Consider the following 130,607-nt stretch of genomic DNA (forward strand, 5'->3'; position numbering starts at 1 on the left):
AATGACAGAATCAAGGAAAAGGCAGTTACTTAAATCTAATGAATTATAAGGAGCGGAAATTAATAATTGCGACAGAATTGTGGCGATATACATGCAATTTTTTTTTAACCCTTGGACATTTCATAAGACTATAAACCAATACCTAGAGAGATTAAAGGACGTGGTGTCCAACGCAAATAGTGGGTTAATAGAATCCCCGGTAGTGGATGGATTTGATGCCCCGTATTTTCTGCAATTAAAATTTGCTTTCCTCAGTGGAATGCGTCCTGAGATAAGTCGTGCCATCAAACAGAACCTCGTAGGGTGGGGGCTAGCAGATCTGAGGGAAGTAAGAGAGGCCAGAGGATGTCGAGACAAATACAGAGAAGGTCAGGCGCCCACAGCCAGACTCAGAGGAGGGAGGAAGGAAAGGGATGTTCAATCACATAAAACATTGAGGAAGTTTAAAACAAATGATTGGAGGGAGTACAATGGAATTATAAGTATTATTAGGTTTTGTTTATAGTCAACTTTTGGGTTTTTGAATCAGTGTAGTAGGATGAAACGACCAAGTGGTTATTTTATGGAAAAAGAAGCGCTTAGCCCTCTTTGGAAAGAAAAAAAAAAAATCCTAGGGACATGATATCTTAAAGGGGTACACACATGGCATTTTGGAAGTTTGTTTTCTGAGTTTTAATTAAACGCGTGAAATTCTTTTGATGGGGAATGTTCTGGGAACCTGGTATACAAAATGTAAAGTTCTTAGCTGTAATTTGTTTAATGTAGTAAGAAACATGCTTCTGAAAGGGTGGTATGACTTTTGACCCCTCTGGTGGCTTCCCTGTGTGGTCTGATCAGCCACATTGAAAAGCCATTTGGATTGTGAATTTAAGGTCATTGGTGATATTGATTAAGGGAATTTGTAGAACTGATAATTATGATGGAGTTAAAGTTCTTAGACAATTGATAATTTCAACCAATGAGAGGACTAAAAGGGCAAAGCCTTACACTAAGGGTAGGCTTCCTTAAGTCCATTTTTCTAGAACAATAAGGATAAAATAATCTCTCTTGGTGGAGTAAATCAGATTAGTCATTTTGATCTGATTATGTTATTTGAAAATATTTTGACCAGTAGCAGGGGTATTTTTTACATGATCTAGATAAGTTTATTTTCCCCTTAGGAAGTCAGCTGTGGTTGAAAGCAGTGTAAGAGATTTAACACAACAAGGCTGTGGAATTGATATAATAGTATTACTATATTTTGTTGTGAATAAGTTTAATAATGGTAGACTTAGGTCAACAGGACAGGGATATATGACATCTGTAGGTGATCTAGGATCATTGAGGCTATTGTGATACATTTAAGTAGATATGCAATATCTAGACAGGTTGATTTTTCTAAAACTCAGGAGTGCAACCAAGGAGACAAGACATTTCGTCAATATTTGGAAACAACCCATATGAGAAAAAGCTGGAGACAGGTAGATAGAAGGGCAGACGGAGAAATCCTCCCCTGCACTGCTGAAATCTTGAGGGTTGGGGAGTAGCAGGAAGAAAGGAGGGGGCCAGCAGGAGTAAATAGTTAGAGAATTTGGTTCGCTTAGCTTTAGGATATTAATTCATGGAGAGACTAGCGGCTCTGTTGGCAGGCATGTATTTTAGTTTTGATTTTACGTTTATGTTTGGTAAATTCGCTAGGAGGAGATATGATAATTTTGTTTAAAGTAATTTAAAGTAAAAGACTCAACCACCCCAGCCTATCACCAACGAAGGCAATCCAGGGTTTAAACAAGACATTTGACGAACAAGCTATTCGGTTGAATGGCTTTAATGAGAGGATTCATAAAAAGACTCTAAATTGCAGACGTTTCCAAAACGACAGATTTGAATGTAGCAGGTATTAAGGGTATCACCACTTGTTACGCACGCCTCTAGAAAGAGGGAACGCAACACCCTGCTACAACTTAACTCTCCGTGGTGTGAAAAAGGTATGGAAGTGTAGGTGTGAGCAAGGATGACAAAAGGCAGAGAATACCGTTTACTGGGAATTTATTCCTTCACACGGTAAGTTGGGGAAAAGGGGCTGGACGGAACCAAAGCAAAGAAACGAAATATCAAAGCCCCCTCTCCCACCTTACCTGCCTACCCACTACTTACCTAACTAGCACCACCTGGTGCACTAACCAAAATACAGGGGATGGTCCGCCCAGGTCTTTCCTAGTGTGCATAGACAAATTACTAGAGGTATATGTATGCCCGCGGGCCTCTTGCCTAAGCACTCCCTAGGTGCCTTCCCCTTCCCCCCTGGGAACAAATGAAACAGAATATTCCAAATGTCTTCACAACAAACTGAGAAAAAACTATTAACTCAGGACATTAAAGAAGCTCTGAGCAACAACTACACAGTACATACCAAATGTCTTAGCAACCACCAACATGCTATAACTCTCAACCATTATCTCTGGGTCTCCCAACAAATATCTCTCTGCAATCATCTCTTTCTGAGCAACAGAACTGGGGCTTATATAGCTTCAGAAGAAGTTAGTAATTGGAGACAGCTGCGTCCTGACGAGGGGCGGGGTCAGCTCTCCAATCATCAATGTTGATTGACCAATCAGCTGCTCGTAGAGAATTTCAGGAATCCATTTCCTGAAATACATACATGATAATACACAAACCACAACACAGAAACTGGGGAACGTAACACGCCCACCACAAAAAATGCAAACATACAGTTTGCAATAACAAAAACCAACGCATCCCCAGTTATTAAACCCGTGATAGAGCGTCGGCACCAACATTTGCCGAGCCCTTCACATAGGCTATCTGTACATTATATCTTTGTACAATCAGAGCCCACCGCATAAGGCGGCGGTTCTGATTGTACATTTGTTTCAAGAACACCAAAGGATTATGGTCCGTGAAGACCATTACAGGCAAGGCACTGGAACCCACATATACCTCAAAGAACTGTAATGCTAGCAATAAAGCCAGCGTTTCCTGTTCAATTGTGGAGTACCTTGACTGACATGAGTTGAACTTACGGGAGAAGAAACTGACAGGTCGATCCACTTCATCTTCCTGCAAGAGAACCGCACCCACCCCCCACTATACTAGCGTCTACCTCCAACTTAAAAGGTTTGTCAAAGTTGGGGGCCGCAAGCACTGGGGCACTACAAAGTAGCGCTTTAGCGGACTCAAAAGCATAGTTACAGTCCTGGGACCACTTAAATGGTACCTTCAGACTAAGCAGAGATGAAAGGGGAGCTACTACCGTCGAGAAATTCTTACAGAATGTACGATAGTAACCTACCATCCCCAGGAATCTGCGCAACTGGCGGCGAGTCGTGGGAGCAGGAAAAGCAACAATTGCTTCCACTTTGCCAGTTACTGGGCGCACTTGACCTCGTCCCACTTGTTTCCCTAAGTCAGTCACTGCAGCCTTTCCAAACTCCACTTGGCCAAATTGAGGGTTAAAGAAGCATTCTCCAACCGCTGAAACACTTTAAGGAGGCGAGATGATCAGACCAAGTAGACGAATGAATCACCACATCGTCAAGATAAGCAGTACAATTCGGCACATCCGCGAACACAATGTTAACTAGCCGCTGAAAAGTAGCAGGTGCATTACACATTCCAAAGGGCATCACAGTATATTGTACTAAGTTATCTGGCGTAACGAAAGCCGAGACGTCAGAAGCTTGAGAGGTCAGAGGCACCTGCCAATATCCTTTTAGCAAATCTAATTTACTAACGTAAGCAGCAGAGCCAATTCTATCAATGCAGTCATCTAAGCGAGGTAGAGGAAAAGAATCAGACTTTGTAATGGCATTTACTCGACGATAGTCCGTACATAAGCGAGACGTACCATCAGGCTTAGGAACAAGAATACACGGAGAACTCCAGGAGCTGTTACTGGTTTTCGCCATGTCATTCTGTAATAAATAAGCTACCTCACTTTTCATTACTTCCCTTTTCTTTGCATTAACCCGGTACGGATGCTGACTTATAGGAACAGCGTTCCCCACATCCACGTCATGGTCCAAGATGGACGTGCGACTTGGAACATCCTGAAACACAGTGAGAAAACTGTTTATCAATAAAATAAGATCCTTAGTTTGATCTTTATCCAAATGTTCCATTTGAGAGGGTAACTTTTTCAGCATCTCTGAATTACATAAGCGTTCACACTGCTGTAGCGTATGGCGTAACTCCAACCCGTCCTCCTTATCCTCCTCTAGATCCCAGCCAGGCTTCAGCACCACCGCAGCCACACTGGAGACGGCGGACTGGACCGGCTTACTTGAGCTGTTGGGAGAATCACGCACATAATATGCTTTCAGCATGTTAACATGACACATTCGGGAAGAACGCCTCCGATATGGGGTCTTTATCACATAATTGGTGTCACTGAGTTTCTTTTCCACAAGATATGGTCCAGAAAAACGTGCTGACAGATGAGCCAGGGATTGGCAACAAAACTAAAACTTGATCCCCTGGTGCAAAAGAACGGCCTTCAGCCTTTTTGTCATAATGCAACTTCATGCGTTTTTGAGTAGAGGAGAGAGACTTTTGGGCTAACGCACATACAGCGTGCAGTCTCTCCCGCATCTTACTGACATAATCCAACACATTTTTAGGGGCGCTACTGGGTGTAGGAGATAAGATATGCTCCTTCAAAACTTTTAGCGGACCCCGTGGGGTGTGTCCAAACAAGGTCAGCAGGGCTGAACCCTAAGGACTCTTGTATTGTTTCCCTAATAGCAAATAGGACAAAGGGCACCCCCTCATCCCAATCGGTACTGGTATCCATGCAATACTTGCGTACCATTGCCTTCAGCGTCTGATGCCAGCGTTCGAGAGCCCCTTGACTCTCCGGATGATACGAACTGGAGACCTGATGGGAAATACACAGCATCTTTAACACATTAGAGAACAGCTTTGACATAAAGTTGGATCCCTGATCAGTTTGGATTACTTTAGGGAGTCCAAACGTAGAGAAGAACTTCACAAGTGCCTTCACCACAGTCTTAGCCGTTATTGTACGGAGAGGTATAGCCTCTGGGTATCGAGTAGCACTGCACATTATTGTTAGTAAGAACTGGTTACCTGACCTGGTTTTCGGCAATGGACCTACACAATCAATTATCACTTTTTCAAACGGTTCCCCCACCACAGGAATCGGGCAGAGCGGCGCACGAGGAACTGTTTGATTCACTTTCCCAGTGAATTGACATACATGGCATGTTTTACAAAATTGGACAACGTCAGACTTCAAACCTGGCCAAAAGAAATGTCGAATTACTCAGTTATAAGTCTTCGTGATCCCTAAGTGTCCGGACCACGCCTGGTCATGGGCGAGTGACAACACCTGCTGTCGGAACGGTGTAGGAACAACCACTTGACACACTTCACTCCAGTCACCAACGGTGTCATGAGCTGCCCATTTACGCATCAAAACTCCTGCTTCCATAAAGTAGGCAGTCTCTTTAGTTTTAGCTTCCTCAATGGAAATTACCGAAGCAAAACACTTGCGAAGACTGATGTCTCCCTTTTGACATTCAATCACCTTCTCGGGGGTGACAGACAAAAGAATGTCATGTAATTGGGGCGCGATTTCACTTTCCCCTGCCTTAGTTTTTACGGGGTAAAAACTGTCGGCATTTCAGAAGGAATACTCGGTGCATTGTCTTCTACCTCAAACTACTCAAAAATGGAACTAGCCAAATCCACCACATCTCCTAGCTTGCGAGATTGTGCCCTCGTTAACACACAAGCTGGAAAAACATGTGGAAATGCTTGAAACAATTTCTCATCTGTAGTTCTGATTTCTGGGTTGTCTACTACCTCTAACACAGGAGTGACGTTACCACCAGCGATATCATTCCCTAGTAACAATGTGACTCCTTTTACTGGCAGTGTAGACACTACACCAATACGAAAACGTCCTGATACCAAGTCTGACACTAAGTGGACCCAGTGTAACGGTACGGGTACTGTTTTTGTCTCTATCCCCTGTAATATGACATGAGAGCCACAATACGTTTCAAAGGACCAGGGTAAAGCATCAGTAACGATTACTGACTGCACCGCCCCGGTGTCTCGTAAGATTCGTATAGGCTTTCCATCAGCTTGTTCTCCAGTTAATGAAACACAACCGGCAGATATAAACGGAGCATAGACAGGATCCGGTTTCTCAAATGCTGAATCAATATCTCGGTCCAACGGACGAGCCATAGACTTGACTAAACCCACACTTTTCATTTTTGGTGACAGGAACTGTTGCGATTTATTTTTCAAAACCAGGTAGTCCGCAATCACATGACCCTTTTGGTGACAGTAAAAACATTCACGGCCTTCATGAAAAGACTTAGGGTTATCAGAGGAAAAGCGACCTGAACGAGGCACTGATGACGTAATCGTTCGGCCTTCAAAACGAGGTGCACCAAAGACAGTCTTGTGTGTCAAAGCGTACTCATCTGCCAACACTGCTGCCTGGGCCAACGTCACCACTTTCTGTTCATTTAAATGAACTACAATTCTATCAGGGAGGTTGCTTTTAAAATCCTCCAACAGCATCAACTCCCGAATATCAGCAAAGGTGTTAGCTTTGCTGGCTGAACACCAGCGATTAAACAGAGACTCTTTGTCCCTAGCAAACTCAACAAAAGTACGTTGAGATGTTTTTTTGTGGTTCCTGAAGCGCTGTCTATAAGCTTCAGGCACTAACTCATAAGCCCGCAACACGGTAGTTTTAACTATATCATACTGTAAACTGTCTCCCAGGGAGAGAGCAGCTACTACTTCCTGGGCTTTCCCAGACAATTTACATTGTAGCAGGAGCGGCCAAACCTCGGGTGGCCAATGTAGCGCAGCGGCCACACGCTCAAAAGCAGAGAAATAGGAATCAACTTCCGACTCTCGGAATGGAGGGACTAAAGCTATATTTTTACTTACATCAAAGTGGGCTTGATGATAAGCAGCTTGTGGAGTCGCACGTTGTCGGATCCTCACCTCCTTGTCAATTTCCATTCTCCTAATTTCAAGTTCAAACTTCATCTGTCTCTTTATCTTTTGCTCCACTTCTAACCGGGCCAGCCTCACCTTCAGCCTAGCGGTCCCGCCTGAACGACCTGAAGCAGAAGATAAAGGATCGAATCGGGGCAATGTAAAGGGGGTACGAGCAACCCCTTCCTCCGCCCTGTCCGCCGACTTGGCGTCGGAAGGTCTACCCGTCTCCTCTCCTGAAGCCTCCCTCTCATCATCTTTCAACGAAAGAATGTGTTCTCTCACTAAACCCTCCCTGACTAGCACCAAAAGTTCAGCCTTTAGGGCTTTCTCGGGGATAACAAACCCATAATGGTCAGCTACAGCTAAAAGGTCTGCTTTCCGAAACCTCACCAAAGAATCAATAGAGGGCGCTTCAAAAAACTTGGAGATGGCTGAGGCAGCCATCTTGTACACAGAAGTCCACTGAACACACAAACTAAACTAGTCACCCAAACTCACAACCTACCATCACACTTCAATCACAAATCACAGAGAGCTCAGTGCAGCAGGGTTCGGTGGGTTTAATGGAATCCCGGATGAGCCCCCATTATGTTACGCACGCCTCTAGATAGAGGGAACGCAACACCCTGCTACAACTTAACTCTCCGTGGTGTGAAAAAGGTATGGAAGTGTAGGTGTGAGCAAGGATGACAAAAAGGCAGAGAATACCGTTTACTGGGAATTTATTCCTTCACGCGGTAAGTTGAGGAAAAGGGGCTGGACGGAACCAAAGCAAAGAAACTAAATATCAAAGCCCCCTCTCCTACCTTACCTGCCTACCCACTACTTACCTAACTAGCACCACCTGGTGCACTAACCAAAATACAGGGGATGGTCCGCCCAGGTCTTTCCTAGTGTGCATAGACAATAAATTACTACGGGTATATGTATGCCCGCGGACCTCTTGCCTAAGCACTCCCTAGGTGCCTTCCCCTTCCCCCCTGGGAACAAATGAAACAGAATATTCCAAATGTCTTCACAACAAACTGAGAAAAAAACTATTAACTCAGGACATTAAAGAAGCTCTCTCTGAGCAACAACTACACAGTACATACCAAAAGTCTTAGCAACCACCAACATGCTATAACTCTCAACCATTATCTCTGGGTCTCCCAACAAATATCTCTCTGCAATCATCACTCTTTCTGAACAACAGAACTGGGGCTTATATAGCTTCAGAAGAAGTTAGTAATTGGAGACAGCTGCGTCCTGACGAGGGGGCGGGGTCAGCTCTCCAATCATCAATGTTGATTGACCAATCAGCTGCTCGTAGAGAATTTCAGGAATCCATTTCCTGAAATACATACATGATAATACACAAACCACAACACAGAAACTGGGGAACGTAACACCACTGTTGAAAAATTACATTGATGCCCTGACAAAAGAAAACAAGGAGTTGCGCATAAGCCAGTGCTGAACAGGACCGATACAAGCGCCGATGGGGGGCTGAGACTGAACGGGTTACCTGAAACTGATGGTGAGAATATCAGAGGGATGGTGTTTGTCATTATTGGGACGTTTGTTCCATATCACTCTGCTACCCTGAACATCGCGGTATATGTTGTACACAGTCTCGGAGACAAGAGAAAGGAGAAGAACAGACAGGTCATCATTATGTTTGTGTAGCGTGGTTCGTTCTGCGTTGTGTATTTTTATTTAGGACACTGCCACAACTGGAATGCTGATGGTAGAATCATTTTTATTCGACCTGCACACGAAGAGACAACACACAATATGTTAGCCCTCGGTGCAGTCACAGCTCTCGGGCACCTTGCTAGTTGAAGGTCCGGCAAAAGAGCGGGAACTGCATACATACATTCAGTGTCCAACAGCACACTATACAATTAAAATGATATACAACATATTCGGAACAAAATAAAAGACATACCTGCACACGAAGAGACAACACACAATATGTTAGCCCTCGGTGCAGTCACAGCTCTCGGGCACCTGCGTGAGCACATAGCAACTCACTCAAACACGGTCCCAAATACTCCCGAGTTACAATAGGTACCCTAATTAGCGAGCTTGGTGAAAGTTATTAACATAAATCTTTATAATTGTTCACATTGTAACAAAACCTATAGTTGCATAACAGCACTTTATGTAACTTTACCACAGTTTTACATTGACAAATTACAGCGCCAAGGACAACATACCTTGCTAGTTGAAGGTCCGGCAAAAGAGAACGATAAAATGGTACGTAAGTACGGATAACCCGCGATGGACCAAACCAAAATATACAAACTTTTACAATTAGGTGTATTTACAATATAGATATCAAAAAATGTTTGTACACCGAAAAATAACATTAACTATGCTGCTGTAATTAAATAAAGAAAACACATTGAATTATTATTATTGTTATTAACTTATTAACATCCCCTCTTGACCTGGCCTACTTGAACTGTCCTTGTGCGCAACTTGGTGTATAATCTAGGGGAACAACGTCACTCTACTACATTCACCCCCACTGTTTTACACTAGATTATAGGCACAAAACAAAACACATTACCTCGAAGGTAACAAAGCAAAGAAAGAAAAAAAATCACACCCACAGAGCGACGGAGTAACCCAGTGTAGTCCCTTAAGTCTAGACCCACAAATGGTCAATCAGCTGGAAAGCTATCCCGCGAAGGATTAGGAAAAATAAGAGGTAGCTAATCCCTTATTCAATCGTATACAAAAAATGCCAAATACATTTTATGCTGATGAACTACACACAAAGTTACATGAATTGTCAAAAATATTAGACCAACCCACACATCACTCTAAGACCCAGTTAGATAACCACATACACACAAAAAAAGAAAAGGTAGGCAATATCCTACCGTTACTGAGAAACCAAGAACGGTTTCAATTCCTGTGTAGACATAGTTTGGATTAGCCTATTCACTGGCTTAATAAATCTACCTAGTCTTGTCCGAACACCCTCACCCAAAAACCTAGCAGGAATGTCACGGACAGCACTAACCATGCTCAGAGGTCTAACCTCAGGTTGGGGAATACTACAACTCGGCCTATCCGGAGCCAGCACACTTTCAGTTACAGACTCAACACTAGTAGTGTCAGACGACTGATCAGAATCCTGGTAGATTGCCACAGACCACACTGACAAAGCATCTTCAACCAAGTTAACAACATCTGTCACAGCACCATCCCCACTGAATGGAGTTTCGCCATCAGAACTCTTGTAGGCTTTGGGGATCTCTCTCTGGTCTACTTCTACTGAGCACACCTCACTCAAGGGGACGTCATATGGCCGTTCCACTTCACTTCCATCAACTGGGACTTCACCATCCTCTTGGAATATCCTCCCAGAAGACTCAGGAAGGCTTGCTACCCAGTGAACAGTCCTTGCGTCCCTCCCATCCATTTTGCTGGACGTTGCAGACATCTCAGAGAACACGTCACCACTCGATAGATATCCGTGACTCTCAGGTTCCTCCCAAGAAGGCAAAGGCAGAAAGTTGACTGGCATAATCAGGTTCCTATGCACCGTCTTGATGCGTCCAGTGGTAGGGTGCTGTATACGATATGTGTTCAGTGAGCTGTTCTTCGCAACAACTATGTACACCGCACTGTCCCAGCGATCAGCCAGTTTCTTCTTGCCCCTCTCTCCCTTGTTAGCAAGTAGAACTCTGTCTCCCTTCTCTACCGAATGACCCTTCGACCATCTGTTGTAGGCCTCGGCTTGTCTCTTTTGTTGCTTACTAGCATGCTGCTGAGCCAATGTCATGGCTTCTCTCAGATCCTCACCCAAAGACTGGACATACTTATCCACATCGACCGTGTCCCCATCCAACAGCACACTTTCAAACATAACATCTACTGGCAGCCTAGGGGTGCGTCCAAACATCAAGAAGAAGGGCGGAAACCCAGTAGTCTCGTGAACAGTGCAGTTATAGGAGAATGTCAATGTGTTCAACATCTGAGGCCATTTAGCCTTGGACCTAGCTGGCAGAGCTCTAATCATCCCACCCAGCGTGCGATTTAGACGTTCTGCTTGACCGTTCCCCATGGGATGATAAGGTGTGGTGTGGGACTTTCCAACACCAGTGTCGTGTCTTTGGGGTACCATTAAACTGAAGACATGTTTATCAATTAACTCCCTGTAATTATTATCACGCGATTAAACTGATTAATCGTTTAATTGTAATTAACTAGGAGATCGGGGCACCAAGGAGAATATTCCGATTACAAAGTTATAATTTTCCTAATATAACTTTCCTATTTTATAATATAGGCCGATTATCTTCTGGTTTAAATGGTGTATTTTACCTCGCGTTCAGTCTCATTCCAAACGTCGTAAATTGTTGTATCTGCACGAACCCAGTCTTTACTAAAATCATCCATACATCAATTGTCTTAAAATCATTTATTTACTACACTAAATAATTAACAGAAAACATACAAACAGTAATTATCGTCACAAAGGATTGGTATAGTAATGTGCGCTAATGGCTAACAGGCATGGCTGGTCTGTTAGACAATGGGTCATAAACGGTCAGCTGAGAAGGTACACAGAGTTCATTAATATTAACAAATGACAATTGAAGGCTCGCTCATTCGGGAACAATTGCAATCAATATATATTTACGCTCATGTGTCGTCGTTCTTTGTTGGAGCGTCGTTCTGTGGAGAGTTTTGTCTCTCTCTCTCTCGGTTAGAATGGATCTTTCAAAGCGACATTCATTCATGTCGTCATAGAATGGATGTTTCGTTGGTCTTCGCGTTCGATGATATAATTTACTTAGCTGCAGACTAATAATTAATATCAAAGACTTGTTCTTATTCTGTCGGTATCAATAGTCTAAAAGTTAACCACGTGGTATGGTTCACTTTCAGTAGAGGAATTGGATGGTAAAACCTATTGGCCATGGAGTGGAGGCCTGGTCTAAAGAAATGTAAATCAGGGTGGGTTTTATAGTGACCCTTGAACAGGCTTGTCAAATGACGCCTGGTCCTGTATGTGTCCCTGGGGGCATGCCTATGACTGAGTTAGACTTGGTTACAGAAATACAATTCTATCACATTACATCAGTACATAGCATCTCAATGTATTACAAAAGCTTTATCCTTATTAATACATTCTATACAACCATTATGATGCAAGTCTCAAGCTGAGGCTATTATATAAACAGTTTTATGGTAATATGGCTATATTGTCTCTTCTGAGTATCACAAAATTGTACCAAGCGTACCAGTTCGTAGCTGGATTCTTCACCAATCTTCCATACCTTCTCCAGAACACACATGTCGCTTGGCTCCCCAATTCTGTGAGTTGGAAGAATTTCCTGTGTCTCTCTATGGGCCATGTGGCCAGAGACTCTCCTGGAATTTTAGAGTTTTTACAACCCTTTCACACAGGGCCTGGGTTGGGGGGAAGGTAGGTTGGGTGGTGGTGCAAAAGGGAGGGGGTCAACTGTCCTCCCTGTACCAAAAGAGGCCAACGTCATGACACCAGATAACTGAAGTAATTCTGCAATAAGTGAACTTTCAAAGTTAGCACCCCTGTCAGAATGGATACAATCAGCGAACCCATAAACGCAGAAGAAATTATTCCAGAGAACACGAGCCACAGTCTTAGCAGACTGGTTTGGACACGGATACGCACATGCCAGCTTAGTAAAGTGATCAGTCACTACTAACACATCAATAGACGTGTTGTTTGAATCTTCTGCAGTCCAGAAATCAATACACACAAGTTCCAAAGGTGCCGTTGTCACAATGGAGACAAGTGGAGCTCTTGCTTCAGGCTCAGGTGCTTTACTCAACACGCATCTCTTACAGTGGGCCACGTATTCCTTGACATCCTTTTCCATAGAGTCCCAGTAAAACCGCTGTCTCGTAAGCCACAATGTGCGCTGCTGACCCTGATGACCAGCATCATCATGAACTCCCCTTCAACACAAGGCCTCTCAAAGACACAGGTACAACATACTGGAATATTTTCTTCTTACTCACTGGGTGTTTTGAGACACGATACAGAATCCCTAACCGCGTGGTGAGTTTTCCCCACTGTCTTAGAGTATAAACTGTTTCATTAGCTTCAAGGACTCGCTCTCTCCTAGATGGGCACCGGCCTCTATCTACAAAGAACATGACTCTGCTGATGACAGGATCCAGTGACTGGTTATCATACAGCTCCTTGTGTGTAAAGACAGGTAAAGGGCTCTGACACACGGACATCAACTTCTCAAGGTGCTGCGCATGTGAAATGGCCCTCACCGTGGCACCATCATCCCATCGGCGGTGAGCATGGAGGACAGCAGACACCTCTTCACAGGAAACCAACCCACTGACATCGTCTCCAGCTCTACTTAACTCACTCCCAGGAGCCATAGACGTTCCACAGCCAGCCTCGGGCTGTTCACAGGAGAGGCGGAACATGTCTTGAACATCACCCACTCGAAGACCTCTGGCTTCCTCCAGCAGGACATCATATGGGATTCTTGTCAGTCGGTGCAAAACTGTGGAGCGGACAAATGGCTCTCTGCTCAAGGCATCAGCATCGACATTCTTGGGACCCGGTATGTACTGGATATCAAAGTCAAAGGGTGCCAGCTTTGCGACCCATCTCTGCTCACATGCATCAAGTCTCGGCTTTGTAAGAATATATTTGAGTGGATTGTTGTCGGTCCACACAGTAAACTTATGCCCTCGCAGCCAATGGCTGAATTTATCATGAATGGCCCATGGGTGGTCATCAGTCAGCCGTATGCGATGGCAGAACCCCTTTGCCTCACCACAATCTAGGCTATGTCTAGAGAACACTGTGTCATACTTCCCAATTAAATTGACAAGTTTATCCTTCCAGAACTGTGAAACTGGACACTCCTCAACAGACAGGCCTTGAAGTCCAAGATTGCTCAGTGTACTGTTGCCATGAACTACACTGCCACCAACTGAACTCTTAGCTGTCAGACTGCCGTGTGAGCTGTCACATTGAACTTTAGCCACGTTCTGGTAAGCTGCTTGCTGCTTGACATCATCAAAATCCTCTAATGCAATGCAAGGATACACATCCGCCACTTTAGCATTTCGTCTCAGGGTAACTGGTGATGTTGTTGGATTCACTATCTTCACAGGTAGTTACGCCCCACAGAGGCGTAACTACTCTCCCCACTAGTATGTGTCGATTCACACACCGAGACGTGCTGGGCTCGACAACAACAGTACTGCCCACAGAGAGTTTTGTCTTTGGGGGTAGGCGGCCCCACACCAGATGCTCACTCATGGGTTGGAGCGTTACTGCTCTCTTCAACTTAATGGTGCCTACTTTATCTGGGATGGAGTCTTCTCTCCATCTCTCCAGATTTGACAGGAGACGCAGGAAGTGGCTGTCATCGCACTGGCTAGAGGAACCTGGTGTACCCACCACCCGCCAGTAGCTGTCATTTGATTTGAACTGTCTAATCAAAGACTTCAACACATTAGTGCCCACAATGAGTTCATCAACCTGCCCATCTACAATAAGCACTGGGACTGCATAGCTGAAGCCATAAAGCTGAATTTTTAAATCACACATGCCCACTGGGCTAGTTTGCTTCCCACCACAACCCACCAGGATGATATCTGAAGGAGCTAGAAAGTTCCCCTCTACCACTCCTGCCTCCCTCAACCGAGGTACAATATCTGCGCGCAGAGTAGTAGCCATGGACCCACTATCTAACATCCCCTTCAGCTCAACTTTATCCTGTACTAGCACAGAGGTGTAAAACAAACTGTCATTCTGAGTAATTCTCATTGTGTTCTGAAAAATGACTGTGTTGTTCTTGGGTACTGACTCACAAAAGTAAGAATAAACAGATTCGATATCATCATCAGTGGAGGAAAAACAAGACTGCCCCACATTGCCCTCCTCAGAATGGAGGCATTCTAGTTTTCCTGAGACCTGCCAGTCTGTCCACTCTGTCGCTGCCCAGCCTCACTACAGTCAAAGCTCATGTGGCCTGGAGAGAAGCACTTGAAGCACAGCTGGTGCATCTGACAGTGAGCTTTGGTCCAGTGATTAGTGCTTCCACAGACGGGCGCACTCACGCTGACGTTTGTGGAACTGTTTACGGGGCCCTCTGTTCACAGACTGAGTATTGCTGACCAGAGCCTTCTCTAACAAAGTCAAAACCTTCTCTAATGTCTCACCCTCAGATATAGATGGTGCCTGGTCTGGTTCACGGCCACATTGAGAAAAGGATGACACCTTAGGTCTGTTCACAGGACCCACTCCCTCCTGGGGGGAGTCAAAGACGGCAGCCACCTGCTGTGAAAGTTGTGTCCTACATGCTTTACGTTCCCTTAACAGTTCATCCAACTGATTGTGTACCTCACTGGCTGTCCAGTCACGAAGGGGTTTACTCTTGAACACTTGGGCCAACTCTTTATCAGGACAGTTGCGTACAAACATGACTGCCAACTCTGAGCACTCATTGGGTAGGGTCCTGCCCTCACTCACAAGGTACTGTTTGGCTGCCTCTGCAGCTTTGTTAAGCCTAATCCAGAAATCAATTTGACCCTCATTAGCATATGGTTTGATTGAATAGAAATCAGCTAATGGCATACCTGAGCAGACAGTATCCCCAAAGTGTTGCTTGAGAACACTGAACACCGCCTTAACATCTGTGACAACAGGGTTGTTACGCATCCAGACTTTGGTCGCATCCCGTGCCCTCCCCATGAGCCTAGACATCACCTCCCCAACATTCTCAGACCCAGTGTAACCCCTCTTCTCTAAGTAGACTCCCATTAACTCCTCCCACTCCAGGACAGAGTACTTATCTGAGCCATCACCCCTAAAGAAAGGTGGAGGACTAACATCGGACTTCACAACCAGATTCAGCTTGGACGCATCAATAAAGGTTGACCCACACTGCTCAGGCAGGGGAAACTGCTGGGGTTGGTGAGGGGACAGGCAGGAGAAAGACTTGAAACCCCAGACTGCAGTAAACTCGCTCTGATAGATTCACCTATCTCTGAACCAATCTGCTTAATAATGTCACTAAGCTGACTCGGAGGCGTCCCATTATCACTGAGGACTGTGGATGATGGTACATCAAAAGACAGAGGTGGGATACCCTGGTCAGGTGGAACAAACAGCCTACCCCTCCCAGCGCTTGCAAACTCAGGACTAGCAAACGCTCTACTCCCAGGAGCTGACTGTACAAGTGGTGTAAATGCAAGGACACCCCTCCCTCTACCCACACTAAAATCCCCAGCATAACTAAATTTGTGGACTTGAGAGTCTTCCATGGCTCAACAGAGCACTAAAATACAATGTAACTTACTGCATTCAAATACAAAAAAAAATTGCAATAAACAAATTCATCAAAAACATACAAATAAGCACGAATACCTGTATCTAATGAGTATGCTACACTCACATTCACTGTTTACAGTATATATTAGCTTACAGCAAACCATCAACAAATGCGCATGCGCAGGTCGTGCGCCTCAGCCACATGCACAGCTCCCGGGATCGGCTTGAGCTGACCAGTCGGCAGGTCACGGCACCAGTTTGTAGCGTGGTTCGTTCTGCGTTGTGTATTTTTATTTAGGACACTGCCACAACTGGAATGCTGATGGTAGAATCATTTGTATTCGACCTGCACACGAAGAGACAACACACAATATGTTAGCCCTCGGTGCAGTCACAGCTCTCGGGCACCTTGCTAGTTGAAGGTCCGGCAAAAGAGAACGATAAAATGGTACTAAGTACGGATAACCCGCGATGGACCAAACCAAAATATACAAACTTTTACAATTAGGTGTATTTACAATATAGATATCAAAAAATGTTTGTACACCGAAAAATAACATTAACTATGCTGCTGTAATTAAATAAAGAAAACACATTGAATTATTATTAACTTATTAACATCCCCTCTTGACCTGGTCTACTTGAACTGTCCTTGTGCGCAACTTGGTGTATAATCTAGGGGAACAACATCACTCTACTACATTTGCGTTGAGCGGTTGAGGAACGTGAGAGACGAGGTTTGGAGAGCTGCGAAGCTGGCGCCGATCTGCAGGGAGAAAGGCATGCGCTTTGCAGAAGAATTGAGCAAGCGCGACAGGGATGCCGGTGGAAGCTGTGGCCACAAGTCGATGAGGAGAGACGCAGGTGGTAAAAGCATTCTTTCACCAGGGTGTTGCTGTCATTGACCGCCGCAGGATCTTTCACCAGGGGTTTGCTGTCATTGACCGCCGCAGGGTGGAGGCACGTGACTGACTGATTCACGCTTTACGAGTTGAAGCCGTATACTTTTTCAACTGGTGAGTTTATTCATTCAATCGTTTATCTGAACACGGCATATAGGTGATATTGCGTAGGGCGGTAATGTTTGCAGTGGCGAGTTTTGGATGTGAGCATTAACCAACGTAAGCATACTAAATGTGTTTTTGTTCGTCATTTTGTTTCAAGATCGATATTATGTAAGTACATCTCCATTTATTTTTAATATGGCTTGATTAGCCTTCAGATATGTATTTATTTAAAGTTTGAGAGTTTAATTGAAGATGTAAACTATTGATATAAGATGTGTTATTACACGATCTATCAATTTATTTTCCTTTGTATGGTCGTTACTGTTCGTCAAGTTAATTTTGATGGGCATATGCTACTTTAATATTGTTCAGGGTCCCTGTTTATTTAACTATTTTTCTAGGATACTCTTCAATATTTATCTTTCCGAATTTATCCTTGAACACCAAGGGTTTACGTAACAATATAAAACGCAAGGCAATTTTTAGTTTTTGTAAAGATTCATTAAAGGCCAATTGTTTTTTATTTCTAGAGACACATTCCTCAGATGCTGACTTAAAATGTGGTGACAAGATCATTTTTAGCCATGACTCATCTCATTCTGCTGGTGTGGCAATACTTTTCAGACGTTTTCCAGGTACAGTTTGAGAAAGCAGGTGTGATGATGAGGGTCACTGGATATCTATTGTTTTTGAATATAAAGGGTCACGTTACATATTGGTAAATATGTATGGTTATAACATACAGTAAAAAAAAGTATATTCTAATATCTAGTAAAGTCTTAACTGAGTTGAAAAACAAATATTCAACAGATATCATTATTGTTGGAGGTGATCATGTTGTTCCTGTTGACTGGATGGATAGGTATCCCACCAAGCATTCAGCCTATTGTGTCAGGAATCCCGCTTTCTGAGTCTGTTTTCTGCCTGAGCTGACTTTTTTTTGTTTTGGAGTCTTTTGTCTGAGGTTCCTGAACGCACCCTCTCTGGTTGCCAGGCGACGAAGCTAGGCGGGAGAACCTTTGATTACCCGCTGACCTGACATCCATTCCCTGCCGGATCGTTAGCAACGAACAGTATGTTGTGCCAGCGTATCAGCCTCATGTTTCCTGAGTTTGTTTTGTTATTCTGTAGTTGTTGCCGGTTACTCACTCCCGTTTACTGTCTACAATCATTCTCCCGGAACATTCAACTCCCATGCCTGGCCGTCGGTGGATTCAGTGACATCATTTGATCAACCTATTCACTCTCATCAACTCACCTCCGCTGCCGCTCCGTCTCCTGGATTATTCAATTTACACATCAAGACTACCAATAAATACTCACCTTCATTTTACTCACCTTGTCCTGGTCTGCTTCTGGGTTCTGTCTTAGAGAATCGTGACATATTGTTGCAGTAACTTAATAACTCTTCATTTGTTCTCCAACTTTCAACTTTCCAATATTTGGCATTCTCAGAATCCAACTTTTCTTGGTTTAACTCTACAACTAGCTACAGACAATTCAAATCTACAATTGATTATTGGTTGGTATCTTCCAGTCTTATGCATCTTGTCGGTGAATGTAGTATTTCCTCAGGTACTCTGACAGACCATTGTTCCATTATTCTTTCCTTTTGTTTCGATAAATACAAGATTTTCTAAAGCATACTGGAAATGTAACTCTTCTTTTAAAGAATGACTCATTTTGTTTACAGTCTAGAACTCTTATCAGAGAGACCTGTCTCGATTCTGCACTTTCTTCTACTATCAAATGGGACATTATTAAATTCAGAATTTGATGTCTTGCCGTCACTACTGGTAAAATGCTAGCTCGGAAAAGATTCTCCAAGCAGATATTATTATTGTTGATATTAACAGGCTGAGCAATAAACTTGATTTAAATGAAGATGAAAAAGCCAACCTTGCTAAATGCCAATGTGAACTGGACGACATATACAACGATAAGGCACAAGGTGCCTTCATCCGATTGAGAGAAACCACAGGCTAGGAATAGTATTTCATCCATTTATGTAAATGACACTATCTGATGATCTTGAAGTGATTAATAAGAAAATACACTCTTTCTACAGTACGCTGTATCAATCTCATCTTTCGGAAGGCGACTTGGATTCCTTTTCTTTGGTTTCAATTAATAACTCTGTTAAGCCTATAGAAGAAAGGTTTAAGAAACTGTGATTCTGATATAGATATGACTGAGTTGGACCAAGCCATTAAACAAATGCCTATAGGTAAATCTCCTGCACCGGATGGTCTGACTCCTGAATTCTATTGACATTTCTGGCTTGATATTAGAGAGTTATTGCTTTCGGTCTACAAAGAGGGTATTGCTAATGCTATCTTACCCCCTTCTTTGAGACAGGGACTAATAGTTCTTATTCCCAAACCAAAGGACTCTTTTTACCTGGACACCAATTACATTGTTGGCAACTGGCTATAAGTTACTAGCCCATGTCTATGCCAAACGTTTCAGATAGAGACTCTTTAAACAGCGATAATAGGATTAATTCCATAAGAGTTTCATTAAGTCAGTGGCTGCAACGCGATATCTCAATTTTGGGTTGCATTATTTTGTCCAAGACTGATTGTTTATCTAGAATCATATACCCAAGTCAGTCCCTTTTTCTTTCTTCTAATACATTTTTTTTTTTAAAGTCAATTCTGTAATATTTAGATTTGTTTGGAGGAATACAACACGTTATATTCAGAAATCTCAATTTGTGAAAGACAAGATCGTGGAGGTTAACAGGCTATTGATTTTTAGTCGTTAGTGGGTACTTTTAGAATGAAATGGTTGAATTTATGTCTGTCTAATCCTATTTCTATGTGGTATCATATCCCTAACAGTCAATTTAATAAACTTGGTGGACTTGAGAATTCCTAATGAAATGTGACTTTGACCCTACAAAATTACCTGTGAATTTGTCAAAGTTTCACCAGCAAATTGTATTTGCCTGGAAAATGATATTCACGCACAATTTTTCCCTCCACAAAACATTGATTTGGAATAATAGAGTCATTTAAAATGAATAGGAAATCCATTTTCAAAGGCCTTTGGTTTGACAAGGGTATGTGATTTGTTAGACAACACTGGGGAGTTTCTGCCGTTTGATGAGTTCATTGGTAAATTTCAGGTTAATATTAGTCAGAGAGAATATATTTAAGGTTTGCAAAGTAATTCCACTTCCTTTACTTGGACTTATTAAGAACACTTTGTTATATTATGAGGTTGTTCCCTCTTTTCTAAGTTTACAAATGAATGACTTGAACCATTTGGATAAAATATTCAACAATAAGTGGATACGATTGGGAGTTAATTAAGTCATTTTTGGTGATTATAATTCAATATATTGCTATGGAAGTGACCAAACCATGCTATGGTTAAAAACGACTACCTTTTACCTTAATTGTCCAGTTATCCCAAAAGTTAAAGAAACCAATTTTTGAATATTTTCTTACATATGATTAATGATTTCTTGCACAAAATATTACATTTTGACAAAATGCCTTGTTTTTTTTGTTCCTCTGATTCAGAATCTATAGAGCATTTATTTTTTCATGCCGCCATTCTAGTAAACTATGGCTTGAAATTCATGAATGGTTGTGTATAAAATCTCCAGAATTCCCTAAGTTTACCTTTGATGATGTTAAATGGCATTATGCTTATTCTTGTAATTCCGATCATAACTGTTTTATTAACATTATTGTTGTTATTTTTGCAATAAATAAAACAAATAAGCATTAGGCAACCCTTCTGGTATCTGACGGACTCCACCCATGTGAGCACGCTATAAGCTATTCATACAGACTCACTGTTGACAGATGCCTCCCTTTCCCCTGCCCCGCCTTGTCTGCTCAGGTCACAGTTGCCGGTCATTGGCCACACACACACCCCTCCCCTATCCTTTCGCTTGGTTTGCTGATATGATGATCTCTTTATTCCCTTCAATCAGACTGTTATGCTAAGTGGAAAGTAACACAGCTTGCTGCTCTGAACTCCATTTTCCTCTTGATTCTGATCTTCAGCGGTTGGTTTTCCTTTGTATCTAGGTAGGTTTTACAGATGCCTTCGTTTGTTCTGAACTATTTATGATACTTTTGTTGTAGAGATTACCGCAACGTAAAATTCAGAAACTTGTTTTTGTCATAGCAACAGTTTAAAGAGTTAAATGCATGTACATGGACTGTCAGCCTCCAGTACTTATACTGTTTAATACATATCTGTCTTTTAAAATCCTTTTTCTTCTCCACCACCTACAGGATTGTCAGCCTACTGACTAAGCCATGACCCAAACCAACATGTCCCGTGAGGAGGCCTACACTGCCCTGATGAGGGGGGGTCAAGGAGCTGGACCCTCAGCGGACCAAACATACCCAGCAACTTAGTTCTGATTCGGCGACCAAGCCTTCCCACTGGCCATGAACGCCTGTGGCCAGGTCCTGATGGCTGCCTCATTCACGGCCGAGGCCGTGTGGTGGTGCTGGGCCACGAGGGCTACCTCACCGCCTTTCCTACCCTAGTGGAGAATGCCCTAACCTGGCTGACAGGCTCCTCCTGTGACAGCACTACCGTGGGCGTCCACCAGAGCTGTAAGGCCTTAGCCGACAACCTCAGCCACTCCAGTCTCCAACCCAAGGTGGGGGGCTTCTGCGAGGGCCTGGGAGTGTATGTGACAGATGCGTACTGCGTGGGACCAGAGGTGAAGGAGCTGGTGGGGTTCCTGAAGGTGGGGGGCGGGCTGCTGATTGCTGGTCAGGCGTGTAGCTGGGCGGAGGAACACCCCAAACAGAACACCCTGCTGGGTTTCCCTGGGAACAAGGTTTCCAGCGTGGCTGGCATCTACTTCTCGGAGCACCTTGGGGAGCTGGGTACTCTCCCTGTGCCTCCACAGATCCCTTCCAACTGGCTGGCTGTGGCGTAAGTATTGGGGACTTCATAGAGAGAAGAGAAGGTGGCATATTAATATAGAGATACTGTAGTAAAACGGAAATGTGTACATGGTGTTATTTTGTGCCTCATCACCTCCTAGAACCAGGTGTGAAGAAAATAAAAAGGGTTTTTATTTAACTCCAGAAATCACCTGGTTAAATAAATGTTTAAAAAAAGGGGTTATTTGAGGAATTTTTATGTGTCTTAAGTTCTCTTGTCAAATCATACCTACCCTTTCACTCTCTTTTTCCCTAGGATAGGCAAGGACTTCAAGGATGACCTGGAGTTCCTGCTGGAGGGCGTGACTGAGTTTGATATCCTGGGCGAGTATATTTTCTCAGAGGTGCTGGTACACGGCCCTCTCGCATTCCCCATCGGCACCACAAAGGACGGCAGGGCCTTTCTGGCCGGGGCATACTACGGCCAGGGCCGAGTCATCGTGATCACCCACGAGGGATACTTGGGCCGAGAGCAGATGTCCCCCTTCATGCTCAATGCCGTGCGCTGGTTAGACGAGGGCCGTAACGGCTTGGTAGGCGTCGTGCCCCAGCTTGGCTCCGCCCACACCCTGCTGAGCAAGTCGGGCCTGCCCTGTGAGAAGAGCGGCTTCAGGAAGGAGCTTAGCGCTCACGTCTGCACCTCCTACAGCGACGCCCAGGCCGATGAAATCCAGGACTTTGTGGCCGAGGGCGGGGGTCTGCTGATCGGGGGCCACGCCTGGTACTGGGCCCAGACAAATCCGGGCCACAACACCATGACAGAGTACGCAGGCAACCACATCCTCAACAAGATGGGCCTCAGCCTGATGGCGAACACTCTGGACGCAGGCTGCTACAAGGCACCAGTCCCGGGTCAGACCTGCTCCGAGAGCTTCCACTTCCGCCACCTGCTGCGCCGCTTTGCCAGCCACGTGACCCAGGGCGAGACGCTGACGGAGCATGAGGAGGCGGGTCTGAAGAAGCTTGGCAACGACTGCGCCAATTACCTGCACATGCGGGCGCACGACTGTGCCTCGTACACCTCGGTGGTGGCCATGCTCACTGACGTGCTGAAGGAGACGGGCCTCCCCAGGTGTGCCACAGCTGCCCGGTGATAAGCGCCAAGGACCACCTGCTGCTCAATGTTGGAGCGGAGGTGTACAAGGTGTGCCAGGATCCAGACGCCCTACTGCCTTACCTGATCAAGGACCAGCCCATGATGCCTGCCTTGTCCAATGCCAGGGTTAGGATCAACTGCAATACAGCAGGTCAGTTAGCTCTCATTTGCACTCTAAAATGGAGGATCATGGGTCTAATGGAGATGGTTTAGTCTTGGGAAGCAATATGAAACACCAGGAGTAATGGCTTAGCTAAAACGGGTGCAAGAAAATACCTTTCGCCTTAGCTACTCTGCTTATGTGCAAGCCAATTGGTTAGTGTGGGAATACATGTTTCTAACCATACACTCAATATTATTCTATACAGTTGTGTTTGAATATAACCACTGCTGAACATTGTCTTAGGAGGAGAGGAGTGGCTCAGCACTGGTCTGTACCTTTCCCCTGGGATGAGGACGTACATGGCCATGCCACCACAAATCGTCAACCAGGGCTGGAAGGTATCCATTACTGCTTTTTGTTATGTCTTATCATTCTAAAGTCTATTGAATCAAATAATGTTTTATTTGTTTTGAGATCAAGCCCTTTAGATGTTGATGCAAAATAATTTTGTGGATTGATTGATTGATTGACTGACTGATGCCCCGGTTACCATCAGGTCCAGATAGGCTGTCAGACTGACAACATTGGGAATTCGAACGAGCTGAGGCGAGCGCCAGTGGTTCATGAGCGCTTCCCCATAGACTCCGAGAAGATGCAGGTGTGGAACCTGTGGGGCGGTCTCCTCTATCTCATCGCCCCTCCTCAGACCCAAGTGGAGGGGGTGGAGGTCATCATTCAGGGGGCTGTGCCGGCCCCCTACTACAAGACTGGTAAGTTGGGTGGGTGGGAGAGGGAGGGAGGTGGGGCTCTATGACGCATTTTACACTGTAGTCTTATAATGCAGCCAAGTGATGTATTACAAGGGTGTTACAACTATGAGTTGTTATAACTCACCACGGCTAATAGCAAGTGTTATAATGCGCCAAGTGTGCCATTATTATATGTGCGTGCCTCATAGAAAGTGTTACAGAGAGGGTATTTCAATGAGACTAACCTAGATAAATAACAGGTGAATAAAAGATAATACAAAGTACATACACCATAAAGAGAACAAAGTACATTACTTCATCCAGCCCCCTCATTTACTCATTTACAATATCTCTGTCTGGGAGCCTTTTGACTTCATCCAGGCAAAATGTATCTTTTCACCTCTTTTTTAAAAATGTATTTCCCAGAGTTGTATTCATGTATTCTGATCTGCTATTCATGTATTCCTAATACATAATTGAGTTGCTTCCTGCTCGCTGTTGCCATTTTGAATGTACGATGATGACGGCTGCCACAGATTAAAGAGGAAATGACAGAGCCTTTGTTCTACGTGAAACATCTGTAGAATACAGAGATACACTACGCTTAGAACAGCGATGCTCTCAGATACTGTGTAATTGCAGCTATGTTACTAAAACTGAACTCCCTGCTGTTATGAGAATTGATTTTCAATGTGCTACTCATCATTGTGGTAGGAAATCACACTGTACCAAATGTTTGTCTGGTAATATTCATCTTGAAGGCCATTTAATGTATGTTGCTCACCTATGCTAGGCCGATGGATTTCATGATTGATTATGAAGATGTGCACAGCCTAGTCATAACACTTTGTGAAAATAATAAATTCAGTGAAATGATCCAGGATTTTCCTCCAACCCTTGCCTCTCTCCTCTCTAGGCATGACCACACTTGCAGACTGGGCAGTTCTGCGGACCGCCCCTTCCCCCTGGGCAGAGATGGAGTTTGAGAACGTCATCCTGACCGTCCACTCTGACGTGGTCCGAGGTCTGGACCGGCCTGACCTGGTGGCAGCTCTCTGGGATGACATCATGAGGGGGGTAGCTGACCTGGCCTCCATCCCCGCCAAGTTGCCCCGCAAGGAGCGCTTTGTGGCCGACGTCCAGATTTCCCATGGTCAGCGTCTGTTCCTCTTATTTCTTAGCATGGACAAACTGTCATGACTGGAATTGACTATGGTAGGGGACTAGGGATTGTGGAATTGCTGGATATGAACAGGAAAAAGAGAGATTATCTGAAAAGACATTGACCCAAATATTTCAAAAATGTATTTTGTGTCAGGTAGAACAGTCCCTATACAGTTTCTAAGGGAGCGAGTTGTTGTGCTGTAGAAAACGTGTGGTACGCAAGAGTGACCTACACTCTTAGAAAAAGAGCTTCTATCTAGAACCAAAAAGGGTTCTTCGGCTGTCCTCATAGGAGAACCCTTTTGGTTCCAGGTAGAACCATTTTTGCTTCAATATAGAACCCTATATAGAACCATTTTTTTAAAGAGTATACTGGAGTGGACTGCACAACCTCTGCCCTGCAAGTATCCAGACATTGAGCTGACCCTCTCCCCCCACCCACAGGATTCATGCATGCAGGCTACCCTATCATGATACAATCCTCCTCCGCCCCAGACCTGGTGAACCCTGAGGCAGCCCGCAGCTCGGGCCTGTGGGGAGCAATCCACGAGCTGGGCCACAACCAGCAAAGAGGAGTCTGGGAGTTCCCCTCGCACACCACTGAGTGCACGTGTAACCTGTGGTCCGTGTACGTGCACGAGGAGGTGTTGGGGGTGAAACGGGATCAGGCCCACCCCAGCCTGGTGCTGGCCAACCGACAGAGACGTGTCGAGGAGTACGCTAAAGGGGGCAGGAATCTGACCAGCTGGGTCGTGTGGGTGGCACTGGAGACCTACATGCAGGTGACAGGAGATTCTAGTGATGTATACTGTGTAGTACGCCCTGCTGCAGAGTATGTTGTGCACAAACCCTACAGTTAGTGCTTGTGAAAGACCGATAGGAAAATATAGATGCTTAAAAAAAGTGACTTTATCTCGGGTTGAGTTTGTGTAAGCAGTTTCTCTTTGTCGTCCTCCTTCCCACCAGCTCCAGGACCAGTTTGGCTGGGACGCCTTCAAGAAGGTGTTTGCTGCCTACCACACCATGCAGAACGTACCCAAGGACAACCAGGGAAAGATGAACCTGTATGCTGAGACCTTCTCCCTTACGGTCAATAGGAACCTGGCTCCCTTCTTCAAGGCCTGGGGCTGGCCCATTGAGCCCGCTACAGAGGAAAAGCTCTCTAACATGCCAGTGTGGAGCGACCACCCTATGACCCAGTATGGCTGAACTATAGAGGAGGTCACCCCCTTATATTGGGGGCTCACAGGTCAGGGATTGCTGGTGAAGGGTAGGTACCGTTTGGTGACGGGTTAAGGTAAAGGAGTGGTGACTACGAGTTTGCTGGCCTGGTGTAGATATGCTACTGCAAGAATCATGGTTGTGTCTGCTGTGCAAAGAAATAAATCATTGTAATGGTTTTTGAAGTCATCACGAAGGGCTGGCTGAGGAGTTTGGGGGTCTATTGTTGGCTATAAATGCAGTTGTATATTCTAGTGCACTTCAGAAGAGTCCTTGCAAGTGCCTTATTTATAATAAGTTGGATGTTTTACAGGGACTTTCATTTCAAATGTAGTTACGTGCACAGTAAAGCACCTTATTCTGAAGTCTCATGTGTTTTGATACTGTATACAAAGCTAAAGAAATGTACCTCTTGTTATATACTTTATATTATTCTCACTTATTCCTAGAAAGCATATATAAAGAATAATAAAAGATGTATCTCTCCAAACATAGTTCTTTATTTATCCACTGTAGTTCATGATGTCATTTTCACAGGCTGAAAGACTGATACTGATATGTGAACTGAAGTTTTAGCTCACGTTGCCACTGTCAAATCATGATTAGAAACCCATGAGTGGGAGATACTACTCAGTGTCTCAGTGCACCTGGCAGTTGTTGTGAAACAACTCCCCTACTGGTGCGTTGGAGTACTGCTGCAGGAAACCGTTGAGCTCCAGCAGTGAGCGCTGGTCCACTCGGTTCTGCTCGGTGTTGAGGGCGGTGGCGCCACCGCTACGGACAGGCTCACCATTGTTGTCCACACAGCAGTAGGCGTTCCAGATGTACTCTGGGATATTGACGCGCCGGACGTTGTCCTTGACAATCCAGTTGTCTGTGGAGGGGATGGCGCCCACCAGCACGTAGGCCTGGGTGCACCGGGCCTTGAACAGGTCGGTGAGCTGGGACTCGTGGCGGACCCAGGCGTTCTGGTTGAGCTTGGGGTTCTGGGGCACCACGTTGGTCAGGGTGAAGGTGGCGTTACGACTGGGGACTTGGGGAGGAAAGGAAGGGGGGTGACCGTGTGAGATTAAGAAGGAGAGAGAAAGAGGAGGAATATACTGTAGGTTTAATAATTTGTCATGAGATTAAATAGTAAGTGTTACAAAGTAGCAATGGCATGTTGAGGCCCACTTGGAGTCAACTTTGAGGCAACGTTGTGTGTTTGCTGGGTTGTGTATATAAACTTGGGTTTACCTTGTACTTAACTTTCAGCTCAATAGTTGACCATCACAGTAGTCCACACTGAACTAAGAAACAATTCTAAGAATCCTAACAACATTGGAATTGAAATGTTGTTGCATGAAATATGTTCAAAGCAGAGCCGGTATTGTGGAGTAGACTACCTGCATGGTGTCCATTGGGGTTGAGATGGCCGCGGTCGAAGCCAGAGTGGGTGTAATCCTCATTGAGTGCCTGTCTCTCGCCCAGGTAAACCCCAGGGTGATCTTTCCCCAGCCAGTACCCGTCCTTCATCTCTGAACCCCACGTAAGGTTCACGAGCTGGGAGGGACAGTAAACTGCTGTTACAACCCCAAGCTTCAGAGCAATTCAAACATAAAAGATCATTGATCTTTCTCAACTTTTTAGGCATCTAATAAAAAAAATTCCCCAATTCATTTTGGCGACAATCTGCGTTTTTGAATTTGGGTCACCAACGTAGAGTTATTGATGTGAGTTGTTGAGGAGACTGTCCTATGGCATGTCTGTTTCTAGCCACAGACATCTGCCCTGTTCTCATGACCCACCTGTGGCTCCACAAACCAGCGCTTCTCCCTGCCTCCTCCGTTGCTGGGCTGGAAGCGGTAGGCTGAATACACAGCAATGCGGTGGTTGGTGTCATACAGCGTGGCAAAGTGGTACCTGTTGTAGAAGCGCTGGCACAGGCGGGCAGCGCCGGGGGTGGCAGCACCCCAGCCCGGTACCTTCCCCTGGTAGAAATACTCAACACACTCCGGGATGTCCTCGAAGTTGGCCACCACGTCCCCCTCAACGAGGGACAGGGTTCCAGCCAGGAGAACACACAGAGCTACTGGGACCGACATTATTGGATGGGACGTTCCTACTTCCTAGCTGATTGCTTTCTCCTCGTGTTCTCTGGTCACGACTAGCTGTGTCTATCCACTCACCTGTCCTGCACCAAGCTGTGCCTCTGAAGTAGGGCCCAATGGTTGAACACGTATAGCCCGTTTAACCAGCACTGCCCCTTTTAACCTGCTTTTCCACTTGTTACACTCTCATTTCCTCTATCTCTGCCCACTTGACACTTGAAGGTTACAGGGACTGGATAGATCCAAATGTACATGGTTCTCTCAGGTGGTGTGTATGTGACATAGACCAGCTGTTATGCGTTTGCTGTGTGTACTCTGTTTATCTGCAACTTTTGTAATGCTGTATTTTCGCTGTATTTCATTGGTGGGGAGGAGAACGTTGATGTGAGGAGAACCTGACTTGCTCTGTCAGGCCGTCTGTCTCTCCAGAGTGAGATACAAGGGATATAGTTGGTTTGATATAATGATCGCCGATCGCCAATAGGAAGCCCAGTACTCAGAATTTGGGCACTGAGATTTGTGTATACTGTTTTGTGATTGGAAGGTGTATACAGTACAGTACAGTATGTGTTCATGTTAGTCATCAGTATGATGTCCTTGTGGTGTCATGCCTCCTATACAGGAAGCAGCTGTCTTAACACAAGCAGTCTGCCCTAGGAACAATAACAATCAATACCTATATCAACAAATCTAATTGTATTCATGACATGCGCCGAATACAACTGGTGTTGACTACAGTGAAATGCTTGCTTACGAACCTTTCCCAACAAAGCAGAATTTAAAAATAATAATATTTTTTTAACTACACAAGGAATAAATTCAAATACACAAGAATGGAGTTATATACAGGAAGTACCAGATCAATGTGCAACAAAGCATCCTTCTGTCACGCTCACTATCTTCAAACTCCCTGTCGTAAATAAGCCAAGGCGCAACGTGCATGGAATTCCACATCCTTTAATCGAAGTGAAACCAAAAACAATACAGAAAGGAAATGGAACGTGGCGTTCTGGGCTGCTCACAGGCAGCTACACAAAAACAAGATCCCACAATCACAGGTGGGAAAAGGCTGCCTAAGTATGATTCCCAATCAGAGACAACGATAGACAGCTGCCTCTGATTAGGAACCACACTCGGCCAAAAACAAAGAAACAGACAACATAGAATGCCCACCCCACATCACACCCTGACCTAATCAAATAGAGAAATAAAACTGCTCTCAAAGGTCAGGGCATGACACCTTCACTCATGCTGCCAAACATACCCTCGTAAAACTGACCATCCTACCGATCCTGGACTTCGGTGATGTCACCTATAAAATAGCCTCAAACGCTCTACTCAACAAATTGGATGCAGTCTATCACAGTGCCATCCGTTTTGTCACCAAAGCCCCACACACTACCCACCATTGCGACCTGTACGCTCTCGTTGGTTGGCCCTCGCTTCATACTCGTCGCCAAACCCACTGGCTACAGATTATCTACAAGTCTCTGCTAGGTAAAGCCTCGCCTTATCTCAGCTCACTGGTCACCATAGCAGCACCCACTCGTATCACGCGCTCCAGCAGGTATATCTCACTGGTCACCCCCAAAGACAATTCCTCCTTTGGTCGTCTTTCCTTTCAGTTCTCTGCTGCCAATGACTGGAACGAACTGCAAAAATCTCTGAAGCTGGAGATTCATATCTCCCTCACTAGCTTTAAGCACCAGCTGTCAGAGCAGCTCACAGATCACTGCACCTGTACATAGCCCATCTGTAAACAGCCCATCTGTCTACCTACCTCATCCCCATACTGTATTTATTTATTTATTTATCTTGCTCCTTTGCACCCCAGTATCCCTACTTGCACATTCATCTTCTGCACATCTACCATTCCAGTGTTTTAATTGCTATATTATAATTACTTCGCCACCATGGCCTATTTACTGCCTTAACTCCCTTATCTTACCTCATTTGCTCTCTCTGTATATAGACTTTTTGTTTTCTTTTGTTCTACTGTATTATTGACTATGTGTTTGTTGCACTGCTTTGCTTTATCTTGGCCAGGTCGCAGTTGCAAATGAGAACTTGTTCTCAACTAGGCTACCGGGTTAAATAAAGGTGAAATAAGTTAATACATTTAAAAAAGAGGACAGAGGTATTTGATATAAATAAGTACATGAAGGTAGGGTTAAGTGACACTAGGCATTCAGTATAGATAATAATAAGAATAAAATGAAGAGCACGCTAGCAGCAGCAAATGAGTGTAAAAGTGTGTGTGTATGTGAGTTTGTGCTCTGTGTGTGCTCTGTGTGTGCTCTGTGTGTGCTCTGTGTGTGTGTGGTGTGTGTGTGTGTGTGTGTGTGTGTGTGTGTGTGTGTGTGTGTGTGTGTGTGTGTGTGTGTGTGTGTGTGAGAGAGAGAATGTGTCAGGGTTTTATGTGTGTATATGGTGTGTATATAAAGTCTATTGAGTGTGTTGTGCCAGTGCAAGACAGTCCGTGCAGATCGTCTGGGTACCATTAATTGACTATTTAGCTGAGAAATGAAAATCAGAAATTAGATGGCAACGTACAGTACCAGTCAAACTTCTAAATCAAATCAAATCAAATGTATTTTTATATAGCCCTTCGTACATCAGCTGATATCTCAAAGTGCTGTACAGAAACCCAGCCTAAAACCCCAAACAGCAAGCAAAGCATGTGAAAGAAGCACGGTGGCTAGGAAAAACTCCCTAGGAAAAACTCCCTAGAAAGGCCAAAAACCTAGGAAGAAACCTAGAGAGGAACCAGGCTATGAGGGGTGGCCAGTCCTCTTCTGGCTGTGCAGGGTGGATATTATAACAGAACATGGTCAAGATGTTAAAATGTTAAAATGTTCATAAATGACCAGCATGGTCAAATAATAATAATCATAGTAGTTGTCGAGGGTGCAACAAGCACGTCCGGTGAACAGGTCAGGGTTCCATAGCCGCAGGCAGAACAGTTGAAACTGGAGCAGCAGCACGGCCAGGTGGACTGGGGACAGCAAGGAGTCATCATACCAGGTAGTCCTGAGGCATGGTCCTAGGGCTCAGGTCCTCCGAGAGAAAGAGAGAAAGAGAGAATTAGAGAGAGCATATTTAAATTCACACAGGACACCGGATAAGACAAGAGAAATACTCCAGATGTAACAGACTGACCCTAGCCCCCCGACACATAAACTACTGCAGCATAAATACTGGAGGCTGAGACAAATGACACATACATTTCTCCTTCTGGTCCCAATCTTACGGTAGAGCTTTGATGAAGTAGTCAAAGCCAATGGCTAAGTCTTGGTTGTGTAACGCTAGTCTCATATGTTGGTTTCCCAGGCAAGGGTCAACCTGGCTAGATTCCTGGTCTGGTCCCACCCACTTGGCACACGCGCTCACCCACGAACCCGCCCACGAACCCCAAGAGTCACGAGGGGAAAATACTGCAGATCAGATTAGAGAGATCAAAACCAGGGAGTTAACCAGGCATGGTTTTTCCACAACCGTATGAAGACACTTAAATCATTTGAATATAACCTTGTTAATTCAGATTTACGGTATACGGTACAGTCTTAGATTTCTCATGTATAGTAAGTACTTTGCTTTGGCTGTGCCAACGCAACATCTTTCATGTAAATCATTCACACCATGTTGCATTCAAAGCGGTAACTGGCTGTCATATATTGTGTCTGGTTGCTCCATTCACACAGACACAGTACATTGTAATGGGGGTTGGTGCAGCTCTTAAAGTCTGCCACTAGATGTCAGGTTTGTATCAGATGTATGGGGTGTTTAGGGAGGCCTGGCTATGTGTCCCATCATGGTACAACATTCCAGAATGCAGGCAATACCAGTACCAATTTCTACCCGCATATTTATCCACTAGGCATTGTTGTAGAATTGAAATGTGCTACATCTCAAAAGTGTAGATTTATTGTCTCGAGGATTCGGGTTTTCCAGGAAAGCAAGCGCACGGAACACACGGGCTGATGTTTGCCAGGCATTCATTTGCCGCTATAAAGCATGAATGACAAGTGAACGCGATTAAAGCTTAATAATGACAACTGTTTCTAACAACCCAGTCGTTAATTTGTCAAGACTGCCTTTCTGGATGTGAATAGGCTTTTCGTGACTCGTGACTCACAGGCCTACATTGACATTGATCCTGGTCGCTCAATTGATTGGCCCATTCCTTTTTTAATTGCCTGTTGTCACTAATCACAAGGATTATGGGTAAATAATGCTTATGGATCAGACAGGTTATTACTTTAGTAGTTGTCTGTGTGGACGCCAATGTTTTGTTCAGAAGTACTGCTATCCTAGTAAGTTGCAAGCCATTGTTATGTATACTGTATAGTAAAATGTGTGTATAGTTAAGTGTGTAGGACAGTACCGGCCACTGACTGTGCTTAGTTTTTTACATTTTAGTCATTTAGCAGACGCGCTTATCCAGAGCAACTTACAGTAGGGAGTGCATACATTTTAATACTTTTTTCATACTGGTCCCCCGTGGGAATCGAACCCACAACCCTGGGGCTGCAAGCTCCATGCTCTACCAACTGAGCTGCTTGAGTGTTCCAAATCTTGAGCCCTTTCCACAAATTCCCATCTATCTACCTGTCTGCTAGGTTACTGCTGGACCTACAGTAGGCCATAGCTGGACTGAGTAAATCATTCAGAGCACTGTCTAAGTTCCTAATGTCCCAATGACTTGAGGAGACAAAAGGTGAGATGGCATTCCAGACTATTCTTTAAGCCTTATCAGCCTTAGACCAGACAGACAGAATAAAATAGGTAGCCTACATTTTAGGCACCCCCAATACCCCATTGCACCCCCTTCATTTCCCTCTTCTTTCCTAACGTCAATTCATTTAAGATGTATTCATACATTTCCAATATATTTATGTATGAGTCCTCCCTCCCTCCACACACCCCATTACTGTAATCCATCACTGTTCCATCATCCACCATGCAAACAGCCCCAGAGTTACCATGGCAACCACCCTGGGCCCAGCTATGCGCAGCTCTTCTCTGATTGGCTGGCACAGAGGCAGTCTGAGCCTGTCTGGTAGATGTGGTAATTGGCTGGGAGTCTCACCCCCCCCCCCCCACCCCCTTTCACATACAGATACACACAAACACAAAACATGCATACAGTACTATAAACACACACACACAAAAGCTTCACAGACATCCTTAGAGATGGAAGAGGGAGACAAGGGGTCAGAATAACGTGGGTAGGAAGAGAGGGGAATAGGCTAGTAGTAGTCTGTTTGTTGGATGGGTGGGGAGTTGGAGGGATTTACAGAATTTGGGATAAGGTGGAAGTGGGAATTTTGCCAAGGAACGGATGGAAGAATCAGTATCCAAGAATATATGTATTTTTTATCTACACATTTTCCCCAAGGAAAAGAGTGTGCGCTAGTGATGATTCTGGCTTCTGGAAGGTGAAGAATGGAATTCAGGATTTGTTTCACTTGCCAGGTCTCCAGGACTACAGTATGATAGATGCCTATTCTCCAGTATATCACATACAAACATTGTAGCTCAAAGAGAACCTGTTTACTTTCAAGCCATAAGAGGTTCAAGTAATGCAATCATATTTTGGTAGATCATTATATTTTGGGGAGAAAAGTGCCCACATGTGGGTTTATGGATCCAAGCTTCAAACCATCTATATTGTAAGTAACATATTTATGACACTTAACACATAATGGAATGAATTTTCAGCTTCTCACGTTTTCCTCAGAAATACACAAACATTGCTGAATTGGTGGGTGTTCAGAGGCTCCACACAGACACACACCACAGCAGACATTTTCAGGATTTACAACTTTTATTTATGATTGTTTGTAAATGAAAAAAGAAGTCAGGAGAGAAAAATTTGGAAAAATTGGGTGCCTCGAGAAAGACAGATGAATTTACAGTGAATGAATGACAGCTATGCAGTTGCAGTCAATATTTCAAAGCGTTCCCAGGTAGAGAAGGAAAAAACAACCCACGTGTCCAGGAAGATTTGATCTCCATCAGGGTAAATACTAACAAATTCATTTTATCCAGTGTTTCTTTTTTTCCAACAGACAGTTACAAGAAAGGAAAATGTGCACACACACACACACACACACAGGAATTTCTTATTTGGGTAATAAAAAGTGCAAGCAAGATCACAGCACAATAATTTACAAGAGGGCCAAAATCCTGCTTCGTTTGAGGACTGGCCAATAAACTTTCCTTTCTAATCCCACCCCCAATCTAAAGATGGGGAGGGAGTGAAGGATGCTGAGACGGAACAGGACAGATCACTGGGTGACCACCTATCTTTCAGCTCAGTCTCTGGGGGGGGGGTCAAAGGTCATATCTGAGCTAGAGTCACCCCTCTTTCTGCAACTGCATCCTCTCAGAGAGTACAATCAAAGTAGTTTGACTCCACCACATCCTCATAAGTGCCAGGAATAAATTCAGAAGTAAAGGCTTATTATCAGTAAACACTTTGATATCAGTTCACCTCACCCACACAGAATCACATGTCATCCGCTGGCTATTACCTCAGTACCGGCTCTGAACACAACTCTGATTGGATATTGGTGGGAAACTTAAATAAAAGGATGAAACAGTAATGTTGTGAAGGTTTTCACATTGTCCATTTAATGGACAGACTCCTCAAAAGACAATCTATCATGACACGTTGCACTTATCACAATCAAGTGGCCCCAAAGTCAATGACATTCTGTCACTCTGGCCGATCCTAGATCTGTGTGATGTCTTGCCAACTCTAAGGGTCATTGTCATGCGACAGCACAAACAGATCTGGGATCAGGCTACTGTCACTCGGGGCCAACCGCAGTAGCAAGGACTGAGGCCTCAGCAGTACCCATTCTAACACAGTACACTAGTGTTAACTGTAGTCTTGGATGTATCGGCATGCAGCTTGTGTCATGGAGAGGAAGTTTGAAAAATAATAACCGTCTTTTGACTGTTTGTTTGTTTTTCTATGACCTCATTATTAGATTAAAGAGACACTGGGTGCATCCCAAATGGGACCCTATTCCCTATGTGGTGCACTATTTTTCCACCAGAGCCCTATGGCCACTGTTCAAAATAGTGCACTACAAAGAGCAAAGGGTGTAATTTGGAACAGAACCACTGACAGACAGCGCCTTTAAGTCTGCCTGTGTGTCTCTCTCTCCCCCCCTCTCTCTCTCTCTTTCACACACACACACACACACAGACACACACACGTACACACACATGCCAAACAAACACACTGTGCAAAATGTTTGAAGTACAAAAACATCAACAAAAACAAATAAGAGAACAATTCTGAGAGAGAAGAGGTAAAAACATCCCTAGTTATTTGAGAGAAAAATAAATAAAGTAGATATCAAAATATGAAATCGAGATCATTTCTGGTATCACATGGCTAAAATTATGGTACATACATTTTGGGTAGCGCAGGTAGTAACCTTTTCCCCAACATGGCTGTGTGTGTTGGATCATACCATAGTAGAATATAAACACATACATTTGAAGAGTAGAGACGTTCCAAATATGGAGGCAAATATGATAACCACTTTTAAGTGCATTAAAATAGACAGAAATTGTATTTTTTAGTTCATATTTCGATGTGCACTGAGAGACGGTGAATTATGAAATTGCAATTAGTCTTTTTGATAGACGGAGAGAGTGACAATCTATTTACAGCAAAATGCCTCCCAACTTAAAGCTCTAGAAAGAGGAATCATTGGACCAATCAAAGTTGCAGCGTGATGCAATAGTCCAGTCAGATAGGCCACTGGGGGAGGGGACTTTGGGTTGAAAAAAAGACTTGTCTCAGTGCAAGCTCACAAACACATGCTGGCATCCCAGTTAGTAGAAGTCCTCTGCTTTTAGCTTACTCTTTGAAAGCACATTATATTACAAGGTCCTAGCACGCAAAGCAGTCTTGCAGATAGTAAAGCGCTCATTCTACTAGTTTTGATGACTTTTCACAAAAATGAGTTATCCTTCGAGAAAAAACAAGGGCTCGGAAGAGAGAAACGGCGCAAGCTGGCTTGAATTCGTTTGGTCCAACAGAAAACATAATACAGTAAGTCATGGTGGTGTTTCTAGGAATCAGAATCATCAGAAGCCCCTCCCCTTCCTGCTCCCCGACCCTGCCATAGGTCCTGCCTAGCACCTGGTTGGCTACGGTTGGCTCTCACTTCCACGCAGTTTTAGGAGGGCACATTTACCCTCACACACACACACACACACACACACACACACACACATACAGATGGACACACACACACACACACTCAACTTTACCCAAATGGGTCACAAACACATTATTGCGAATTAAGTGTGCTTTCTTAAATACATTTTATCCTTAAAATATCTTTAAAAACTATAATGTTAACACCATGCAAATAAAGTAAAAAAAAATGATATTTGGGCCCTGTATTTTTGACAAGGCCAGACATTAAAATCTGCATTGTCCACACTTAAAACATACCTACATTCTTGCTACACACACAGCCAAAACACACCAAGCTCCACCAAAGTCATAGCAGTCTCATGTTGGCTTTTTCAGTTGGTTTTTTTGAAGGAAATGAAGGTAACAAGAAGTTCATAGTTGGGGAAAACGTTTGCTCCAATTCATTCTTTTTTTGGACACACAATTTGATCTAAGTGGCTGATGGCAGAGTGACAACCTCTTCACTCCCTCTCCTCTGTAAATGTCATCAAGCCACAATAGCTCTGGGCGATGGTATCAATCCCAGAGTACTTCACCGTCAAAGGCTTTGAGTGGAGGCGCCATGTGGGAGGAAGGGGGCGGGGCTGCAGTTGCTTTAAACCTAACGAGGAGACTAGGCGTCACTACGGCCTGACTCTCCCTCTCCGTGTGTACTCCACTGCCAGGGCCACGGCCGAACTATGGGAGTATAGGGCCACAGTGGCAGCTGATGCTCGTTAGGGCTCCTCTAAGGACCCTTCACAGGGGAGAAAGTGCCCTTATGGGCTGCTGATAAACAGCTCTTCGGAGACAGATGGTGAGGGCCCAGTTAGACATTTGATGATCAGATGCTCTCCCTGATGCTGCTGGGGTAGAAGGTGGTTCGTCCTGGGCAGAGGTGCCAGAGGTGCCAGAGGTGGAGGGGACTCCAGTGGCAGGTGGCTGGGCCTCAGCAGGGACAGGCTGGGGGAGACCTGGATGGAGCATGGTTCACCCTGGGAAGTAGGTGCTTCCATTGACGTTAAAACAGCTGGGGCGGGGAGACCTGACGACAGGAGAGATGGACTGTTGTCGTTTCATAGAGGAACTGCAGGGGGTTGGGGGCGTCTTCTCACATTGTAGTTGGTCCGGTTGCCATGTTTGGGAGGGGGTGGGGGTGGGGGGGGGCGTGGTAGATTAGGTCAGGGTGATGTAGGCTGAGGCCTTCTCTTTAAGCTGCCGCAGACACAGATGGCAACTCCAGCTCCCTGGAAGATCAACAGTTCACAAGTTCACTGGTTACTGGAAAGCCCAAGGATTAAGCCTAGCAGACTAAATGAACACTGTGAATTGAACACTGGCTGACTGTTGCGAGTGCAACACCACGTTCTATGGTCGAACAGCGTGGGAGATTTGCAATCTCTTAGCCATGTCAAGTGGACATGCTGATGACACAAGCATTCAGCACATGCACTTTCCCCTTATAATTCACCAACTGTATAAGTCACATTATGAACCCAGCCATTGCATGGTCATCAATTATAGACAATATGCCGGCCTAGGTATACTATACTGTATCCTATAGGACTACACTAGGCCTATATCCTCCACATATCCGGTAGTGTACCTACCCTCTGGGGGCTCCGCCATAGGGGGGCTCAGGCAGTACATATGGTAACCTCTGTCACAGTCATCACAGAATAGTAACTGATCCTGGAACAAGGAAACACACAAACACAAATAATGTTATGACATTATCAATCAAATATAGGAGCAAATATGTATCTGTAATGTTTAACCAGATTAACACACTACACCTACCACACATAGGCCCAGATTCGTTGCGCGTTTGCACCCATTTTTCAGTGTGGTATTAACCTTCACTTTACCCTTTTGATCTGTCCCCAATATTGAATTCCCTGTTGTAAAAACAGGTGCCACTGGGTGTTACTCATACTGGAGGAGGAGAGTCCAGGCGAGCGTGTGTTGGGGTAAATGGAGAGTGGGATATACACTAAACAAAAATATAAAGTGTTGGTCCCATGTTTCATGAGCTGAAATAAAAGATCCCAGAAATGTTCCATACGCACAAAAAGCTGATTTCTCTGCACAAATTGGTTTACATCCCTGATAGTGAGCATTTCTCCTTTGCCAAGATAATCCATCCACCTGACAGGTGTGGCAAATCAAGAAGCTGATTAAACAGCATGATCATTACACAGGTGCACCTTGTGCTGGGGACAATAAAAAAGCCACTCTAAAATGTGCAGTTTTGTCACAACACAATGCCACAGCAATTGGCATGTTGAATGCAGGAATGTCGACCAGAGCTGTTGCCGGAGAATAACATTTTCATTTCTACCATAAGCCGCCTCCAACGTCGTTTTTTGGGGCAGTACGTCCAACCGGCCTCACATCCGCGGACCACGTGTATTGCGTCGTGTTGATGAGCGGTTTGTTGATGTCAATGTTGTGAACAGAGTGCCCCATGGCGGCAGTGGGGTGACGCTATGGGCAGACATAAGCTACGGACAGAATTGCATTTTATGGATGGCAATTTGAATGCACAGAGTTTCTGTGACGAGATCCTGAGGCCCATTGTCGTGCCATTCATCCGCCGCCATCACCTCATGTTTCAGCATGATAATGCACAGCCCCATGTCGCAAGGATCTGTACACAATTCCTGGAAAATGTCCCAGTTCTTCCATGGCCTGCATACTCACCAGACTTGTCACCCAACAAGCATGTTTGGGATGCTCTGGATCGTTGTGTACGACAGCGTGTTCCGCCAACATCCAGCAACTTCACACAACCATTGAAGAGGAGTGGGACAACATTCCACAGGCCACAATCAACAGCCTGATCAACTCTATGCGAAGGAGAGGTGTCGCGCTGCATGAGGCAAATGGTGATTTTCTGATCCACCCCCCTACCTTTTTTTATGGTATCTGTTACCAACAGATGCATATCAGTATTCCCAGTCATGTGAAATCCATAGATTAGGACCTAATGAATTCCTTTCAATTGACTGATTTCCTTATATGAACTGTAACTCAGTAAAGTCTTGGAAATTGTTGCATGTTGCGTTTATATTTTTGTTCAGTATAGATGTTTTGGGAGTATGAAGGGGTGTGTTTGCGCGTGCGTGCTTGTGTGTGTGTGCGCACGCGTGCGTGTAGCGCTCACGTCATTCTCGGAGGTGCCACACAAGCTGCAGGACTTGCACTCGATACACTGCCAGCGGTAGGTCCGTACTGCTGCCGTCATGTTGACTGTGAACTGCAGGCAGGACGGGTGACCTGGGGACACAGAGAACGACACACACACACGCTCTTCCTGTTACTCCTTATCATCATCATCATCATGTTAGGCGTGTTTCCATAACTCTAAAACATAATAACGGCTGTGCAATAATTACTCTTTTAAAACCAACTAAAAAACTAGAGTCCATAGGAGTGTCTGTCTGACCGTACCTGAGCGTCCACAGTCGGCACAGGAGATGAGGTCCTCGGGACAGCCGGTCTTCTTGGAGCCGCCCAGGCAGAAGTCACAGTAGCCGTTAGGGATGACCGACCCGTCTGCAGCTTTCTTAGCTGAAATCACACAGGTGGAACGGCTACATACGATAGAGCTCTTTCCATAACAAACGTTCTCTTACAGAAAAGCTGCATATTACTCTTATATTCTATGCTCTATTTTTTGATCCAGCATTTGTATGAAGCTCCATTGAGCACAGACCTAGAGCACTGAGTCTATGGCTGTGGTCTGTGGTTACTGATGACCTGCTACTGAAGCTGGTGTAGAGCTGAGGACTCAACAGGCTTAGAACTAGACTGATGTCGGAGGAACATCGCTGGTTTGGAGAGGGAAAGAGGAAGATAGAGAGAGAGAGAGAAAGCAATACCGAGGGAAAGAGGCAGAGACAGGAAACATTGAGTGAGATGGCGAATATGAGACTTCCAGCCAGCCAGACTGCAGAGCATCCCAGCTGGATAAGACTCTCCCTCCTCCATATGTTGGTTTTGGTAAAAGCCTGGAACTCGCCAGCTCGTGCTCAGCCAGGGAAGGGAGGAGGAAGACGAGGAGGGAAATCCATTGGGAGGCCCAGGGGTCTGTTTAATATTGTCAAAGGAGTGGTGGGGGGGCTGGTACAGACCTGCTGTGCGTCAAGCGGCAGGTGCGCGGTGGGAAGCCATTTTAGAATAACCATTAAAGGAGAAGAAAGTCTCCCTGCATGCATCCTCTCGGTCTCACTGACTGCAGTCGATTGCATAATACCTTTAATAGATCTGATCACGTAACCAGGACAGTCTATTTGTATATGTCCTTTTTTCCTGTATTAAGATGTAATGCAATGGACAGGAACATCACAATGACTCACCAGTGGCGCATGTAAGACAGATGAAGACAAACCGACATACAGTATACTAGACAACACACACAGGAATTCATCTGGAATACATGAACCCACACGCACACACAGCAGTGTTCATGGTGGAGTAATCAGTGGCTGTGTGGTGTGTGATTTGGAGAGCCAGGGCCCTCATTAATCCAGCACAGGGTGGATTGTGGCTGGGGGAGGGGTGGAGGGGAGATTGAGTTTTCTACTCCAGAGGGCTGGTCTATAATCCCTAGAAAAAAAAGGAAAAAAAAACTGATCAGAATGGGGGGGTAGCAGAAAATAGGAGAGGAGCTGTCCATGGTACCAGCGCAGCAGCCAGCCAGGCAGCTCTGTACTGGATTGTATAATGTTGAGCAGGTGTTGTACAGTGGAGTGGTACATTACGTACAATCAGGGGACTGTGGCAAACATGCCACTATCCCCATGTTCCTCTACAACACTTGCCACTTGGGCACAGAGGTATGTATGGACTACATACAATATGTACATATTTTATGCATGTAGGTTAATTCATTAAATATGTCACTTTGAGTTTAAGAAACAAAAAAAAGCCTTTGGCTCTCTATGTCTTTTATTTCAACAGACTACCGCTGACTCTGCTTTACCACTGTCCCTGATGGGCAAAACTGTATATACACACACAGTTACATAAAAATATATGCCAAACGGCACATACTACAAACAGTGCTGCTCTCGGGCTCTGCAGACCGTGAGGCTATGAGGACCCTTGAGAGTGAATCAGCAAGCCCTGACACATCTGTGAGTGAGAAGGCTGCCCGCTGGCCTGCCTGCTCAGAAAGGAAAGCCCATCGATGATTAAATGCCTGTGGCCATGCTTAAAGTCTGAGACGCTAACCTAAGGTAGTATATCCTTGAGACGGACAGAGAGAAAGAGAGAGAGGGATTGAAAAAGAGAGCGAGAGAGGGGAGGGAGACGGAGAAAGCGAGGGTGGGAGGGAGAGGCAAGACAGCAAAGCGAGAGGAAGAGCGAGACAGAGACATACAGACCAAACCAGACAGAGAGACAGAGACATACAGACCAAACCAGACAGAGAGACAGACAGGCAGACAGACAAAGAACATGTGCGAGAGCAGTAGCACGTTCCTGAGGTTGTCAAGGGTGATACACACCTCCCTCCCTCCGTCTCAACTCCAGCTCCACCTTTCCTGTAACACCCCTCCAATTACTGGGAGAATACAGGCAGAACAGCACACTTCACAGCTTTTAAGTGTGTCTCGGAACCCACTGGGAATTAGGGGAGAGAGATGAATCCTCAAACACCCCCCCTCATATCTCCCCCCTCCCTTCCGTTCCCTTCTCTCGCTTTCTCTCCCCCTATCTCTCTCCCCTCTCTTCGCCTACCTATCTCTCTCTCTAAGTATAAGCCTCTCTACCCCTCTTCCTCTCCCCTCTCTCTATCCCCTCTCTCTTCCTCTTTTCCAATCTCTCACTCTCCCGATCTCTCTCCAACTCTCTCTCTCTCTCTCTCTCTCTCTCTCTCTCTCTCACACACCGCGCTCTCCTTTTTCTCTCCAACTCACTCTCCCTTTCTCACTCCCTCATTCTCAATACAGCCTACTGCTGGAGTTTTCACAATCTCATTCTAGCACAATCTCTAGCCTAAGAGCCATACCGCACTGGCTGGTCGATAAAGTGGCCACAGCCTTATCGAATTAGCACTTCCGCAGGAATACCCACAAGCACCTGTTGCCTGTTCTCACTTTCTCTATGTTTCTCACTCTCCTCCACACTTTCATTCCTTCTTTTGCTCTCTCACCCATGTCTATTCACTCTGTTTTCTGAACATACAATGAACATAAACCTATTCACACAGGTCCAAACATACAGCACAATGAACATAACCCTATTCACACAGGTCCAAACTTACAGCACAATGAACATAAACCTATTCACACAGGTCCAAACATACAGCCCAATGAGCTGAAACTCATACACAGGGCCAACTATTAGATAGCTTAGCTTAGTTAGTGTGGTTTTGCACCTGACAATAAAACAGGGTTTCACTAAAGGAATCCTACTAGTCTAGGGTTAACCAGTGATGATGCTGTCCATGATGTCACTTTGAACAGACCATACAAACAGGGACACAGATCAGCTCCTAGTCTCACCTGCACACTGCCTTCCCCACAACACAAAACACATTCCAGCATGGCAGGGGAGCAAATAGAACAGAAGAGGAGAGAGGAGGAGGAGAGGAAGAGGGGACAGGAATAGGAAGAGGGGAGAGGAAGATGAGGAGGAAGAGGAGAGAGGAAGACGAGGAAAGAGGAAGATGAGGAAAGAGGAAGATGAGGAGGATGGAGGAAAAGGAGGAGGAAGAGGGGAGAGAGGAAGATGAGAGAGAAAGATGAGGAGGAAAAGGGGAGAGGAAGATGAGAGGAAGATGAGGAGGAAGATGAGGAGGAAGAGGAGAGAGAAAGATGAGGAGTAAGAGGGAGAGGGGAGAGGAGGAGGAAGATGAGAGGAAGATGAGGAGGAAGAGGAGAGAGGAAGATGAGGAGAAAGAGGAGAGGAAGATGAGGAGGAAGAGGAGAGAGGAAGATGAGGAGAAAGAGGAGAGGAAGATGAGGAGGAAGAGGAGAGAGGAAGATGAGGAGGAAGAGGGGAGAGGAAGAGGAGAGGAAGATGATGAGGAAGAGGAGAGAGGAAGGGCAGAACACGAAGAGGAGAGGGAAGTGAAGACATGGCTGCTGCTGTGTCAAAGCATCAGGTTGAAAACGCACACTCTGCACTCCTGTCGCCAGGCTGCTTAATGAGGCGAGCACCACACCAGGACACACATACACACACATACAGATACACACTAATATAATGTATACATACACTCACATTCACAGACAATACACGCACACACGCACAAGCACACACCGAGACAAACGCACGCACAAACACACAAGATTTATAGCCAGCACGTCTTTGCATAATAACTTTTAAAGGCTTGTTCCACTCCCAACCCCCACCCCCTCTCTTTAACGTGACGAATGAGAGTCCCTTTGCCCCCAATCCATCCTTCAGTATCAGCTCTCATCCAATGCATACACACACTAGGGCTGTGACGGTCATGGCATTTTGGATGACAGTTATAGTTTTTTTGTTTTCCACACATTTTCTCCTCTCCTCTGCTATACCCTATGAAAGTCCCGTACTGTTTTTGAATGGGTGTCAAGCTTATATCATCAAATTCATGAAAACAGGGTCATTTAAGATATGTACAATTATATTTGTATTCATCGATTAAGGTTTTCGAGTATAAAAAAAAACACAATCAAAAACCTTCATGACAGGCATCAGGTAGAAGTAAATTAATACACGAGTATGAATATAATTGTACATTTACACTACCGTTCAAAAGTTTGGGGTCACTTAGAAATGTCCTTGTTTTTGAAAGAAAAGCCAATTTTCTGTTCATTAAAATAACATAAAATTGATCAGAAATACAGTGTAGACATTGTTAATGTTGTAAATGACTGTTGTTGCTGGAAATGGCAGATTTTTTATGGAATATCAACATAGGCGTACAGAGGCCCATTATCAGCAACCATCACTCCTGTGTTCCAATGGCACGTTGTGTTAGCTAATCCAAGTTTATCATTTTAAAAGGCTAATTGATCATTAGAAAACCCTTTTGCAATTATCTTAGCAAAGCTGAAAACTGTTGTTCTGATTTTAAAGAAGCAATAAAACTGGCCTCCTTTAGACTAGTTGAGTATCTGGAGCATCAGCATTTGTGGGTTCGATTACAGGCTCAAAATGGCCAGAAACAAACAACTTTCTTCTGAAACTCGTCAGTCTATTCTTGTTCTGAGAAATTAAGGCTATTCTATGTGGGGAATTGCCAAGAAACTGAAGATCTCGTACAATGCTGTGTACTACTCCCTTCACAGAACAGCGCAAACTGGCTCTAACCAGAACAGAAAGAGGAGTGGGAGGCCCCGGTGCACAACTGAGCAAGAGTACAAGTACATTAGAGTGTTTAGTTTGTGAAAAAGACGCCTCACAAGTACTCAACAGGCAGCTTCATTAAATAGTACCCGCAAAACACCAGTCTCAATGTCCACAGTGAAGAGGCGAATCCGGGATGCTGGCCTTCTAGGCAGAATTGCAAAGAAAAAGCCATATCTCAGACTGGCCAATAAAAAGAAAAGATTAAGATGAGCAAAAGAACACAGACACTGGACAGAGGAACTCTGCCTAGAAGGCCAGCATCCCGGAGTCGCCTCTTCACTGTGGACGTTGAGACTGGTGTTTTGCGGGTACTATTTAATTTGCGCTGTTCTGTGAAGGGAGTAATACACAGCGTTGTACAAGATCTTCAGTTTCTTGGCAATTTCATGCATGGAATAGCCTTCATTTCTCAGAACAAGAATAGACTGACGAGTTTCAGAAGAAAGTTATTTGTTTCTGGCCATTTTGAACCTGTAATCAAACCCACAAATGCTGATGCTCCAGATACTCAACTAGTCTAAAGAAGGCTAGTTTTATTGCTTCTTTCAATCAGGACAACAGTTTTCCGCTGTGCTAAAATAATTGCAAAAGGGTTTTCTAATGATCAATTAGCCTTTTAAAATGATAAACTTGGATTAGCTAACACAACGTGCCATTGGAACACAGGAGTGATGGTTGCTGATAATGGGCCTCTGTACGCCTTTGTCGATATTCCATAAAAAAAATCTGCCGTTTCCAGCTACAATGGTCATTTACAACATTAACAATGTCTACACTGTATTTCTGATCAACTTGATGTTATTTTAAAATGGACAAAATATGTGCTTTTCTTTAAAAAACAAGGACATTTCTAAGCGACCCCAAACTTTTGAACGGTAGTGTACCTTAAATGGCAACGTTTTCATGAGTTTGATGATATAAGCTTGAGCTGGGCAACCGTAGACTTGTTTGATATAACACCTTGCTTATTTCAGCAGGGAGCAACAAAGTTTCATCACGTTGTAGTCCATGTTACAGCAGAAATGCCCGGCCGTCCAGTCTTCAGTAAGCAGTTATAAAAAATAAAAAAAAAGTTCATGACGGTTCCTTTATTTTCATGATGATCATCATCCATAACTGTGGCGCTAACACACACACACACACGCGCGCACACACACACGCGCACACACACACACACACACACACACACACACACACACACACACACACACACACACACACACACACACACACACACACACACACACACACACACAGAGAGACAATGGATCCAGTATTATGCAGGGAGAGAGACCGAGTCAGTCAGACGAAAAGTGTCAGTCACAGATGAGATATCTCATGAGGAACGTTTCCTCTTTCTCATCCTGTCTGTGCTTCTCTCTTTCACAGAGGAAATTAGATTTTTTTTTCTGCAATCGTCTATTGTCACACAAATACCTACACCATCTGTCTCCACCTCCTTCTTCCACTCTCTATCTCTTCCTCGCTATTAAACACACATGCACACACACACACACAAACACACCAGCAAGATGCAATGCAATATAATGCTCGTTTCTCTTCCCTGTCCAGTCAGCAGGTTGCGTAAGTCCCAGTGCATTGTGGGTCTGAAACAGAATGACATTGAAAGCGAGAGGACGGTGGAGATTTTGGTGCATAATAAAACTTGATCTTTGGCTGCACTGTAATCACACTGACCTGCACACGCTATGGGGCAGCAGGTAGCCTACTGGTTAGAGCGTTGGACTAGTAACTGAAAGGTTTTAAGATCGAATCCCTGAGCCGACAAGATAAAAATCTGTTGTTCTGCCCATGAACAAGGCAGTTAACCCAGTAAGCTAGGCTGTCATTGTAAATAAGAATTTGTTCTTAACTGACTTGCCAGGTAAATTTTTTTATGTCAGCCTCTGTGGCAGCATAAGAGGCTCCCTCTGTCTGTAGGAAATACACAAACAATACATACAAATGTATTTATATATACAGTACCAGTCAAAAGTTTGGACACACCTTCTCATTCAAGGGTTTTTCTTTATTTGACCTATTTTCTGCATGTGTGGTTCCCACTGTGAAGCATGGAGGAGGTGGTGTGATTGTATGGGGATGCTTTGCTGGTGACACTATCAGTGATTTATTTAGAATTCAAGGCACACTTAACCAGCATGGCTACCACAGCATTCTGCAGCGATACACCATCCCATCTGGTTTGCCCTTAGTGGGATTATCATTTGTTTTTCAACATGACAATGACTCAACACACCTCCAGGCTGTGTAAGGGCTGTTTGACCAATGGTCATAGTTTTGATGTCTTCACTGTTATTCTACAATGTAGAATCCTGTTTAAAAAGCCCCTAAACTCAGACTCTTAGCCACAGTTAGGTCCGATTGTCTGACCCACCAAATAAATACTGAGGAAACGCTGGAATTTAGACAGCAACATAGGTATACAGTACAGTACATATAAGACATCCTAGTAAGATATAGGGTGTTTGTGTCTAGGCTCCGACAGACAGACACGTTTTCCTGAGCAGGATGGGGGGGTTATACTAAGATGGCCAAATGACTGAGGATCCAATCCTAACCCAGCAAGCCTCTCCTCTGTTAATACAGAATACCAAATGAAGCAGTGCAATATCAGCTTGCCTTCTCCCTGTCTGGGGTAATATATATGATAAATCATAAAGAGAATTCTTTACTCTCACTCACTCTCTCTCTCTCTCTCGCTTTCTTCTTTCTGTTGCATTTAATGAACTCCTCTGCCCCCTCCGTTTCAACCCCTCCAAAGCCAAATTTCACTCCCTCCCCTCTTCCCCTCCCTACTCAATGTACATAACAACATACTCTTTAGGAGGGAACCCAGCCTGTCACTATAGCAACCGGATTGCTAGGCAACAGCCGTTTTCTCTTCCTGCTTTGTTGCAGTAGAGGAGGCAGTGCAGTGGCGGCAGGCAGCGTGAGCTGGTCTGGCTATGTAGGAAGCTAGTGTACCGGTACTGGCACCAGCATGTGGAAAGTTCAGGAAGAAACCAGATCAGAATTACAGCTAAAGGTGATGGTCGAGGTTGAAGAATTAACTTGGTAAAGGCCAGAATAGTCTTCACTCTAATAAGAGGCATTCCTTACCAAGGTGGGGCAATCTGGTAGACAAAGTCCCAGCCCCGTTTACAGCAAGCAAAGGACTGAGCAACTGGGGCTGCCTATGCTGGTCATGTAGTGTGTTCAGGTGGTGTGTTTTGTATGTTCAGGGTCAGTGTTGTCGTGACGGTACTGCCGCGCCCCCACCACCCATGTCCTCTCTCGCTCTGAACCCAGCCTGTATCACTACTCAGTCTCCTCTATAGGCTACTCTGTTCTGTACCTGTCTGCTACAGTACGGACACAATGACTTGCCAGGACAAATTCATTTTTCAATATTTCACTAATAGCATCAAAATCAATAAATCATATCAAGTTTTTGGGTTCATTCAGTAGTTTCTACCTGATTAAGTTGATTAATGTTGAAAAATAATGTTAAATGTACAATTATAAATTCCTCTAACATAAGTTGAAAATTATACTGTTGCTGCTTCCTGTTTTTATACAGTTGAAGTCGTAAGTTTACATACACTTAGGTTGGAGTCATTAAAACTCATTTTTCAACCACTCCACACATTTGTTGTTAACAAACTATAGTTTTGGCAAGTCGGTTAGGACATCTACTTTGTGCATGACACAATTAATTTTTCCAACAATTGTTTACAGACAGATCATTTCACGTATAATTCACTGTATCACAATTCCAGTGGGTCAGAAGTTTACATACACTAAGTTGACTGTGCCTTTAAACAGCTTGGAAAATTCCAGAAAATTACATCATGGCTTTAGAAGCTTCTGATACGCTAATTGACATCATTTGAGTCAATTGGAGGTGTACCTGTGGATGTATTTCAAGGCCTACCTTCAAACTCAGTGCCTCTTTGTTTGACATCATGGGAAAATCAAAAGAAATCAGCCAAGACCTCAGAAAAGAATTGTAGACCTCCACAAGTCTGGTTCATCCTTGGGAGCAATTTCCAAATGCCTGAAGGTACCACGTTCATCTGTACAAACAATAGTACGCAAGTATAAACACCATGGGACCACACAGCCGTCATACCGCTCAGGAAGGAGACGCGTTCTGTCTCCTAGAGATGAACGTACTTTGGTGCGAAAAGTGCAAATCAATCCCAAAACAACAGCAAAGGACATTTAAAAAAATAAATATTTTACCTTTATTTAACTAGGCAAGTCAGTTAAGAACAAATTCTTATTTTCAATGATGGCCTAGGAACAGTGGGTTAACTGCCTTGTTCAGGGGCAGAAAGACAGATTTTTACCTTGTCAGTTCGTGGATTCGATCTAGCAACCTTCCGGTTTCTAGCCCAACACTCTAACCACTAGGCTACCTGCCACCCACATTGTGAAGATGCTGGAGGAAACAGGTACACAAGTATCTATATCCACAGTAAAACGAGACCTATATCGACATAACCTGAAAGGCCGCTCAGCAAGGAAGAAGCCACTGCTCCAAAACCGCCATAAAAAAGCCAGACTACGGTTTGCAACTGCACATGGGGACGGAGATCGTACTTTTTGGAGAAATGTCCTCTGGTCTGAGGAAACAAAAACAGAACTGTTTGGCCATAATGACCATCATTATGTTTGGAGGAAAAAGGGGGAGGCTTGCAAGCCGAAGAACACCATCCCAACAGTGAAGCACGGGGGTGGCAGCATCATGTTGTGGGGGTGCTTTGCTGCAGGAGGGACTGGTGCACTTCACAAAATAGATGGCATCATGAGGAAGGAATATCATGTGGATATATTGAAGCAACATCTCAAGACATCAGTCAGGAAGTTAAAGCTTGGTCGCAAATGAGTCTTCCAAATGCACAATGACCCCAAGCATACTTCCAAAGTTGTGGCAAAATGGCTTAAAGACAACAAAGTCAAGGTATTGGAGTGGCCAACACAAAGCCCTAACCTCAATCCTATAGAAAATTTGTGGGCAGAACTGAAAAACCTTGTGCGAGCAAGGAGGCCTATGAACCTGACTCAGCTACACCAGCTCTGTCAGGAGGAATGGGGCCAAAATTCACCCAACTTATTGTGGGAGGCTTGTGGAAGGCTACCTGAAACATTTGACCCAAGTTTAACAATTTAAAGGCAATGCTACTAAATACTAATTGAGTGTATGTAACTTCTGACCCACTGGGAATGTGATGAAAGAAATAAAAGCTGAAATAAATCATTCTCGCTACTATTATTCTGACATTTCACATTCTTAAAATAAAGTGGTGAGCCTAACTGACCTAAGACAGGGAATTTTTACTAGGATTAAATGTCAGGATTTGTGAAAAACTGAGTTTAAATGTATTTGGCTAAGGTGTATGTAAACTTCCGACTTCAACTGTGTATAGCCGGGTGTCAAAACACCGGTTTTAAAAGTCCAAATAAATTCAACATCAATATGCTGAAAAAAGTTGTGATATGTTGAAGACTAATACATACAATTACTCCCTATACATATACACACACACTTGTGTTCAGATAACTTGTATATTGCTAAATTAGTACCTTAACTTCTCACGCATCAAATTTACCAAGCGGTCATTCCAGACTAAAATTGATTAGCTTGTTCTACTGTAATCAATAGCGTGCGCAGATGAATCACTCAAGTCAATATTGTATGGAAATCAATGGTACTGGGACAATTCACTGCCACTACATGTGCCATTTGTGCTCTGGGTATACTAGATATACCTGTCGATGGATGAGAACCTGTTTTTATCAACTCATTTCCTTGTGGGACAATGTTTACAGTAGCTGGCCAATACGCAGAAGGAAATACAACACTTTTCTGACTGGATAATTTCACTGAATCATCTCTCCACGGGTAGGTCTAAATAGATACAGGGCTCTTTGAGTGATAGCGTGAATGTCAAATCCACGTATTTGTTTGTGGCCGGCGGATTTTATAAAGAGAGCGCCCCCATTTTCCCTTGCCATTTGAGTTTGAATTTCACAACTGCGTTTTAAATAATGCGACGGACAGGTGCGTATGAGTAAATCAATGGTACCAAACCAAATATATACTGAACAAAAACATAAAATGCAACATGCAACAATTTCAACGATTTGACTGAGTTACAGTTCGTATAAGGAAATCAGTCAATTGGAATAAATTAATTAGGCCCTAATCTATGGATTTCACATGACTGGGCAGGAGTGCAGCCATGGGTGGGCCTGGGAGGGCATAGGCTCACCCACTTGGGAGCCAGGCCCAGCCAATTGAAATGAGTTTTCCCCTACAAAAGGGCTTTATTACAGACAGAAATATTCTTCAGTTTCATCAGCTGTCCAGGTGGCTGGTCTCAGATGATCCCGCAGGTGAAGAAGCCAGATGTGGAGGTCCTGGGCTGGCGTGGTTACACATGGTCTGCGGTTGTCAGGCCGGTTGGATGAACTGCCAAATTATCTAAAACGACATTGGATGCGGCTTATGGTATAGAAATGAACATTCAATTATCTGGCAACAGCTCTGGTGGACATTCCTGCAGTCAGCATGCCAATTGCACGCTCCCTCAAAACTTGTGAGATCTGTGGCATTGTGTTGTGTGACAAAACTGCACCTTTTAGTGGCCTTCTATTGTCCCCAGCACAAGGTGCACCTGTGTAATGATCATGCTGTTTAATCAGCTTCTTGATATGCCACACCTGTCAGGTGGATGGATTATCTTGGCAAAGGAGAAATGTTTACTAACAGGGATGTTAACAAATTTGTGCACAAAATTTGAGAGAAATAAGCTTTTTGTGCATATGGGATCTTATTATTTCAGCTCATGAAACATGGGACCAACACTTTACATGTTGTGTTTATATTTTTGTTCAGTATATTAATCTGTTTAAAGAAATGTATTTAGTTTTATCTTGATGACCATAAACTGTTATATTAACATCAACAATCTGAGGTAAAAATCACTCAATTGTAAATGTGAGTTTGTGTAAGGTAGTAACACAAACTGTCCACATTAGCGCATTATAAAATCATTTAATATGGCAAAATAATTCAATTTGTCCATTTTGGATGATAGTATCTGTTGCCCACTCACAAAATATTGCAACAATTACATCCAATTGAACTGGGCGCTCTAGACTGAAGCTTCTATAGTGTCTGTGCAGCTGCCTGAACGTTCGCCGTCCCTACAATGACACAGTGGCTCAGGCCCTCCACTGTCACTGTCACCAGACTCTCATTAAAAAGACCACTCGCTCTCTCTTACTGCAGGACTTTCATCACATGTGAATATGCTGGAACAGAACCAACCACCAGACTCCATAGATCTCATTCCACATATAGTATTCTACCCCACAGACAGACAGAGAGAGCGACAAAAAGAGAAAGAGAAAAGAGACAGCCAGGACGCCATTTTAGGTTTGATACATAATTAATTTTGTCCTTATAGCTGATCACAAGGATTCCTTCTCACAGTGGCAGAGCAAGGCGAGTGAAGCCATTTTGTGAGCGAGGTGAAACTGGGAAAGAATTTTAAATAAATAAATATAGAAAAAGAAAAACAGGAACAAAAGGACGCTGACCTTCAAAAGGGCTCAATTACATGTTACACCCCTCCATCCCTCCATCCCCCCTCCTGTTCTCACTCCTCCGACCGTCTGTCCGTCCAGATAAACCAGACTCGGAATCTCAATTCTGTTTTGGGGAGAGGACTTAACGAGAACTGGCTTGACTCTTTCTGCTCACAAAACCAATTTTCAGGTGCACACCAGAGGGCCGACCTCTAAAGCAACACCCCACCCTCCTCTCCCCCTCCTCAATCCCCCGTCACATCAATGCCCAAAACCAGCCCCCACCCCCACCCCCCCTGCCTCTGTCACTTTATGAAGAAAAAAAATCGAGAGGCAGCCATGAATTTTTATGCTGCAGTTCATTTTAACAATCGGCTTCCACTCCTGCAATGGAAATAAATATATAAAAAATTGAAGGAAAAAAACAAGCAATGGATAAATCATAAGACAAAAGCAGAGAGAAAGAAATGGAGAGAGAGAGAGTCAGAGAGAAGAGGGAAAGGAAAGAAAGAAAGCATGGTAAACTGTGAGAAAGAGGAGAGGGAGAGAGAGAATCTCATCTCCTTGTGGAATAATCTGTCATTCATCAAACTGATGGGAAACGGAGAGAGGGAGAGAATGATGGGGGGTAAAATAACTAAATAAAAAGAAGAAAGAGACTTAGGATTTCAGCAAATCTTCTACTCCATTCGGGTTTCTGCATTTTGAAAGTTCTGCATTTCAAAATATGTCTTGAAAACTTGATTGCGGACATGCAAAACATTCTGGGACTATATCAACAATGGACAACTGAAACAAATACTAAAAGATAGTTTTTTGGGTGGAGTTTTACTTGAACTTTGCCTGGACCAGGCTTACAGACTCTAGTCTAGCCATATTTTAGGAAGAATATTACATGAATAATGTATGGACCTGTCCCATTATAACCATTCATATTAATATGATTATATATGGTGTAATATAAAGGAGGGGGTGCATCTGCAACTTGACACTTAGCATATCGGGAAAACCATAAGATAGAAACACCCCCACACACACACCCCCACAATAGGCTTCTATTTTCATTTCACAAGAGGATTGAGTTTTGTATGTGTGTGTGTGTGTGTGTGTGTGTGTGTGTGTGTGTGTGTGTGTGTGTGTGTGTGTGTGTGTGTGTGTGAGTGTGTGGGTGTGTGTGTGTGTGTGTGTGTGTGTGTGTGTGTGTGTGTGTGTGTGTGTGTGTGTGTGTGTGTGTGTGTGTGTGTGTGTGTGTGTGTGTGAGTGTGAGTGTGAGTGTGTGTGTGTGTGTGTGTGTGTGTGTGTGTGTGTGTGTGTGTGTAGCAGGAGGAGAAGAGAGGAGGATAATAAACCTCTCAAATGCAACCAATGTCTTCTCTTTCACCCTGCAGAGTCCTAAAACTGCAGCGCACACACACACACACACACACACACACACACACACACACACACACACACACACACACACACACACACACACACACACACACACACACACACACACACACACACACACACACACACACACACACACACAACACAGAGCACGCAAGCATCAGCACCAGGACCCAGTGACGGACAATCCACTAAGACAGGCCAATCTAAACTAGCACTCAGCCAATTAACTCCAGGAGGTAAATGGGTATTTTTCTACAAGGACATTGATGTGGGGACGACTACAGGGTGTGTTTCTGTCAGCGTCCCAAATGACACCCTATTCCCTACAAAGTGCTATTTGGGATGCAACCTTGCTCAGTGTAAATGACCAGCCTCGGACATGGAACGGGCCGGGGGAGAGAGGGGAACAAAAAAGACCCCCCCCCCCACACACTTCCTCTCAATGTCCCTGCTCAGCCAATTAACACCGTCCAATTCAGGGCCGGGCTCGACAAACAGAACCACAGACAGGCATGCAGAGAGACAGAAATGCTAGTACATTGAACATTCTGTAGGATACTGCATCTAGCTTGGGTTGCTCTGACGTGACATGAGAGCGGAGGGTACATGGCATAGTGCAGTAGTCAGCCTCAGAGTAGAGCGTAGAGCACGCTGTAACACATGGCATAGTGCAGTAGCCAGCCTCAGGGTAGAGCGTAGAGCACACTGTAACACATGGCATAGTGCAGCAGCCAGCCTCAGGGTAGAGAGTAGAGCACGCTGTAACACATGGCATAGTGGAGTAGCCAGCCTCAGGGTAGAGCGTAGAACACACTGTAACACATGGCATAGTGCAGCAGCCAGCCTCAGGGTAGAACACACTGTAGCACATGGCATAGTGCAGCAGCCAGCCTCAGGGTAGAACGTAGAACACACTGTAACACATGGCATAGTGCAGCAGCCAGCCTCAGGGTAGAACACACTGTAACACATGGCATAGTGCAGCAGCCAGCGTCAGGGTAGAACACACTGTAACACATGGCATAGTGCAGTAGCCAGCCTCAGGGTAGAGCGTAGAACACACTGTAACACATGGCATAGTGCAGCAGCCAGCCTCAGGGTAGAACACACTGTAACACATGGCATAGTGCAGCAGCCAGCCTCAGGGTAGAACACACTGTAACACATGGCATAGTGCAGCAGCCAGCCTCAGGGTAGAGTGTAGAACACACTGTAACACATGGCATAGTGCAGCAGCCAGCCTCAGGGTAGAACACACTGTAACACATGGCATAGTGCAGTAGCCAGCCTCAGGGTAGAGCGTAGAACACACTGTAACACATGGCATAGTGCAGCAGCCAGCCTCAGGGTAGAACACACTGTAACACATGGCATAGTGCAGCAGCCAGCCTCAGGGTAGAAAGTAGAACACACTGTAACACATGGCATAGTGCAGCAGCCAGCCTCAGGGTAGAACGTAGAACACACTGTAACACATGGCATAGTGCAGCAGCCAGCCTCAGGGTAGAACACACTGTAACACATGGCATTGTGCAGCAGCCAGCCTCAGGGTAGAACACACTGTAACACATGGCATAGTGCAGTAGCCAGCCTCAGGGTAGAGCGTAGAACACACTGTAACACATGGCATAGTGCAGCAGCCAGCCTCAGGGTAGAACACACTGTAACACATGGCATAGTGCAGCAGCCAGCCTCAGGGTAGAACACACTGTAACACATGGCATAGTGCAGCAGCCAGCCTCAGGGTAGAGTGTAGAACACACTGTAACACATGGCATAGTGCAGCAGCCAGCCTCAGGGTAGAACACACTGTAACACATGGCATAGTGCAGTAGCCAGCCTCAGGGTAAAGCGTAGAACACACTGTAACACATGGCATAGTGCAGCAGCCAGCCTCAGGGTAGAACACACTGTAACACATGGCATAGTGCAGCAGCCAGCCTCAGGGTAGAAAATGAACACACTGTAACACATGGCATAGTGCAGCAGCCAGCCTCAGGGTAGAACACACTGTAACACATGGCATAGTGCAGCAGCCAGCCTCAGGGTAGAGCGTAGAGCACGCTGTAACACATGGCATAGTGCAGCAGCCAGCCTCAGGGTAGAACGTAGAGCACGCTGTAACACATGGCATAGTGCAGCAGCCAGCCTCAGGGTAGAACGTAGAACACACTGTAACACATGGCATAGTGCAGCAGCCAGCCTCAGGGTAGAGTGTAGAACACACTGAAACACATGGCATAGTGCAGCAGCCAGCCTCAGGGTAGAACGTAGAACACACTGTAATACATGGCATAGTGCAGCAGCCAGCCTCAGGGTAGAACACACTGTAGCACATGGCATAGTGCAGCAGCCAGCCTCAGGGTAGAGCGTAGAACACACTGTAACACATGGCATAGTGCAGCAGCCAGCCTCAGGGTAGAACACACTGTAACACATGGCATAGTGCAGCAGCCAGCCTCAGGGTAGAGTGTAGAACACACTGTAACACATGGCATAGTGCAGCAGCCAGCCTCAGGGTAGAACACACTGTAACACATGGCATAGTGCAGTAGCCAGCCTCAGGGTAGAGCGTAGAACACACTGTAACACATGGCATAGTGCAGCAGCCAGCCTCAGGGTAGAACACACTGTAACACATGGCATAGTGCAGCAGCCAGCCTCAGGGTAGAACACACTGTAACACATGGCATAGTGCAGCAGCCAGCCTCAGGGTAGAACGTAGAACACACTGTAACACATGGCATAGTGCAGCAGCCAGCCTCAGGGTAGAACACACTGTAACACATGGCATAGTGCAGCAGCCAGCCTCAGGGTAGAGCATAGAACACACTGTAACACATGGCATAGTGCAGCAGCCAGCCTCAGGGTAGAACGTAGAACACACTGTAACACATGGCATAGTGCAGCAGCCAGCCTCAGGGTAGAACACACTGTAACACATGGCATAGTGCAGCAGCCAGCCTCAGGGTAGAACGTAGAACACACTGTAACACATGGCATAGTGCAGCAGCCAGCCTCAGGGTAGAACACACTGTAACACATGGCATAGTGCAGCAGCCAGCCTCAGGGTAGAGCATAGAACACACTGTAACACATGGCATAGTGCAGCAGCCAGCCTCAGGGTAGAATAGAACACACTGTAACACATGGCATAGTGCAGCAGCCAGCCTCAGGGTAGAACACACTGTAACACATGGCATAGTGCAGCAGCCAGCCTCAGGGTAGAACACACTGTAACACATGGCATAGTGCAGCAGCCAGCCTCAGGGTAGAACGGGCACACTGTAACACATGGCATAGTGCAGCAGCCAGCCTCAGGGTAGAGTAGAGCACACTGTAACACATGGCATAGTGCAGCAGCCAGCCTCAGGGTAGAACACACTGTAACACATGGCATAGTGCAGCAGCCAGCCCCAGGGTAGGACACACTGTAACACATGGCATAGTGCAGCAGCCAGCCTCAGGGTAGAACGTAGAACACACTGTAACACATGGCATAGTGCAGCAGCCAGCCTCAGGGTAGAACACACTGTAACACATGGCATAGTGCAGCAGCCAGCCTCAGGGTAGAACACACTGTAACACATGGCATAGTGCAGCAGCCAGCCTCAGGGTAGAACGTAGAGCACACTGTAACACATGGCATAGTGCATCAGCCAGCCTCAGGGTAGAACACACTGTAACACATGGCATAGTGCAGCAGCCAGCCTCAGGGTAGAGCACACTGTAACACATGGCATAGTGCAGCAGCCAGCCTCAGGGTAAAACGTAGAGCACGCTGTAACACATGGCATAGTGCAGCAGCCAGCCTCAGGGTAGAACGTAGAACACACTGTAACACATGGCATAGTGCAGCAGCCAGCCTCAGGGTAGAACACACTGTAACACATGGCATAGTGCAGCAGCCAGCCTCAGGGTAGAACACACTGTAACACATGGCATAGTGCAGCAGCCAGCCTCAGGGTAGAGCGTAGAGCACGCTGTAACACATGGCATAGTGCAGCAGCCAGCCTCAGGGTAGAACGTAGAACACACTGTAACACATGGCATAGTGCAGCAGCCAGCCTCAGGGTAGAACACACTGTAACACATGGCATAGTGCAGCAGCCAGCCTCAGGGTAGAACACACTGTAACACATGGACTCACGCTTGTGGTTGTTCTTGCGCTGGAAGGGCAGGGTGTGTCGCTCAGAGTCCTCCTCTCCCTCCTCGTCCGCTAGGTGTGTGTGAGTGTAGTGGTAGCTCAGGCCCGGGCGGTTTTTATAGCGCTTCCCACAGACTGGAACACAACCACAACCACAACCACACACACACACACACACACACACACACAAAATCAAGAGACATAACTAAATGTAGCCCAATTACAATCAGCATGACATACTTATGCCATATCTATCAGTAAAAGATGAGTGAATTCAATCGTGCGCTACTGAAAATAGATACTCACAATGAATGAATGCTGTATCCATCACGAGCTAATGCCATGTCACCGTTTCAGTTTGAATATTGCTCTATATATTGCTCTATAGTGTTCCCGTTAAACGTTGTTCTAGCAGCTTTAACAGCGCTCTCATTCCCACTAGAGGAGTTGTCCTCATAACACTGGCAGTGAGAGAATTGCTTGCTTTGTGCAGAGTGGAGACAGCAGCCATATGCTTGCCAGCGTAGTTTAGGCTGCAGTAAGAATGTTGTCTATGGCTCTTAGACATGGTGTGTATGTGTGACTGTGCGCGCGCGCGAGTGTGTGTGTGTGTTTACGTGCGCGTGTGTGATACTCACTGTCACAGACGTACGGCTTGTCCCTGTCCTCAATGGTGCTGGGTTCTTGTCTCTTCCTCATACCCCCTACACCACAGGCCTGCAACGAGAACACAGACGGGTGAACGGAGTTCACACACACACACACACACACACACACACACACACACACACACACACACACACACACACACACCATAATCATCTGCTACTTTAACAGGTGCCCCCCCCCTCACTCTAATCACTCTTTCCTCAGACAGGCAGGGTTGATGACACCTACCAGGGAACTTCAAGCTCCAATTAACAACGTGGCTGTTTGGATGACAGATACAGTCTTACAGCCTGCAGCGAGGCTTCACACAGGACGGAGAGAGAGAGATGCCTTTCTCGTCTAGTAAGAGTTACTTAGAATGCATCCATGTACGTGATCTGATAACTCACTGCATGTCGAAATACTGTGCATACAATGTCCTGTATCTAATGCCCACATGACAATTCATACACTACTAATACACTTGCAATAACAACTTGTTTCCACCCTCCCTCCCAAAATGTACGAATTGAGTATAGTGAACTGCGATATGAATGCGAATCTGTTTTATCTTTAAAGCTGAGAGGGAAAATAAATGATGGCTTCTTGGTACTCAGTGCACGGCTGCTACTGTACCGCTGACTGCCTGAGAGAAGAGGAGCAGGCAGGAGAGAGGAGCTGGAAGGAGAAGAGAACAGAAGAGGAGAGAAGAGAGCCAGCCAGAGCAGAGGAGAGGAGCTAGAATGGATTAAGGAGTTGCCGATGCTTCCCCTCACCATCTCAGTCCAGCAGGAGGAGAGAGAGAGGGCTTCCATGAGGAATTGATAGCACCACTTGAGAGGCTGGAGTTTGCATAACTCGCAGTGGGCCAACGTACTAGACAAGAGAGTCAGCTAGCTCTGTGAAATGTGAAGGGAACTGGATGGAGGGAGGAAGCCTGTAACTGTCTCATTCAGGGGAATGGATCAGCTGTTTTACCTCCATGAAATGTTTTTTCTATAAGTTACTTCTCTTGATAAATAACAAAGTGCTAACGGGAAGTTGAAAGAGAAAAGAGAGGATAGGTGAAATACAAGTAGCATTTCAAATACAGTAACATTTCAAATACAGTAACATTTCAAATACAGTAACATTTCAAATACAGTAACATTTCAAATACAGTAACTTTTCAAATAGACAGGAGGAGTGAAATTACAATATGAGAAAAATGTGAGAAGGAAGTTTAGTTGAACCAGTTTTGGTATACACATGGATACGCACTACATGCAATGCAATTGGAAGCGGAAGTTTCAGATCTCCCATTTATGTAAAATGTGCATTAACTCATAGAACTTGTGTATTTGCGAGAGGAACATGTTGCCCTATGCAGTGACCACATACAGGTACAGTAGATGGCTGTAACTTCCTGTGCGTTTCCCTTGTCTTACCCGTCCTTCGCGGTTCTTGCGGTTCTTGCGTTTGGGGACGTCCTCTTCCATCTCCTCCGCTTCCAGTTCATGGGGGAAATCACCGACCAGCAGCTTCTGAAGCAGAAGACATACCAGAACATCAGAGAAGCAGCTCAGACGAGATATCAGCAGGGAGGAGCTCCAGGGAGGGGCTTGCCGGTGCTGAAGCACCCTCAAAAATAAGCCTAGCACCTCTACTAGCCCCCCAATAAAGAATGTGCAGCTACCCCAGTGAATTCCTGGTGCTGCAACTGGATAACAGTACAATAAAACAGGGACCAGGTCATACATGGGACAAGAACAAATAGAGAGATACACAGAGAGAGAGATACACAGAGAGAGAGAGGGAGAAAGATACACAGAGAGAGATATACAGAGAGAAAGAGAGAGAGAGAGAGAGAGAGAGAGAGAGAGAGAGATACACACACAGAGAGAGATACCCAGAGAGAGAGATACACAGAGAGAGAAAGAGAGATACACAGAGAGAGATACACAGAGAGAGAGAGAGATACAGAGAGAGATACAGAGAGAAAGATACAGAGAGAGAGAGAGAGAGAGAGAGAGATACAGAGAGAGAGAGACACAGAGAAAGTAAGTCCACAGGACAATCAATAAATTAGACCAGTAAGGGTGCCCCCCCCCCCCCCCATTTCAACTACTAGTGACCAGGAGAACACTGCTATTATTCATTCACTCCTAGAAACACTTCCTCTCAACGGCAAAAAGTATCAACATATTCTGCAAATAGAAAGTACAACACATGGGTCTGTGAAAGTATCCTTGACAAATAACAAAGAGAGGTGACAATAAAACAAGTGTCACAAGTGACAAAAGAACAAACTCTAAAAGGAGCATATGGAGAGAAGCTGTAATGGAAGAGGAAGCCAAAGCCCTCCTGTGTTAGCTTCCTGCTGGGTACAGGAGCTAGGCGAGGCCCAGGGTCAGAGGCCTACACCAGCGGACCCCCGGGCTTGCTGTGTGGGCCATTTATTGAAGTGCTAATTGGCTAATTGTCGACCTTAGGGAAGGAAGACTGTCACGTCTGGAGCAGGTGGGGTAGGGACTGGAGACACACAGGAGATGACAGCTCATCCGGAAGAGGAAGCAGGCACACACACACACACAGATTCAGAAACACAGACATCAGCGCTCTCTCTCTCTCCCTCCTAAACACACACTCACACAGTCTCTGTCCAAAACACACACGTTATCTGGGGAGGAGGAGAGGAACTCTGCCAGTGGGGGTGTGTCATGGATGCAGGGGATGTGTCCCTGCCAACCAGAGTCCCTGATACTACAGACAGAGCCATGAGAAGGAGGGAGGGAGGGAGAGAGAGAGAGAGAGAGAGAGAGAGAGAGAGAGAGAGAGAGAGAGAGGAGAAAGAGAGAGGAGAGAGAGGAGAGAGAGAGAGAGAGGAGAGAGAGAGAGGAGAGAGGACAGAGAGAGGACAGAGAGAGAGGAGAGAGAGAGAGGAGAGAGAGAGAGAGAGAGAGAGAGAGAGAGAGGAGAGAGAGAGAGAGGAGAGAGAGAGGAGAGGGAGAGGAGAGAGAGAGAAGAGAGAGGAGAGAGAGAGAAGAGAGAGAGGACGAGGAGAGATAGGAGAGAGAGAGAGGAGAGAGAGAGGAGAGAGAGAGAGGAGAGAGAGAGAGAGAGAGACGAGAAGAGAGAGGAGAGAGAGAGAAGAGAGAGAGGACGAGGAGAGATAGGAGAGATAGGAGAGAGAGAGGAGAGAGAGAGAGGAGAGAGAGAGAGACGAGAAGAGAGAGGAGAGAGAGAGAAGAGAGAGAGGACGAGGAGAGATAGGAGAGATAGGAGAGAGAGAGGAGAGAGAGAGAGGAGAGAGAGAGAGACGAGAAGAAAGAAACTACACAGCATCTCCAAGGTGAAGAGCTAGAGGAACACGTCAGCAGGCTCGGAGACAGCATGAGAGATGGAAACTAGAACTTGCGCGTGCATGTGTGTGTGTGTGTGTGTGTGTGTGTGTGTGTGTGTGTGTGTGTGTGTGTGTGTGTGTGTGTGTGTGTGTGTGTGTGTGTGTGTGTGTGTGTGCGGGCCACCATGAGTGATTCTAAGCTCCTCTTACCTGGCACTCGCTCATAGGTTCCTCTTCCTTGGTCTCCACCTTCTTGTCCAGAGTCTCTCCACTGAGCAGTGATTCCAACACCGGCCCCTCCGGCAAGCCCCCCTCCTTCTTCAGAGACGCCTCGTAGTCTGAACACACACACACACACCATACCGTACGTTAGTAACCCCCCACCGATACACACATAACAGTAACCTTCCCCTGCTAATACATGTTACAATTCATCCCCAGCTATCACTTTGCCCTGACAGAATAACACAACAGCTCATGATACTGTCTGGAACAGAGTGGATGGAATGGCATCAAACACCTGGAAACGACATGTCTGACGTATTGATACCATTCCACTGATTCCACTCCAGCCATTACCACGAGGCAGTCCTCCCCAATGAAGGTGCCACCAGCCTCCTGTGCTGTACAGAGGCTTTTCTCTGTCCTTCTACAGCCCCCCCCCCCATCCTCCTTTCCTAGTTTTCCTGTCTGTCTCGTACCGATCTTAAACTCGATGGGTCCGAGGCGCGGGTCCTCCAGAATGTTTAGCCGTCTCTTCTTGCGCCAGCAGCGGGCAGGGTAAGTATACAACTGTCCTGGGGCCAAACCTGGGGGCCAAACAACGCCAAAGGAATGAAGTCATGTGAAAAGCTGCTAATGCAGACTCAGCTATGATGAAGGAGTGAAGGCGATGATGTTGTCTACTTGCAATGATTCTGTGGGTGAATATCATTTTATATCCACTTCAAAAATATAGATATTTTTTGGTGCAAACATAATTCTTTGGTTGAGGTTTATTTGCTTGACAAATCAATACCTCTATCGGTCTTTTATGTCAGTAAAAACAACACAGTCTCACTCACGCACACTCAAAATACACAACAAACTCAAAACTCTGAGGCATACTGTACACACACACACACACACACACACACACACACACACACACACACACACACACACACACACACACACACACACACACCAGTGGAGGTTGCTGAGGGGAGGACAGCTCAAAATAATGTCTGGAACGGAGCAAATGGAATGGCATCAAACACCTGATAACCATGGCAACCATGTGTCTGATGTATTTTATACCATTCCACTGATTAGGGCTCCAGCCATTACCACGAACCCGTCCTCCCCAAATAAGGTGCCACCAACCTCCTGTGAAACACACAGACACACACTCCTGTGAAACACACAGACACACACTACTGTGAAACACACAGACACACACTCCTGTGAAACACACAGACACACACTCCTATGAAACACACAGACACACACTCCTGTGAAGCACACAGACACACACTCCTGTGAAACACACAGACACACACTCCTATGAAACACACAGACACACACTCCTGTGAAACACACAGACACACACTCCTGTGAAACACACAGACACACACTCCTATGAAACACACAGACACACACTCCTGTGAAGCACACAGACACACACTCCTGTGAAACACACAGACACACACTCCTGTGAAACACACAGACACACACTCCTATGAAACACACAGACACACACTCCTGTGAAACACACAGACACACACTCCTGTGAAACACACAGACACACACTCCTGTGAAACACACAGACACACACTCCTATGAAACACACAGACACACACTCCTGTGAAACACACAGACACACACTCCTGTGAAACACACAGACACACACTCCTATGAAACACACAGACACACACTCCTGTGAAGCACACAGACACACACTCCTGTGAAGCACACAGACACACACTCCTGTGAAGCACACAGACACACACTCCTGTGAAACACACAGACACACACTCCTGTGAAACACACAGACACACACTCCTGTGAAACACACAGACACACACTCCTATGAAACACACAGACACACACTCCTGTGAAGCACACAGACACACACTCCTGTGAAGCACACAGACACACACTCCTGTGAAGCACACAGACACACACTCCTGTGAAACACACAGACACACACTCCTATGAAACACACAGACACACACTCCTGTGAAACACACAGACACACACTCCTGTGAAGCACACAGACACACACTCCTGTGAAGCACACAGACACACACTCCTGTGAAACACACAGACACACACTCCTATGAAACACACAGACACACACTCCTGTGAAGCACACAGACACACACTCCTGTGAAACACACAGACACACACTCCTGTGAAACACACAGACACACACTCCTCTGAAACACACAGACACACACTCCTCTGAAACACACAGACACACACTCCTGTGAAACACACAGACACACTGATACTATCCAGGGGAGTGAGAGAGGGGGAGAGAGAAAGAAAGAGAGAGGGAGGAGAGGGGAGAACAACAAAGAGGCCAAAGGGCTGCTGAGAGCAGAGGTGAACCAAAGATGTGTTCCAGACCTCCCTACCCCAGGCCTCATACCTCCTCATACCTCCTCATACCTCCTTATGCTGCCTCTTACCCTGTGTTTTATTACAGGGCTACATGCATTGGAACACACACTAACATGTTTTCCATGAACACACACACGCAGCCTAGAACTGACACACAGGCATAAGCACACACACACACGTAAACACACATAGGCAAGCACAGGCCTTACACACACACCCACACACCTGGGCCACGGTGGTTCTTCTCCATCCAGATGTAGCAGTTGCTCTGTGCCACGCCGGTCTGGGAGTCCAGGAAGGGCAGGCGCATGGAGCGCTCAGCACACAGGCGGGCATTGTAGCTACGGCAGTGCTCGATGGCCTCTCTGTAGAACTCCTCGCCCAGACTGGCACACAGCGGGCACAGGGAGGCAAGACAGAGACACAGAGCCCTGTTAACCTAGGTCATTTGAGGACCCACAGATCAACATTGCATAATGCCCACTCTACAGTGAGAAAATACATGTTTTTCCAAAGTACAGTATCATTCCTCTGTCTCTCTCTGTGTGTCTGGCTGTGGTTTTCTCAGAGGGCCTGGGATGTGTTGTGCCAGGGCATGTAGAGGCTCATCAGTAGTGACACACGCACGCACGCACATGCACACACACACACAGTGCTCTGAATGTGTGAACAGAGAGGCTATCAGCATCGCCAGATGAGGTAGAATAGACTGTTCCCTCCCAGACATCACATAACGTCTGTGTGTGTGTATAGTTATACGTGTGGGTGCTTAATGCTAGAGTAATGTGTATATATATATCTGTACTGTAAATGAATGCAAGTCTATGTAGTACATGTGAACGTGGGTAAGAGTGTATCCTGTAAAGTTTATTTAGTCTGTTATCTTGTGCACCCACCTCCCACCCTTCTCCCTCCTCCCCTCCTCCCTACCTGTTCTTAATGACTGTTCCTCCAGATTGCCTGTGAACAGAGATAGAGGGACACTGTGAGTCACTGCCTTCCTCCTCTCCTCTCCTCTTCTCCTCTCCTCCTCATCATCCTATTTTATTCCTGGTGCTTCTCTAACACAGTCACAACACCAAGGTTGCCAGCCATGGCAGACATAAAGCATATTGTTCATACAGTACACAGTATATAGGATCCCAACCATACATTTTACAGTAGAAAGCATATAAGATCACAGTATATGTACTGTAGTTCATTGGATCATTATCCATACAGTATACTATACAGATGTAGGATCTTAATTTGACCTATATTGTCGCAGCAAAATAATCCTTCAACAACAGGATTTGAACGTTTAATCCAGAATGTTGCTTGATCGGTGGTTAGGCTATTAACCGGTCAAAATGAGGCTAGATGAAAAGTACAATACTGTTAATATAACCGTGTGTACGTGTGGGTTTTCAGTGAATGTATGTAAATCATGGAGCTCATCTATAATCCTCAGCAACCAAAGAGTGATCAAATTTAGATGCTACACCTGTACAATATATAAAATTGCAACTATAGAGTATACTGTGAAAACATACAGTTGAAGTCGGAAGCTTACATACACTTAGGTTGGAGTCATTAAAACTCGTTTTTCAACCACTCCACAAATTTCTTGTTAACAAACTATAGTTTTGGCAAGTCGGTTAGGACATCGACTTTGTGCATGACACAAGTCATTTTTACAACAATTGTTTACAGACAGATTATTTCACTTATAATTCACTGTATCACAATTCCAGTGGGTCAGAAATGTACATACACTACGTTGACTGTGCCTTTAAACAGCTTGGAAAATTCCAGAAAATGATGTCATGACTTTAGAAGCTTCTGATAGGCTAATTGACATAATTTCAGTCAATTGGAGGTGTACCTGTGGATGTATTTCAAGGCCTACCTTCAAACTCAGTGCCTCTTTGCTTGACATCATGGGAAAATCAAAAGAAATCAGCCAAGACCTCAGAAAACAAATTGTAGACCTCCAGAAGTCTGGTTCATCCTTGGGAACAATTTCCAAACACCTGAAGGTACCACATTCATCTGTACAAACAATAGTACGCAAGTATAAACACCATGGGACCACGCAGCCGTCATACCGCTCACGAAGGAGACTGTGTCCTAGAGATTAATATAATATACTTTGGTGCGAAAAGTGCAAATCAATCCCAGAACAACAGCAAAGGACCTTGTGATGATGCTGGAGGAAACAGGTACAAAAGTATCTATATCCACAGTAAAACGAGTCCTATATCGACATAACCTGAAAGGCCTCTCAGCAAGGAAGAAGCCACTGCTCCAAAACCACCATAAAAAAAGCCAGACTACGGTTTGTAACTGCACATGCCGACAAAGATCGTACTTTTTGGAGAAATGTCCTCTGGTATTGACGAAACAACAATAGAACTGTTTGACCATAATGACCATCATTATGTTTGGAGGAAAAAGGGGGAGGCTTGCAAGCCGAAGAACACCATCCCAACCGTGAAGCACGGGGGTGGCAGCATCATGTTGTGGGGGTGCTTTGCTGCAGGAGGGACTGGTGCACTTCACAAAATAGATGACATCATGAGGAGGGAAAATTATGTGGATATATTGAAGCAACATCTCAAGACATCCGTCAGGAAGTTAAAGCTTGGTCGCAAATGGGTCTTTCAAATGGACAATGACCCCAAGCATACTTCCAAAGTTGTGGCAAAATGGCTTAAGGACAACAAAGTCAAGGTATTGGAGTGGCCATCACAAAGCCCTGACCTCAATCCCATAGACAATTTGTGGGCAGAACTGAAAAAGCATTTGCGAGCAAGGAGGCCTACAAACCTGACTCAGTTACACCAGCTCTGTCAGGAGGAATGGGCCAAAATTCACCCAACTTATTGTGGGAAGCTTGTGGAAGGCTACCCGAAACGTTTGACCCAAGTTAAACAATTTAAAGGCAATGCTACTAAATACTAATTGAGTGTATTTAAACTTCTGACCCACTGGGAATGTGATGAAATAAATAATTCTCTCTACTATTATTCTGGCATTTCACATTCTTAAAATAAAGTGGTGATCCTAACTGACCTAAAACAGGGACTTTTTTACTAGGATTAAATGTCAGGAATTGTGAAAAACTGAGTTTAAATGTATTTGGCTAAGGTGTATGTAAACTTCCGACTTCAACTGTAGATTCGCAACCATACAGTATACAGTACATCCAATCCTAACCATATAGTATACTGCTATAAAGTACATACATTTGTCATCAATACAGTAGTAAATATAGCAAAAATGTCAGTGTAACAGACAAGACAGAACATTGGGACTGGCTACACCTCACACTCCATACTATACCATCAGACGCGACCTCTGCACTGGGGATGAGAGATGTTCTGGCTGGGCATTAAAAGGGATATGTTGTGACCCCCTTCCCTCCCTGGCAGTCCAACCTATGGTCACCCACCAGTGCTTTCTATGGGATGAGAGGAGGCCCGGATACCAGAGAACCAAATGTGACACACAGCAGGGAGGAACTGCAATAAGGCTGAGGGATTTAGACTATATCCCAATCCCCTATTGCATAATAGTGCACTGCTTTCGATCAGATCCAAGTAGTACACTCTACAGTATAGGGAATAGTGTGACATTTAGGACGAAGGTTAGCTATGGTGGTGGTAGCAGGGAAATCAGTTCAACTGAGGCTGAGTGGTGTTGGATGGGTGGGGTCGTGAGGAACAAGGCTAGAAATGTTGCTGTGTATGGAAGTATTATACTCTTGACATACTGGGAGTTCTACTGTACTGTTGGCATTCTACAGCATAGCTTTGATGACGGTGGAAAGTGTGGTGGGAGTATGGGTGTAATCACTAGATACATGTCAATCTTGAAGATGACAACACAGACAATGTTTCCCATCAATCTTCACCTTCAGACAAACCTCGTGGATAAGCTGGCTGGGGAAAATAATAAATACTCCTAAATGCAAAGAGGCAGAAGGACGGGCAGACGCACGCAAACCTATACACCCAGCTTTTAAAATATTAAGTATGTGATTTGGAAATAGGCTTGGGCTGAAAGGCTGCACTGTTCTGTTGCAGAGGGATGGTGATGCAACGGGGTAAGAGGAGAAAAACACATTCAAAATGCAAAGCAGCTTTAACCCCGGAGGTTCCCCCTCCCCCTTACGTCCCTCCTTCCACTGCACCCATGCCCATCCGTCTCGACCCCCCCCCCTCACTCCCAAATGCAGCCCCTCCCCCACCCGTCACCCTGGTGCTGCCATTCGAGCTATCGGAATAAGTCGCCCCCTTTCAATAAGAAGTTGACAGCTGTAGAAAATGGCTGCTTTCAGTCTGGTCGCTTCTGCCTGAAATCTCATTACATTACGCCGCGGCTGTTTGCCCTTGAAGGCTTCAAAAAAAACAATTTTGGGTTAGTGGATGCTAGGCTGGGAGAGCTGAGTATATACCACATCACCAGGGAAACCAGGCAGAGACAGACATGACCAAGCTTCTCTATCCTGACCACCGTCAGCATCCAGAGAGTCCCTCTACTAGTGGTCTACTACAACCTGGAGGAGCTGAGGGCCTCTACTAGTGGCCTACTACAACCTGGAGGAGCTGAGGGCCTCTACTAGTGGCCTACTACAACCTGGAGGAGCTGAGGGCCTCTACTAGTGGCCTACTACAACCTGGAGAAGCTGAGGGCCTCTACTAGTGGCCTACTACAACCTGGAGGAGCTGAGGTCCTCTGCTAGTGGCCTACTACAACCTGGAGGAGCTGAGGGCCTCTACTAGTGGCCTACTACAACCTGGAGGAGCTGAGGGCCTCTGCTAGTGGCCTACTACAACCTGGAGGAGCTGAGGGCCTCTACTAGTGGCCTACTACAACATGGAGAAGCGGAGGACCTCTACTAGTGGCCTACTACAACATGGAGGAGCTGAGGGCCTCTACTAGTGGCCTACTACAACATGGAGGAGCAGAGGGCCTCTACTAGTGGCCTACTACAACATGGAGGAGCTGAGGGCCTCTACTAGTGGCCTACTACAACCTGGCGGAGCTGAGGGCCTCTACTAGTGGCCTACTACAATATGGAGGAGCTGAGGGCCTCTACTAGTGGCCTACTACAACCTGGAGGAGCTGAGGGCCTCTACTAGTGGCCTACTACAACATGGAGGAGCTGAGGGCCTCTGCTAGTGGCCTACTACAACCTGGAGGAGCTGAGGTCCTCTACTAGTGGCCTACTACAACCTGGAGGAGCTGAGGGCCTCTGCTAGTGGCCTACTACAACCTGGAGGAGCTGAGGGCCTCTACTAGTGGCCTACTACAACCTGGAGGAGCTGAGGGCCTCTACTCGTGGCCTACTACAACCTGGAGGAGCTGAGGGCCTCTACTAGTGGCCTACTACAACCTGGAGGAGCTGAGGGCCTCTGCTGGTGGTCTGGCCTGATTTCAGCTCCAGGGTCTTAGCAGGGACTCTGTGAGGCAGTCAGAGTTGGACAGGAAAGGCCAGGCTATGTTTCACCTAGTGGGGGAGAGGGAACCTATTTCAGCAGCATAACTCTGCGGCCAATGTGATTCTAAACAGGCGGAGTACAGCACCGCTAGATAAGGTGGACAGTGTGATTCTAAACAGGCGGAGTACAGCACCGCTAGATAAGGTGGACAGTGTGATTCTAAACAGGCGGAGTACAGCACCGCTAGATAAGGTGGACAGTGTGATTCTAAACAGGCGGAGTACAGCACCGCTAGATAAGGTGGACAGTGTGATTCTAAACAGGCGGAGTACAGCACCGCTAGATAAGGTGGACAGTGTGATTCTAAACAGGCGGAGTACAGCACCGCTAGATAAGGTGGACAGTGTGATTCTAAACAGGCGGAGTACAGCACCGCTAGATAAGGTGGACAGTGTGAGATGACCATACAGCAGCAGCCCTTCACAATCAGAGCCCCAGATAAAGCCAGAAATAAAAAACAGACACAAACACGCACAAAAACACACAAAGGAGGAGAAAATAGGAAAAAGCCTGGAGCATCAAGTGCATTTTTAACAGTCTTAAACCCACAGAGCGTCTCGACACCAGGCAAACAGAGGGGAGTGATTGGTCCAAACAAAAGCAGAGCAAAGAGAGAAGCATATGGCTGGGAGCGCACCCACTAAAACAAACACACACACACACACACACACACACACACACATGCACACACACACACAGGCAAACATACAACCCTCCAAGATAGCGCAAACCCCACCATAACCCCCTCTATAACCCACTATATAAGGCATTGGAAGCAAGCGCAATAAACTGCAGTCCACAGAATGACAAATCTACACACGGTACATGCTACGACCGCAATTTCCTAACCACAGTGCCAAAAACTCCAACCCCTGACCACTCTCCAATTAGCCTCAATTAGCAGTGGCTTGAATGAAAGAGAAACAGAGGGCTCCACCTAGAGGGAAAGTCAGGTCATTGGAAAATGAATCCTCACCATAACAAAACCAAGCTACAATTGCAAAATGCAATTAGGAAAAGGGATTACTTTCTAATGGTGATTTCTAACTCGGTTAATAAGGGGATGTATACATAATGACCCTGCAAGAGAAATTATATGGTATTTAACTAATGGATTATCAAGGAGTAGTCCTTCAGGAGACATCTACGTACACTAAATCATATTTTCGTTAAAGCACTATATCTATCATGAGGTTTGAACCTGCTATCATTAGGTGTAGTAGTCCCAATATATCCTACACACACACACACATGGGGGAGTGGGTTGTGTGGAGGGTCGGTCTGCTCTTTATGCATAGTCTATGACAGACATATTGTATTCCTCTGGTGTGCGTGTGTATAGTATATATATGTATGTGTGTGTGTGTGTGTGTGTGTGTGTGTGTGTGTGTGTGTGTGTGTGTGTGTGTGTGTGTGTGTGTGTGTGTGTGAAGATGGCCTACGCTGAGTTGGCCAGGTGTGCCAGGCAGGTGTGCAGACCTGTGTGTAGACCTGTGTGTGTGTGTGTGAAGTCAGCAGTGTGGTGAACAGCCTCCGTAGTCTAGCCATCTGACCATGGCCATAGGCCTTCAGTACTGATGCTTTACTGCTCTGGTCCACACAGCACAGCAGTGTGAGGCAGGCTCTGCCTTGCCTGGTGGAGGAAAGGCAATCTGTGTACCCATCCCCCCACACACTATCAAATAATACCCTTAACCATTCAACCCCCTCCTCCTCTCCCCCTCCATCACTCTTCCTCCTCCCCCCTCCATCTCTCTTCCACCCCCCCTCTCTTTCTCAGTACCCAGAGAAATGATTTATCTTTTTCGTTTTTTTCCCCCTCTACAGATGTGACTGCCTTTTCTTGGTCTCTCAGTACTCTCAGTAGATTTCTGTGCAGATGAAGACTAGGAGATGTAAAGCTATAGGCCTGGTGTAGTGAGGAGAACAGCCCAGAACTGAACAGCACAGAGACCAAACCCAGCCACTGCCTCACACGCCCAACCAGACCCTGAAAATGAGGGCAGACATGTACACACTCTAGAAAATACATACATAGCTGTATTATCAAACCAGGTGAGGGCAAAGAAATGTAATGCGTGGTACAGGAAAGATAATAATTCCATCCAAACATAATCTATTATAGCTTGTACAGTGAGGGAAAAAATATTTGATCCCCTGCTGATTTTGTACGTTTGCCCATTGACAAAGAAATGATCAGTCTATAATTTTAATGGTAGGTTTATTTGAACAGTGAGAGACAGAATAACAACAAAAAAATCCAGAAAAACGCATGTCAAAAATGTTATAAATTGATTTGCATTTTAATGAGGGAAATAAGTATTTGACCTCCTCTCAATCAAAAAGATTTCTGGCTCCCAGGTGTCTTTTATACAGGTAACGAGCTGAGATTAGGAGCACATTCTTAAAGGGAGTGCTCCTAATCTCAGTTTGTTACCTGTATAAAAGACACCTGTCCACAGAAGCAATCAATCAATCAGATTCCAAACTCTCCACCATGGCCAAGACCAAAGAGCTCTCCAAGGATGTCAGGGACAAGATTGTCGACCTACACAAGGCTGGAATTGGCTGCAAGACCATCGCCAAGCAGCTTGGTGAGACGGTGACAACAGTTGGTGCGATTATTCGCAAATGGAAGAAACACAAAATAACTGTCAATCTCCCTCGGCCTGGGGCTCCTTGCAAGATCTCACCTCGTGGAGTTGCATTGATCATGAGAACGGTGAGGAATCAACCCAGAACTAAACAGGAGGATCTTGTCAATGATCTCAAGGCAGCTGGGACCATAGTCACCAAGAAAACAATTGGTAACACACTACGCCGTGAAGGACTGAAATCCTGCAGCGCCCGCAAGGTCCCCCTGCTCAAGAAAGCACATATACATGCCCGTCTGAAGTTTGCCAATGAACATCTGAATGATTCAGAGGACAACTAGGTGAAAGTGTTGTGGTCAGATGAGACCAAAATGGAGCTCTTTGGCATCAACTCAACTCGCCGTGTTTGGAGGAGGAGGAATGCTGCCTATGACCCCAAGAACACCATCCCCACCGTCAAACATGGAGGTGGAAACATTATGCTTTAGGGGTGTTTTTCTGCTAAGGGGACAGGACAACTTCACCGCATCAAAGGGACAATGGACGGGGCCATGTACCGTCAAATCTTGGGTGAGAACCTCCTTCCCTCAGCCAGGGCATTGAAAATGGGTCGTGGATGGGTATTCCAGTATGACAATGACCCAAAACACACGGCCAAGGCAACAAAGGAGTGGCTCAAGAAGAAGCACATTAAGGTCCTGGAGTGGCCTAGCCAGTCTCCAGACCTTAATCCCATAGAAAATCTGTGGAGGGAGCTGAAGGTTCGAGTTGCCAAATGTCAGCCTCGAAACCTTAATGACTTGGAGAAGATCTGCAAAGAGGAGTGGGAAAAAATCCCTCATGAGATGTGTGCAAACCTGGTGGCCAACTACAAGAAACGCCTGACCTCTGTGATTGCCAACAAGGGTTTTGCCACCAAGTACTAAGTCATGTTTTGCAGAGGGGTCAAATACTTATTTCCCTCATTAAAATGCAAATCAATTTATAACATTTTTGACATGCGTTTTTCTGGATTCTTTTGTAGTTATTCTATCTCTCACTGTTGAAATAAACCTACCATTAAAATTATAGACTGATCATTTCTTTGTCAGTGGGCAAACGTACAAAATCAGCAGGGGATCAAATACTTTTTTCCCTCACTGTATGTATTGCATTCACCCAAACTCCCCAACATTTTTATTTTTTTAAATTTTACACTCTCCAACTGTTGACAGTGAACATACATTGTGCATAATAAAGAACCGTACACAGACAAGTACACCAACTTCTTGTCACTTTGGGAGACGGCTTTGACATAGCATGGAACATACGTGTTTTCATGGCTAGGATGCCCGTCAGTAACTAGGCTGTGATGACAGGGGTGTGTATGTGTGTTTGTGTGGGTGTTCGTGTGGTAGTGCGTGCAGGCCTGTGTGTGTGTGTGTATGTAGGCATGTGTGTGTGTGTGTATGTGTGTGAGAGTGTGTGTGTGTGGTGTGCGTCTCTGTCTGTCTGTCTGTCTGTCTGTCTGTCTGTCTGTCTGTCTGTCTGTCTGTCTGTCTGTCTGTCTGTCTGTCTGTCTGTCTGTCTGTCTGTGTGTGTGTGTGTGTGTGTGTGTGTGTGTGTGTGTGTGTGTGTGTGTGTGTGTGTGTGTGTGTGTGTGTACAGTAAAGTGTGGCAGCTAGCATCTGCCAGTCTAACAGCTGGAACACATTGGGCTGTTGAGGGGGCTGTGGCGTTGTTCACCAGGAGTGGTCATACACACACACACACACACACACACACACACACACACACACACACACACACACACACACACACACACACACACACACACACACACACACACACACACAGTGTTGATGTTGAGCTGATGCTGACACATCAACAGACAGCAACACAGACAGCTGCACCACTGTAGGACTATCGACCAGCTCATCTGTTAATGTACCATGTCCCTGAGACAAATACAGCTTGGCATAGAGTGTGTGTAGAGCTGGCAATCCCCAGGGACCTCACAATACAATATTATCACCATACTTAGGTGCCGATACCATATGCATTGCGATTCTCACGATTCTATATATACTGCGATTCGATACTGTGATTTTATTGCGATTTGATGTTCCAAACATATTGCTCACATGTCTGCTGCAGAGGGACAAGAGCGAGCCTTAAGAAAATGAGTTTTGATCAGTCATAGAAATAAAAGCGCTGAAATTGGCTCCCTATTTATAAAGAAGATGGAGAACAAGCTATGAAGGAAAAATACTGGAGTTTTGGTGCAGGTACAGCCAACTAACGCAAAAAAATGATTGTGAAATGTAACTGTATCCATTTTTTACCCCATCACTATGTGTGTGTGTGTGTGTGTGTGTGTGTGTGTGTGTGTGTGTGTGTGTGTGTGTGTGTGTGTGTGTGTGTGTGTGTGTGTGTGTGTGTGTGTGTGTGTGTGTATATGTCTGCGTGTGTGTGTGCGCGTGTGCGGGTGTATGTGAATGAAGTGGAGAGAGAGTGCATCTGTACAGTAGGTGTCTCTATGTATCTATAGGCCTGTGTTACGTATGTTTGCATTCATCTAAACTCAACTGCGTTTATTTTCAGCCAACTTAACATGTGTAAATATTTGTATGAACATAACAAGATTCAACAACTGAGACATAAACTGAACAAGTTCCACAGACATGTGACTAACAGAAATGGAATGATGTGTCCCTGAACAAAGGGGGGGTCAAAATCAAAAGTAACAGTCAGTATCTGGTATGGCCACCAGCTGCATTAAGTACTGCAGTGCATCTCCTCCTCATGGACTGCACCAGATTTGCCAGTTCTTGCTGTGAGATGTTACCCCACTCTTCCACCAAGGCACCTGCAAGTTACCAGACATTTCTGGGGGGGAATGGCCCTAGCCCTCACCCTCCGATCGAACAGGTCCCAGATGTGCTCAATGGGATTGAGATCCGGGCTCTTCGCTGGCCATGGCAGAACACTGACATTCCTGTCTTACAGGAAATCACGCACAGAACGAGCAGTATGGCTGGTGGCATTGTCATGCTGGAGGGTCATGTCAGGATGAGCCTGCAGGAAGGGTACCACATGAGGGAGGAGGTAGTCTTCCCTGTAACGCACAGCGTTGAGATTGCCTGCAATGACAACAAGCTCGGTCCGATGATGCTGTGACATACCGCCCCAGACCATGACGGACCCTCCACCTCCAAATCGATCCCGCTCCAGAGTACAGACCTCGGTGTAACGCTCATTCCTTCAACGATAAATGTGAATCCGACCATCACCCCTGGTGAGACAAAACCACTTTTTGCCAGTCCTGTCTGGTCCAGCGATGGTGGATTTGTGCCCATAGGCGACGTTGTCGCCGGTGATGTCTGGTGAGGATCTGCCTTACAACAGGCCTACAAGCCCTCAGTCCAGCCTCTCTCAGCCTATTGCGGACAGTCTGAGCACTGATGAAGGGATTATGCGATCCTGGTGTAACTCAGGCAGTTGTTGTTGCCATCCTGTACCTGTCCCGCAGGTGTGATGTTCAGATGTACCGATCCTGTGCAGGTGTTGATACACGTGGTCTGCCACTGCGAGGACGATCAGCTGTCCGCCCTGTCTCCCTGTAGCACTGTCTTAGGCGTCTCACAGTACGGACATTGCAATTTATTGCCCTGGCCACATCTGCAGTCCTCATGCCTCCTTGCAGCATGCCTAAGGCACATTCACACAGATGAGGAGGGACCTTGGGCATCTTTCTTTTGGTGTTTTTCAGAGTCAGTACAAAGGTCTCTTTAGTGTCCTACGTTTTCATAACTGTGACCTTAATTGCCTACCGTCTGTAAGCTGTTAGTGTCTTAACAACCGTTCCACAGGTGCATGTTCATTAATTGTTTATTGAACAAGCATGGGAAACAGTGTTTAAACCTTTACGATGAAGATCTGTGAAGATATTTGGATTTTTACAAATTGTCTTTGAAAGACAGGGTCATGAAAAAGGGGTGTTTCTTTTTTTGCTGAGTTTACATTACATTTTACATTTTAGTAATTTAGCAGACACTCTTATCCAGAGTGACTTACAGTAGTGAATGCATACTTTTTTTTTTCTTCCCCCCCCATACTGGTCCCCCGTGGGAATCGAACCCACAACCCTGGCGTTGCAAACACCATGCTCTACCAACTGAGCCACACGGGACTTTACATGTTACTGTAAATACTTTGTTGCCATGTTACAGGCCTCTGGTTTTGCATAAAGTGTCATATGTCCGTGTGTCTGCCTATGTGACTGTATTCTACAGGACAGTGTTTCCCAACTTCAGTCCTCCAGTACCCACAACAGTACACATTTTTATTGTAGCCCTGAACCAGCACACATGATTCAACTTGTCAACTAATCATCCAGACCTCGGTGAGTTGAATCAAGTTAGTTTGTCTGGGGCCACAACAAAAATATGTGTTGTTGGGGGTAGCCAAGGAATGGAGATGGGAACACTGCTATACATGGGTGTAGCTGATACTATGAGTCTGTTTATGCACAATACCTATTCCTCGTGTGTGTGGCTGGAGCTTGTACATACATATACACTGCCATTCAAAAGTTTGGGTTCACTTAGAAATGTCCTTTTGTTTAAAAGAAAAGCACATTTTTTGTCCATTAAAACATCAAATTGATCAGAAATACAATGTAGACATTGTTAATGTTGTAAATGACTATTGTAGCTGGAAATGGCTGATTTTTAATGGAATATCTACATAGGCGTACAGAGGCCCATTATCAGCTGTTACGATTGTGTGTAGAGAAGGACCATGGTGCAGCGTGGTAGGCGAACATTTTACTTTTATTTAAAATGAACACCGACAAAACAACAAAATACGAAACGAACGTAAAGTTCTGCAGGCTACACAGCAACTATACACAAACAAGATCCCACAAACTAAGGTGGGAAAAAGGCTGCCTAAGTATGATCCCCAATCAGAGACAACGATAGACAGCTGCCTCTGATTGGGAACCATACCCGGCCAACAAAGAAATAGAAAACATAGATTGCCCACCCTAGTCACACCCTGACCTAACCAAGTAGAGAATAAAAGGGATCTCTAAGGTCAGGGCGTGACAGTAGCCCCCCAAAGGTGCGGACTCCGGCCGCAAAACCTGACTCTATAGGGGAGGGTCCGGGTGGGCATCTAGCCTCAGTGGCGGCTCCGGTGCGGGACGTAGACCCCGCTCCGCTCGCGGATCCGCCATCTTCGGTGGCAACTCTGGTGCGGGGATCGTCGCCGGAAGCTCTGGACCGTGGATCGTCGCCGGAGGAACCGGACCGTGGATCGTCGCTGGAAACTCCGGACCGTGGGTCGTCGCCGGAGACTCCGGACCGTGGGTCGTCGCAGAAGGCTCCGGACTGGAAACCCCCGCTGGAGGCTCTGGACCGCAGACCGTCGCTGGAGCCTCTGGACCGCCGACCATCGCTGGAGCCTCTGGACCGCAGACCGTCGCTGGAGCCTCTGGACCGCAGACCGTCGCTGGAGCCTCTGGACCGCCGACCATCGCTGGAGCCTCTGGACCGCAGACCATCGCTGGAGCCTCTGGACCGCAGACCGTCGCTGGAGCCTCTGGACCGCAGCCCGTCGCTGGAGCCTCTGGACCGCAGACCGTCGCTGGAGCCTCTGGACTATGGATCGTCACAGGAGGCTCCGGGCCATGGATCGTCACAGGAGGCTCCGGGCCATGGACCGTGGAGGCGCACTGGAGGTCTGGAGCGTAGAGCTGGCACAACCCGTCCTGGCTGGATGCTCACTTTAGCCTGGCAAGTGTGGGGCGCTGGCACAGGACGCACTGGGCTGTGAAGGCGCACTGGCGACACAGTGCATAGAGCCGGCGCAGGATATCCTGAACCGAGGAGGCGCACTGGAGACCAGGCGTGCTGAGCCGACACCACCCGTCCTGGACAGATGCCCATTTTCACACGGCAAGTGCGGGGAGCTGGCACAGAATGCACCGGGCTGTGGATGTGCACTGGAAACACCGTGCGTATCACCGCAAAACAAGGTGCCTGACCGGTCACACGCTCCCCACGGTGAGTACGGGGAGTTGGCTCTGGCTCCGCCAACCACCCCGTGTGCCCCCCAAAAACATTTTGGGGGGCACACGTGGTCGCGAACCCCGGTGTCGTTGTTGTTGCTCCCTCGCTGCTTCCATCTGCTCCCATGGAAGGCGATCTTTTCCAGACAGGATTTCCTCCCAACTCCAGGATCCCTTACCGTCCAAGATATCCTCCCATGTCCAGGATGTCTGCTCCTCCTGGCCACGCTGCTTGGTCCATTTGTGGTGGGATCTTCTGTTACGCTCGTCGTAAAGATTGGACCAAGGTGCAGCGTGGTAGGCGAACATTTTACTTTTATTTAAAATGAACACCAACAAAATACAAAACGAATGTAAAGTTCTGCAGGCTACACAGCAACTACACAAAAACAAGATCCCACAAACTAAGATGGGAAAAAGGCTGCCTAAGTATGATCCCCAATCAGAGACAACGATAGACAGCTGCCTCTGATTGGGAACCATACTCGGCCAACAAAGAAATAGAAAACATAGATTGCCCACCCTAGTCACACCCTGACCTAACCAAGTAGAGAATAAAAGGGATCTCTAAGGTCAGTGCGTGACATCAGCAATCATCACTCCTGTGTTTCAACGACACGTTGTGTTAGCTAATCCAAGTTGATCATTTTAAAAGGCTAATTGATCATTAGAAAACCCTTTTGCAATTATTTTAGCACTAGTTGAGTATCTGGAGCATCAGCATTTGTGGGTTCGATTACAGGCTCAAAATGGCCAGAAACAAAGAACTTTCTTTTGAAACTTGTCAGTCTATTCTTGTTCTGAGAAGTGCAGGCTATTCCATGCGAGAAATTGCCAAGAAACTGAAGATCTCGTACAACGCTGTGTACTACTCCCTTCACAGAACAGCGCAAACTGCCTCTAACCGGAATAGAAAGAGGAGTGGGAGGCCCCAGTGCACAACTGAGCTTCATTAAATAGTACCTGAAAAACACCAGTCTCAACGTCCACAGTGAAGAGGCGACTCCGGGAGGCTGGCCTTCTAGGCAGAATTGCAAAGAAAAAGCCATATCTCAATAAAAAGAAAAGATTAAGATGGGGAAAAGAACACAGACACTGGACAAAGTAACTCTGCCTAGAAGGCCAGCATCCCGGAGTCGCTTCTTCACTGTTGACATTGAGACTGGTGTTTTGAGGGTACTATTTAATGAAGCTGCCAGTTGCGGACTTGTGAGGCGTCTGTTTCTAAAACTAGACACTCTAATGTACTTGTCCTCTTGCTCAGTTGTACACCGGGGCCTCCCACTCCTCTTTCTATTCTGGTTAGAGGCAGTTTGCGCTGTTCTGTGAAGGGAGTAGTACACAGCGTTGTACGAGAACTTCAGTTTCTTGGCAATTTCTCGCATGGAATAGCCTTCATTTCTCAGAACAAGAATAGACTGACAAGTTTCAAAAGAAAGTTTGTCAGTTGTGCTAATATAATTGCAAAATGTTTTTCTAATGATCTATTAGCCTTTTAAAATTATAAACTTGGATTAGCTAACAACGTGCCATTGGAATACAGGAGTGATGGTTGCCGATAATGGGCCTCTGTACGCCTATGTAGATATTCCATTACAAATCAGCCGTTTCCAGCTACAATAGTAATTTACAACATTAACAATGTCTACACTGTATTTCTGATCAATGTTATATTCTTTTAATGGACAAGAAATTTGCTTTTCTTTCAAAAACAAGTAAGTTTCTAAGTGATCCCCAAACTTTTGAACGGTAGTGTATGCGTTTGTATATTCTGTGTATGTGTTCTGAGTGTGCATTTCGGGCAGTACATCAGCGCATGGCAGTCCAACTGGAGTGGCTGAACACTGGTCCTTCAGGTAAGAGTATTGACTCTGCACTTTTGCTGTTATTACGTGGATGGATCCTTCCTCCCTTCGCTCTCTCTCTCCCTCTTTCTCTCTAACGTTATTAACTTGCTGCACGAGGAAATACTCATTTGCTTTACATGACTCCACCCACCAATTTCTAGCAGAAATCCATACCATTGGCCCGAGACAATGGAACTAAAGGAATTACCTCAGAGGGAATAGTGTACTGTAGAATGGGATTACTGCAGAATGTATAGAATTGTGTGTATGTTTGTGTGTGTGTGTGTCTGTGTGTGTGTGTTTGTGTCTGTGTGTGCGCACGCGCGCGCGCGTGTCTATGTGTGCATGTGTTTGTGCACATGGCACGTGTGTCTGCCAGAGAATAGGATTGTAGTAATGTCCAGAGAGTGGGATTAGAGGAATGTTTCGGGAGAGGACGAGCAGGAATATTTGGAGATTATTATAGATTATTACAGAGTAGGACTGTTAAGGATGCCGGTTGAAGTAGATTGTTATGCCATGTGGATGTACACAACACTCGCTTTACCACTGACTCAAAACCGTATGTGACATTATTTCTTCCAATGGGTTTTCTTTCCCTGTGATGTATAATGAATGCGAGCTGGGACCTTCTGTCTGTGCCATGCAACTGTGCAATGCAATTCAAGCATGTTTATTGCTGCAGCCTATTCTGTGCAGTCAGTTGCATTGCATGCACTGCACCAAGCCCATCTTCTGTCAGCGGACCTTGCATCACCCTGTTCGTTCTATCCCTACCTGCCATTGTCACAGTCACAGGCAATAACATTAAAAGCAAAGGTACCATGTTTATAACCCCAAAGCATTTTATGCACACAAAACAAAAGCTGCCCATAGGCATCCATCCAAATACATGTATGTTTGGAATTACGTCCTCACTCTCCTCTCTTCTTCATTCAACCCTTTCATTACCCTCATTATTACACGTCTGTCTTCCTTTCAGTCAGTCTGAATCAGATTCTTTAAGGGGCTCTTCTGAATGTTCCCAGTCACACAGCTAGAGCCATGTCCCGACCATCCCCCACAGTCGTATGCCCTATCCAAATGGCCCTACTACTCCAACACCAGTCAAACTATGTTGGAACACATGGCTGATGAATCATAGCCCCCTCATTGCTGTGCATGCATACCAGGCCTACTTCCTGTGTCTTTCTTGCACATCCGATGGAGGTTTCCTAAGTGAATTATTCGAATAGCCTACTTGGCCACTACTGTAAAGGGCTGTTGTAGTTCCTATTCTCCCTGTCCTGAACTACAACTCGAGACTACAGCTGGCGACCATATTGGATCCCAAAGCACAGGGAAGTGACTGACAGTCGGTTAGGTAGCAATGGAGAAATAGGTCATAGAGCTAAAAATACTTATGTGTCTCTCTCTCATCTTCCCATGAAGACAAAGAGAAGAAGGTCTATGTGGAAAAAAAGGGGGAATGATGGCAATAAACCAGAAAAGAAATGCCCTCACGAAAAGACAGCGAGAGAGAGAGGAGAGAGCGAGCTAGAGAGAGGATGCTCAGGCTTCAGTGAACTCGGTAGGCCTGGCTGTTCGTTTAAACAGTGCCTGAACACAGAATTATGTGGAATTAATATCCCTCAGATCAGTCAGGCACGGCAGAATAACTATCACAACAGTCAGTCAGCCTATGGCCTCTTCCTCCAAGTAGAGTGACAGAAGGAAAGGATGGGGGAAAGAAGGAAAAAGGTAGTCAGTGGAGGAAGAGAGAAAGAGTTCAAAACCAAGAGACATGATAAGGGCAAGGGGTAGGGGTAGGTTTGAGGGTGGATGGAAGGATAATTAACAGAGAGAGAGAGACCCCTAAAGATCTGAGAATTTAGTTGTGAGTCAGGGATGGCAATATGAGGGCAGCAGGGTGTGGGTGAGCTAGAGAGAGAGAGAGAGAAAAGGAGTAGCAGAGAGATTAAAGGAGGACTAGTGGAGAAGTTAGGGGAATGCCCAGTAGAGTGATGGTTCTCTGAGGACTTGCCTCCACACACTGAACTCTTTGAACCTCTGAGATGCATGGGACAACAGTTGAGTGGTGAGCTCCGATTACTCCAAATCAGTAGGCTAGATAACATTATATAAGCAGCGGGAGCAGTGGTAGAGGATATTAAGTAGACTAGACCCTTACTGAGAAACATTCAAGTCAGTATTAATAAGTTCATAGTCCACTGATGGCTCCTATCCTATGCAATTCCCTTTGTTCCCTGCATTCGTAATTTCCATGCAAATAAGTCAAACGAATCTCCTTGACATGGCCTTGCAAAGGCCTCTGGGAGCATCTATGTCCCCACTTGTTCCCAGTAATTGAGGAACCAGAGACGAGGCGGACAGCAGAAAGGCCAGAAAGGAACAAAAAGGGTTGCTAAATCCCAATGAATAACTGATAGATGACAACATGGGTGGTAGGCTACTGCTGGTTGGCCTAAACAGTTTGTGACTGTGTATTATATCTGCTTTCAGAACAAGATGAAACTGGGCATCTTAAAATGTATATAAAAACAGCAACACAAAAGCAACAAATTCATATAAAAACGTTCTAGCTACTCTACTAGAACAACGGGGTAGCCTAAACAGAGAATATTATAATGAGAAAATGAGCGGCATAGGTGATGCCTCCAGCGCCACCGTTCACCTCACAGGTCTCTGTGCTGTACACGATCACTTATCGGTAGGCAATAGGCTGATTTAATGACATTTTAAGAGGTGCAGTTTTGCCTTACTAAAACTAACACGCGATTTGCCATTTTATTTATGCATACTTTAGGCTAGTTGGCCATATCCTATGGCAACAAATAGCCTAACTTGTGTTCGTTTCCCCAATAAGTAGAATGCCATCACTGCCGCGCATCGACTGAGTCAAATAAATTGTGTTATAGACAAATACATTAATTAAAGCAGTTCACTGTTTCTTATAATAGGCTATTCGTATACTTAGGGTAGTTCGTTATGAATTACATGAAATGTCGCCTGTCTGGTTTTCAGATAGCGCTGACAGCACAGCATCGCAACTACATTCCCGCTCAGGTAACATCCGATGTGTTCCGTGCTACAGTAAGCTACCACGTTCTTTGTTAGACAGGCTGCAAATGCTTCAATTTAACCTAAGAACACTCCAAAAATACATTTTCGAGAGTCGAGTTATTATGTTTTCCATTATTTCTAATCGAAAGGGTCTCTCAGGTGCATTTTACCAAGCTGACAGACGCACAGCAACCTTTTGGACACGAGCCCAGGCTGCATTCTGCACGTTGAAATGTTCTTGTGTAAATTCTGCACAAAGGAATCGAATGGAAACTTGATGGAATGTTCAACGCGACTGGCAGAGATAACACTAGTCTAATAAAAGCAACCAGTCCCGGCACATAAGTTAACCATTTTATATGATGCAAGGCTGCACAATATTTTATCAGGTGTCGGAGCGAAGATGCGCTGCCTGTAAACACTGCTGCCATTATAATCGAAAGCACGTAGGCTATTTTTCCAAGAGGTCTGTCTACAAGAAAAGGATATCCAAAAGGTATTAGGTTTCAGCCGTCGCAGGCTCCCACCGGCTTGGTTTTGCCTACCACAATAATGTGAACAGGTATCAAGCACAAACTTTTCAAAAAACCGCTGCCACTCGCTATTATTCGCTATTATTAGGGAGTCTGTTTGATAGAAAACCGCTACCCGATCTGCCATGCAAGTTGGCTGCGATCTTGTCTATTGACTAAGGATACCGGGTAATAGATTGTACCTCAACATTCCACCATAGCGTCCTCATGAAATTGATGGCTCAGTGTAATTGTTTCTAGGCATGCATAGGCAGCTCTGCATTTTGGAACATAACCGGCAAAAAATGAAGCTGTTTGAAATATACCTTTCCATCGCTACTACATTACCATTGGAATATATGTAGCTTGCTATATGCTTGCGATGTAGCCTATAGGCTGGATACTTATTTACTATGCATAACATTGTCAACGATTACCTAGGCTACATGGACTGACAGCATCCACAAATGTATCCCTAAAAATGTAAAAGATAAAATGTATGCACTTACGATTTCAGGGGGTTCTGTACCACTGTGGCCATTTTGATATAGTATGATAGATACAATGTAACACTGCAGATCCCCGTATTGCACATGTAATATACCAGCAATTTCAATTTCATTCATTCTCTGGGGCTGCGGCTGGGGCTGCCAGCCAATAGGAGCGGGAACGTTCAGTGACAGATCTGGGGAAATGTAGTTTTTGCACATGTCAATATGTAACACGCTGAGAGTCAATGCACTACAACTACCAGTATGTATCGCGGTCAACTGTATAACGGTCCCGCCTTGGACTTCTATGGGTAAGCCAAACCGTCTACTGTAATGTCAAGGTTGGTGTGCTACTGGACTGTCAGTCTGTAGGTGCCATTCCAACTGATGCATTGTTTGCTTGTCTTGCAGATATAGAAATATATTTTAAGGGCGAGGCTGTACGCGCACCATCTCTCAGTGAGGATGCTACAAAGAGTAACATCAGTGGAAATCTTCACTCCCCAAATGTTCCAAGAATTTGAATCCAAGATCATTTTGAGATGTACTTTTTGGATGACTTTCGAATACACTAAAGGGTCCTTTACTTCATCTTGTTAGATTTAATTTAGACAAAGAGGGGGGGGTTCTGGAAGAGGGATAACTAAGATGTGTTGATAGGCCAATTGATAATGATATAATCTATTCTAGGTGAGCCGATGCTGAAGAGGTTGAATAATTTATCATTTTGGGGGACAGTGGAGTAGGGAGGATAATTGATTATTTTAGGAGTTGCCTCTTCATCTGTTGAACCAAGACAGTGGGCACAGCAGTGATGGAATTTCTCTCCATGTCATTTTAGTAGCAGTGGTGCCACTGAAGCCACTCTATAAATGTCTGCTCACAAATATTTAATGAACATTAGCAAGCTCATTCTATGGAAGGATTATTCCAATAAAATATACCCAGGCAGAAAATGTTCAGAATTTACTGTGGAGTGCATGTCATACCAAGCAAAAGTGCAGTAACTGCACATTTGGTCAAAAATCTGTTACTGATATTTTTGAGACATTCAATACATGCTTTATCATGTGGACAAATATCCTGCCTGTCACGTCCTGACCATAGTAAGATGTTATTTTCTATGGTAGAGTAGGTCAGGGCGTGACAGGGGGTGTTTTTCTATGTTTTGTATTTCTATGTTCATGTTCTAGTTTTGTATTTCTATGTTGGTTTTGTTTGGGATGATCTCCAATTAGAGGCAGCTGGTCCTCGTTGGCTCTAATTGGAGATCATACTTAAGTAGTTTTTTTTTTTTTTCTTCTCAGTTGGGTTTGTGGGAGATTAATTTTGAGTAGTGTATGTTTCACCTCTGCGTCAAGGTTTGTTGTTTTGTTTATTCAGTTTATTTATGTATTGCATAGTTTCACAGAGTAAATAAAATGTGGAATGACACACACGCTGCACTTTGGTCTGCTGTGTTGTGTTATGTTTGCAGTAACTGCAAAAAAAAAGTTTGTGAAACCAAGGAAAAAAGCAGCAACAGCCATCACTCACATCAGTTATCGCCTTTTACCTTGGTTTTACCGATCTTTGGGCTGCAGTGTCTATGGTTTAACTTGGTATTATTGATTGTTCTTTGCTGATACAAGTATCAAACTACACTACATTACCAAAAGTATGTGGACACCTGCTTGTCGAACATCTCATTCCAAAATCATGACCATTAATATGGAGTTGGTCCCTCCTTTGCTGCTATAACAGCCTCCACTCTTATGGGAAGGCTTTCCACTAGATGTTGGAACATTGCTGTGATGACTTGCTTCCATTCAGCCACAAGAACATAAGTGAGGTCAGGCACTGATGTTGGGCGATTAGGCCTGGCTCAGTCGGCATTCCAATTCATCCCAAATGTGTTCGATGGGGTTGAGGTCAGGGCTCTGTGCATGCTAGTCAAGTTTTTCCACACCGATTTAGACAAACCATTTCTGTACCTCGCTTTGTGCATTGGGGCATTGTCATGCTGAAACAGGAAAGGGCCGTCCACAAACTGTTGCCACAAAGTTGGAAGCACAGAATCGTCCAGAATGTATGAATGTATGCTGTAGCGTTAAGATTTCCCTTCACTGGAACTAATGGGCCTAGCCCCGAACCATGAAAGACAACCCCAGACCATTATTCCTTCCCAAACTTTACTGTTGGAACTATGCATTGGGGCAGGTAGCATTCTCCTGGCCTCCGCCAAACCCAGATTCATCCGTCGGACTGCCAGATGGTGAAGCGGACTATCAGAGAACGCGTTTCCACTGCTCCAGAGTCCAATGGCAGTGAGCTTTACACCACTCCAGGTAACGTTTGGCTTTGCACATGGGTGATCTTAGGCTTGTGTGCGGCTGCTTTTTATTTTATGAAGCTCCCGACGAACAGTTCTTGTGCTGGATGTTGCTTCCAGAGGCAGTTTGGTACTCGGTAGTGAGTATGGCAACTGAGGACAGACGATTTTTACACGCTTCAGCACATGGTGGTCACGTTCTGTGAGCTTGTGTGGCCTACCACTTCCCAGCTGAGCCGTTGTTGCTCCTAGACGTTTCCACTTCACAATAACAGTATTTACAGTTGACCGGGGCAGCTCTATGCAGGGCAGAAACTTGTCAGCAACAGGTGTGGCTGAATTAGCCGAATCCACTAATTTGAAGGGGTGTCCACATACTTTTGTATATATAGTGTATATGAAACTGACAGCCACGTACAAATAAATCTATGAACACAAGTTTGTGTTAAAAAAAACTGTCATGGAAGCATATTCAAGTGGGTGTACCAAGCAAGAAGGCAGTAACTGCCGTTTTGGCTCAAAGGTCAGGGTTAATATGAATAAAAAATTACAGAAGATAACAGATGCCTACAACTTATTTGGCTGGACAATAAAAAAATACTCAATTAGCAGTAACTGTTCTCTTGCTTGGTAGGGCATTGTCTGGAAACCCGATGTTGAATTGCATTGAATTTTAGGTCAGGCAAAAATGAATGTTTGAATCAGGAAAGTTTCCTCTCACGACCTCAACAAGCCAGAATGTTTAATAAAATTATATTTTAATGTACTTTACCGTTTGTTTGTGCGGTTGGTCCTTTAGGAGGTAGGATTGTGAGACCATATATTCACAGGAAAGTATAGTTACATCAACTTTTCAAATCACTGGTAGTTTGTTCAGATTTCTATCACCTAAAACATGCGCACAAGATAAAAATACATGCACGAGATGCATGCATACAGTGCATTTGGAAAGTATTCAGATACCTTGACTTTTTCCACATTTTGCCTTATTCTAAAATTGTGTCATGTCTACTCCTGCTCCCTCCGTCCGGCGCTCGACATCGCCGGTTTACTAACCACCAGTCCTGGCAACCCACATTTGTGCACCTGGCAACCATTGGTTCTGATTTCATGTCCAGACACTTCTCTAGCTTTGTAACTCTTTATGTTCATTATTATTAAACTCACCATCTGCACCTGCTTCCTGACTTCCTGCGTCTTCATTACAGAATACTGCCCAAGTAATTCTGGAAGTAGCAGATGATAAAACCATCTTCCAGACGGTCGAGGAACCGGGTCATCTACTCCACCAAGACCAGCTGGCTCTACTGGGTACGACCATGAAGGAGGTCCTTCGCGTTCTCCACCACCTCGATACCACCAGCTAGCCTCTCCATACCTCTGACGGAGGGCCTCCTACCATGGGTGGTCACAGTGAGCCAGTCCCCCAGCATACCCAGCCGTCCTCCCAGGTCAGCGATGCCCGACTGTCCCTTCCGGAGAAGTATGACGGCACTCAATCAAAATGCCATGGCTTCCTACTCCAGTGCTCCCTCTATTTTGCCTATCAGACAGGAGACCCCTACACGAGAGGTCCAAGGTTGCCACGGTCATTTCCTGTTGACTGGACGGGCATTGGAGTGGGCTACGACCGTCTGGGAGAGGAGGAGCTGGGTTCCTACGAGAGGTTCATTCATGGCTCTGTTCAGGTCGGTCTTCAACCATCCTCCAGAGGGCAGAGAGGGAGGCAAACGACTTTTCTAACCCCAGCAGGGTGCCCAGACCGCTGCGGAGTACGCCCTCACCTTTCGGGCTGTGGCAGCCTCCAGCAGATGGAATAAGCCGTCGCTCCTCACTCTATTCCGCAGTGGACTGCGCGAAGAGGTCCAAATGGAGTTGGCATGTCAGGATGACAACATATCCTTGGACGCTCTCATCGCGATGACCATCCGTTTGGATAACCTTCTTCGGAGCATCAGCGTGCACCTCGTCACTCACCTCCCTCCTTTGGCTGATCTGAGGCAGAGCCTGAACCCATGGAGGTATGACTCTGTGGCAGAGCGGCATCGCCGGAGACAGCTGGGGCTGTGTCCAGTGGTGTCCGGTGCGTCCCAACCCGGGGTCCACTAGAGCAGAGGGGCGGCTCCGTGACATTCCGTCTCCCAGGGTAGGCGTAAATATTCCATTATCGTCGTTTCCCGCCAAACCCTTTCTCCCATTTCACTGGCTGGCTGTCCCTCAAGAATTGCCTCTACAGCTATAGTGGACTCTGGTTCCACAGGGAACTTTATCAACCAGGCCCTAGCCTCCTTCCTGAACTTAACCTCAAACCCGCTCTCCTCTCCTTTTCCTGTCCAAGCCCTGGATATGCGACCATTGGGATCCGGCACAATTACTCATGTCACAGCACCACTCACCCTCACCATGGGACCCAAGCACCAGGAAAGCCTTCCTTTCTTCATCACTGCACCTGTACACAAAGACACCCATGTATCACCTTCACCATCCAATCCCCCTCCGATAAATACTGGTGGCCCACTATGTCTACTCATGTTCGATATGTACTCAATCCAAATCTCCCCGGCACGCTCCAGCAGGTAAATTACTTCCCGTGCCTCAGTGGCCTTGGTCACATCTGTCCATAGACTTTGTAATGGATCTCCCCCTTTCTGATGGTTTTACCACTATTCTGATTGTTGTTGACAGATTCTCCAAATCCTGTCGCTTTATCCCTCTCTCTGGTCTACCTACCACTCTCCAGGTCGCAGAGGCACTATTCCAGCAGGTCTTCCGGCACTATGGCCTTCCGGAGGACATCGTTTCTGACCATGGTCCACAATTTACATTACGGTTCTGGAAAGCCTTTATGGAGAAGCTGGGGGCCACTGTCAGCCTCACACCCGGGTACCGGCCTCAGTCTAATGGGCAGGTGGAGAGGACCAACCAGGAGCTGCGGAGGTCCTAAAGAGTCACTGCCAGTGACGGGGAGTGGGCCCGGTTCCTTCCCTGGGCAGAATATGCCCAGAACTCACTTCATAACTCCTCCACCGGGCTGACTCCCTTCCACTGCGTCCTGGGAAATCAGCCGGCCCTGGCTCCGTAGACTCCGAGACAGAAGGATCAGGCGTACCGCCGCCCACATGAAGCTCCAGTGTTCCATCCTGGTGATCACATATGGCTCTCCACCAGGAACTTCCGGAAGATGAGCCCCCGGTTTGTGGGACCCTTCAAGGTCCTCCGGAGGGTCAATAAGGTAACCTATCGTTTAGAACTCCCCACCAACTACCGGATCTCACCCTCCTTTTATGTTTCCCTCCTCAGGCCGGTGGTTCCTGATCCCCTGGTTGATGCCATCCCCCGCGATTGTGTCGAGGCACAGATCTGGGGAAGGGTACCAAAACATTTCTGCAGCATTGAAGGTCCCCAAGAACACAGTGGCCTCCATCATTCTTAAATGGAAGAAGTTTGGAACCACCAAGACACTTCCTAGAGCAGGCTGCCCGGCTAAACTGAGCAATCCAGGGAGAAGGGCCTTGGTCAGGGAGGTGACCAAGAACCCGATGGTCACTCTGACAGAGCTACAGAGTTCCTCTGTGGAGATGGGAGAACCTTCCAGAAGGACAACCATCTCTGCAGCACTCCACCAATCAGGCCTTTATGGTAGAGTGGCCAGACGGAAACCACTTCTCAGTAAAAGGCACATGACAGCCCACTTGGAATTTGCCAAAAAGCACCTAAAGGACTCTCAGACCATGAGAAACAAGATTCTCTGGTCTGATGAAACCAATATTGAACTCTTTGGCCTGAATGCCAAGCGTCACATCTGGAGGAAACCTGGCACCATCCCTACGGTGAAAAATTGTGGTGGCAGCATCATGCTGTGGGGATGTTTATCAGCGGAAGGGACTGGGAGACTTGTCAGGATCAAGGGAAAGATGAACGGAGTAAAGTACAGAGCGATCCTTGATGAAAACAGAAAACAGTTGTAAGTCGCTCTGGATAAGAGCGCTCTGGCCTTCCCTGTAGCTCAGTTGGTAGAGCATGGTGTTTGCAACACCAGGGTTGTGGGTTCGATTCCCACGGGGGGCCAGCACAGAAAAAAAAAAAAATAAAACATGTATGAAATGTATGCATTCACTACTGTAAGTCGCTCTGGATAAGAGCGTCTGCTAAATGACTCAAATGTAATGCAAATGTAAATGTAAGAGCGTCTGCTAAATGACTTAAATGTAAATGTAAAACCTGCTCCGTAGCATGTAGACGACATGTGTTTGAGATTCTCACCTTTCCATAGAGGGGTCATAATAGTTAGTGGTTATAACACTTCCGACGCTACTGATGTTTTCGTGAGAAGACCGATTTTCCAGAAGTCTCATGGTCTGACAAAGCTATTTCACCTTTCACCGCAGATGCGGAAGGCTGACATCGGCGGATGCAGTAAATTGAACCTCAGGCCATGCAAAAAACATATCTCTAGATGTGTTATTTTTTATTATGCTAATTGGACTCTAGGCGGTCCAGCATCTAATTGTGTGCTCTCTACCCTTTCGTTCAGTGGTTTTCACTAATTATGCAGTGTTCATTGAGTTCGTGCCACTGTGCATATTCACCACAAGATGGTGCTGCTGCTGAGTATACGACAGAACACTTCTCACGTAACTACGTTGTCTTTTGCGTGCTCCATTGCTGATGGCTCCTACCTCACCAATCCATGTGTTGTATTGTTGTTTTCGGGAGTGGGGGAAGTTTCTATTACCAGGGATGGTTTAATAACAATGTCCGAAGTACTGATGAAAGAAATGGAGGAGGTATCGCTTTGTCACATAAAAACAGAAGATCACCCGGAAAATGGTCGTAGTTTTCTTTTGGTTGATGAACAAGAAAATCTGCAGGTAACGACGTCGGTTTGCTAGCACGCAACTAACGTTAACTGGCTAGGAAGAATGAAAACAAAGTCCACACTGGTTGGCCAAAGGGTAACATTAGCCAGCTTTCATGTTTGTGTTAACAAAATGAAATATGTCACGTTGCCATCCCGTCTGGCACAAGTAACAGCCAACTACGGTGTTAGTTAGCTATCGTTAACGTTACTCGTTATGTTGACATGGGCCTCGTCGAACATAACCTTGTAGCCAATGAACAGTATTTATTGTTAAAATAATATTTAACCTTTATTTAACTCGGCAAGTCAGTTAAGAACAAATTCTTATTTTACAATGCCGGCCAAACCTCCCCTAACACAGACGACGCTGGGCCATTTGTGCGCCGCACTATGTTGTGATACAGCTATGGATCGAACCAGGGTCTGTAGTGACGCCTCTAGCACTGAGATGCAGTGCCTTAGACCGCTGCGCCACTCGGGAGCCCTGGCTATTATTTTGTAGGAATTTTGTCGAAATGGTCGACACGCAGCTAACTTGATAAGAATTATCGAACTTAGCCATGTAACTTTGACTAGCTAGTCATACTTAACGTTAAAGATAGTTGTTTTCAAAAGGGCAGGAGGATTATACCTTGATGTCTGTCACATAGAGAATTATAGAGGCCTCTAGTGACCAAAAGGCAGTTTTGGCATTGGCAGTGCCATTGAGGGCTTCCCCATTTTAAAGTAGTCAACTGGGTGGGGATTCCTATGGGTTGTAGCCTCAATGGCGCTGCCCATGCTGTCACAGACGCTATATTGGCGCAGATATAAATATTAGACCTCTATCTATCTCTATGGTCTGTCATGACTGGCCTTGTTTCAGTTTCCTTTCAGGAAAGTCCCCAATGAATCAGGCTGTGCAATCACCACACTCTAGCTGCTTTTAGCAACCTGGGTGTATTTACATACAGGTTGCACAAAAACAGTCCGCGGGAAGCCAAAAGTTAAGTACAATTACACATTGATTTACTGTACCGGTGGGCATGATGGTTGGTCATTATGACTGGGGGGTATTTGAGACAAAATATTTAAATGATCATATTATTAAACAGACTTTCCAAACGTGGGTCTGTTGCAGACTCACTTTTTCTCTGCTTACCTCGTCAAAATAAATTGGGTCTACAATAGACCCACGTTTGGAAAGTCTGTTTAATAATACGATTCTTCAGATAATCTGTCTCAAATTCCCCCATCATAATGACCAACCATCATGCCCATTGGCACTGTAAGTTGAAAGGGAATCGTTTTTAACTTCTGGCTTCCCGTGTACTGTTTTTATGCAACCCAATACAATTGGGAGCAACACCCAATACAATTGGGAGCAACACCCAATACAATTGGGAGCAACACCCAATACAATTGGGAGCAACACCCAATACAATTGGGAGCAACACCCAATACAATTGGGAGCAACACCCAATACAATTGGGAGCTCCTGAAAGCAGCTAGCCACACAAGTCTTGACTGAAGCTAATTAACTCCCTTGTAGGGTTGAGCCTAGCTATCGAGAGCCCAAGGGGCTATGGCTAGCTACCCAGACCTTGAGTTCTCAATTGAACATCAGGACCACAGCTGGATCAATGAACTACAATCCCAACGCTTTGTTTTAACATTTAGAAACATTAATAATCCAGTGTGCAATTCCATTTTGGAAACCTATGGAACTTAACTTTCACATGTAGGAGAAAGAATCTTTTGATTACAAAAGATACACCTACTGTATGCAGTTTAGCAAAGTTGCATTATGAAACGCACAGCCATCAGCCCCCATCCGAGGTCCTAAACTTCCTTCCCAGTTATGCTCCATTGGGGTTGTTTGAAGCGGAAATTGGAGGGGAGGAAGTGTAGTCTCGTTTGGAGGCGGTGTTTTTACAAATACATCTTCATGTTTTTTGTACATAGTATAGATTGATTTGATTTTATTAGGATCTCTTTTAGTCTTCATTTGGACTAATCTTCCAAGAGTCCTTAAACATTGAAATACAATTTATAATACGATCACATTTTCACATAACACACTGTTACAAACAGACATAATACACTGACATATTAACCAGATAAATACTCTAACAGTCTGAAAAGATAAATTGATTCCTTCATCTACCATACCTTCCAATGTATTATATTTAAATGGTTCTAAAGTATTGTTTGAATTTATATATTGAAAGGTTTCTGGTTTGCTCAGATAAATTATTCCATTTCTTTATTGCTCTAAATCAAAATGTTATTTTGCCAATTTCTCTTTTCTGTCTGGATAACACAGATGGTGGACAATCTATTCCTAGTATTTACTGAATGTCTGCCTCTTACCAACTGAATACTGGTGTGAATAGTTTGGCCGTTTTAAGTGGTGTACATTGTGAAATAAAATAAGCATGTTTTTTTCAATTATCTTGTTGATTTATGACCAACCAAGAGAATTGATCATGACTACAACAGAATAACCATATCTCCACCTTAAAACAATCCTTGCTGCTTTGTTCTGAGCAATCTGCAGCCTCCTCATTTAACTTGCTGATGCATTTACCCAGACCACAGAACAGTAGTTCACCAGACTCCCAATTAATGCTTGGGTTGTTTGACCACAGGACAGTAGTTCACTTGACTCCCAATTAATGCTTGAATCTTTCCCGGTAATTATTTAGCTATGGTTCCGATCACGTGTGCAGTTTTAATTTGTTTTATTACATAGATGAGTTATTTGAAACGACCATGATAATAAGCAGTTGTTTAGCTGCACCCCTAGTAGTTTGGTTTCTGCCACTTCCTCAATTTGTACTCCCCCATACGTAATTGTATCCCATACTGTGTTGGCCTTTTCCTGGTGGAACAGACCAACATAACCTTGGTTTTCTTGGTGTTCAAAACAAGTTTGTTCCGGCAAACCCACTCCCTGATATTTCCCTGAACTACTGGTAGAGCTTGCTGTACTGATTTGTCATGCAGTATAAATTGTAGTATCTGCAAATATAGTAGCTTGAGTTTCAGATAAGGCATAAGGAAGGTCTTTGGTATATATTAAGTAAAGAAGTGGCCCAAGGCAGCTGCCCTGCGGTATTCCACAGTTTAAAGCATGAGGGGAAGAAAACAACCCATTGATATAGGTGGACTGTATCCTGTCAGATATGACTGTACTCAACTCAATGCTGCTGCCTTAAACCCATAATGAAATAATTTTGTCAAAATTATTTAATGATCCACTAAATCAAATGCTGCATTGAAATCTAAAAATAGTACACCCACAAACCTGCCATTATCCATAGCAAGGAGCCACTTGTCAGTCATGTCAACAAATGCAGTGGTAGTGGAATGGTTTTTGCGATAAGCATGCTGATTGGCTGTAATCAGATCATTATTTTTCATGTACATATGTCTACTCACAATACCCTCCAATATATTACTGAGTGAAAGGAGTAGACTAATTGGTCGACTATTAGCAGGAGTAGTGGGTTCTTTGCTTTCTTTCGGGATTGGACACAGTTTAGCATGCTTCCATGCATTTTCCAGTGACCAATTAAATATGTATTTCAGTGGAGCTGCAATCTGTGGAGCAGCATAGCGCTTTTTTTTCTCTCCATAAAATCATAACCTGTAGATTTTCCATTGGTTAATGGCTTCAATAGGTTTAACACCTCCTCTACTGACACCATTTGTAGGCTAAAAGAGCAGGTTTTTTTGGTCATAATATGATCATCAATCCATTGGACAATAGCTTGTTTGGAAGAATGAGTGTTTACATTATCGCTCAGTAAATTAATTTTCTTTGTAAAAGAAAATCTGCAAAATGATTGGCAATATCAGCTGGTTTTCTTATTGTTCTCCCATCAACCTCCACACTAGATGAGCATGATTTAAAAAGCACATACACTGAGTGTTCAAAATATTAGGAACACTTACTTTTCCCATGACATCGACTGACCAGATTAATCCAGTTGAAAGCTATGATCCCTTATTGATGTCACTTATTAAATCCACTAATTAAAGAAGGATTTTTAAGCCTTGAGACAATTGAGACACGGTGTGCCGTTCAGACTGTGAATTGGCAAGACACAATATTTAAGTGCCTTTGAACGGGGTATGGAAGTAGGTGCCAGGCGCACCGGTTTGAGTGTGTCAAGGAATGCAACGCTGCTGGGTTTTTCGCGCTCAACGGTTTCCCATGTGTATCAAGAATGGTCCACCACCCGAAGGACATCCAGCCAACTTGACACACCTTGTAGAGTCCAGGAAGGGGTGAATTTGAAATTCCTAAGCTGTCCTATTAAACTTTCCGGGTGTCTTGATACCCTAGCAAGAAACCATGTAGATATAGCAATGCTCCAAGAAACACACCTGCTCCAAAAGGGCTCATAGAATAAAGAACCATTTGTACAAACTGTCTGCTTTTTCATCAACCCCAAACAAAACTAAAGGTGTAATCATAATGATACATAAGAAACTAAAAATTACCATCTTGTGTAAGGGGGAAGACCAAGAAGGCAGAATCACTTTCCTTAAATGTATCCATAATGGAAAGAAAATGCCCTTTCATTAATGTGTACGCTCCAAATTCATATGATCCTACGTTTTTTTAATTCTCATTCTCTGAACAGCATATTGTTAGAATTAGCTGAATTCCTTCCATCTGGTTATTGGGACAGACATGAATGACATGTGGGACAAATCTAATATGAATAACTACAATCAACCAAGGCTCTCCAGCATATAGTCTCTGATTACAACCTCATTGATTCCTGATGAGCACATATTCCTAAGGCAAAAGAGCACACTTTCTAGTCAAACAGGTGTAAATCATTCTCACAAATATATTTCATACTACTATCTACAACCCTAGTTTCTTAAAAAAAATAGGAATTTGACATAAGAGCTAGTCTGACCACTACACTTACTACTGCCAACTTCAAATTTCAGTTTCTCGTAAAAGAGCTGATGGCTTTTTCAATGTTTCATTACTACAAAATCCTACATTCTGTGATCAATTTGTGATCCCCTGGACATCGAGGGGACTCCCGCCTATGCTTTTAGGTCCCCCAATGTCGTGGGGGTCAGCTCCAGTATCCCTTCCATGCATCTAGATACCATCTGTGGTCACCTTCGCCATAACCTCGAGAGAGGACAGACCAGAACAACAGTTTAGTTTAGGGCATTTCTGATTCATGAAATCCAGACAAACTATTCTCTGTATGACAAATTATTACTGCTTCCAATATTCTTAATACAAATGTCTAAGACAAATATCAAAGAGAATAACACAGAGGGGAAACCATTTTTTTCCCTCCAAAATTGGCTTACGTCAACAGTGAAGACAGTGAAGACAAGGACGTTAGTGTCTAGTTTGAGAAACAGACACCTCACAAGTCCTCAACTGGCAGCTTCATTAAATTGTACCCGCAAAACACCAGTCTCAATGTCAACAGTGAAGAGGCGACTCCGGGAGGCTGGCCTTCTAGGCAGAATTGCATAGAAAAAGCCATATCTCAGACTGGCCAATAAAAATAAAAGATTAAAATGGGCAAAATAACACAGACACTGGACAGAGGAACTCTGCCTAGAAGGCCAGCATCCCGGAGTCGCCTCTTCACTGTTAACATTGAGACTGGTGTTTTGCAGGTACTATTTAATGAAGCTGCCAGTTGAGGACTTGTGAGGTGTCTGTTTCTCAAACTAGACACTAACGTACTTGTCCTCTTGCTCAGTTGTTCACCGGCGCCTCCCACTCCTCTTTCTATTCTGGTTAGAGCCAGTTTGCGCTGTTCTGTGAAGGGAGTAGTACACAGCGTTATACGACATCTTCAGTTTCTTAGGCAATTTCTTGGCAGTTTCAGAAGAAAGTTCTTTGTTTTTGGCCATTTTGAGCTTGTAATCGAACCCACAAATGCTGATGCTCCAGATACTCAACTAGTCTAAATAAGGCCAGTTTTATTGCTTCTTTAATCAGGACAACAGTTTTCAGCTGTGCTAACATAATTGCAAAAGGTTTTCTAATGATCAATTAGCCTTTTTAAGATGATGAACTTGGATTAGCTAACACAATGTGCCATTGGAACACGGGGTGATGGTTGCTGATAATGGGCCTCTATACGTCTATGTAGATATTCCATAAAACAATCTGGCATTTCCAGCTACAATGGTCATTTAAAACATTAACAATGTCTACACTGTATTTCTGATCAATTTGATGTTATTTTAATGGACAAAAAATTTGCTTTTCTTTCAAAAACAAGGTTAAGTGACGCCAAACTTTTGATAGTTAGTGTATATGGCAATGTAAACGACTCAGGATAAAATAAATCAATTTACAAAAAGGGAAAGACGTAGGAGGACTATCCGACCCAAACTTTGAATTGTATTTCCGCCACATCCTAAATTGGTTTAGACATAATTCTTCTGCCCCCCTGGCTGAGTATAGAGAGAAATATGGTGTCTCGTATTACCCTGGAAGAAGTGGTCTTCACTGATATACAGTATCCCTTAAATAATGAAAACTACCCTCAAGGCTTATTATTATTTGGCGCAAAACTGAAAAGCAATGTAACTAGGAATCAAAATGGCATGCCCATACTCCAATATTTTACAATAATGTCTTGTTAACTGGAAGGTGGCCTTTTGCCCCCCCAATGGTCCAAATGTGGAATCCCCATACCCTTACTGATATCATGGACTAAATATTTACTATTTCCTTTTTTCCTATGGAATCCCTTGGGAAATCCAACTGCCGAACCATCCAATGATGGGATTTATAAATAAATTATCTGGGCTCCCAAAAGGACTGATCTCCTAAATATAGAAACAACTTTTGGAAAGCTCATTCTGGGATAGCCATTAAAGTATGGTCCACAGATCTAATTGAATCTGAACAACCATTTAACTGGAACAGAATATGGATAAATATGACCTTGGCATCCCGTAAACCGAACCATCAACTTATACATTTTAAGTTTGTTCACAGACTGTGTTTAACACCAAGGAAACGTTTAACGTTGAAATTGGCCCTTACAAATGTTTCAAAAACTGCAAAGGCGTATTTGCATTTAGACAGAGGATTTGGGTATCATCGGAGCATCGGGACATTTTTCCTCACAAGGCTAAAGGGGATGTCCAATGGCTCATTGTAATGAAATGCAATTTGAGTCATGAATAAGGGTAAGGTTGAGCCCTGTGACTACTTGTCAGTGTAAAGTTACCTTTGATAACATAATTGTTAAGCCAAATGCTAATGTAGGAGCCATTTGTCCTGTTTATGTGGTTGTTCTTACCCTGCTCACCATTAACACATTTGGAACTACAATATGCGCCTATGGTAATTACATCTGCATGTATTCTCGCCATACCTATCTGCTTCTATACTTCCTGGTCACCTGTATGCCTATACATGTAACCCATGACCCAAATCGATATAGTGCCCTCTAGTGTACACATTAAGTGGAATAAAGATAGATAAACTATATCCACAACAACCACATAAGTAAGCCTAAATTGCTCCTACAGGAAAAGTAATTTGACATGTATTTGACAACATAACGTCCTACAGCTAACTATAACAACTTGATCTCCCATCCTCTCCAACATTAACCCAGGTCCATGATGAGGCTCAGTTCCTGGAGAGGCTGGGCTGCGGGGACATGCAGGGCGTCAAGGTCCTCTCCATCTTTGGCAACACGGGCGACGGCAAGTCCCACACCCTCAACCACATCCTGTTTGGCGGGGATACCATATTCTACACCTCCAAGTCCCCCAGCTCCTGCACAGTGGGCGTGTGGGCCGCCTTTGACCCCGGGCTGGGCCTGGTGGCTCTGGACACAGAGGGCCTGCTGGGGGCGGCGGTCAACCAGAACCAGCGCATGCGTCTGCTGCTGAAGGTGCTGGCCGTATCGGACGTGGTGGTGTACCGCACACGGGCCGAGAGGCTGCACAACGACATGTTCCAGTTCCTAAGCAGCGCATCAGGGGCCTACCTGAAGCACTTCACCCCCGAGCTGCGCGCCCTCTCCAGCCGCTGTGGCATGGACGTTCCCCTCTCCTCTCTGGGGCCGGCGGTCATCGTATTCCAGGAGACCACCCACACCCAGCTACTGGGACATGGTATGTACAGGAGAGGCCCAGTCACTAACATGCAATCATATGTTTCTATAAATGCGTTACACAACAATTTGCTCATGAGTGGTGTCAGACAACACATTGTGGAATGGTTAGATTATGCTGTCATGTTGTTTCAGACTCATTTGCCCAAAGTAATTGCACCTTGGGAATAAATATTTACTTTTTTTTATTGAATTGAACAAAAACACGCTAACATATTACTTCAATTCAGAATCACAACCAGCTATTACACTGGGTGAGACACACCCACAGATACAACTACTAAAGTAACACATACTACACTATTTACTCAACAGTCAGTTGGGTGTGTGAACTCAACCCATGACATTGTTCTACTTTGTCCCCACAGAGCGAACAGATGTCCCTGGCTATGCAGACACTCAGCTCCAGAGGCGCTTCCATGACCTGGGCCTGGGTACAGAGGCCTTTAGCTCAGTGCAGTACGTGGGCACACAGACCATCACTCCACCGACCAACTACTCTCTGCTCCTGGAGGCTGTACGCCACCAAGTCAGGAACACTGCCACCCGATCGCCCCGTCAACCTGCCATCGTCTTCAGCGCTCTGCAGGTATGTGTGTGTTTATCTCTTTGCATTGTTGCATAATTCATTTGTTTGATAGACAGGTAATGCCAGTACTAGCTAATGTTCATGGGAATTATGTGCTTGTCTGGGTAAATAGGCCTTTCCAAAACCAACCAATGAATGAATGAATGTTTGTTTGTTTGTTTTGACCTCATGACCCTGCTTGGCTCCTCCCCTTCCATCCCCTGGGCGTCACCTCTCTCTCCTTCTCCCCTCCTCTCCAGGCCCTGAGTGACAGGTTCTGTGGGGAGATCTTAGACGACAAAATCCCCCTCTACTCCTTCTTCCCTGACGAATACTTCACCTGCTCTTCAGTCTGCCTCAGCTGCAAGTAAGTGACTTCCCTGTGTCTGCTGCATGTATCTGCTCTGAGTAACTCTATCACATGAATCAAAACTAAATGGGGAGGGACTAACTTGCATTTGTCCAATTGAAGCTCTCGTTTTCATTGCAAACCATTTTCCATGTTTTGCTACAGTGTGCACTGATGAATGGTGTATTCACCTGCTGCACGTGAGCAGGTAGTGCTAGGATATGTGTCCCTCCCAGATGGGTTGCCACAAAGGAAGCATAAAAGTATGTCTGTCCTATGTAAATCATACATCTCTATGGGTGTTTCATTATGTACAGCGACTTCTTTAACTTTGGAAATTTGAGCTAGATCAGAAACCACATTTTCCCTAAACATACTGATTGGTGTTCATATCCAGAATTAGGCATTGGTTTAACAGGCTCTCACTGCTTGAGTATGAAGCCTTGTTTGTCACCGTTATAAGTGTGTTATGATGCACGTCTAACATCTTATGCCGCTAGAAGAAAAGGAGCGATGCCTTTTGGCCATCCACCAACATGGCAGGTGATCAGAGATGTGAAGTATGTGATGGATGGATTAGTTGTCCTTGTTTTCTTTCCCCTCAGTATCCGCTGTAAGAATGGGATGAACCATCTAAGAGACAGGGTCCCTCACCTGGCAGACGGACTGTGTCAGTACGCTCACCAGTACAACAACAAGGTCCTCATCTGCAAGGTAAGACATTTCACATATGGTCATATGGGTTGAAACAATATAGACTTATTGATGTGATCTGACAAGAAAGTATTCTATATAGGATTGAATCCTGTGGAGATGGTGTTGAACAATTTGTAGTACTAGCAAATGCATGAACCAAGGGTATGAAGCTAGCATTAATCATACGTTGTGTGCTCTCTCCCTGATCTGGTCCTACCCACGCAGAGGTGCTATGAGGGGGGCAGGGAGGTTATTGTCATTCCTAAAACCTCAGCCTCCACAGACAACCCCTGGTTTGGGTTGGCAAAGTATGCCTGGTCTGGGTGAGTTGTTGATGTAATCTGGACTCTTTGCACACACACACATTGACTTTTTGATGGTATTAAAGATGTCCCTTTCAACCATCCAGTTAATGAAGTACCACTCATTCACAGATACATAGAATCCACTCTGCCATCTAAGCCAATGCACTATATATTTCCTTCCACTCTCTCCACGGTGCACCTGTCCTGCCAGGTATGTCCTGGAGTGTGGCAGCTGTGGCATCATCTACCGCAGCCGGCAGTACTGGCTGGGCAACCAGGACCCAGAGAGCGGCGTGGTGCGGCCCGAGGTCAAACACGTCTGGGAGGAGGTGAGCAGAGCCGCCTAGTCCTACACACCCTTCATTGTACTGGCAGGAACTACATACAAACAGTCACTCATGCTCAATTGAAGTGTCAGTGAGAATATTTAGAGGCATTTGCGACTGAACAGGTTGGAATTTATATGCAAAGTGTCTGGCATATATTTAACTTTGAAAGTATGTCAGCTATCAAAGGTTAATAAAGATGATGTTACCTTGCACTGGCAAGGTCAACACTGCACACTGGACTTCAATGTGTCATGGTCATCATCAATACACACTGCCAACGTAGATATCAAATACATTCAAAGATGGGCTCTCCTTCTGACAGTTGCTCTCTCTGTCTCTATGTCCAGTCTGAGGCCTTCCTGACGGACCACCAGAATGCGGCACAGAGGGTGCTGGATGGGATGAACTTTGTGATCCAGTCTGTGTCGGAGTACAGCACGGGCCCCACCAAGGCTGTCACCTCCTGGCTCACTGACCAGGTGGCCCCGCTCTATTGGAGACCCAACACGGACATCACCGTGAGTCATCACTCTCACAGCATCATCGAACCAGCAACACGGCATCTAGACCAGCAACACACTCACAGGCTTTTTGAACAGATAGCAGAGCCCTAAGAATAGCTCGTTTTATTGAGGTGATAGACCCAGTGCCCAAATACCAAAATGACGTTGCATTAATTCTAAACCCAATATATCATCATTATAGTGAGTAAAACCAACAATTGGCTGTTTTTAATTCTCAAATGTGGCACTGAACAGAGTTGTTTGTGTGGTTCGGTATGGTTGTGAGTGTATAGTTTTGACTACTGGCTCTTGACATTCTAATCATTATTGTGCTCTGTCCCTGTCCCCCAGGCGTGTCACTGCTGTAAGAAGCCCTTTGAGGAGGCAGAGAGGAAGCACCACTGTCGTTGGTGTGGCGAGGGCTTCTGCCAGGCCTGCTCCACCCGCAGGATGCCCGTACCCGAGAGGGGCTGGGGAAGCACCCCCGTCCGGGTCTGTGACGCCTGCCACCGCCAGGGAGGGACCGAAACCACCAACCAGGGTCAGGATACCAGCTAATGTTTTAGGATCAGTGTTGGGCCATGGATGTTAATGTAAAACCTGATGTTACCTCCTACTTAGTCTGATTCAGGATCAGTTTTTAGTCAAATGTGTTATTATTATTTTGTAATGAATGAATGGGACAATGAATGAGGGATGTGTCCTAAATGGTACCCAGTTCCTTTTATACTGAACTATTGACCGAGGTGGGCCATTCTGGCTCGGACAACGCTTACTTGCCGAAGACTTACCTTCTTACTTTACTTATTTGGACCCATTGGGCTCTGGCCAAAAGTAGTACACTAACAAAGAGAATAGGGTTCAGTTTGGGAGACAACCAAGGTGTTTGATGTGAATAGTAAGTGTTCATTCATGTCTCCCTCGAAAGACGACGACTCTCAAGGGACTTCCTAGTTAAATAGAGGTTAAAAGAACATGTTTTCCAGTGATCCTGATGGCTCTGTTGGTCCCTCTCTGTGTCCTGTAGTGTCTGTGGTGGAGCCGCGTGGGCTGATGGCCCGCAGGGTGACAGAGGTGGCCCAGTCTACTCTAGACATGATCACCACTGCAGTGGACTACCCTCTGTGTGAGTACGGCTAGCGTCGTGTTTGAGAAACGCATTACAAATAAAGCTAGCTAGTATAAATGTCTCTGTGTATTCACAAAAACACTTGGGGAAAAAAACTTCACCAGGAACTATAGACATTTTACAGCATATGCAGACAGAAATCCACAAGATACAACATTGAATATTATATTCACAAAGATTACAGTCTTTATCCTCTGCTCTGACTGTCAATGGCAACTACTGTTTTTACAGCTATTTATTTATCTCGCTCTCCTCCATGTTCCAGGCTTTGTGAAGGGAGTGGCCCGGCCTGACTACTGGATCCCCGACCAGCAGATCGTGCAGTGCCACAGGTGCAGCAAAGCCTTCACCCCCAGTATGTCCAAGCACCACTGCCGGGCGTGTGGCCAGGGTGTCTGCAGCGGTTGCTCCTCAAAGAGCTGCCCCGTGCCCTCCCGTGGCTGGGACCACCCTGTCCGCGTCTGTGACCACTGCGCCAGCCACAAGGGCAGCCTGTGATGTCAGGGCAGACACCAGGGATACTGTGCTACGAGGCATCTGAAATCTAGTGAGATGCCACGGCACACCACATTTTGCTTATCTTTGTCTCTCTGTGCGCTATGAGCCACTGACCTTTAAGAGAAAAATACCCAATCCAGGTGACCCCTGCCCTATGGGGAAGGCACTCGAGTGATGTGCTGAGGTAGCACTCTAAACATGGGACTGCCTCATCTGATATCGACTGCCTAAAAACCAAGAACTAAACTAGCGGGACAAGAACTGGACTTCTGACAACTGGAAAGCTGAGACAGTTGTAAATTACTGAGTGTAGAAGATGTGCAATCTTACCAGACTGAGAAAACCCCCCTCCAAACAACCCACTGTTTGCACTGAAAGACATTAGCCCGTCAACTTTTCTGTTTGCACACAGATCTCTCCTTTACTTGCGACCGGGAAGAATCTTAATATCATTCTTACCTGTTAGGAATGGCTGAACATTGATGAGTTAGGTTAGATTATATTTTAATTCAGTTGTGGGCTGTAGTGGCCAGCCAAGCCTTTTCCTCAGACCACACCAAGGAGTAACAGCCATGTAACCATGGTAACCTGACAGAGGAGACACATGAAGTGACATCACAACATGCTCTTCCTCCCTGAATGCGATCTCGGGCAGTGTGCCATGGTTTTGAGTTGATGCCCAAGACAGGAAAATGAATAAAGATGTCACATGCAGACATTCCAGTTGACATTAGTACCGTTTTTCACACTGTCTTGCTGACCCCATCCATACTGTGCTGGCTCATGTACTTTCCTTTAACATTGTCCTTTCCAGCATGGTTCCAGCAACTAGGGTGGATTATTAACCAGTGCAGTACTGCTGGGCTCGGCTCACTAGTGTGAAAGGGGTATAGTATCTTAACAGGTGGGCACTTTTGGGATCCATTGATGTTTTGAAACAAGCACATTATTTTTAATGAATACTGAGGGTTTAGTTAGTGAAAAGGCACAAGAGGCAGGGCTATAGCATGAATACAGTCAAAGGTAAATGGCGTTGTTCGGCCCGACGCTAGAGTGGAGTCGACCCATTTGCCTGTGACTGTATTCATGATGCAGCACTGCCTTGCATGCCTTATTGTTTTTAGAAATCTGTTACCAACATATTATAATAACAATGAGTTACATATTTTCGTGAACTTTATTTTGATAAGTAAATTCATAAAATGTCATTCTACCAGGAGATATAGTGCGGACAAAAATCTGGTTATTTTGGTCATGTTGCTACAGATGCGACCTAGTTTTTAAAGATTTTTGCATAGTTGCTATGCAACAGGATGGTCAGTTCTACTAAACAAAATGGTTGCTATGCAAGCAAGATAACTTTTGTGTCACTAGCTAGCCAACTTCAGCTCAGTCAAGTCAAACATTGAACCTGGAATGACCGTACACTAGCTACATTTCCGTTTGAGCTGTTTTCTATTGGCATTTACTTGGATTTGTTCATGATAATGGCTTTGATGCGTGATTTCGCCTAGCTCAGAAAAGGTTGTCTCGTCTGGTCACAGAAATTGAAGAGTTAAACATAGTTTCCAAGGTTGGACAGGCAGACAGCGAGGTTTATATTAACCCCGCTATACCAAAATATATGCTAGTCTGGAAGCAAGGGGAAATAATGTGCGAGTTGAGATAAAGATGAGATGGTTCGGACAGCAACATGAACATGTCATGATGGAACTGTTATCAGGCATCCAGGATCCAAACAACCAGTTTAATTATTAGAATTATTAGCTAGTGTTATTTTTGGAAGAAATCTCAAATTGAATTGCTTGCTTATGTAAAGCACAGATTATTTGCATTTGCAGTAATATCGTCTATCCAGTATCCATTGATGTGACTGACATGTTTGCCGAATTAAAAAGGCAATTTCATTTCTCCATCAGATTTTATTCTCTTTACAAAGTACTGGATCCTATAATACTGGCCTTCTGTATAGTCATAACCAATTGTTGTTTTATTCAATGTGTATATACTATGAGATTCTGGGTATATGACAATCTTGATTTTTAAAAAATGTTTTAAATCAGACTTGTCTGAATTTTAAATAACTGAAGCCATCCCACTGGGCACACACTGGCTGAATCAACTTCATTTGTCAACCTATTGTGATGTGGAATGTATGTGGGGAAAAAACATTTGGATTTCCAAAAAGTCATCAACCAGTACTGTTCATCTCATTTCAACCAGCATTGTAAACATTGAAATTAGGGTAAAACTTAAATACAATGACTTAACCTAACTAACAGGTTGTTACATCAATCGAATTTCAACATAATCATCAGAACTATGTTTATGTTTAAAGTGCGTTGAGAATTCCACATCTTATATTCCATATACAGTATCTTGGTGTGGTTGAAATTAAATTGAATTTCATATTTGATTAGACGTTTTATTTGAACTTGTTTAAATGTTGATACTAAAATGGTATTTTTGAATTAACGTCATTGTGTCAATGTCATCCCATCAACCTAAATAAAGAGGGATGTTGAAATACAGTTCAACCAGTGTGTGACCAGTTTTCTCACAATAACTTACAGTGCCTTGCTAAAGTATTCACACCCCTTGGCGTTTTTCCTATTTTGTTGCATTACAACCTGTAATTTAAATTGATTTTTATTTGGATTTGATGTAATGGACTGACACAAAATAGTCCAAATTGTTGAAGTGAAATTAAAAAAATAACTTGTTTCAAATTATTATTATTTTTAAAGTGGTACGTGCATATGTATTCACATCTTTTGCTAAGAATCCCCTAAATAAGATCTGGTGCAACCATTTACCTTCAGAAGTCCCATAATTAGTTGAAGTCCACCTGTGTGCACATGATCTGTCACATGATCTCAGTGTATATATACACCTGTTCTGAAAGGCCCCAGAGTCTGCCTAAGGGGATGCCTTGCTTGACCACACCTTCCTTCCTTGCTCTTGGCCTGCCCTGCCTCTTCCACCAATCAATTTTGTTTCTATGGACAGAAAAGAGCAGAGGCTCTGAGCTGTCCGATCAAGTCCATTGTCTTGTCGGCGCGGCCTCAGAGTCTGCAACACCATTGAGCAAGGGACACCACCAAGCAAGCGGCACTATGAAGACCAAGGAGCTCTCCAAACAGGTCAGGGACAAAGTTGTGGAGGAAGTACAGATCAGGGTTGGGTTATAAAAAAATATCAGAAACTTTGAGCATCCCACGGAGCACCATTTAAATCCATTATTAAAAAATGTAAACAACCACAACAAACCTGCCAAGAGAGGGCCGCCCACCAATACTCACGGACCAGGCATGGAGGGCATTAATCAGAGGCAACAAAGAGACCGAAGATAACTTTCACGTCATTTCCAGTCACAACTTGTAGACTTGTTTATGTGCTACTGTGCGTTTTGTTGCTAACCTTACTTTGCTACCTGACAACTTTACGGGTTTTACTTTTTAATTAGCGTTTATTTTTCATTTTTCCCTCGCTCAACTTTTTTTTTCATTGAACTTTTTCACTCTGGGCGCTTTATCTGGACGTGGTTCGTCAGGACCTCCACCAGCCGAAACTAAGTAGTAACATGATGCCTTCTAATTGCAGTCGCTGTACTCATAATATACAGGAGAACGATCGCCTTACAGCGAGGATAGCTTACCCTTGCCTAACGATTGCGTCTGAAGCTGCTGCAAGCCCAGCTTCAGACGCAATCGTTAGGCAATTTCAATGTAGGAAAGGATGAAACAGCGTCTGTGCCACCAGTAAGTACAGATAGTGTTATAAATCCACTCGCACAGTCCCCGCAGCCGAACAAATTTCTCATGGCTTCTGGAGGGAAATGCTGAAAAAATGCTCAACCGGTGTCGCTCGTTCAGCCGACAAACTTTCAACCGGTTCTCCCCATTAAGCAGCGAGTCAGAGGCCGAGTCTTCTCTGGTCTCTCTCCTCCCCTTACGGGGTCTGAGACGCTGAAGCCTCGCACCATTTAGCTCTGACAAATTGAAAACCCTAGTCAATGGCGACTCCATTACCCACAGTATTAGACTTAAAACGAATCATCTAGCGATCATACACTGTTTACCAGGGGGCAGGGCTACCGACGTTATGGCTAATCTGAAGATGGTGCTGGCTAAAGCTAAAACTGGCGAGTGTAGAGAGTATAGGGATATTGTTATCCACGTCGGCACCAACGATGTTAGGATGAAACATTAAGAGGTCACCAAGCACAACATAGCTTCAGCGTGTAAATCAGCTAGAAAGATGTCCGCATCGAGTAATTGTCTCTGGCCCCCTCCCAGTTAGCGGGAGTGATGAGTCTCACAACTCAATCGCTGGTTTAAAACTGTTTTCTGCCCCTCACAAAATATAGAATTTGTAGATAATTGGCCCTCTTTCTGGGACTCACCCACAAACAGGACCAAGCCTGGCCTGTTGAGGAGTGACGGACTCCATCCTAGCTGGAGGGGTGCTCTCATCTTATCTACGAACATAGACGGGGCTCTAACTCCCCTAGCTCCACAATGAGATAGGGTGCAGGCCAGGCAGCAGGCTGTTAATCAGCCTGTCAGCTTAGTGGAGTCTGCCACTAGCACAGTGAGTGTAGTCAGCTCAGCTATCCCCATTGCGACCGTGTCTGTGCCTCGACCTAGGTTGGGCAAAACTAAACATGGCGGTGTTCGCCTTAACAATCTCACTGGAAAAAGACCTTCATTCCTGCCATTATTGAAAGAGATTGTGATACCTCACATCTCAAAATAGGGCTACTTAATGTTAGATCCCTCACTTCCAAGGCAGTTATAGTCAATGAGCTAATCACTGATCATAATCTTTATGTGATTGGCCTGACTGAAACATGGCTTAAGCCTGATGAATTTTCTGTGTTAAATGAGGCCTCACCTCCTGGTTACACTAGTGACCATATCCCCCCGCATCCCGCAAAGGTGGAGGTGTTGCTAACATTTATGATAGCAAATTTCAATTTACACAAAAAAAATACATTTTTGTCTTTTGAGCTTCTGATCATGAAATCTATGCAGCCTACTCAGTCACTTTTTATACCTCTTATTCCAAGCCTCCTGGGCCAAGTACAGCGTTCCTCACAGAGTTCCCAGAATTTCTATCGGACCTTGTAGTCATGGCAGATAATATTCACATTTTTGGTGACTTTAATATTCACATGGAAAAGTCCACAGACCCACTCCAAAAGGCTTTCGGAGCCATCATCGACTCAGTGGGTTTTGTCCAACATGTCTCCGGACCTACTCACTGCCACGGTCATACTCTGGACCTAGTTTTGTCCCATGGAATAAATGTTGTGCATCTTAATGTTTTTCCTCATAATCCTGGATTATCGGACCACCATTTTATTATGTTTGCAATCTCAACAAATAATCTGATCAGACCCCCAACCAAGGATCATCAAAAGTCGTGCTATAAATTTTCAGACAACCCAAAGATTCCTAGATGCCCTTCCAGACTCCCTCCGCCTACCCAAGGACGTCAGAGTACAAAAATCAGTTAACCACCTAACTGAGGAACTGAATTTAGCCTTGCGCAATACCCTAGATGCAGTCGCACCCCTAAAAACAAAAATAATTTGTCATAAGAAACTAGCTCCCTGATATACAGAAAATACCCGAGCTCTGAAGCAAGCTTCCAGAAAATTGGAACGGAAATGGTGCCACACCAAACTGGAAGTCTTCCGACTAGCTTGGAAGACAGTACCGTGCAGTATCGAAGAGCCCTCACTGCTGCTCGATCATCCTATTTTTCCAACTTAATTGAGGAAAATAAGAACAATCCAAAATTTATTTTTGATACTGTCACAAAGCTAACTAAAAAGCAGCATTCCCCAATAGAGGATGGCTTTCACTTCAGCAGTGATAAATTCATGAACTTCTTTGAGGAAAAGATCATGATCATTAGAAAGCAAGTTACGGACTCCTCTTTAAATCGGCGTATTCCTCCAAAGCTCAGTTGTCCTGAGTCTGCACAACTCTGCCAGGACCTAGGATCAAGGGAGACACTCAAGTGTTTTAGTACTATTTATCTTGACATAATGATGAAAATAATCATGGCTTCTAAACCTTCAAGCTGCATACTGGACCCAATTCCAACTAAACTACTGAAAGGGCTGCTTCCTGTGCTTAGCCCTCCTATGTTGAACATAGGAAACGGCTCTCTATCCACCAGATGTGTACCAAACTCACTAAAAGTGGCAGTAATAAAGCCTCTCTTGAAAAAGCCAAACCTTGTCCCAGAAAATATAAAAAAACTATTGGCCTATATCGAATCTCCCATTCCTCTGAAACATTTTAGAAAAAGCTGTTGCGCAGCTTTGTCTTCCTGAAGACAAACAATATATACGAAGTGCTTCAGTCTGGTTTTAGACCCCATCATAGCACTGAGACTGCACTTGTGAAGGTGGTAAATTACCTTTCAATGGCGTCAGACCGAGGCTCTGCATCTGTCCTCGTGCTCCTAGACCTTAGTGCTGCTTTTGATACCATCGATCACCACATTCTTTTGGAGAGACTGTAAACCCAAATTGGTCTACACGGACAAGTTCTGGCCTGGTTTAGATCTTATCTGTCGGAAAGATATCAGTTTGTCTCTGTGGATGGTTTGTCCTCTGACAAATTAAATGTACATTTTGGTGTTCCTCAAGGTTCCGTTTTAAGACCACTATCGTTTTCACTATATATTTAACCTCTTGGTGATGTCATTCGGAAACATAATGTTAACTTTCACTGCTATGTGGATAACACACAGCTGTACATTTCGATGAAACATGGCGAAGCCCCAAAATTGCCCTCGCTGGAAGCCTGTGTTTCAGACATAAGGAAATGGATGGCTGCAAAATGTTCTACTTTTAAACTCGGACAAAACAGAGATGCTTGTTCTAGGTCCCAAGAAACAAAGAGATCTTCTGTTGAATCTGACAATTAATCTTGATTGTTGTACAGTCGTCTCAAATAAAACTGTGAAGGACCTCGGCGTTACTCTGGACCCTGATCTCTCTTTTGACGAACATATCAAGACTGTTTCAAGGACATTTTTTTCCCCCATCTACGTAACATTGCAAAGATCAGAAACTTTCTATCCAAAAATGATGCAGAAAAATTAATCCATGCTTTTGTCACTTCTAGGTTAGACTACTGCAATGCTCTACTTTCCGGCTACCCGGATAAAGCACTAATAAAGTTAGTGCTAAACACGGCTGCTAGAATCTTGACTAGAACCCCAAAAATGTATCATATTAGTCCAGTGCTAGCCTCTCTACACTGGCTTCCTGTTAAGGCAAGGGCTGATTTCAAGGTTTTACTGCTAACCTACAAAGCATTACATGGGCTTGCTCCTACCTATCTTTCCGATTCGGTCCTGCCGTACATACGTACGCTACGGTCACAAGACGCAGGCCTCTAACTGTCCCTAGAATTTCTAAGCAAACAGCTGGAGGCAGGGCTTTCTCCTATAGAGCTCCATTTTTATGGAATGGTCTGCCTACCCATGTGAGAGAGAGACGCAGACTCGGTCTCAACCTTTAACTCTTTATTGAAGACTCATCTCTTCAGACTCATCCCTATTACAGGGGCTGAGTCACTGGCTTACTGGTGCTCTTCCATGCCATCCCTAGGAGGGGTGCGTCACTTGAGTGGGCTGAGTCAATGACGTGATCCTTCTGTCTGGGTTGCCCCCCCACGTGCCGTGGCGGAGATTTTTGTGGGCTATACTCGTTCTTGTCTCAGGATGGTAAGTTGGTGGTTGAAGATATCCCTATAGTGGTGTGGGGGCTGTGCTTTGGCAAAGTGGGTGGGGTTATATCCTGCCTGTTTGGCCCTGTCCGGGGGTATCGTCGGATGGGGCCACAGTGTCTCCCGACCCCTCCTGTCTCAGCCTCCAGTATTTATGCTGCAGTAGTTTGTGTCAGGGGGTTAGGGTCAGTCTGTTATATCTGGAGTATTTCTCCTGTCTTATCCGGTGTCCTGTGTGAATTTAAGTATGCTCTCTCTAATTCTCTTTCTTTATTTCTCTCTCTCAGAGGACCTGAGCCCTAGGACCATGCCTCAGAACTACCTGGCCTGATGACTTCTTGCTGTCCCCAGTCCACCTGGCCGTGCTGCTGCTCCAGTTTCAAATGTTCTGCCTGCAGCTATGGAACCCTGACCTGTTCACCGGACGTGCTACCTGTCCCAGACCTGCTGTTTTCAACTTTATAGAGACAGCAGGAGTGGTAGAGATACTCTCAATGATCTGCTACGAAAAGCCAACTGACATTTACTCCTGAGGTGCTGACCTGTTGCACCCTCGACAACCACTGTGATTATTATTATTTAACCCTGCTGGCCATCTATGAACATTTGAACATCTTGGCCATGTTCTGTTATAATCTCCACCCGGCACAGCCAGAAGAGGCCTGGCCACCCTTCATAGCCTGTTTTTCCTAGCCACCGTGCTTCTACACCTGCATTGCTTGCTGTTTGGGGATTTAGGCTGGGTTTCTGTACAGCACTTTGAGATATCAGCTGATGTAAGAAGGGCTTTATAAAAAGGGCTTTTTGTTGTTGTTGATAACCCTAAAGGAGCTGCAAAGCTCTACAGCGGAGATTGGAGTATCTGTCCATAGGACCACTTTAAGCCGTACACTCCACAGAGCTGGGCTTTACGGAAGAGTGGCCAGAAAAAAGCCATTGCTTAAAGAAAAAAATAAGCAAACACATTTGGTGTTCGCCAAAAGGCATGTGGGAGACTCCCCAAACATATGGAAGAAGGTGTTCTAGTCAGATAAGACTAAAATTGAGTTTTTTTGCCATCAAGGAAAACGCTATGTCTGGCGCAAACCCAACACCTCTCATCACCCCGAGAACACCATCCCCACAGTGAAGCATGGTAGTGGCAGCATCAGGCTGTGGGGCTGTTTTTCATCGGCAGGGACTGAGAAGCTGGTCAGAATAGAAGGAATGATGGATGGCGCTAAATACAGGGAAATTCTTGAGGGAAACCTGTTTCAGTCTTCCAGAGATTTGAGACTGGGACGGAGGTTCACCTTCCAGCAGGACAATGACCCTAAGCATACTGCTAAAGCAACACTCGAGTGGTTTAAGGGGAAACATTTGAATGGCTTAGTCAAAGCCCAGACCTCAATCCAATTGAGAATCTGTGGTATGACTTAAAGATTGCTGTACACCAGCGGAACCCATCCAACTTGAAGGAGCTAGAGAAATTTTGCCTTGAAGAATGGGCAAAAATCCCAGTGGCTAGATTTGCCAAGCTTATAGAGACTTACCCAAAGAGACTTGCAGCTGTAACTGCTGCAAAAGGTGGCTCTACAAAGTTTTGACCTTGGGGGGGTGAATAGTTTTGCACGCTCAAGTTTTTTTGTGTTTGTTTCACAAGAAAAAATATTTTGCATCTTCAAAGCGCACCAAAAATTTGAATATTATCTGCTATGACTACAAGATCCGATAGGAATTCAGGGAACTCAGTGAGGAACACTGCATATGGCCCAGGAGGCCTATAAACAGTAGCTATAAAAAGTGAGTGAGTAGGCTGCATAGATTTCATGACTAGAAGCTCAAAAGACGAAAACGTCATTGTTGTTTTTTTTTTGTAAATTGAAATTTGCTATCGTAAATGTTAGCAACACCTCCGCCTTTGCCGGATGCACGGGGGGTATGGTCACTAATGTAACCAGGGGGTGAGGCCTCATTTAACACAGTAAATTCATCAGGCTTAAGCCATGTTTCAGTCGGGCCAATCACATCAAGATTATTATCAGTGATTAGTTCATTGACTATAACTGCCTTGGAAGTGAGGGATCTAACATTAAGTAACCCAATTTTGAGATGTGAGGTATCACAATCTCTTTCAATAATGGCAGGAATGGAGGAGGTCTTTATACTAGTGAGATTGCTAAAGCGAACACCGGCATTTTTAATTTTGCCCAACCTAGATCGAGGCACAGACACGGTCTCAATGGGGAAAGCTGAGCTGACTACGCTCACTGTGCTAGTGGCTAGTGGCAGACTCCACTAAGCTGGCAGGCTGGCTAACAGCCTGCTGCCTGGCCTGCACCCTATTTCATTGTGGAGCTATCTCCTTCCCGCTTTGTGGGCTCAGAGACATTCTTTCTTTCTTTCTTTCTTACGTCTGTCTGTCCCTCTTTCGCTCTTCTCTCTCCTTGTCCCCACTTTCTACACTCTTTTTTTTTCACTCACTCATCTGTCATACATTCACCTCTCTCTCTCTCTCTCCATCCCCCATCCCTGCAGAGATGCTGTACTGTAGCTAGCTATATTGTTATGGGTCGCACTAATACTCTTATCTTGATTTGGCCATGAGGAGTTTCATCCCCCTCGTGGAAAACATGCCTCCGTTACAGAAGGAACACATTCTTACCCTCAATTCCCATGTAAAGCCGAGCCATAAACAGGAAATGTGCTATAGATTGATTAGGAATATGAAGTAGTTTACAACTAGGTATATTATTACAATAACTGTCTCATAGGTTTAGCATTGTAGCAGGGTTGGGGTCAATTGGAATCGAAGTCAGCCAGTTCAGAAAGGAAATTCCATATTCAATAATTGAATAAAGGATTTATATTTCCAATGGCTTCTCAATAAACCAAAATGGAGAACCTACTGTATATCAAAGTTGTTTACATTTTAGAAATGTAAATTCAAATCACTTCCTGAATTGACTGACTGTAGCATAATGTAGGCAGAGGAAGGTTAGAAGTACAGCACCTGATCACCTACTGTATATCCATTATGGTCTAAAAGACTCTGGATTAAGATAAAATACTGGATTAAATTAACCTGAATCAGCATGAAGGTTACATTGATCTTGATGTATGGTTCTGTTCTACTAATCCATTAGTGGCATTGTGATTAGTAGGAGGGTTCAGTGAGCAGGATAGCAGGGATCTAAGGCTGCGTTTACACAGGCAGCTGATTCTGCTATTTTTTTCACGAATCACATCAGATCTTTTCACATTTCACATGCCCCCAGAGCACCACCCGACTCTTAAATGTATGAAGTAGCACATTGCCAGTGCGGCCCATTGTGATGTGTGAGTTCTGGAGCCAAATGGAGAGGTGATGGGGCCTATATTATATGCTACAAGACCATGGTGCTTGCCTACGGAGCTGTGAGGGGAACGGCACCTCCGTACCTTCAGGCTCTGATCAGTCCCTACACCCAAAGAAGGGCACTGCGTTCATCCACCTCTGGCCTGCTGCCCCCCCTACCTCTGCGGAAGCACAGTTCCCGCTCAGCCCAGTCAAAACTGTTCGCTGCTCTGGCACCCCAATGGTGGAACAAGCTCCCTCACGACGCCAGGACAGCGGAGTAAATCACCACCTTCCGGAGACACCTGAAACCCCACCTCTTTAAGGAATACCTGGGATAGGATAAAGTAATCCTTCTAACCCCCCCCGCCAAAAAAATAAAAAAACAAATATAAAAAAAAAGATATAGATGTACTATTGTAAAGTGGTTGTTCCACTGGATATCATAAGGTGAATGCACCAATCTGTAAATCGCTCTGGATAAATGACGTAAATGTAAAAAAATTAAAATATTATATAATGACGGGAAAATGAAATGCGTAGAGTGGTCATACACACAACCAAACACACACACCGCAACGATTCCTACTCCAACTACTTCATGTTATCAATGGGACTATAAGTGTGGACATAAGACAGAGTTAACCTGCTGAAGGATATTGGACAAAAGAGATTCCTATGTTAGATGACGCTCTTACAATGACTAATGCAAAATGGATCAGTTGTGTAATGCGCAATAATCCTTTCTCACCACTAGGTGGAGGTACATCAACAGCAATGTCATTCTCTGCCTGCAGTGGCTGACAAAGTGACAGTGATTGGACAGTGATTTCTTGAAGCAGGCTGCCGAGCCACTATGGCCTAGATATCTACTGATATCATTGAACCATAGTACGTTTTGACAGCAATGGTTAACTAAATTTAATCTTGTCTGTTTCGAATGATGACTGAATGATGATGTACATGCCAACTGTTTATCCATGTTGGCTTACTGTAATACATGAATCCCATGTAGAAGCAGGCAGCATGAGATCAGGATGGCAGACTGCAGATTAAACACACTAGTGATGACCCTTACTGCATCACATAATGTACACGAGCTTTGAACAATTGCATAACGTCTTGCATCTGTTGGGTACACAGATTCAGACAGCAATGAAGGTGGTGGAACAATCTAAGCATTACGTTTCAAATGTAGTCGGCATCTGTTCCAACTATGGAGGTCTATTTTATTCCCAATGATGGTCATAATCGATAGTCCCCTGTTGGGACAGGTACATATAGGTTAGTTGTATGCATATTGTCAGTTCCACATACTGTAGACTACCCATATTGGTCTATGGGTGGTCTATGTGGACATCATGTCCTCCCTGGGACACCCTAACAGCTATCAGGCTTGGTATTTATGAATGACAGCTGCTGGCAGGGGTCGGTAGGAGCTGGCAAGGGATGAAATGGCGCCAGTGCGGTTGGGCAGTGCCAAGGCTCCAGTCAGAGCTCCAGGTTTGGGCACAATGGTGGGGAAAAGAGTTGGAGGGGGTGAGGAAAAAGCACTGAGTATCTAACCAGTCAGGCCTCATAGGCAACAATATCAACCAACCTTCTAGAAGGGTGGAAGCTTTGTGTGTGTGTGTGTGTGTGTGTGTGTGTAAGAATGATTGCGTTGCGTTCGTTTACATATGTGTCTGTGTGTGTTTTGACATTTGAGGTTGCTTGGGGACTTTTGAGGTTGCTTGGGGACTTCAAACCACCATTTTTATACTGAAGATAAAGGATTCTTTAAGCAACATAATAAATGTTAAAATACATCATTCATATGTTCAAATGACCTTGTTGAATGACTGTATGTGTGAGAACAATGGACTCTGAACTGATCAATGTCTAAACGTATGTAATGAATCTACTTAATCACCCCTCTCTACCTCAAGGACTTTAAAGGTCACGTGCGAGCGCTTACATTTCACATCCATAGCAATTACCAACATTATTCTAACGGTGGTAAAGCAACTTTTAACAGATGTGATCTGGAAACAGACGTGCCACAGTATCCATGCACCAATCCTAAAAACACTAGAAAAAATTGCAGTGAAAGTATTATCTGCTCATTTCACTTTCTGGGTAAGAGCTATTACACAAACACGATTACTGATTCTGATTCTTCTATCACATACTGCCATCACACACTCACTGCACTGTGTGACGCACCAGATGGAAAGCAGATCAAAACGATTGCATAAAATTGCACTGGTTTTTATTGTTTAGGGGTTTGTTTTAATGAATGACTTTAGGGGATTATGCACCCATCTCATAAATTGCAGGAATTAATTTTCAAACACCTGGGCCCGTAGTCATAAAGTATCTCAGGGTCGGAGTGCTGATCTAGGATCAGGTCCCCCCTGTCTATGTAATCTGATTCATAATGATTTAAATGCAAAACTGATGCTAGATCAGCACTCCTACTCTGAGACGCTTTATGAATATAGGCCCTGCAGTTCAGCATGTCCATAATAGAAACAGTGAGAAGTCTTAGATGACAGCTTCTCCTCAGGCCAGACAGACACCACTAGGATTTGGCCTACATGTGAGCACATTAGTCTGCTTTATTATTTCTAGAAACATTCTTTCCTTATGGCAGTTTAATTTATATATGTATCATGCTTTTTCTGCCTACTCTGGCAGTTTTGGGGTGTTTATAAATTACCCTTTCACTGCTGTGTCCATGGCAACCCATTTCCCTTGCACTGTTCTGTAGTAGTGGGGCCTGTCCTCGTTCTGTCTCTCTCTGACTGTGTCTTTGTTGTGTTTCTTGTTGTCCAGATTCTTCCTCAGCGCTGCAGTGAGCAGTAGCGGAAAGACAATGACGAGAGAGTTAGTACTAAAATGACTCAAGTGTTCTGTGGCTGTCCTCTTTTTTATGGCCCTTGGGGAAGAAAAGGGGCCTTGTCTGGTCGCATTAGTGGCCTGAGCTTTTGTCAAGACACTGGAGAAGGCTGCTCGGGCTGCTCTACGAGTCCTGTGAACAGCGGTAGAGTCGGCAAGCGTAGTCAAGGCGTTCAGTAAGAGAGAATTCTTCAACGCTTTACTCCATGACTTTCAGGGCCTTCAGTAGGTTTGAGATACAGCTACGGGGATAATTTACTGCATGTAATCACTGGTGCTGTTCAACTGTTGACCATCTTTAGAAGTAGACAGTTTACATGAGTGTTTTTTTATGCCAATGGTACATGCATCACCGTTGGCACAGGGTGCAGATACATTTGATCTATTGATCTGGTGAAGATAAAGTTCTTATGATTGGTGGGGATAAGACAGGTACATGACCTGCATTGGGAGAAAGGGAGGGAGAGCATGGTACAGAATGCAAAAAACACAGACACCAACACAAGTTTATTATTATATTATTTATTTATCTTTGTACAATGTAATTACAATACAAATATGTAGGTTTAAATACAAAATTCTGTAAATAAAGAATAAAAATAAACTCCACTGGTTTGTTATTACTACACTATGGTTTACAATCAAGTTTATGAGGTCATTTAGTTTCTTATTCTGAACGTCATTAACCTACATTTTAATTTAGAGGGCGTATAAATAACGGGAATTTAACGAAATAAAAACAGCAATTTCATGAATGACTATGTTTTTTCTCTTAAAAGACGAGGAGAGAATTCATTTCGAAAATCAATTTGTCTAAATGAGCAAAAACATGGGCCCCTCACTGGTGATTTATATCTTTGCGAAAGCGAATGGATGTCAGCCAGTATTGTGCCGCATGTAAAACTGACAAAGCCTGATTGGCCGAGTCCTAAGGAGTTAATGACCAGGAGAGCGGGATGGATGGAGCCTGTTTGTCTAGTCGTGATGTCCATTCAATAACACTGGTCCCCTGGGTCCCACTCCGTCTCACTCCCAGACACTCATGTTGTCTGGGGCAGGATCGTACATAAAGCAGTATAATGGCAAATAGCATAAAGCATCCCATCTAAGCACATGCGTTTGCCCCGCCTTGACCTGCCAATGGAAGTCCTGCCAAGTGGGCTAAAATTCCAATATGGGGTTGTAGCTATAGTATACTGCATATTTATTGTCTTTGTGTGTTTAAACTAAAGTCACGGAAGGAAATGCTTGCCTCTTTTGAGATTACGATCAAACAGTAAAGTATTGTTTCTAAGGAGCGCTAAATGCATGGTGACTATAATTCTAACAGAAGTGCCTTTGTTTGGGAGCAGTGAAAGGAGTTTAAAGGAATGAAACAACCAGTCTGTTTAACATACCGTTGCCTGTATGGTATTTGATTAATCCACCCCTTTCTTCTTTCATCTTTTCTCAGTTCATCACAGCCTTTCAATAGTCCACATCCTCAAGCTCATTCTCACATGCCCTCGTTCTCTCCGTCTATCTTTCACCTTCTCCTTTTCTTTCTCTCTGCCTCCCGACTATCCGTATCACTTTCATGTCTTTGTTTGCCCTCTTCAAAGATGGATGCCTTCCTTTGTCTGTTTAAAGTGGTAAATGACTCATCACTTCCTCTAGCCATCTTTACTCAGCCTGGTAGAACACACACAGGAGGTGCCATAACTTCTGCCCGTCACAATGGCCTCAGGACAAGAGCCTGGATCCAGAAGCCTCTACAAACTGACTGTAGTCCCATTATGTCAGAAGTGCAGCTTGATCCAGCCCACTGGGCACACACCGATTGAATCAACGTTGTATATACGTCATTTCTATGAAATTGCGTTGAACCATCGTGGAATAGACGTTGAATTGACGTCTGTGCCTATTGGGAGGCACTACTTTTGCCCAAGTCCCTATACGGGAATAGGGTGCCATTTCAAACGCAGCCCCAGTGACAAAACAGCATCATAACTCACCCCAAACTTACCCTCTTTATCTTACGAAGTGCACAAGCTCTCCCATCCCTCATCTCTTAAATCTTAGGCTCAACACTTCCAAATAGATTCTCATAGTGTTGAGTGACTACACTCGTACGTGGGTGACTACTACCATGTTTTAGAACATAATGCAAATCAACCAACCAACTTGGAATGTGGCGCACTATTTGGACCCTTTCCAGAATGTTCTAGGGTTCTAGTGTATCTGCCCTGCAGGTGGAGTGGCACTGGGACAGAGGGGTGAGGTCACCATGGTGATTTAGCTAACAGTGACTCATTTGGGTTGAATAGCAAATTGGCGGTTATACATGGATTGGTAATAAATAGAGGGTGAAAAAAGCATGCTATTTACACTCGTTTCCAACCTCTCGTTTCATGACTCACTCCCTCTCTTTGCTCCCTCTGCTGACACACTTACAGCTGCTAGTTATTTTCCTCCTCTTTCCAGTTCCACAAAAATAAATACAGGGAGAAACAACAATGTAAAACTATAACGGTTAAACGCTAAGTAAAAATCATAAATATAACCCTTTTGGCAATCAAACTGTCTGTCACTCTTATTGGTCGACGCCTCCTTTGGGGTCTCTACCATCGAGTTGTGTCATTGGCTAGTCAACCAGGGCCTTTGCTGTGCTTGGGTAACATCGACAATCTCTCTCAGTGTCTCATCTCAGTGTCATTTGATGTATCCATATTCTCTGGCCCCTCCACAGATCCCCACTCAGAACATGATTGCTAGAAATCCCAGGGAATGCATCGCGAGGAACCCCATACACAGTCATCATGTCCCCCCTGCATTCAGACCCAATTTACATCCTGGGGTCTCAACAGAGGAGGAGAAAATCAAGAAGAGGGGGAGCGACAGCATTTAGGGGCAGGGGGCTGGAGGGGGGGAGTGGAGTGGTTCATTGTTGTTGGGTGTCTGCATCATCATAGTCTATGCAGTGGGCCGACCTGGCTTAATACAGAGTTAAAGTTCGATCTCAAAGGTCTTTTGCAAGTCATTGGAGAAAGGGTTGGGCGCCGCCTTGGGTTGCAATTTGGTCTCCAGCGCGGCCCACTTTGCCTCGAAGCGATCAACCTCCTGGGCATTGGCTGGGGGCGGGTTGGCCTGCTGTGCGCCCTCCGGTGGCCAGCTGCTGCTATTGCTGCTGGCGCAGTTGCTGCTGGTGCCGTTCTGCATGATGGTGGCGGGGGAGGTGGGAATGTTGTGGGGGAGGCCGTTGACGGTGGGATGAGCTCCGAAGGGTGGCATAGGGAACCCGCCCGGTAGGCCGGAGAAAGAGTGGCGGTGCCCGCCGGTGAGCGTGCCCATTTTGGGCCCTGTGCCCATGCCCATGGAAGGCCCGCCGGTAGAGCTGCCTGCCGTGCAGAAGACATTAGCCACCATCTGCGAAGGCGTGATGCCCACCACAGGCACACTGGCGTTGGAGTACGTCATGCTGTTGGCCAGGGCAGGCATGTAGGCCTGCATGGGTACAAACGCTGGCTGCAGAGGTGGCTGGTTATACAGGCCCACGGGCGCAGGAGTGGCATCAAACGCCAAGGGAAAGGGCTGCATGGAAGTGGGCAGGGAGCCAGGTACCCCTGGCATGGTTGCCCCCGGCATGGATGCCCCCATTATGGGCACACCTGACATAGGTGGGCCAGACATAAGTGGGTTAGACATAGGTGGCACAGACATAGCTGCGTTTGACATGGGTGGCCCTGGAATGGCAGGGGTGGGCTGGATGGGTGGCGGGGGCAGGTTGGGGGTCTGTTGCTGGGCCTTGACGGCCTGGGCCACCTCCTCCAGCCAGCGCTCAGCCTCGGAGGGCGTCCTCCTGTGTCCACTGTGGACAGGGGACTGGACCGGGGGCTCCGCCTGCATCCAGGAGGACGTGGCTGTGGGAGAGAAGCAGAGAGCAACACGTCAATCACATGTTACATCAACTCTGCTGCTGGATCTCTCTACTGCTTTACCATGACAAGCACAGAGGACACACACACATCCTATTCAGCAGCCTTTTCTGATTAGGGCCGGAATTCAACGCACATCAGGGAAAGGGACTTTGAAAAGCTGCATTGCCGGCTGTAAAGTGACCTACGCTATAGCACACCACAGAGATACACACAAATAACTGACACTTTTCAGCCAAATCAGCCTTACAAGCATTAGAAGCAAATCGGCATTAGAAACATTACAAATACAAAGAAACATTACAAATATAAACAAATTCCGAATGCAAAGTTGGAGTTAAGCTGTACAATACATGTTAAGCCAGACTAGAGCTCATAGAGAGAGAATGATAAGGTAGTCAATGAGTTACCTTGCAGGGGAGCGGGTGGAGGGGGGATGGCTGGGGGCACCGTGCAGGCTGGCAGGCCGTTGGGGGTGGGGTTGGAGAAGAGTTCCTCAGAGGGCCTGGTGAAGGAATGGTTGATCTGGCTGCACAGAGCGTTGATGCTGCTGTCTGCCTCGCCACACACAGACAGATCCATCTCTGGGACTACGGAGGGGGAGAAGGATTTTGAGGATTGGCTTTCCTTTGGATGATTTGATGGCAAGATTAAAGTCTCGGGCCAAACATACACTTATATAATGATATAGGATTAAAGTACATGACACCGGATGTAAACATTTCTAAGCCCTTTATTGAAATGTAATCTGTTCCCATGGTCCTATGAGGTCTACATCATCTTTTGGACTTCAAAGTAAGAAAATAAAAGTTCCTCTGTAACACACCCGGTCCAGATCTGTTATTCATGCATGAGATTCTATAGCCAGTAGATAAAAAAGAGCTCATCATTTGTGTAATTGCCCTATCAGTGACCTGTACCTGACAGATAGAGTGAGCTAAGCCTGTGGAGAGCAGAGAGAGTTGTGGGGCCAATCAGAATCAGAGCGGTCAGTGGTGGATGTAATTCCTCCCGCTCCACTGTCTCTCCGTTGGGTCCTATTCATTAGGGCGCACCATAGCAAAATCTTTTGCAACGGAAAATGAAAATGGCCATTTATTATTGGACAGGTTTAAGTAGTCACTCCCTGTTTCAGTCCGTTTTCTTCTGTTTGGTGCCTAATGAATGACCCTGCTTAGAAGAACTACTCCGGGTGCAGATGTAGTGTCTTTCTGTCTGGAGACAGCAGTGTGTCAGGCCTGCCTTGTAAGGTCTCTCTTTCTGAACATTTGATTGGCCCATAGGGTTCAAAGAGGATGGGAGAAGCTGTGGGGTTTCTCTGTGTAGTAGTGAAATGTGTGTGTGTGTGTATGCCTGTGTGCGTGCAGGCGTGTGTGAGTGTGTACATCACTGTGTGTGCATGTGTGTGTGTGTGTGTGTCTGTGTTCGTGTGTACTACAATCCCTGGATCTATGGCTGTAGAGGGACTGGTCTAGTGGAGACTATTTATAGACACATTGTTCACTGAGAGAGCTGGCGGACTACTGGAGAGGGGGGAGCTAGTGAAATTAGCTGCTACTGTGTGTGTGGGTGTGTGTACATGTGTCCTGTGCTTGCGTGTGTTCATGCTTGTGTGGCTTCTATTGCCAGCTAAGTGTGTGCGTGTGTGTGTGTGCGTGTCTTCTTTGCATGCGTGGGATTCAAATAGGTACAGATCCTATACGAAAGAGAGAATCTCTGGACACAACGCTAGTACTGCTACTGCTACATACATGAATGTAAATAGATGTCAGGTACAATTGTGCTGCAACCATCAGAGGTGAAATGTGTATTGATTAAAAGCTGAGGTCTGCTTATAATAACTATAATCAACATAACTGAGAGGTTTAATCTACCTCACTACAGCAGGAACAAAGCTGTGCTGGGAATCTTAATTATTATACTTGTTAAAAATAACCATTACATGGACTCAGCAATCAGCCACAGCAATCAGCCACAGCTTTAATAACACACTGATGATCAACTTCAGTGCTATTATGACCCCGATCAATGAATCTCTGGCTTCACTTGTTCCTGGTCAAATACCAATAATTATAAACACCACCATACTTTGTCATAAGGGTTCAGAGTTTTTCCTGACCCATGATCTGACCAGGAAAAAGTCCGGAATTATCCTTGGTCAGGTCATGAAGACAGGAAAACTCCAGGCTCTGATTGACATGGAAGGGTGGCATTGCAGAACTATGTTGTCCTAGACTGGTGAGGCTAACCACTCTTTGTCCTAGATTGTAGAATGCAGAGACTTAGATAAGCTAACATGAAGAGGTGAGGCTAACCACTCTTTGTCCTAGATCGTAGAATGCAGAGACTTAGATAAGCTAACATGAAGAGGTGAGGCTAACCACTCTTTGTCCTAGATCGTAGAATGCAGAGACTTAGATAAGCTAACATGAAGAGGTGAGGCTAACCTGGGTTCTTGCTCTGGAAGTCGGCGGTCTTGCGCTGCAGGTTGGAAGGCAGGTCGTTGAGGCGCAGCGAGAGCTGCCTCTTGAACGGCGAGTTCTTCCCGCTGAGGGCCGGGAAGCCCCGGAAGGACCCCTGCCGCACCAGCTGCTCAATGGGCGCGTGGCGCCGCGGGATTGCGTGCTCCACCCCCTGCCCCACAGGCGAGGCCGCGCCCTCAGGGGGTGAGGAGGTGCCAGGGGGGATGGCTGGGATGGTACACGGGGGCTCTGGAGAGTACAATTTGCTATGGTTAATGTTGGACTATAATGACCAGGGTTAATGTTGGACTACCATGACCTGGGTTAATGTTGGACTATAATGACCTGGGTTAATGTTGGACTATAATGACCTGGGTTAATGTTGGACTATAATGACCCGGGTTAATGTTGGACTATAATGACCAGGGTTAATGTTTGACTATAATGACCAGGGTTAATGTTGGACTATAATGACCAGGGTTAATGTTTGACTATAATGACCCGGGTTAATGTTGGACTATAATGACCAGGGTTAATGCTGGACTATAATGACCAGGGTTAATGTTTGACTATAATGATCAGGGTTAATGTTGGACTATAATGACCAGGGTTAATGTTTGACTATAATGACCAGGGTTAATGTTTGACTATAATGACCAGGGTTAATGTTTGACTAAAATGACCTGGGTTAATGTTGGACTATAATGACCAGGGTTAATGTTTGACTATAATGACCCGGGTTAATGTTGGACTATAATGACCTTGGTTAATGTTGGACTATAATGACCCGGGTTAATGCTGGACTATAATGACCAGGGTTAATGTTGGACTATAATGACCTGGGTTAATGTTGGACTATAATGACCTGGGTTAATGTTGGACTACCATGACCCGGGTTAATGTTGGACTACCATGACCCGGGTTAATGTTGGACTACCATGACCCGGGTTAATGTTGGACTACCATGACCCGGGTTAATGTTGAACTATAATGACCAGGGTTAATGTTGGACTATAATGACCAGGGTTAATGTTGGACTATAATGACCAGGGTTAATGTTGGACTACAACTAGTAACCACTACAGCCAATAACACTGATAAAGGTTACTACCTGCCAACATACAGTATATGTGTTGTTACACTTCAGAGTGATTGAGGTGAACAACAACGACGATCAACAGTGAGTGAATCCTGTTCCTGTTAGCTCTATAACATAGGCCACATTTGACTTTCCAGTAACTTTCCAGTGATATGTTAGAATGTGAGTGACAGCTGTTTCTGTCTGTGTGTCTGTGCTGCTCTTCATCTCCTGATGAGACATACCTTTCTTCTTGTCTTGCAGCTGCTTCATGATGTCATCGCGCTCGCCCCCCTGCTGGCTGGACGACGTCACGCGGAACGAGCCCTCGCGCACGAAGGAGGTGCGGCTGGCGTCGAACGAGGCTGTGACGCCGCACTCCTTCTCGCGCCGCTGCTTCCTCTCCAGACAGGCGGCGAAGGCACAGCCCACGGCGTGGCTCATACGCTCGCCCTGGTGACCACAACACACCCGGTCAACACCCCTCCTCAACACCCTTTTGGTGTGTCTGTGTACGTGGGCGCATGCATGTTTGCGTGTCTGTAAAACTCTGTTATGTGCGAATGGGCACTAATACAAAAAAATACACAATTGACAAGTCTGAACGTAGCCTAAAGCCAGTCAATTTCCCTACTGGAAAATGCTTTATCAAACCAGAACCATGTCTGTGAGGAATGACTTGGCACTCCGTTTTCATTCCATTATGCTATAAAAGTGGTTATCACCCTGGAGGAAATGTGGCTCAGAGTGCCAGGAGGTCACAGTCGATAGCGCTCCAAGAAGCAATTGAGATAGAGATAACCCTAGAGTAATCCTAATCTTAATCTCTGGGCGAGCGATGCGGGGATTGGATTAATCTAGTGGCTGGGCCTGGGCCCACACACACAGACACAGACACACAGACAGACAGACAGACAGACAGACAGCACAGCACAGACAGACAGACAGACACACACACACACACACAGACACAGACAGACACACACACACACAGACAGACAGACACACACACACACACAGACACACACACACACACACACACACACACACACACACACACACACACACACACAGACAGACAGACAGACACACACACACACACACACACACACACACACACACACACACACACACACACACCCCTCACCGAGTCCTTCAGGGCCATGAAGCAGTGGCAGATCCAGCGGCGTGTGGTGCCGTCACGGCAGATGTAGGAGAAAGCCTTGTCATAATTGCGGTCGGGCGCACAGAAGGACACCTTCTCAATGGTCTGGTCTACGATGAGGTCCTAAAGTCAAAGAGATGACGTGTTAGAGAAGGCTGATTTGACCACGTCATAAATGAAACATCACACATTACATGGTAGCCTATAGATAATGCATGTGATTAAAACACTCCTACTAAAATGTAATGTCAAATGTCATTATTTGGTGAGGAAAGATAATCTCCCGAGAATCAACCTTTGTTACTCTCAAGTACTAAATCTTGTTTACAGCTCTACAAAACATATTCTAAAACATGGAGAACCACTTTTTCTCTTGTTCCAGAATCTGTATCAAGTTCGTTCAGGAGTCTTGGCTAGTGACTATAGGGGGAGGAAGGGGCCCCTTCTCTTACCACCCCCCCCCCCTCCCCCACCCCCCGCCACTAGTGGCCCCTGACACCCTTTGAACCAGAGTGGAAAACAAGAGATGAAAGGGAAATGGGGCTCACACACTCATCCAGGGACTTCCTTCCACTCTTCTATCGGGGAATAGGAAGAGGGTAATGAATGAAGTGGGCAAGGAATAAATAACAGTATTTTCATTCAGAGCCAATTAGTAGATGAAGAGAGGCTGGTGGGGGAAGTGAACGTCTGGTTATGTGTGTGTGTGTGTGTGTGTGCGTGCGTGCGTGCGTGCGTGCGTGTGTATCCATGCGTGCGTGCTGGGTTGCCTATGGGTGGATGGAGGTGAGGGGTGTGGGGTTGTGGGGGTGGAGGATCACTCAGAGGCATTTCACTGAAAAACTGAAAGGTGGCACAGTGCTGAGTCATGTCACATGGGTCAGATATGGAGGTGGAGGGAAAGGGGCTTTCTTCTCTGTGGCGGTGGTGTTCTTTGACATTGACTTTGAGAGGACCAGGAGATGGGATTACAAGAAAGAGGGGGGGGGGGTGCTGAGGGAGGATGGGGGGGGTCCATTTGTCTACTGCCACACAGGAAACAAAAAAGACTGCTTAGTGTGACTGTTTCTCTCCACCCCTTCTTTTCTCTGGCCTGAAAAGAAAGGTGGGTAATTGCACTCGCAATAGGGGCCCCTAGCGGCCAGATAGTCCTGTCCTGAGGTGTGTGCGTATGTTTCTGTGTGTGTTTCTGTGTGTGTTTCTGTGTGTGTTTGTCAAATAAAAATGAAACACTCTGTGTGTGTGTACTGTCTCCCTCCCCTACCCAAAGCCCCCTTTGACATCCATCACTAACACATGTCAAGTGTGAAAACTCAGCAGTCCGGCCTAAAGTAAGTCTAATCTGGCCTGCGAGGATAAACACAGTCATCGGGACAGGCACGCGGTGCGGCCCTTTTGCGCTGAGCCTGAAGGGTGACATCATCAATCTCAGGCCAGACTGAGAATGGCAGGTGACCTGGGAAAGGGCTGGGGTAGAGAGAGACCTGCGGGATGGGTAAGGAGAGGCGGGAGAGTAGCCGCCGAAGAGGGGAGATGGTGGAGGGTAGAGGGGGAGTGCTCAGGCTTCTGGGCGGCTGCCAGCTTCTCGCCTGCTGAGCAGTTTTCTCTCTTTGTCTTTCCAACATACGTTTCCTACTACAGACATAGGATCTTAATTTGAGGCAGTTTGCTACAGCAGAATAATTATCCTGCAGCAACAGGAAATGGTAATTATTATGTGGATTATAATTAATGGAAATCTTTTTAGGGGTTGATACATTTTTCGTAAGGGAACATCAAGTCTGACATTTTAAAGTGGAAATTACAAACTTCGGAAGCCTTTTTAAACCTCAAATATACTGCAAAGTTCTGTACACTTGCTCTGTCATACGAACTCAGGACTTACAGAGCTAGAGAGCACAAACAGGGGTATCTATGGTTCCAGGCTACTGGTTCATGTTTAGCCACTGTTTACATCTGGAAGCAGACTGTGTTTGTTTGTATGTATGATTAGCACACACGTTTATGCTAACAGCCCTGCAGGCACACTCTTACCTTGGTTTTGTCATCCACCACTCTAAGACCGTCTGCCGACACCCACAGAACTGCTTTCACTGTCTTCTTCCCACTCTGTGGAGAGACAGAGAGAGAGAGAGAGAGAGAGAGAGAGAGAGAGAGAGAGAGAGAGAGAGAGGGAGGGAGGGAGGGAGGGAGGGAGGGAGGGAGGGAGGGAGGGAGGGAGGGAGGGAGGGAGGGAGGAGGGAGGGAGGGAGGGAGGGAGGGAGGGAGGGAGGGAGGGAGGGAGGGAGGGAGAGGGAGAGGGTGGGAGAGAGAGAGGTTTTCTGTAGTATTATAAATGCAAGAGTTCTAAACTTCCTTAATAAGCACAATGTCTTGAGTAAAAACCAAATTGGATTTATACGAAAACATTGCATGACTGATCATATTTCCACCCATACAAGACTGTTCTACAAAGTTAATGAAAGTGGTGTAGGGGGTAAAACATATGACACAACTAAATCTGACTGGCAATACGTGCAGCATCAAAATTAGCAAGAAAATCAGATAATTCTTTAACCATGGGCGAGGCCTTCGCCAGGGTTGCAATCTCAGCCCTGCGTTGTTCAATATTTACATAAAAGAATTGGCTACTATTCTAGACAAATCCTCAGCTCCTGGTCTAAGTCTCCACAATTCAGAGGTTAAATGCCTGCTCTTCGCAGATGGCCTGTGCCTGCTGTCACCCACAGCACATGGCCTACAGCTGAGCCTGGACCTGCTAGAGCAGTACTGTCAGACCTGGGCCCTGGCAGTAAACCCCAAAAGTACAAAGATATTGATTTTCCAGAGAAGATCCAGATCTCAGGGAATTAGACCAAAGTTCTCAATTGGTACAAAATACAGAGTACTGCACACACTACAATTACTTAGGTTCAAAATAAGCTCAACTGGATACCTAAATGAGGCAGTGAATGAACTAAGAGAGAAAGGCAGGGCATTATACGCCATTAAAAAAAGAATTCAAATTTAAATACCTATTCAGATTTGGCTAAAACTATTTGACTGTGTCATTGAACCAATTGCACTTTATGGCAGCGAGATGTGGGGTCCACAAGATTTCACCCAATGGGACAAACACCCCATTCAAACCCTGCATGCAGAGTTCTGTAAGATTCTCCTACATGTCCAGAGGAAAACTACAAACAATGAACCAGGGCAGAATTAGGCTAATATCCACTAATAATACAATAAAATAAATAAAAAAGAGCAATTCAGTTTTAGAAACATCTAAAATACAGCGACCCCCTCTCATATCATTACCAAGCCCTGCAATGCCAAGAGCTGAGAAGAAAAAAAGTCCCCTCATCCAGCCGGTCCTGGGGCTGAGTTCACAGACCTGTTCTACTAACACACTGGAGCCTC

General features: G+C 45.2%; 6 protein-coding genes across 7 annotated transcripts in view; 2 read left to right on the forward strand and 4 right to left on the reverse strand.

Annotated features, from left to right (window-relative positions):
• Nucleotides 1-284: 284 nt before the first annotated feature.
• LOC106612523 (uncharacterized) lies at nucleotides 285-12,675 on the reverse strand. Its single transcript, XM_045687008.1, has 5 exons — nucleotides 12,497-12,675; nucleotides 10,007-11,088; nucleotides 4,800-4,876; nucleotides 4,157-4,287; nucleotides 285-319 (listed from the first exon to the last, which is right to left on the reverse strand). The coding sequence occupies exons 2-5, from the start codon at nucleotides 11,051-11,053 to the stop codon at nucleotides 285-287; spliced, it is 1,290 nt and encodes a 429-aa protein (XP_045542964.1). The 5' UTR covers nucleotides 11,054-11,088; nucleotides 12,497-12,675.
• A 9,056-nt stretch (nucleotides 12,676-21,731) lies between these two features.
• Nucleotides 21,732-27,043, forward strand: LOC106592294 (TRPM8 channel-associated factor homolog). The gene is given in 8 exon segments (XM_014183620.2): nucleotides 21,732-22,209; nucleotides 22,477-23,282; nucleotides 23,285-23,467; nucleotides 23,723-23,817; nucleotides 23,976-24,189; nucleotides 25,085-25,321; nucleotides 25,777-26,114; nucleotides 26,299-27,043. Coding segments are annotated over 7 exon segments (1,896 nt in total). The 5' UTR covers nucleotides 21,732-22,209; nucleotides 22,477-22,696; the 3' UTR covers nucleotides 26,542-27,043.
• On the reverse strand, nucleotides 27,032-28,778 carry LOC106612734 (endonuclease domain-containing 1 protein). The gene is made up of 3 exons (XM_014214192.2): nucleotides 28,341-28,778; nucleotides 27,939-28,095; nucleotides 27,032-27,586 (listed from the first exon to the last, which is right to left on the reverse strand). Exons 1-3 carry the CDS (start codon nucleotides 28,635-28,637, stop codon nucleotides 27,192-27,194), a joined length of 849 nt encoding a protein of 282 aa, XP_014069667.2. The 5' UTR covers nucleotides 28,638-28,778; the 3' UTR covers nucleotides 27,032-27,191.
• A 9,224-nt stretch (nucleotides 28,779-38,002) lies between these two features.
• Nucleotides 38,003-85,095, reverse strand: LOC106612626 (D4, zinc and double PHD fingers family 1). Its single transcript, XM_014213966.2, has 12 exons — nucleotides 84,983-85,095; nucleotides 65,847-65,876; nucleotides 65,142-65,302; nucleotides 63,011-63,118; nucleotides 62,520-62,647; nucleotides 60,415-60,510; nucleotides 58,978-59,056; nucleotides 58,343-58,474; nucleotides 40,303-40,422; nucleotides 40,016-40,128; nucleotides 38,460-38,541; nucleotides 38,003-38,096 (listed from the first exon to the last, which is right to left on the reverse strand). The coding sequence occupies exons 1-12, from the start codon at nucleotides 85,093-85,095 to the stop codon at nucleotides 38,026-38,028; spliced, it is 1,233 nt and encodes a 410-aa protein (XP_014069441.2). The 3' UTR covers nucleotides 38,003-38,025.
• Nucleotides 85,096-91,904: 6,809 nt separating this feature from the next.
• On the forward strand, nucleotides 91,905-107,167 carry LOC106612625 (zinc finger FYVE domain-containing protein 1). Its single transcript, XM_014213965.2, has 11 exons — nucleotides 91,905-92,146; nucleotides 99,756-100,260; nucleotides 100,628-100,848; nucleotides 101,088-101,194; nucleotides 101,782-101,890; nucleotides 102,098-102,195; nucleotides 102,389-102,506; nucleotides 102,854-103,024; nucleotides 103,361-103,550; nucleotides 104,037-104,135; nucleotides 104,404-107,167. The coding sequence occupies exons 1-11, from the start codon at nucleotides 92,030-92,032 to the stop codon at nucleotides 104,634-104,636; spliced, it is 1,968 nt and encodes a 655-aa protein (XP_014069440.1). The 5' UTR covers nucleotides 91,905-92,029; the 3' UTR covers nucleotides 104,637-107,167.
• Nucleotides 107,168-119,092: 11,925 nt separating this feature from the next.
• LOC106612624 (numb-like protein) overlaps nucleotides 119,093-130,607 on the reverse strand; it is a 76,014-nt gene continuing 64,499 nt past the window's right edge. For both annotated transcript variants that reach the window (XM_014213963.2, XM_014213961.2), the window contains exons 4-9: nucleotides 129,240-129,314; nucleotides 127,188-127,328; nucleotides 126,286-126,493; nucleotides 124,948-125,211; nucleotides 122,911-123,090; nucleotides 119,093-122,485 (exon numbers count right to left, since the gene is read on the reverse strand). In XM_014213963.2, the coding sequence (XP_014069438.1) occupies nucleotides 121,572-122,485; nucleotides 122,911-123,090; nucleotides 124,948-125,211; nucleotides 126,286-126,493; nucleotides 127,188-127,328; nucleotides 129,240-129,314 (1,782 nt within the window). In that variant the 3' untranslated portion in view covers nucleotides 119,093-121,571. The remainder of the gene's footprint in view (nucleotides 122,486-122,910; nucleotides 123,091-124,947; nucleotides 125,212-126,285; nucleotides 126,494-127,187; nucleotides 127,329-129,239; nucleotides 129,315-130,607) is intronic.

Source organism: Salmo salar, chromosome ssa09, assembly GCF_905237065.1.
Source record: "Salmo salar chromosome ssa09, Ssal_v3.1, whole genome shotgun sequence".
Lineage (NCBI taxonomy): Eukaryota > Metazoa > Chordata > Actinopteri > Salmoniformes > Salmonidae > Salmo > Salmo salar.

Bases quoted from the DNA above. Each gene is read 5' to 3' on its own strand.
- LOC106612523 (XM_045687008.1), bottom strand. From the start codon at position 11,053: ATGGGGAACGGTCAAGCAGAACGTCTAAATCGCACGCTGGGTGGGATG. The intron at 4,288-4,799 runs GTATTGCATGGA...TTCTCCCAACAG, and splicing joins CTGAAGGCAATGGTACGCAA to CTCAAGTAAGCCGGTCCAGT. The intron at 320-4,156 runs GTAATTCAGAGA...TACTTCCCTCAG, and splicing joins ACAGCAGTGTGAACGCTTAT to ATCTGCTAGCCCCCACCCTA.
- LOC106612734 (XM_014214192.2), bottom strand. From the start codon at position 28,637: ATGTCGGTCCCAGTAGCTCTGTGTGTTCTCCTGGCTGGAACCCTGTCC. The intron at 28,096-28,340 runs GTGGGTCATGAG...TGTCCCTCCCAG, and splicing joins GCTGGTTTGTGGAGCCACAG to CTCGTGAACCTTACGTGGGG. The intron at 27,587-27,938 runs GTAGTCTACTCC...TTCCTCCCCAAG, and splicing joins CCCCAATGGACACCATGCAG to TCCCCAGTCGTAACGCCACC.
- LOC106612626 (XM_014213966.2), bottom strand. From the start codon at position 85,095: ATGAAATTGAAATTGCTGGTATATTACATGTGCAATACGGGGATCTGC. The intron at 62,648-63,010 runs GTACGAGACAGA...GTGTGTGTTCAG, and splicing joins ACCCATCGAGTTTAAGATCG to ACTACGAGGCGTCTCTGAAG. The intron at 38,542-40,015 runs GTGAGCGCTACA...TCCTTGTTCCAG, and splicing joins GTGGCACCTCCGAGAATGAC to GATCAGTTACTATTCTGTGA.
- LOC106612625 (XM_014213965.2), top strand. From the start codon at position 92,030: ATGTCCGAAGTACTGATGAAAGAAATGGAGGAGGTATCGCTTTGTCAC. The intron at 103,551-104,036 runs GTCAGGATACCA...TGTGTCCTGTAG, and splicing joins GACCGAAACCACCAACCAGG to TGTCTGTGGTGGAGCCGCGT. The intron at 104,136-104,403 runs GTGAGTACGGCT...TCCATGTTCCAG, and splicing joins TGCAGTGGACTACCCTCTGT to GCTTTGTGAAGGGAGTGGCC.